Source organism: Pelobates fuscus, chromosome 5 (assembly GCF_036172605.1).
Source record: "Pelobates fuscus isolate aPelFus1 chromosome 5, aPelFus1.pri, whole genome shotgun sequence".
Lineage (NCBI taxonomy): Eukaryota > Metazoa > Chordata > Amphibia > Anura > Pelobatidae > Pelobates > Pelobates fuscus.
The window spans coordinates 73,353,772-73,469,810 of record NC_086321.1 but is presented as its reverse complement, the minus strand read 5'-3'; the positions used below and the strand labels follow the sequence as shown (position 1 = coordinate 73,469,810).

Sequence of the window (116,039 nt, the reverse complement as noted above, 5' to 3'; positions counted from 1 at the left end):
GAACTAGGTTGGGGCTGTCACCTTGGGACAAGTGACAATATTCCTATATTCTTGATTTAAAGCCCTAGGGCTTCCTGTGGACAGATTTAAAGAGCACTACACCAAGCTGCCTACAACCAGTATCTACACCATACGCTCTGCATAAAGGTGCATAAACTTGCTGTAGACCCCAAGGGATTATAGACCAGTGTATTTATCACAATGTTGTACGTAAGCTATTTGCTGTTTGCCCGAATGGAATAGGAGAGCACAGTCAAAAACACTGGATTGCTTGAAAACTGCCACTGTTGTGAAACAGAACATACAGCACTGTTATAAAAGTTATTTAAATTTGTATATAAGATTATAGGAGACAAGGTAATACTTTCCGTATCATGTCTTAAGGTTTAATGGCTGCTGTAATACAGTATTGTGCAAAGAAGAGAAATAGCTACAAATATCAATGGATAGAAGTTCTGATTTGTTTGCTTTTTTTTTTCCCCTCCATTAATTCAGTGCCAGAGTTGTGCTTTTTCTAACTGCCTGTTTTGCAATGCATGACACAGGGATGGGCTGGTATCCATACGCCTATGTGTCAATGCTAGGTGCGCAAATGGTGAAATAATAGTGATCACCGATACTTTACCGGACATTAGTCTGCACTGATCCCTCACAATATTACCCTTGTATTTCTTCAAAAACCCACGGCTGGAAAGTCTATCTATTGAACTGACTGTCTTATGGCCATGTGTAGTGTTGCAGGTATCTGCCCATTAGTTAAGTCATCAACTGGCATTTCCCCCCCATCCAGCCCTCTCCTGCTCAGCTCTCTGACACCGGATGACTTATTGGTATTAACGGAACACTATAGTGTTATGAATACAAAATACAACTCTCTCACACATAAAAACTTTTTCCACTTATTTGATTACAGCCCCAAGGTCCCTCAGTGCCGGGTGGGGGGGTGGGGGGGGAGGGGCCTAATGTGCAAGTGCTGCATACTTTAGGCATTTTCCATAGGGAAGTATGGACTCCATGCTATCCTATAGGGATTTTTATTATGCTGGTCTTCCTCATGCATAGCGGAGTTAAACTCCATGAAAGTGTCCCTTTAAGCATTACTATTTGTTTGTAAATAGATATGTTGCATTTTATTTTTGTTAAAACACTACATAGACTCCTATTTCACAATGTTTACTGTATTTTCAGATTTTTTTCACTGCATTTCATGTATTTTCACATGCATTTCATGTTGTGTAATATTCAATAAAATAAATGTGTCCTGTTTTTTTAACTTTATGTGCAATATTTGAGTGAAAAATGCTTTTTGTTTCATTCTAAAATAATCTGTTTAACTTAAACAGGGGTTATAAATGGAGTTTTAAACATATTTGAGTGCGTCACATTCATTTAAAAGAACACTCCAAGAATCCTAACAATTACAGTTTGTTGTAGTTATGTTAGTATGTTAGTAGTGTCTTAATACAGTTTGACAACTTACTTTGGTCCCACCAGGTTCATGTGGCCAAATGCCCTGCATCCGTTCTTCTCCTGCAGGTCTGTTGTGATTGGCTGAGAGCATTGACAGAGTGCTCTCAGTCAGTGAGCATGGTCCTTATTTTGCCAATCTTGATTTAAAAAATATAAATAATTTGTATGACAAAGACTGGCACCAACCCTAACCTACTATTTAAGTTGTTAAACCATATTAAAACTGTCTGTAGTGGTTTTGGTACTTTAGGTGCTCCTTTACAAATAAGTACAAAAACGTAAAGGAAGCTAACCAGACATGTTTTTCCAATTAAATGGTGACTAAGGAAACACATTTTTGAAAAGCATTGCTATGAGCAAAAAACAAAAACAAAAAAAAAACATATTACTGCTAGCAGCAAGCAATTTGGTGTAATGGGAATCATTTGCTTTCAAGTACTTAAAAGAAACTTAAAAAGTACTTAAAATGTCACTAAGATTTAGACATTTGATATTTCCACTTCAGTTTTTAAAGAAGCATTATAGTGCCAGGAAAACAAACTTGTTTTCCTGGCACTATAGGGTCATTAGGTTGTCCCCCCCCCCCTTCTGCTGGGCTGAAGCAGTTAAAACCCCTTCAGCCACTTACCTTTCTCCAGCACCGGGCTCCCTCTGTGCTGGAGAACTCTCCACCCCCTGCCGACGTCAGATCCGAATGTGCATGTGCGGCAAGAGCCGCACTCGCATTCAAACCGCCCATAGGAAAGCATTACTCAATGCTTTCCTATGGACGTCCAGCATCTTCTCACTGTGATTTTCACAATGAAAATCGCAAAAGCGCCTCTAGCAGCTGTCAGTGATACTGCCAATAGAGGCTGGATTAACCCTCGGTGAAACTATGTTTTCAGCTGCAGGGTTAAAACTAGAGGGACCTGGCACCCAGACCACTTCATTGAGCTGAAGTGGTCTGGGTGCCTATAGTGGTCCTTTAACTTCATGCTAATTATTTGTGTCAAGATATGTGCAGTTTATTTTCAGTCTACTCCAAAGCAATAGATAAAAGGAATAAACACTCAAATTCTGGTTGACAACGTTAATTACTGAAATGTGACTTGTCTACAATTCAAATAAAATAGCTGAATTGAAAGCAATGGATCAAATGATTAAAATATAGCTACTGTAGTCATAACAACTTCAAACATTGTAGGAATTATAGTGTGTACAGTGTTCACATCACTAACAGTAAAGTAAAATGTTAAATGGCTTTGGTAGCATACTATTTTGTGAGGAATTAAGGGATGTTTGTTTATTAAAGCTTATATTGTGAGAGAGAAACCCAAAACAGAGCTTCCCTATCGTATCTTAAATAGCCTACAATAGTTCATAAACCTCTTTATATTGTTGGATAATTGATTGCACATTTGTTTTCTTTTAACACACTGGAGATTCATTTCATAAACCTATTCTTAAATTATTTAATCTCATAGCATAGTTGATAATTTCACCATTTCTGGTTTTTTTTTTACCCTCACATCGATCTTAATGAATAAATAAAACCTAATGTTTATTGGAGAATCCCTTCCAATATTAATCATTTAGTACCCAGTGGTACAGGACCTATGCCTACCCAGTTCAGACTCCAAATTGATATAACTACTATTTTTTTTTTTTTTTTTTTAAATGTCAGATAAGGGTAGTTTCTAGGATGACGTTTCATGAAAGATAAATAGATTCCAACGATTTTGTGCTATATCTATACAAGAGACACTGACATTAATGGTATAGGAGCCACATGTGTTTTCTGATTTGCAAGCTTGATACCAGAATTACAGATTGTTTAACTCATTGAAGTGGTCTGGGTGCAGTGCCTCTGTCAGTTTAACCATGCAACTGTACTTATTGAGAAGCAGCAATAATTACCTTGCAGGGTTAACTCCACTAGAGGTGCTTCTGGGTCTTTAGGTGACTTTTGGTGGCCTAACTGATGCTAGATGTCCTCACGCTGTGCATGAGGACATCCAGCATCAGCTGAAAGCATTGATTCAGTGCTCTCCAATGGGGTAGTCCTAATGCAATTGCGACTCTTCACACGCATATGCATTAGGTCTCTGACGCTGGGGGAGCAGGATCGGAAGTGACAGAAGGGTTTTTAACCATTTCTGCTCTGCGGGAGGGTGCACTATAGGGTACTTTATACTATAGTTTCCCTTAAATTTTTGTATCTATATGTAAGGGGGAAAAAAGCATGTATGCATATATAGTAATGCATATATTTTATACATGCAAATGTACAGTTTAAAGAGTCATATGGACTGAACTGACTGCTTTATGTTACAGATAAACTATAAACTAAAATATTTTCAGGGTTGTTTACTAAAGTCTGAACTGTCGTAAATTCAAAGTGAATTTAAAATTTGGGCCGAAATATTCAAATTGAACACAGAGCTGAATGGAGAATGTTTCCAATTCAGATATAAATGTTGGATTCCAACTAATTCATACTTTTGGAAATAACCCTGTATGAGATGTATTCACAAAGTAATCCCTGAATTGCAGTGAACTGAAATCCAAATTACAAAATATTTGTGTTTTTCTTTTATCCGGTACTGGTATGGTCACAACTTCATTTTTTTTTCTTCTTCATTTGAGGACACCATCACTTCAACTATGCATTTTATAAATGATCTAGAACAAATTTTTATTTTTGTATGAAACTATCCAAGTGAATGAATTGACTAGCATTTAGTATTGTTTGTGATTTCTTTGCGGACACATTTGTTACTCTTAACTATGTGAATCCATTGATGCAATTAGTACATTATAGTGTGCCCCGTACCTTTCTACCAGAAGGTTAAATGTAATACATGTACTATTTGTCATTTTTAGCCTTTCCATGTGAATGTTTGAAGTTGTAAGACTTTCACAGAGATGTTTATATTTCATGTACTGATAATATAAAACCTATGCTTTAACCTTGTCGATGTGTTCTATATTTTACCAATAAACAATAAAGAAGCCAGTCTACCTAAAATACTTCTGTGAGTTGATTTTTTTGCGCAGCTCATTCTAACTGTGGCGAACAGAACATCACCACGGGCTTCTGGAGGAGCCCGCTTGCTAGCCTCCTGCCGTAGGACTATGGACCCTGCAATATACCTTGTCCAATGCTCTTGAAAAGGCTCCGTTCATGTGATTTATGTACTTTTGTACTCCAGAAAGAGTGACAGACTGTTAGCCCTGATTAACTTGAATTGTTTTGGGCATAGGACCATGTGCACGGTCGGTCAAAATTATGACTTCTATGAAAATCCCTGAACCGATCTGGGTGATTTTTGGATATGTTGGGGATGTGACTTTTGTGGGGTTTCTATGTGCTTTGGGGGTTCTTTTGGGATGTTGTTAAAATGTATGTTTTCTGTGCCTGGAGATAATTGAGTTTAGTACAGCTCCTGACTCAATTCTCTCTCGGGCACATGGGGAGGGATTACCCTGTTTTGTGTGAGTGTGCTGGACGAGAGACAATGTAATTATGTGTATGTTTTACTGTAGTCTCCTCTCAGGTCTAGAGGGAAATGCCCCTGGGATATGTTGTCACGTATTCATCCACATATAAAAATGTGATTAATGACATTTACTGTTCTGACAGGAAAAGTTGTGCCAAGCAGCAATCAAATCCACATCAGGGTTTGTGCTGAGCAGCAATCAAATCCACATCAGGGTTTGTGCTGAGCAGCAATTATGCAAATGGAAATTGGTAACTGTATTTGGGGTCAAAGGCCGATTACATCAGATCCAGAGGAGGGGTATTTAGGCCCAGTTCTCATCCTGCCCAGTGCCCTGTCGTGGTTTCCCTAGTGGCTGTCAGAGAGCGCGTTCCTGATTCAAGTTTCTTCTGTTTTTTGACTGACTTCCCTGTATTCTGGTATCCCTGACTTCTGTCTTTCCCTTATCATTGTGTCTCATTCTGTATCCCCTGACCTCGGCAAGTATCCTGACTACTCTTTGGTACGTTAAGTCCGGCCATTCTAAGGCCCGGTAAAACATTACCTATTGGTCATCTGTGTGACACAATTCTACTTGCTGGATCAACTAGTAATCCTGACATATGTATCCAGAAACCCCTTGCATGGGGAGTTGCATATAAGGCTGTATGTGGCTCCCATTAAATCCACTCCTCTTCACCCTCAACATAGGGTCTCGTCTCGTGTGGAGGGAACAGCTATATTCACTCTGGGGATTGCTGTACTCTTTATACTCCCTTGGATTATTATCACTAGCTCTTGTAAGCTATCCTGCTTTACTCTCTGGATTGGCAAAGGTCTACCCACTGGTAGCTGGATCCTGGTCTTGGGTCCAGGGTGGGTGGAGGACAGCGAGACCCCAACCAAGCTGTAACACTAGCTGTGGGGTTTATGGTGTCTGGTGGAGTGCTTGGAGTACTCTGTGAGCACTAGGAAGCATCGATTGGCAGAGGCACCAGTCAGGGTGCCAGGCGGTCTACCACACTAACCACTCTATGAACACTTAATTTTACGATGAGGGAGATGAGCGTTAATACTCCTTACATCCTCAACCTAGTTACCAAGTATACTTAGCTTTTTCTTTTTTTTTTTCTGTGTAGATATTATTTAGATATCAGTCATAATACTTGAAAACGAGAAATCTCAATGTATCTTTCCTGGTAAAATATTTTATAAATAATTACCATTTCTGTTTAATCCTGTATTATTATTTATATCATTGTCACCAATTTGTTAAACTTTAGATATTGTTCAAACACCCACTATCTCCAGGATTACTAGTTTATCCAGCACGTAGAATTGTGTCACACCTAGGACTAACAGGTAACGTCCCACCGGGCCTTAGAATGGCTGGACTAAACGTACCAGAGAATAGTCATTGCCCCGCATGTTTTGCGGAGAAAATGCCTGAGGACTGCTTTTGGGGCACCTCATGCCTGCTTGTAACCCATTATGCGCACTACAAAAATAAAGAATTTAAAAAAAAAAAAATACTAGCCGAGGTCGGGGATACAGAAAGAGACCACGATTAGGGAAAGCCAGAAGTCAGAGATACCAGAATACAGGGAAGTCAATACGAAGCCAAAGTCAATAACCAGAAATAAACGCTCAGAAACACACTCTCGGACAACTACTAGGGAAACCACGAAAAGGCAGAAGGAGTTTAAATAAGCCTATTTTGACCCTAGAACGTGCAAGCGCATCTCCCGCGTGACGTCACGCCGACGTAGTCATCGTGGGCGGACGTTGGGCTATAATTTGCCATGGATCCGTATCGACCGACGTCCATTAACATGCCGCAGGAGACAGATACAGATGCACGGCCGCTGGGCGCAAATGCCGTGAGGCTGAATATGTTACAGTTGCATAGAATACTGTTTATATTGTATCATAATTCAAGAAGTAAAGGAGCATGCCATTACAATAAAGAGAATATGCATGTCGTTTATTTTGTTTTGTTATGTTTTGTTTTGTTTTTAAAATCTTGGCTTGCAATATCTGCAGATACATTGTTTGCAGTTGGTGCAAGCCCTCCCATTTTTCCCCAGCACCGAATTTCTGTAGCTGTCCTTACACTCGGCGCTCCCTCACTGCCTGTCCACCCCCATGCCTGCCCGCCCGCCTGCCCGCCTGCCTGCCCAGCAGCCCCAGATAAGAAACCAACCCAGTCTGTGTGAATGGCTGGCTGTATGTATGGCTGTGTGTGTGTATGGCTGTCTGTGAGGGAGCCTGTGTGTCTGTCAGTGAATGTGTGTGTGTGAGGGTTTCAAGGAGTAACGGGAGCCATTTGGGGTATGCCAGAGGCCAGACACTGCTTGTTGGCTTTATTTATTTTATTTTTTAAACAGGGGCAGGTGTTTAGTAGACGGGGGGGGGGGGGGGGGGGGGACTGGCATATAGTAGATGGGAAGGGGGAGACAGATTTAGTAGACTAGGGGGGCTGGGGTTTAATAGAGGGGGTGAAAATTTACATTTGTTTCTTTGCGGCCCACATAAACTTAAACCTGGTTTATTTGGCCCTTGCTAGCCTTTGAGTTTGATATGCTTGTAGTAGAGTGCCTATAAAACATACTAAACACATAAGTGGGTAGTTATTAAGAAAACACCGCTTAACATTGAGACAAAATTGTTTAATCTGTTTTAAACAGACACATTCTATATACAACTTTTACCATAAAAGATGTTCTAAGGGAACATTTCCAGACACAAAAAAAACAAAACATTTTTATATGTTTTAGGAAGTTGTGCAAAAAGTGTAATACACCTAAGGTTCAAAAGTACATTTGGTAGAGTCTTTTATATTTTGGTTCTATAAAAATATACATATACAAAAGTTCTAGTTCTGTTCTACAAAGAGGGCCAGGACTTAGGACACAATATAAAATACTGTAGATCAACATCCTTCTCATGAACAATGTTTTATTTGGGCAAAATGTTTAAATTATTAAAATTGCTTCTTTTTTTAACACCTATTACATTCCACATTTTGGTACATAAAATTGGCTTGTTAAGTGTCAGATGACCATGTTGGAAGTTATCTGTTTTCACAAAATTACCAAGTATTTTAATATACCAACAGGTGGAGTTCCTGGGGCAAACAAAGCATATATTAAACTATAATACTGCATCAAATGCCACCTATGTAAATTCCAATTCTAAAGCAAACCTAACTTCACCACAAATGTTAGGGGTCAACATACTTTGGTTAGAAAGAGATCACAAATGCACCACGGTGGACATTATCAAAGGACGGTCCGTGTCTTTATCTATAATGTCTAGGACACTCCAAGAAAAGTATGGAGATATCTGGTTAAGGCCGCTACCCTCATAACTTGTTTCCTTATTAACATTTAAGTTTTCAACACAATATGGGCTCCTAGATTGGTTAAGTAATGTCTGGGAAAAAAAGGTATTTTCACAGTCGTGTACTTTATACCCTGTATCTTCTGTTAAATATATATTACTTTTATGTGATAATGGATAAAAGCTAACATAGTACATACAACGTGCTCTGTCTAGCCAGCCTCATATGAATTTTCTATGGAAGGGTAGCGCATGTTAAGTGATACATAACCAAGCCGAAAGTATTTCACTCAAACACAATTTTAGAGAATAAAACTCATTAATACAGTTTTACTTTGGTAAATCAATGAAGCTCCTTCCCTGAAGGTTTTGTTTTGTTTTTTTCTTTGTAACCAAAGACTGCGATTTCTAGAAATCTTAGGAAGATGCAAGTTGTCATTTATTTTACAGGCTGCCTCTCGCTGGCTTTGAAACAGATAAGTTGTCTTTAGCTGCTTGATAGTCAACTAGAGGGTTTATTTCATATTGACAAAGATTTGTTTTGTAGCAATCTGTAGAGATCATAGAATCTCTTGTGCTACTAACCGAGCTTGGAAGGAAAATAAAAATAAATACATGCTTCCTATTCTTTAGGAATGCAACCATGGGTTTTGAAACGTGCTAACTTTCCTGATTAATAAAAATAAAACATATAACCCACAAACGCAAACTTACGTTGTGAGGTGCACATTTCATTAATTTATCCCAATGGATGGGCTACAAACCCGGTCATCAAGTGAGCAGTGAGTGATACATATGTTGAATTAAGTACTCTGTTTCACTCAAGTGGCAGACTATTCCATAATGTCGGAATTCAGCACAAATCCAAACCTTAATCCATAACAAACATTATAAATATTGTAAGGCAGCTGCTTTCTATGGGGGCTGGAGGGGATACATTTATTGTGTGGGGAAAAAACATTTTGTGATTGAGTCTTGTTACAGTTATACAAAGAGGCAGTATAAACATCACAAAAAAATTGGAAGGTCGTAAAGAAATAACAGAATTCCGCTTCTGATGATCAATACCTTTTGGGTTCGGCATCTGTGCACACTGTTTGGTGGTCCTTTTGGTATTATATACATGTTGCCAATGAAACAGAACACCATTTAAATATATTGATCTATTTATCCAACCATGTATCATTAATATTATATTATTATACACATAATTTGCACAAGATCTTTGGTGATAAAACATTGTTGCAGACCAGGTATTGTTGAACAGGACGATGGGCCGGTTGGGTGACACTTCATTCAACGTGATGGGATCTTTCAGTGACTTTAAAAAATGTTGTGATCTTTCTATGAGAAAGGCAAATTTTATGTCATGTAAGTCACACACCAATCTAAAATTCAAGAGTCCTGGAAATAGAAGCAACAGAGACCATAATATACGTTACTGACTTTGGTAAGACACTTCTGCTTTGTGGAAAAATGTTTAGATGAATGTCAAATTGTCCTTAGGAGTGCAAAAGGTTATTTTGTTTCGTGAGTAAAAAGGGATCATAAGTCTACTACAAGAGTTCTTTCGTTCTACTTTGCCCCACATGTGTTAATATTTTTTCCATCTGAGGCATCTTCAACCAATGAGATGTGGAAGTCTGTAGAGAGTGTTAAGTGGGAAATGCATCCAATCAGACCTCCCATGTATTGTCTGTTCGTGTGTAGAGCAATTTCCTTCATTCCACCTAAATGATAACACATCAGAAAAGTTTACATTAACATATAACAATAGCAGTATATAGGTGTAGATGTGTTAATCCTTACAGCACATGTACCTTTGGTTGTTTAAACATACAGAGTTCAAATATATACAAACATACATACACAGTATATCACAAATGTGATTACACCCCTCACATTTTTATAAATATTTTATATCTTTTCATATGACCAATCTGAAGAAATGACACTGCTACAATGTAAAGTAGTAAGTGTACAGCCTGTATAACAGTGTAAATTTGCTGTCCCCTCAATATAACTCAACACGCAGCCATTAAGGTCTAAACTGTTGGCAACAAAAGTGAGTACACCCCTGAGTGGAATTGGGCCCAGTTAGCCATTTTCCCTCCCTGGTGTCATGTGACTAGTTAGTGTTACAAGGTCTCAGGTGTGTTAAATTTGGTGTTATCGCGCTCACACTCTCATACTGGTCACTGGAAGTTCAACATGGCACCTCATGGCAAAGAACTTTCTGAGGATCTGAAAAAAAAGAATTGTTGCTCTACATAAAGATGGCCTAGGCTATAAGAAGATTGCCAAGACCTTGAAACTAAGCTGCAGCACGGTGGGCAAGACCATACCACAGGACAGGTTCCACTCAGAACAGGCCTCTCCATGGTCGAGCAAAGAAGTTGAACGCACGTGCTCAGCGTCATTTCCAGAGGTTGTTTTGGGGAAATAGACGTATAAGTGCTGCCAGCATTGCTGCAGAGGTTGAAGGGTGGGGTGGTCAGCGCTCAGACCATATTCCGCACACTGCATGGCTGTCATCCCAGAAGGAAGCCTCGTCTAAAGATGATGCACAAGAAAGCACGCAAACAGTTTGCTGACGACAAGCAGACTAAGAACATGGATTACTGGAACCATGTCCTGTGGTCCGATGAGACCAAGATAAACTTGGTTCAGATGGTGTCAAGTGTGTGGCGGCAACTAGGTCAGGAGTACAAAGACAAATGTGTCTAGCCTACAGTCAAGAATGGTGATGTGAGTGTCATGGTCTGGGCCTGCATGAGTGCTGCTGGCACTGGGGAGCTAAAGTTCATTGAGGGAACCATGAATATCAACATGAACTGTGACATACTGAAGCAGAGCATGATCTCCTCCCTTCGAAGACTGGGCCGCAGGGCAGTATTCCAACATGATAACGCCCCCCAAACACACCTCCAAGACGACCACTGCCTTGCTAAAGAAACTGAATGTAAAGGTGATGTACAGGCCAAGCATGTCTCCAGACCTAAACCCTATTGAGCATCTGTGGGGCATTCTCAAATGGAAGGTGGGGGAGTACAAGATCTCTGACATCCACCAGCTCTGTGATGTCGTAATGGAAGAGAGGAAGAGGACTCCAGTGGCAACCTGTGAAGCTCTGGTGAACTCCATGCTAATGAGGTTTAAAGCAGTGCTGGAAAATAATGGTGGCCACACAAAATATTAACACTTTGGGCCCAATTTGGACATTTCCACTTAGGGGTGTACTCACTTTTGTTGCCAACGGTTTAGACATTAATGGCTGTGTGTTGAGTTACTTTGAGGGGGCAGCAAATTTACACTGTTATGCAGGCTGTACACTTACTACTTTACATTGTAGCAGAGTGTCACTTCTTCAGTGTTGCCACATGAAAAGATATAAAAAAATATTTACAAAAATGTGAGGGGCGCACTCACTTTTGTGAGATACTATATAAATACACACACGCACACAATTAATCTAAATTAATCATTTTACTTCTTTGATACCATGCTGTCTGCATTTTATAGAAGACAGGGAGTTCATTTCTTGTTATTGTGTCACCTGTGCATTTTCCATAATATGAGTTATAGCAGAATTTTGAATAGCTGAAGAAAACTGCTGATATGCATACATTATGGACATGTACCAATTACTATAAAAACGACATATTGATAAAAATTCACAAAAAGTACAAATGACTCATGATACTATTAAATGTATGCTTACTAATGCAAGGAGCCTAAATAACAAAATGGGGGAACTAGAGACAAAAGCACTAAACAATATGATATAATAGGCATAACAGAAACATGGTGGGATAAGACACATGACTGGGCAGTTAACTTAAATGAAGGGTAGATAAAACGAAGGGTGGTGGGGTATGTTTGTATGTCAACCAGGAGTTAAAGTCAAATCTTAGGCATGTGGAGTGTGACAAGGAAAATATGGAAGCTTTATGGGTAGATATCTGCCTGGGGCAAACTAAGAGAAATCAATTATTGGTTGGGATATGTTATAAACCACCAAATGTGAATATTGATGAGGAAGAACAGCTGTTAGAGCAAATTGGGAAAGCTGCAAATCTGGGTAACACGTTAATTATTGGAGATTTTAATTACCCGTACATAAATTGGGATAGATTAGGCTGTTAAATGTGTTAAATGACACTTTCATGTTACAACTGGTACAAGCACCAACTAGAAAGGATGCTTGTCTGGATCTCTTATAACAAACAATGTTGAAACAATGTTGATCTTTTGACCAACATTCAAGTAGGGGAGCATTTGGGAAATAGTGATCACAGTATGATAATTTTTTAAATAAACTCAAAAAAGCACGTGGGGTATACTAAAACATATAATTTTTAAAAAGCCAATTAGATGAGGCAGCTCTACAAGATATCGACTGGCATAAACTCCTTAGTAAAAAAACAAAACACTGAGGATAAATGGAAACTCTTCAAAAAAATATTAGAAAGGTACAGTTCTCAGTATGTACCATTGGGTAATAAATATAAAAGAAACAAATTGAAACCAATGTGGCTTAGTAGTGAAGTAAAACAAGAGATTAAAAATAAGAAAAGGGTAGGCATGTGCATGGGGAAAATTTTCGGATCGGTTCGGCATTCCGAAATTCGGGAATTCGGCACTTCGACATTTCGGGGACCTAATGTCCTTCCCCCCAGCCCTGAGCGGCGGGTGGGGGCCCTAAATACCAGTAGGGGGGGACCTATTGTCCTCCCCAGGCCCCACCCCTGAGCAGCGGGTGGGGGCCCTAAAATAAAATGTTACCCCCGCCCAGGTGACTAGGGGTCCCCAAACCCCTAGTCACCGCCCCCCCCCCAAAAAATTAACCCCCTACCTACCTCCCTCACCCTAAAAATAATGAGGGGGGGACCTTTAACTAAGTACCTGTAAAAAAAAATAAAACTTACCATTCAATGTTTTCTTTCTTCTAAAATATTCTTTTTTCAACCCCCAAAAAGGCCAAATAAAAATCCAGAATAACCGACGCAATAAAAAAAAAACCAAGCGCAAAACTGAGCCTTGCCCCACCCTGCAATTAGGCTCAGAGCACTCTGATTGGTGGGTTTAAGCCATCCAATCAGAGTGCTCTGACAGGTAAATTAAGAGACTGACAGGTAAGTCTCTACATTTACCTGTCACAGCACTCTGATTGGTTGGTTTGAAATCCACCAATCAGAGTGCTCTGTGTCATTTTACACAGCGTGGGAAAGTTCTTTTGAATTTTCCCACGCTGTGTAATTTGACTCATAACTCTCTGATTGGTGGATTAAGTAACCAATCAGAGTGCTCCCCCCAACAGGCTGCTCACTGCTCAGGGCAGCCCCATGTCTCCGACTCACACCCTTCAGCCCCATGTCTCCTAATCACACCTTGCAGCCCCATGACCCCTCTAGAATCCTACAGCCTCTGTCCCTATCTCACACTGATATCTCCTCCCTTTCACCCCCACACACATACACAAACATCCCTTATGCCCCCACACTACACATGGGCTGCCCTGAGGGGCATTAAACATATATGCCCACTTTGGAGAGGCATGCATGTAGTTGACGATGACACACCATGCAACCTCGCGGGATGCGTCCCTCCTAAGGCTTCCCTGCCATTAAATGCCTGGGCTAGATTTTTGTCCCAGTCCTGCCCTGTCTGTGTTATATATTCAATAACTTGAGTTATGCTCTTTTGTAGCAAACAGTTCCAGCACATGTTTATTTTCCTTAGCATGTGATGGTTTGCTGCTACAACAAACACTTTCCAAAAGTGTCTACTTACAGACACTAACACTTAAACCCTTTCCCAACGCAAAAATACATATATCATAAGTTATGGAATTAATGAGAACCAGACACTAACCAAATTTAAGGGCTGGGATTTGAAGACTCCCACGCAAAATCCCCCTAAACTGACCAATGTAATTAAATAGTAAGCTCAGTTCCCCAGAACCCCGTATTAGGGGCTGAAAATGTCTACTACTGAATGTGTTAGTATGTTGCAGTTGGTATTATTTCTTAAAGAGTGGTTTTGCTCTTATTTGCAACTATTTTACCCAATCACCTTCTCTGACTCGAGGTGGAGTGTGATGGACAAGCATGTCACATGTTATTGGTAATGGGCTACCACTCTCTTAGATTGCCATACACTAGACGAGTGAACAGGAGTTCTCATGGGTTGAGATCAGTGATCATTTGATTGTTGACACAAAGCACAGAATCTGTCCGCCGTTGTGCATCCGTGCAGTATAGTATCCGGATTCAAAATGATTGAAAAGCATTTGGCCTGATCTCATAAATCATTACAGGGACACTCCACTGACCCCCTGCAAAAAAAGTGATTAAATAAATAATAAACACTATTTAGTAGATATGCCCCAATGGAAAGAAGGTGCTCTGGGCTATTGCTGCCTCTTGCGTTTAGTTCCAGGTCTGGAATTTCCCTTTAATATGATGAAGACAGAGTACCCACGCTTGTTATATTGCTGGGACACACTTACCAACGTAAAGGTCTCCATTAATATTCAACTGACGCATCAGACCAGGTGATTTGCCCGTCCTTGCACCATAGTCATCAACCGTCACTTTTCCTGACTGACCATCACTGAAAGAGAATGTAACACAGAGAACTTGACATCACATATATATATATTTATATAACACTAAATATACATTCTGGTAAATGTAAGATCAGCAGTTGATTTACTAAAATCGCAAAATGTTTGCATTATGTATGTGTAAAAGACAGGGGTGTGATATGTGGAGGTGAATAGTGTATTTCACGAAAACAATGAATGCAAGTAATTTTGGTGTTATGGTACTCTGATATACTCTTCTTGGTTGGGTATCTTTCATATTAGAAAGAAAGATTTTGTATTATAAAAAAAAAAAAAAAAATCCACAATATACAGATTGTTAGAAATTGTTTCCTGCCAGTGCAGCTGTAGACAGGACTGCCATCAGGAGAGTACAGCTAATACAGCTGTATGGGAAGCGGGCCGAACCCACAAAGTGTATATATATATATTTGTAGTCGGGGACAAAAGCCGTACTTTATCGGTTGTGGTGTGCCGAAATCGACGTATCGGGTAGGCCTGTAATAAAAGCGGGACTTCTCTTGTGAGGAAGAACCAAAGTCATAATTATTGAGTAGCGAGAGACATCCTTACCGTACAGCTTTGACCCTGTGCCATCTTCCATCATTGAACGTTCCATTGACCATTATAGAAACCATTCCACTTCCCAAGTTATAACTGCACAGGTAAAAGATGAACAATTAATGGCAACATCATTTCACCTATCTATGCACAAATAATAAATGACCATGAGAAAAAAAAAAATCAGCCCTACGGCAGAGTATACACACATTTAAGATTATTTCACAACCTTTTCTTAACATAAGGACTGTATTACAAACAATATGTTTTTTATGTTTAGTACAATAACATAACCTGTATTTTAATGCCAGTTATAATAGTAGATGGTGTATTCTTTTAAAAAGTTTTATTCATCTGAGATCACAAACAGCACAGTGTCTGTATGCAAGTGTATTATCTGTAGAGGTTAAATCAATATTTGCTTGTTTTTTTTGTTGTATGGGTCACTGTTGTAAGTCTTTGTCTGGTTTAAATTGAATTGGAGAAATCAAGTTCTACCGTTCATGTGTATTGGCACATAGAATGCAATCCTGAATACTGAGATATAATCAATATACAGTTAGGTCTGGAAATATTTGGACATTTACACAAGTTTTAATTTGAGGGTACCGACATCCTAATTGGTGAAATGGTTTAGGAATTACAGCTCTTTAATATGTAGCCCCCTCTTTTTCAAGGGACGAGTAGTGATTGGACAATGGACTCAAAAGCTGTTTCATGGACAGGTGTGGGCTATTCCTTTTGTTATGTCTTCATAAATTAAGCAGGTTAAGGGTCTGGAGTTGATTCCAGGTGTGGCATTCACATTTGGAAGCTGTTGCTGTGAACCCACAACATGCAGCCAAAGGAGCTCTCAATGCAAGTGAAACAAGCCATCCTTAGACAGCAAAAAAAAAGAAAAAATCCATCAAAGAGAAAGCAGGAACTTTAGGAGTGACCAAATCCATAGTTTGGTACATTGTGAAGAAAAAAAAAAAAAGTGTACTGGTGAGCTCTGAAACACAAAAAGGCGTGAACGTCCACTGCAAACTACAGTGGTGGATGATTGCAGGATTCTTTCCATCGTAAAGAAAAACCCCTTCACAACTTCCAGCCAAGTGAAGAACATTCTCCAGGAGGTAGGCATATCATTATCCAATTCTACTACAAGGAGAAGACATCATGAGAGCACCACAAGGTGCAAACCATTCATGAGCATCAAGAATAGAAAGGCCATATTAGACTTTGCCTAAAAAACATCTAAAAAAAAGCCAACCCATTTCTGAAACAGCATTCTTTGGACAGATGGAACTAAGATCAAGCTGTACCAGAATGATGGGAATAAAAAAAAGTATGGAGAAGGCTTGGAACGGCTTCCAATGGCACTGGGTCAATAGTGTTTATTGATGATATGGCAGAAGCAGCCAGCTGAATTATAAAGTGTATAGGGATATATTGTCTGCTCAGATTTAGCCAAATTTAGCTAAGTTGATTGGACAGTGCTTCACTTTACAGATGGACAACGATCCAAAACACACTGCGAAAGCAACCCGGTAATATTTTAAGGCAAAAAAGTGGAATATTCTGCAATGGCTGAGTCAATCGCCTGATCTTAACCCGGTCGAGCATGCATTTCACTTGCTGAAGACAAAACTCAAGGCAGAGAGACCAATGAACAAACAAACAACTGAAGACAGTTGCAGTAAAGGCCTGGCAAAGCATCACAAAGGCGGAAGCCAGCCTTTGGAGATCTTCATGCATTCCAGACTCGAAGCAGTCATTGCCTACAAAGGATTCTCAACAAAGTATTACAAATGTACGTTTTAATTATTATTGTGTTAATTTGTCCAATTACATTTGAGCCCCTGAAATAAGGGGACAGTAGATGAAAATAGTTGCAATTCCTAAATGTTTCATACAATATTTTTCTTCAACCCCCATTGAATTAAAGCTTAAAGTTTGCACTTAAATTGCATCTCAGTTGTTTCATTTCAAATTCCTTGTAGTGGCGTACAGAGCCAAAATTATGAAGTTTGTGGCAGTGTCTAAATATTTCTAAACCTAACTGTATATCATTTTACCAATATTTCAATCCAACCTAAATATTTGTTTTCAGTTCTAGTAAAATAACTGCACTACTCCATAAACCTTCAAGAGATTGAAAGGGTCGAACCTTAGGTCTTCCAATAATAAGCATTTCATAAATGCTTTGTGTTGTGTCTTTTCTTGTGTTCACTTGTCATACAAAACATTTAAGCCCTTTTATAATGTTTTGCCAGAATTCTTATGATAGCTGTTTCCCTAACCGTGAAAACTCCTCGATTTTATCTGCGGTGCGAGCCTAAGTCCACATAGTGGAAGGAAAAAGGAGCAGATCAGGCAAAATTACTAAAACCTTAAGAAAATATATCATATGTTAAATATAGTTTGTACGTCTTTTTTTTTTTTTTATTCGTTATTTTATTCGTGGATATGATTAACAAATGGGTTTGCTTTGCCACAACAGCAGGAGCAAACTGAGCGATTAACACAAGAGAACAATATTGTGGCATTGAAGGCATTGCACATTTTTGTTAAATTGTCAAGATAAGCATGCGTGTCTTAGCATAATATTGTACAGGGTGAACAAAAAGTTTAGGCGATAACTAGGCATGCAAGGTATAACTGTCTTAGCAACGCATATTGGCTGCTAATGCAATTAACTGATCTACAAGCTTAACGGAGCTTGAGGAGGAGTTCCAAGATGGAGTTATGTATTTTAAAGGCAACAGGCTAGTAACATCATTGTACATCTCAGGACTAGGTAGCAATAAGTGAAATCGGGCTTAGTTACAATTATGAAGGTCATAGGCACATATGAACTAAAAACAGTATACCCATTAGAGCGCTTAGCTGACAGTGCGATTCGTCTAGGCATTATAGTGTAAAGATTCCTCTAATGGGAAGTTAACACGCTAAGCTGCCAGGCTGCTGAGTACTACAGGCTATGGGAGTACAGCTGTTTTCCTAGGGGAGTCAGCATGTCTGCAGGATTGTAGGTATACTAGATAATTTTACTCCATTCTGTTTACTTGCACTCATTTTTAGCCTCAAATATCCAACAGGTTATGCCTATTGTGCATTAGATTAAGTGAACTGGTATGGCCACGGTTTAGCAAAACTAATAAGCAAAGACAACATCAGTTATTGCAAGCATCCATTGTTGGAAGTTATTGCCAGCTAGAGTTCCTGCCGTGTGTTCTCTGACATGAGCCCGGGATTGAATATCTTGTGTTGGCAGTCCAGAGTGTTTGAATGCTGCATCCTCTTGTAAGGTGACGAGAGTCCCACAACGGTGAGTCGGACTCTGCAGAAAGTGACGCGGTTCCCATTGTCCGGTGTGGGGCTGCATTACTATGCCCGTCAGTGGTCAGCCGATTCCCACTCTTAGGCTCTGTGTGTGACTTGCTGGTCTATTGGGCTCCGCTTGGTGGGCGTAGGTACAGACATCCTGGGTAGCCCCTTTGCGGCTCCTATGTGAGGCGTTACTCTGCTCTCTGTCCCGCTGCCTCAGCCGGGTCACATACCCAAGCGCTGTGTGAGGTCTGCTGTGCAAGGGGTGTCTGCTCCACAGTGCCCGAGGTGCAGGTTGTTCTACAGCCAAGCAGTCATGGGTGTTCTGTCGCCGCACTGTGGAGGTCCGCTGGTAAACCGCCTGTCGAGGGACTTTCCGTGTGCCGGGTCGGCTGCTTGTGTTTTTTTTGGTCGAGTAGTCGTTGCTGCCTTCAGACTGACCGTCACAACAGGTACGGGTGGCCGGTGGTATATGCGCCTCCAGAACCGGTCACACAGAGCATCAAAGCGCGCCTCAAAGCTCTCTCTCCATTGCGGCTTAGCGGTACATCGCAGGTGTTGCTGAGGATGAGGAGCGGCGGCCATGTTTTGCATGCCACGTGGTTGTCGTTTCAGCAGGGAGCCTTGTTGTGTAGAGGAGGTAGGTTTCCCCAGCGGGGACCGGGATGACCCCCACCGGTCCATGGGGGGGGTTGCAGGGCAGCAGACAGGCCATCGATCAAAGCGAGCCCTGTGCTGAGGGAGCGGCCGCCTCCCCCTGTCTCCAGGCTGCTAGTCACGCTAGGCCGCATGTTCGGACAGCGGATTTCCTTGGTCTAGAGGAGTATAAAGGACACCCACGAGTGCCCACACGTTGCAGGAACAATCCACCATCTACTCCACTCTGAATTTCAGGCGTCGTAGGTGGTAAAGGCTTCAGTTAAACTCAGTTGTTCAGGAGCAGTTAACAAACACGTCTGGCCATCTTAGCTGTCAGGCCCCGCCCCTCCCCCACCCCTCATTTTCAATTGCTAACAATTATGTATTGATACAACCCTACAAATGAATTGGTGAATGAGCGTATTAAAGATAATTCAAATAATCTGCATAATCTAGACTATGTAGTTGGTTTTGGGCAGAACTGAATGAAACTATTACCTGAAAACTAAAGTTCCTTCTTGAAGACCCAATGAAATGAAGTCGCTGTTTGCCTTCATCGGGCTGTCTCCCCTCCACATAAGAAGACCATCTTTAACTGTTGTTTTAAATCTCATGAAAATGTTTGATCGTGACCCGGAGACTCTGGCAAGAAAACAATTATAATCAAAGATAGTATCCTACATATACACAATAATAAATTATAAACAGCAAATAAATAAACAGCAAACATATTATAAAAGTTTGATGGGTGGCAACAGGAATTTAACATGCATTTTAAAGTATAGAGGAGTGTGATGTTTATCAAACAGAAATATTATATATAAACATACATACATACACACACACACACACACACACTTTTTATTTAAAGAACATTTTTTAGGTGTCAGAACATCTTTAAAATTATCAAACTTATCTCAAACAATGTCCTACTATCATTTAATAAAATGTCAATGCTCTATTCATAACTACTGAATTTGTATTTAACACTTTAAATGGAAGTGCTATATATTCTATTCAATGGAAAATACTCACATTTGTTTATTCATTTACACCTGCTGAGACAGTAAATAACTTAATAAATTATTGCAATAACAACCTACCTTTTAAGAACCTCTGGATTGTCATAGGTTAGATAACTGCGCCCAATAAACTGTGGGATCTCAATGGCTTCAGTAATTACTAGTGATGGAATTAGAAAAATTTAAATATGTCATAAAACTATGCTGGTTGCAGGAACAGACCAAGATTTTCACAAATTATGGTTTAATGGTACATAAATGAAGAACACAATGCATAGTTTTTGGGTTTATTTGAAAGTGTTACAACAATGGGTCCATGTCTCTTTTTAGATAAGGTTTCTTAGCTATTTAAACTAGAGAGATGGTTACAAAATAACACCAGGATTGTAAACGTATATATTATATTATGATAGAGTTTTGGGATATACATGACCTGACCCTTCATTTTTGCACCTTAAAAATTACTTTTATGCAATCAAAAAACAAAATCGGCATTTTCGGTGAGCATGTAAATGTAAAATGCAGACATTTTTTGAAGAACCAACATAAATAACATAACATTGTACCTTTTCACTTAAAGGGACTCTCCAGTGCCAGGAAAACATATTAGTTTTCCTGGCACTGCAGGACCCTACAGTGCCCCTCTCCCACCCACTCCTCCCCCCCCCCCTCCATCCCAAGTTGCGGAAGGGGTTAAAACCCCTTCAGTGACTTACCAGAGTCCAGCGCCGATGTCTCTCAGCACTGGTCAGGCTCCGCCTACTCTCCTTCCCAGTCAACGTCAGCAATGGTCGCGCTCACATTAGGATTCCCCCATAGGAAAGCATTATTCAATGCTTTGCTATGGGGATTTCCGCGACGCTGGAGGCATCCAGCATCGCTTAAAACACTTTTCGTGTTCTATGAACATGGACGTCCCTCTCGTGGCTGTCTGAGAGACAGCCACTAGGGGAGGACTTAACCCTGCAAGGTAATTATTGCAGTTTATAAAAACTGCAATAATTACACTTGTAGGGTTAAGGGTAGTGGGAGTTGGCACCCAGACCACTCCAATGGGCAGAAGTGGTCTGGGTGCCTGGAGTGTCCCTTTAAGAAGTTTTGTCCTTATTGTCATAATTACCGTTCGGTGAACCCTGTCGGCAAACCCATGCGTCTGTCGTCAGACGGTTAAAGGGAAGCCGCAGCCACTTAGACATTGCTCAGTCAATTTGTTGAAAAATGTTTCTAAGTGCTGTTTGAGCTCCCAGTGATATCTACCTGTTTACCGAACCTCTGATCTTCCAAGCTGACTTTGCTGAACTCTATACTCCTTGGACACGGAACTGACTGACTATTCTACTCCCTTCTCTAACAAGTTGATCAGTTTGCTGATCTTTGCTGCAAGTAAATTGCTACACTATCTTTACCCTTCATTTGCCTGCTGTCCAAGACTATCCTAATTATAAGATAAGGCCAGGGACTAATGAAAGTATTTAGAAAACTGGGCAGACTAGGTGGGCCGAATGGTTCTTATCTGCCGTCACATTCTATGTTTCTATGTTTCTATGTCCAAGGATAATCTCAGCCACTATTTAAGCTAATTGAGTGTGCACCTATAAATATCAGCATTTCTTATTTATATCCTGAATTCTTCCTGCACAACTCCAGCATTAATCTGCTTGCTTTTCATGTTTCATATTTCCATACTGAATTATTGTACAAATTAAACCATGAAAAGGAACTGTATTATTTTCCCTGGATTTAATCTTACTTATTGAATGGCTGTTGGAAGTTTACTTTGGACTCTCAAGACCTAATCAAGTAAGCCCCATTTTGGTTTTCTTTTTCCTTAAAGTGACAGTACGTACTCATTTAAATTCTGCAATGTTCCATTTAAATTCTGCAATGTTTATTTTTGTTGAGTATTACACTTATGTTTAAGGCTGTGTGTTTACAGACTAACCAGGTTTCTTGGATTCATACAGATTCAACCCTCTCCCAACATACCTAAGCATCTATTTAATGGCATCCAAAGGGAACATAATTTACACATATCAGCATATTTATTCAATAAACATTATTACAAATTAATGACTTTGCTTATTATATACACACGGATCATGTTAAATGCTTCATTTACAATACTTACTATTAAAGCAGTAGTTCCCACATTCTGTAGTAAGTAATGGCAGCAGGAAAGCAAGACAGTTCTATTCAAAATGTGAATACGCAATAGTTTTATCTAATCATTCTATGATATACATTAAACGAGAGTGATTACAAGTGAGTGCTGTATCCTGCATGTTCAGAATATCGATTACAATGATTCAGAATTACATGTGTGTTTTTAAAACAAACACAATATACACAGTGACCCTTTTTTTCTGCTGTTAATGAAGCTTGAAATCATTATCAACTTAAAACTGGGCTTAACTCCGGTGGTCATGGTTAATCGCACAAGATCCAAGATCAAGAGGTTATCGTAAAACAAAATGGTTCTGACCTGTCTGTCTGACTGGTGCACTGTAGATAATAAAAGGTGATGTGTGTCATTAACCTCATGTGTTCCAAATCTATATTGATTTGAATGTGTATTCTTGTTTGCTTCTATAATTTAGTAATTTTTTTTTTTTTTTGCATTGAAATATAATGCTTTATGAGTAAAGGACATATATACATTGTTGTTGTCAGGTGTCAGCCTATTGTTAATTTACTCTTGTCTTTACCCTAGCCAGTTCTGAATATAATTCATAATGTAAATTATTCAATATATACTCAATGGTCACTTATTCAGTACTGTTATTTATTCCTCACTGAGGAAATATCGCCATCTAGTGGTAAAAAGAGTTCTGATCTGGATTTTCTTGGCAATAAAAGTCAATTGGTACAAGATTATATGACACAGATGACAGCATTAACACAAAAACAAATTCACATAAATAAATGTATTTAAATATTTACCTTTCTGGCAGTTTTTCCCATCAAACCCTAAAGGACAGTCACATTCATATGTATCGTGTTTGGGTCTGCAGCTCCCACCATTGGCACAGGGTATAGTCGCACATGGATGGGCAGCATTGTGTATATTTACCCCAGAACTCATGCCATGCACCAAGTTAATGATCCGGTCATTGAGTATAAGCTGTGAACATACAAAGGGTATTAAAGAGCAAGTGCTTTATTTACTTTTCTTGTGTGACTTGCATTCATCGTTTACATATAGATATGATGGTTATGTGTAGTTAAGTAACACAACACCAGCACAACTCCTTCTTGAAGGGAAACATATTTTATTTCATTGACCTGAGTTTTGTGATGGTAAGCATCAGTAGATCAGAAGAAATTGTATTAGTATTTACAATAACTTGGATTTATCTTTGTGAGCTCCGTTGATAGTAAGTTAACTTAAAGTGCAGTAAACTTCAAAAACACTGACTCATAAAATAGGTGAACTCATACCATAAATCTCAGTTCCTTAAGAATTGGAATCACCTCTTTATTGATCATCACTGAACAGCAATTATTCCTTTCAAGATTAGAATTGATTCCCTTAATATCCTATTGATCCTGATTAATATCACTCCTGTGAGTGCAGACTATACGATAAAGAAATTGGAATTTGGGGCACATCAGTAAAGTACTTACAAACGTTAGTCCAGAATAGAATACATTTTTTTTTTTTTTTTTTTTTTAATCCTTAATTCAAATATTTTTCTACTTTGGTTATTTCTGCCCAGATTATTAAATTCCTACTGCAAGTGTCTATATTACCAAACTTATTGAAAAACCTCTTTAGTTCAGCATACCTGTCTGCAATTATTTTTATTCATTTAGTTCAATACCGTGTGTCTGGCACTTTTACCGGGTCAGTCTTGCGCTCAGTGGGCTAAACTTTTCAAGAACTTGAAATTTCACAAAAACGCTATACCATTGTAAGGTTCTTTATCTGCACTACTGCCCTTACCTTCTGTATACTGCCAGTGAATGGTCGCACGACTCCGGAGTTCCTTTTCACAGTGTCATAATTGGGAACACCACCAATGTAGATGTCAGTGTTACATTTAATTTGAGTGAACGCGCCCTGGAAAAATAAAATATGATGGACATTTCCATGGTAACAGCACACAATGGGTACCTTTCAGCAGTAACATAGTTCTTCTATTGCAGAGTTGGAAACATGATATGAAAAGAAAAGGCTAGCCATTGATAGATTATATATTGTTGTACAAAAGACAGATGAACAGTACACACATTTCAGAAATAAGACATTTCATCTCTAGAAAGGAGCCAAATCTTTACTTGATGCAAAATTAAGTAATAGATACATCAGTTCCTCAACTCTATTAACGTCTCATGATCTAAGCCTTCCCACCTTTCCTGCTGATAGGACTTTTCATAAATATTCCACTTTAGAATAAAACATCATGATGTCTACTCCACCACTCACTCAATCACCCATCCAGGCTCTTTCACAGCATACTGGATACATTTTTCATGGCAAAGCAACTTTATTTGCTTGCGTGATGTTGTGTTTTTTTTCCCCAGAGATTCCTTCTGCATATTTATGTGAGAGCATGCTCAGCATTATACATGATGTGCATCACTCCTGATGTAAGGACTTTTAGTGCACTCCAGAGCAGCCATACAGATCAGTTACTTGGATGCATACTTGACTACAAGCACCCATTACATGTGCCTCACTCTGTGTACCCTCTGCTAACCCCAATTCCTGCTCCATTGTTCTAAAATTCAGAACAGGCAGACCTTGGCCTATTTATTTTTTACAGTTGCCTGTCCTGCCCTTAATGTTGACTACACTCGACTTAATATCTGTATGTTCCCTGTCTGTACAATGTTGGTTAATTCCTGGCACTATTGCCATCTACCTGAGAGAGGTGTACCCATCTTCAGCCTTTATTAGGCAGTGTCCCATACTAGGTAGAATGTTGTAATCTAATGGGAAATATATACTGTACAAACCTCAGCCATTCCCTCCACTTGATTTTGGTTGTCCACTTCTAAGATGCCATTCTTTGCTGTTCGAGACAATTGTAACTCATGCCATTGTCCAAGACTTACAGGTTTTTCACTCCTAATTTGAAAGAAAAATGAGAAAATCACTCCTTGCATAAATATTTTCCAGGTAATATTGCCTTTATAATTCCTTACAATATTGGTTATATTTATGCATTTTGATTAGAATTCTACCTAACCAGGAACAAAATATATTTGATCATTTAGGTATTTTAAGAATAAAAATGTCAGACTAAGGCAATAACTGGGGCTGGAGAATAAAAAAAGTTATCTTTGAAAGTACCATGGCATGGCATGTCTTAAAAAAGTTTTTTAAGGATTTATAGCGAACATTGCTTGGACGAAATTGGAGGCCTATCTTAAATAAAAACCAAAAACAAAATATATAAAAAGTAGTGTATACTTGTATTATTCCTAATACAAGTATTATGCTCTCAATCAATGCCGTTAATTCTACATGATTATGACTCGAGTCAAAACCTTACAACACCAGTATTTGAAAGGCAACTTTAACCCAACCCCCCACATTCACAGTATAATATTCTGCCCTCCACTCAGAAGAGTCAGTAAAGAAGTTCATACCGATATTTGAATATGGAATATTGGAATATGAGGTTTTAACCATGGGAGCAAAATCTTCTCTACCAGTCTAGGGTATTTAAAGTGCAGAGGGCATTTAATTAACAGTCCTAGGGTCCCACGTCTATTTTTTTGTTTTTTTTTAAAGGTATGACAATGTGTTGGGCTGTCTCCAATTGCTAGGCAGCACTGGGGACCTCAGAAACATTACACTTGTTTTTTTTCAATTCTTTATTTTTGCACACGGCAGGTATAGCAAGTATACAATAACATTTGGGCTTTCGCAAAAGCCATAATTTTCTTCGCACATGATAACAATATGCAATATAATACAAACAGTACAAGCCAACTCTTTTAAGTCATTCAGACTTACTGGATACATTATACTTTAATCAACTTTATTTTGGAGAATTCTTTTTTTATGATGCAGTTTTTACCATCGTAACTACACATCGAAATATTAAATTAGAAGAGGTAAAATACATTTTACTATTGTGTAAAAAATAGCAGGTGTTCGGCATCATAACAAACAGAATGATGACACCGAACACTGTTCATACTTCTCATAGTGAAGCGCTGGATCCTACACTTTTTATATGGGACACATTTGATTGGCCAAGCATTGCAATTGCTACACGGACACTGTTGATTCAGAATGCTTCCCAATGAAAAGGAGTGGATTGGACTGAGACTATCACAACTGTCGATCTGCTGACAGGAAACTGTATTGTACTTAATTATATATAAAGGCATAAACTAAATGCAAAAAGGAACACACAAAGGTAAACATAAATATATATATGTTTTTTTATATTTAAGTGTTCCTATAAGCAAGGATTTGTTACGTCAAACAACATTATACTTGTCATTTACCTGCCACTAATTTACCTTATTACAGCTGTTCCTGAACCACAGTCAAATCGGAATACTACATAACCTTTCACCAAAGTAATTGAGATAAAATCTTTGCTGTCCGTGTCATAACTGTACAGTATGGTTCCATCCTCTGTGTCGGGACGAAATGTGATATCAAACTCCATGAAAGAAAGGTAGTGATGCGGTTCAAAAGGCCACCTCGTTACTGCATATGACCGAATAGATTCGTTGAACTGTGGGATTGCCAGAGCGAATGCTTAAAAGAAGCAAAAAAATGTAATAAAAAAAATCAAGGTCATTTTAATGCAAAATATCTATACACATTATTGGCCAAAACATACCCAGAAATGCAAAGAGGGTAGACATCTACCCCACTGCTGCAATTGGTATTTCTAACAAGAATAGGCAGAGGGGTGATAATACTGCAACCAACAGATATGTTTATTTATATTATAGTTTGTTTAATTAACGGATTTATCACAATGAAACAAGAAACAAACAAACAAAAAACTTCAAAGTGTTAGTTATTTAGGTAGTACTAATGATAAGTGAATACAAATACAGAAAGATAAGTCCTGCGCTCACTCCCATCACTCCTGGGCGGCAGCAACGACCACAGTACACATCAGCCCCAATATATAGTAAAAACCAGAAAAAAAAGATACCTGCGCTCTCTCCTTAATTCCTATGTATATTTAGACAAATGGAGGTCATTTAGTTGCTCCAATGGCCATTGGAGGGAATGCCCGCCTGCCAACGTCAAGGCAGACCCCCTTAACCCCTTAAGGACACATGACATGTGTGACATGTCATGATTCCCTTTTATTCCAGAAGTTTGGTCCTTAAGGGGTTAAAGCGGGTCCTAAAACTGACCCCTCACCTTGATTCCCTTATTTAAGGGTTAATAAGTATATAGGGGTGTATATAAAAAAATACCCCTCTCTGTCTCATTAGTGATATATTTGCCAGAAGCTCAAGAAAGCAAGGTGAAGGGTCTTTTCATTCAACCAAATCACTTACTGCCCCCAATGTTTCTCATTCTCCACTAGTTTTGCACTGTTGGCCATTTCCAAAAACTTGATCTTAGTGGGGCAGCTGTCACGACAGGGGACATTGAAAACCTGGAAATCTTCCCTAGGAATAAGTGCTTGACAGAGAGCTAAACTTTAGATAGGAATGGAATATTACAGGAACAATGCGTCTTTATATTACTGTGGATAGCTTTCTGTAGCAGCCCCAGCAGCAAAGTGTGCAGGCTTTTATACAGAGAAAAATTTAAATGTTTTATAAAGTTATGAAGAGTCCAAGGCTTCAATTGTTTTTTTCAAACTGAAAATGAACCTAAGGCTTGCTGAGCAGCGATTGGCTCGTACATCCCAAGTGTCCTGAATCCAATGAGACAGTCCTGATAAAGAACTGAGGTCTCACCACCCAAGGATTATTGTAAGTCACATCTGCAGACACCAGAAAAATAGTATCAAACTTGTTTATGTATCATGTAAAAATTTAAATCTGTGGATGGTGTCTATTTACATCTCTTTACATTATTGAAAGGGGCAGTCTAAGCACCATAACCACCACAGCATAATTAAGTGGTTATGGTAATAAAAGGCTATGGGTGTTGCTCCTCGAACTATGTTAAACCATTTTCGAGCAAGCAGGCACTCCCACCCTTCATATTGTTAATTTTTAAGTTACACTTCTGAATTATAGCAATATCAAATAAATTCTAGTAATAACGAATTGCTGAGCTGGGAATAAATTGCACTCAGTCAGTTTTTTTCCCTACCCCTCAGGAAGCACAATTTGAAATTGTCTCAATGTACTCAAAAACAAAACTTAGGAAAAACAAAACTAAAATATATTACCTTCCTCGCAGTTTCGCCCCTGAAATCCAATGGGACAGAGGCACATATAGGAATCTGCTGTTTTAGGTATACAGGAGCCACCATTAATACAGAGCATCTCATCACAAACCCCGATGCTGCAGTCACCTACATGACAGTGTCAGACAATTACTATTGAATCAATAAAAATTGCAAGCTCCATTACTACAGAAGGATAGACAATACTTACCCACGTCTGCTCCACTCACAGCCTTCCCTAGTGGCCATGGTCTCATGTCAACATTCCGTCCGTTTACAGACAGGGACTGTACACATCCTTTAAATCCTCGATTAGTTCCCGCCGATTTAACGAGCCAGTATGCACTGGGAGCCCCACCAAGGTAGAACGGGGAACGGAATGTGATTTTGCTGTACTGACCCTAAAGAAAGCACAAAATATACACTCATAGCTTTTACAATACATGGCAGATAAAGTAAAGCTGACATTTCTTTAACATTTCTTTATCATAAAAAAACATATATTTTATGTTTCTTCTTCAATAAACTATCAGACAAATATTGTCCATCGTTGTTAATATTGGACGCAACAGCAACTAATGGAATCAGTTTCAGTTTGAAGTAAATGGCTGACAGAATTGTTTTGCTAGGGGCTTTTTGCCTGAACTTTGGCAGGTGCTGAGGGGTCTTACTGACCATAATGCTTATGACGTAGGTCATGCGTGTGCATGGCAAAAGTTTAAAGAATACTTCAGGGGATACATTTTTGTTCCATTGGCTTAGTCAATTTAGAGTTCAATATGCTGCAATTTCCAACCCATGATGACTTACTCATCATGTAATGCAAAATTAAAAGTGTGAGCCAACATGTATACAATAAAAGATTCCAACATTAATAAACAATAATGAAGAGACCCTAACCTGTGACTTTCCTGATACCGAAGAACTGTTATCAAGCTTGAGCCACCCACTCAGTCCTTCTCTGTACACAGTGACGGTGTGCCAGTGCCCTAGTTTAATCTTACTGTCACTTGTAATAACAGCAGCTCCTGTGCCACAGTTAAACCTGGAACAGAAAAATACAACGTTTGTTTATCTTCAATCCACATTGATCATTAAACCATGTATAATTAGATAACAAGTGGATGAGGGTTTTGGTTCTAAAAAAAAAAAAAGGCATTTTTATTTTTGTTTGTTTGATTTAAATGGTTTACTTTATTTTGATTACAAGTTTCAATCTTTATTTTTTTACTTTTGGTTTCCTTCTGTGCACCCCCCTTGGCAGTAAATATGTAGAGTAACATAAGTATTACTTACCTGACATCACCTGCAGTCTCATCCAACCCATTGCTTCTCAAAGAGGAGCAATGGATTGGAAGTCGGCATGCACAGTCAAAAAATTCACACTCCTCCAATCAAATGTTGCTATAAGGATTTAGTACCTGTATTGCCTGTCAGCAAGACAGCCACCACAAGTGTATTTAACTCTGCAATGTAAACATCATTTCTACAAAACTGCAATAATTTACATTACATGGTTAAAATTGACTGGACAACTTCACCCAGACCACAACATTGAGATATAGTGATATTTTGTGATAATATTAATCCTTTACTAATAACTAGAAGTGAAGTTGAATATGACAAATAATCTACTTTTCTTAAAAACTATTGTAATGTTCTAACGTTGGGTTATGAACAGAGACATTTTTATCTCCAGTGGTGGTACAATAATTTAAGTAAGTCTTAACATTTGACAGGGCCTTCAGGCTGAGTATGCTTGCTTTATTTAAAAACTTGATCCATATGAATCAATTTTTTTTTATTAAAGTACACTAAAAACACATGCATTTTTGTACATGAGAGAAATACTTATTCTGCAAAACATGGACAACTGTTACGATGGTGCCACAGACTTACCGGAACTGTACACTGCGGCGTATTATTGCAAGTGACATAAAATCCCCACGGCCGTATTCATTTTCTCCACAGTACAGCAGTAACCCATCATCCCTTCCAGCCTGACATCAAAGAGAGAGAAGCAGTTTATTCAGACGGCCTTTTATAAACCACAGAAAAAGCTGTATTTCATTGAAATGGACTCATTCAAGTTGTTGCTTGAATTAAGCTAATTATCCAACTGGAAACATTGTTATTAAATAAATATAAAATAAAACCAGAGCAGGATAAACACTATTCATTATATACTATGTATGGCAATGGTGTTGTGGAATCGTTTTATCATTTAAATCTGGTTGGCTTATTCACTAAGTTTATTTATAAAATAAATGGGGGGGCTGGTTTCGAATATGCAAACTTTAGGCAAAAAGCTAGACTGCAATTTTTTTTTTTCCTTCAGATTCTCTGGTCAATTCTCCACAATCTTTGCATTTTTAGTGAATATCCCCATTAGCGTTACTGGTTGTAATTATGATCTGTATATACAGATCTATAAAGAATAAGACAAACTGTCGCTACAGAATTACTAAACAAGAAACATCAGAAAGATGTAAAATTAGCAATAATACAATTCTACTTGTAGAACAATTTTCCAATTTTATGGTGTACTAAAAACATTGCTTTGTAAAACTATATACTTTGGGGTTCACCGTTTACCTATAAAAGCACTTATGGGGCAAGTGTGGCGCCTGGAAAAAACATTCCTTTCGTTTGAAAGGTAAATAATTCCACTAAGGTAAATAGTTCCACTAATAATTTTATATACGAGTCCCATTTTTCAACCTAGGTTTTCTGTGGACCATAAAATTCATTAACTCACCCTGAATTCAACAGTAATTTGAAACATCTGATAGGAGTTCTTTAATGGTTCAAATGTCATATATGAATGACCATAGAAGTGTGGATATTGTACGCTGATATCTAGAAGAAACGAAATAAAAATGATGCCTTATCCTTAATAAAAATTGTATTTTAATATTTGATTGGCTACTACTTTCCACACAACTAAAAAAAATAAAATGTTTATGGTAATTTTTAGACATGCACAAACAAAATTTTCTTTGTTTTCGGTCATTTTGTCAAAAATATATATTGTTTTCGATATGACCGACTTTCAGTCACATTTCTATTCAGTTTGGTCAAAATGTTGTAAATATGTTTGTTGACCACTGAATTTTAGCCAACGGTTACTCTCTGGCTGCTTGCTGTTTATCAAATATGCCCCCACTTGCGGGGAGTAGATTATAACTCTCCCATGCCCATGCTCGCCATATCATGAGTGAGACATGTCTGCTAAAAATCAAACAGCCAGCTGTGACGCTGTGATGGCCGAATAGCCAAATGGTGCCAAACTAAATTTGGTCGGTAAGTCATTCAGTCATTTGGAAATTCAGTCAATGTTGCATTTGCATTGAGATTCTGACTAACTAAACAAATACCTACATTTTTCAATTCCTCTGAATACAAAAGCTAGTATTTTTTTCTGAAAAAGCTTAGTAGTAAAGTGATTATGAGCTCTCAAGAAAATTATGATGATGCTAATGCTAATATTAAACAATAAATATTAATAATAATTATATAATGTTAATGCCCTTGTTGGGAACACTCAATTTTGTGGATATTTTATGTGTTTATCTTTTAGTGTAGTAAGAACTGTAGGTAAGGTCAACCTGTTCCACAAATGTCTATGTTAATTTAACTGCAGGGAGGATCTCTCCTCCTCCTATTATAGATTATTGACCACTTGATATTTTGTGGACTCCTTGGATAGAAGGGGATGAGAGGAATTCTACTGTAGCTTCTAATGAAGGTCTCTATGGGGATAGCTAAATAATTCAACTGTACCATGAAAAAAATCATTACAGTACAGAGAAAAACTATTGTAGGATTGAGTAAAGTTAGGAAACAGACTGGAGAATAAATGGCAGAGGTTACAGTCTACAGAATAAATGAAGAAGACATATTAGTAAGAGTATGGATAGGGAGAAAAAAAAGATATAAGGCATTCAAAAGGAATGCCACAAGTCCTAAGTGGGAGGAATGGTGTAAAAACACAAATGAGAGGAAACTGCAGGGTTACCCGATGAGTTAACATTGGAGATATTGTACTTATTGTATTAGGAGATATTGTACTTATTGTATTAGGAGATATTCTATTTATTCAAATGCTGTCAGGGTTATTTACTAACATGAAAAGTCAAAGTGCATTTCAAGCGTAAGGCCAGAGTATCCAAACTGGAATCATAGCTAACTTTTTCCAGTTGAATTCCCACTTTAGACTTTCTTTTTTCAGTTCCTCAGGTTTTCTTGGCTTTCTCTTAGCTCTAATATCACATTCACCTGATCGTCAATAACAACTACTGAGAGATTTTAGTGACAGCAGGAGCAAGGGAAGTATTTACAAAACACTATTTCACTTAAATATATAAAAAAAAAAACATTTTTGTTTCTGTTCAGCAATACTTTTAAACCCTTCATATCATCACTCGTGTATACACAATTACCAGAGTATGCATTTATACCACGCAATCGTGTATACACTATTTGAATAGTTGCAAATTAAATTTGTTTGTTGCAAACAAATTTTGTTTGCAAATTATGTCTTTGTAACTTGTGAAATTCACAGCTCAGTGACACTACTAATTTCAACGTGGGTACCAAATTAAAGGACCACTATAGGAACCCAGACCGCTTCAGCTTTAATGAAGTGGTCTGGGTACCAGGTCCTCCTAGTTTTAACCCTGCAGCTGAAGACATAGCAGTTTTAGAGAAACTGCTATGTTTACACTGCACGGTTAATCCAGCCTCTAGTGGCTGTCTTCCTGACAGCCACTAGAGGCCGCTTCTGCTTTTTACACAGAGTTAATCACACTTATTTGACGCTGGATGTCCTCATGGAGTCCAGTGTCAAAAAAGATCCCCATAGGAAAGCATTGAGTAATGTTTTCCCATGGGCGGGTTTGAAGGCTCCACTCGTAAGCTGACGTCAATGGAGGAGGAGAGGTCACCAGTGCCGAGGGAGTCCGGCACGGGATTAAGGTAAGCAAATAAATAAGAAAAAGGAATGAAGGATATGATCACCCCGTTAGAAACAGGCTGATCACCTTCAAGCTACCCCAAAGTAGCGTCTCAAACAAAATAATAAACAACTTTATTGGAAAATTAAGGGTGAAAACTCAAGCGGCAGACAAAATGCCTAAAAGAAAATGAATAAACAGGGCTAGGTTTCTGCAGAAATATAGCTGTACATCCTAGTATCAATCTCAGACATTTGTAACAAACTGTAACAGAGTGGAAAGTATGGATACAAGTAGCAATGTACACTAAGTTGTGGCAGGCACCAAGCCCCACAGGGTTAACACTTAAATACAGAAATCGAAAGGATAGAGGAGGGCATGTAATAAGAATGAAAATAAAGTGGAGATAACCTAATAGACCTAATAGAGGTAATATGTAAAGGTCGAATCTAACCACAGATAACTCAAAAATGAAGCCCAACCTCCCTTTAATAGATATCCAGAGTCTCAAAACGGCTCCTAGATAAAAAGTGTAATACCCTGCAGACAAGTTTTACCAGTTCAAATATAAATCACCATGGCAACCCATGGACAGCCCAACGCGCGTTTCGGCGGTCTAAACCGCCGGTTTATTTTCACTCTACTTCAATTTATTTTTGCCCTTGATAAAGGCGGTTTAGACCGCCGAAACGCGCGTTGGGCTGTCCATGGGTTGCCATGGTGATTTATATTTGAACTGGTAAAACTTGTCTGCAGGGTATTACACTTTTTATATAGGAGCCGTTTTGAGACTCTGGATATCTATTAAAGGGAGGTTGGGCTTCATTTTTGAGTTATCTGTGGTTAGATTCGACCTTTACATATTACCTCTATCAGGTCTATTAGGTTATCTCCACTTTATTTTCATTTTTATTACATGCCCTCCTCTATCCTTTCGATTTCTGTATTTAAGTGTTAACCCTGTGGGGCTTGGTGCCTGCCACAACTTAGTGTACATTGCTACTTGTATCCATACTTTCCACTCTGTTACAGTTTGTTACAAATGTCTGAGATTGATACTAGGATGTACAGCTATATTTCTGCAGATACCTAGCCCTGTTTATTCATTTTCTTTTAGGCATTTTGTCTGCCGCTTGAGTTTTCACCCTTAATTTTCCAATAAAGTTGTTTATTATTTTGTTTGAGACGCTACTTTGGGGTAGCTTGAAGGTGATCAGCCTGTTTCTAACGGGGTGATCATATCCTTCATTCCTTTTTCTTGTTTGTGCTTCATGCAGGGTTATGCCCTTTTTTCTACCCCAATAACCCTTTCCCCTCTGGGGCTCCCTATTAGGTTGTATACCTAGGAAGCACCTTTCTCTATATCTAAGCAAATAAATAGTTAGCCATTTATTTGCCGCAGAACGGGGCCCTAGTCACCTAAACGGTGACTAGGGCTCTATAGCGTTCGGAATACATATTTGTATTCCTAACGCGATAGTGTTCCTTTTAATAGTGCTAGTGCTCAATCTGCTAAAATGTATTTAAATAATCTGTTGTAAGAACACTGGGAATATATATAATGCTAAATTAATGTGATAAAAGAAAACAATACAAAATAGAATACCGGTGCCTGGACCAATCACTGGCTATCTGGTGTCCCACGAGCTGAAATTCTCAATATTCTACATATACAATGTTTGATCCCTGTTTTCAATTGTATTTACCCATGACATGTAACAATGCCCATTGTGACTTTATTGTACAGTTTTGTATGTCTATACTTCTCTTTACATTTTGTTAATACTGATTCTTTTCTACTACTTGTATGCCTTTTTAAAACATCTGAAAATATACAAATAAAGAATTAAAAATAAACACAATACAAAAAAATGCAGTGTCAAGACTAAACAATTAAAGTGATAGTGCTTTGATGTATATACTCACATTACATGTAATATCTCTGCTCTATACCAAATTCTATTCCATTCATTACTATCCCAAACCTCCACAAATGTATACTTTCTGTTATTGGGGTACTATGAAGAAGTGTTGACTTGAACGCAATCCCCATACTTGTTTGCTGAGATAGGTGATTATAAGTATCCTTGTAATATGTAAATCTGTATATTGTATACATTTTGGTCTCTACAGCAGCATGACTGCTGAGAAACACATATTCCATGTGTGCCCCCAATTCTCTCTTTTTCTTTACTAGCTTGGCAGCACTAACAGTCGCCTCGCTGTGACCTTCTCAAGGGTGAACTAGACTTTCTGTGTACAGGTCTGTTCTCCGGCAGCCCAAACAGCTTCAGCACTAGAGGGAAGGGGGAAAACAGGGTACGTGTCAGCAGCTCATTCCCCCCTGTCCGTGCTGTATATTCACACTAAGCACCGATGGAGATGTAATTTGATATCGCTTCCTCCTTGCTCTGTGTGAACAAAGCAGAGGAGCAGGTGCTCTGGCAAACACTGGAGAGTCAACCACTCTCACACAGAGCAAACAGAGGGTGGCTGAAGGAGAGAACTAAGGGAGGTAAGCAACTCACCTTACTTAAAAAAAAAAGCAGCAATGTGTGCGGTGGGTGAACAGGGAATAAAGACTACCCACATAAAAGCCACCCTCCAACACACTCATGCTGTCACATCACCCTTCATGCACATATACACTAATTTATTCAGTCACATCACCCCCTCCCTCCTTCACAATGATTTTTTTATTTAAGTTTTTCTGTCCTGCCAATATAGTTATTTTTGTTTCCATTCAAAAATGTGCTATCTAGGGATACTATAACAAAAAAATATATTTAAAACATTACTTTCCAGGCACCCAAAATGCTCAGATTCTGGGGGTGGTTTTTCTGCAAATTATGGAAAGGGTTAACACGTGTTTGTTTGTGTAATCCTCTGTAATCAGATTTCTGAATATTTATTTACTTTATTCTCATCTGTAACAATATTTTGGTTTGTATTTTTGATGAGAAAATAACAGGTGGTAAAATATTTTCTTTTATTAAATGATTTTCCATATCTGGGAAATGCAATAACAGAAAAGCACAGTCTGGCAGTCGTGCAGTACACCCACGGGAATTTTGGTATTTTAGATTATTTCAGTGAAAAAAGAGATCCTCTAATATTTTCTTATATTTGAAGCCTTCATGGCTTTTCCTTTTACCAGATAATGGTATTTTTTCATCAGTTTGTTAAACAAATCATATGAAAGTGGCTTATTGTATTATGAGTAGATTTGTAAATTTAAGTGACAGGTAAGGGGAGAGTAACAGATGTTTCTTCCAGGCTGTTAAAAGGGAGGCACACTTGAAAGAGAATTTGTATAGAAGTCATACAGGGTCATTTATTAAAGTAAGAATTCAAAGTGAATTTCACATTTATGGCCAGAGTAGCTGCATGGAAAGCATAGTTGACTTAATGTTTCCAATTAGGCTGTTTTGACCCTAAATTTATATTGACAAGTTGCATTACATTGGTAATTTGATAATAATCATAATTTAGGCATGTTTAAGATGACAAAATAGCATGAAGAGTGAAATACACTGTAGTTACTGTTTAAATAAATCATGATGTGTAAGTAAAGTAGTTGGGAGGTGTTGAGCTGTTTGTTGCACTAGTGCAAATAGAACTAACTAGAGAATAAAATTATTTAATCTTGGCAAATACTAGCTGTTTTGGAAAACCGAACATGTTTCTAAGTAATTTCTCTATTTTCTTTTATCCGACCTTACATAGGTAAAGGTCCCATGTTACATTTCACTCTCCTATCTTCCATACTTTAGATCTTCCACACTTTACTTGTTTGCTTCATGAGTTTAGCTAGACACCTGTGAACCACACTCCCATCAATCATATTATTCTTCCTCTCGTGTTATTTTACTCCAGTTCCTTTTAGATTGTAAGCTTGTTTGAGTAGGTCTCTCTTCTACTCTAGGTCCTGATGACTGTATTTTGTTTGTCAATAGCTTGGCATTTTGTCTCTTTTTAGTACTTTAAAGCAGACCACGGTAACACTGCATCACTAGTATTAATTATAATAGCCATCTGTCTGTCTGTCTAGAGGTCTTTTGAGAAAGTGTATATAGTAGTATTTTGCAATATGTTATTCTATATGTACATGAACACTCCTGACTCCCAGCCTCTCTTTTGCACTTCTAAGCCTGGTCGCCATCTCTGAATTTCTCCACTCACCAAAACACTTCTGTTGGTCATGTGGGGCGCCCTGAACCATTGCCCCAACCATTATTATTATGGGAAGAGGTGAAGAAGACCCTGTTCAATCAAGCTCACAATTTATGAGGATTTTAGGAAGGCATAAATATATCATTAGGTGCCTTGCCCAGGGAAACCTAGTGGTAAGTTAGTCTGCCCGGGATTCAAGACGGACCTGTCTTCTTTCTGGGTGAGTCCACCCCTTTGGGCAGTGTCAGTGATGTGATGTCATCACTCGTCTGCCCACTTTCCCCCCTTCCAACCGGTGTCTCGATTCACAGGACGCCAGAGTTGGGAGGTATGGTAACTGCAGTTAAAGATGATTTTATCAAGTACTGATTGGGGGAGGAGGGAAATGTTTATGCAACCAATATATGTCTATTGCTTTGTGCCACAAAAATGATTTGTACCACACACAGACCAGGGGACCCCTTTTTCTAAATCTTTTTCAATTTAGATCACATGTGCTTAGGCAAACTTCAAATGGAAATCCATATGTTTTCTTTTGTTCACCACATTCCAGCATTTTTCAGAACTACCATTTGATTGTTCTTGTTTTCCTCTTTGACCAATGCTTTCCATAATCAGTCATTCAATTTTAGTGGATGTTTTCCTGTAGCTGTCATAGTTGAGCCTTGTTCTTTCAACTTTTTAAAAATAGATTTAATAGTATTTTGATGGATTTTCAAAGTTCAGAATATTCTTTTTCATAACCCAACCTTGATTGATACTTTTGAGGGAACTTTATCCTAGACTCGTTTAGCAGAACCAGGAGTATTTATTTTTAGATCATGTGACACTTTAATTGCACACAGGTGAACTCAATTTACTTGTCTTTTTGACTTTTAAGGCACCTGCTTGCACCAGAGCTTGTTTAGACATTAAAGGAACACTATAGTAGAATACAAAGCTGCAGAGTTTCTCTAAGCTTTTCTCCATTCTCTGAGTTCTCAAATTCTTTGTTTTTGCTTCAATGCATTAACTTGGCTCTCCCCAAGTTAAAAGGGTAATCCAGACATGGACCTTGTGGTCACTGTGCCTACAGGGGTATTGCTACACCTCACACCCAAAGAAGGCCGAAACGATCATCTGGGGTTTCTGTATCTCTTGTGCAGAGAGAACTTGCTGGCATTTCAGTTCTGGATTGCCCTTACAGGTAGGACCAGTCTGATAAGCTTCTGATATGTTCTCTCTGTAATGGCACAAGTGAGCAAAAATTATTTGGAAATTTGAGCAGGGATTTACCGACGGGCAAGCTACTAAGCTTCTCTAAGCTTTTATCCGTTCTCAGAGTTCTCATATTCTTTGTTTTTGCTCTTTATATTAATTAACTTTTGTGCCTTCAATAAAAAAAAATATTTTGCTTATTGAAAGTTTTAGACCCGTCGTGAAAACCCAAACGAGTGAGAATACATATGCAGGGCCTTTGTGTAGTACCACTAATGATGGAACCTTCTGGTTTTAGTAGTCAGGCAACGTCTGAGTAGATATTGTTGCAGCAATAGAACTTTTTTTCCCAAAATACACACAAACACACATGCATACACGAAAATAGAAATGTAATCCTACAAATAAAAAGCATGCTTTTCAACTAATTTATTCAGTGGTATTTTGCCAGCAAATTCCATCTTCCATCTCAAAAGACAGACTGTTCCCTAACAGTAAAGTCAATCACGCTTTTCAAGTCTCAAAACTTTATAGAATTAAAAAGACCACACATCTAGCTAAAGTTCTGCCTATTGTATATGAATTGTGCTGAATTTGGAAAGAGCTGTAAATTAAATGTAGGTTATAGTTTGAAAATTCTCAGCTAATTTTTAAACGTTTGACATTTTGGCCGAACTGGGTTTAATTAATTGCAGTTCACTATTTGCTAAATCTCATGACATACTATCAACTTCAATAGCGGAAAAACAAAATTACATACGGAGGTAGATTCATTAGAATTATTAAGGACTGCTGTCTCAGGGGGCCACACAGACGGACCAAGAAGGAATGAGGGGAGGAGAAGGGGCACCCCCATGGAGCCTCCTTAGATGCACGCAGGGGCCATGCATCATAGGTCTGCTCACGCTACTACCCTTCCTCCCCCCACACCCTCCCCCCCTTTTTATTTTTTCTCTCTTCTCTTCTTCTCCCTCTCTCCTGTTTCGGTCCTATACACGATACCAATGCACAAACAACCGGCAAATATACCATCCAACGAGTGTTGCCAACACCAGAACCGTCAACATACACAAACAAAAACAGCTACCCCACAACGTACCATATCACACACGACAGCAAACACAGACACCCACAGGTAACCGATAACAGGACGCAGACGAATGATAGAACAAACACAAGCATAGCCACATAACTGAGAAACAGCAAAACCCATGCCTGAGCAGACGATCTCGACCGTCTCACAAACCCAGGGCACAGCACACTCAAGCAAGTGACTTGGGGTCTTTATGTGACAGCCCCTGCTCAACATGCCCGCCTGGGCATACGATCAACTACTACAAAAGACGACTAAGAAAACGATTATAGAAACCTGTAGTGTCAAGCCTAACATAAGTCGCGATAGGCACGCAACGGCTCCCTTAAGACACCCACGTCAACTCAGCATAGTTCCATGCGCTAGCAAACCCAACCACTTGCAGACCGGTAGCACGCCCCGACGAAACGCCATAATATAACACGGTGACGCATAGAACCCCCAGCCCAGAGTCAAAGGCTATTGAGACAACAAGACTGCGGCCGACATCGATATCAAGGGCATTAGGCCCAGACAACCACCCTATTTGCAATATAGTGTCTTTTCTCTAGCCAACAAGCAGCCCACATACTCCACTGACTCTGCCGTTGTGGATGGCACACTCGGACAGCTCGAGCACATGCCCCAAGACACTGCTATGCATATCGTTCTATGTTTCCAAGTTAACTTGTAATCAACAAGTATTAATAAGTTGTTAATGTTGTATTGTTACTACGTGATTGTATCACGACTACTGCCGCACAACCCTTTGAAAAAAGGGCGCACTTAAACCTCTATGTTTATAACTTGCATAGCCAATGTTTCCATATCTTATAATTGTGAGAAAACTAAATAAATAATGTAAAAAAAAAAAAAAAAAGAAGAAGAGTTATTAAGGACTGACGTAAACAGTTTTGTGATGAACCTAATCTTCAGATTAATGCTCCCAAATGGATAGAAGTTCCTCTGCATAGACTTTATGCAAATGTAAATGTTTTGATACATTTTGTAGGAACTGGTGCATTAATTCTGTAAATCAAACAGCTAATCACATAATAGAAAAAAAGAGATAGCCAGACACCAAGATGCAAACCACTAGTCACCATGGCAACATATGTTTGTTTGTTTGTTTGTTTTTTAACCTCTGCCTTAGATTATCACATACGGGGTGTAAAGTCCACTGATTGGTTTAGGGTTCAACTATGATTTTGCAAATAAACAGATATTAGCATCTTACTAAATCTCGTAAAAAACTGCATATCTAGCACTATAGAACCACGATAATCTATAACTTCTATCTTTCGTATCAGCTAAATGAGATATTTATACCCACTTTTTACCTTTGGCATGTCTGAATTATGCTACCTTTACCTGACTGATTTAGTGTTAGTAGTAAGGATAAATACTCCATAGCAGCCTAGGATAGTGTATAACAATGTTTCAAATGTCAGGCAGTTTTTTTTAAATAAACGTCTTCTCTCACACCTTCAGCGAGTAAGCACTCACATCATGGTAATAGTCAATAGTCTAATAACAGCTTTGTTCTTCAAGAACCTTTCTGCTCTGTACAGTTAACTTGGAGATTTGTAGGGCTTTGTTAACCCTGAAGACCAGGATATAACACCCTGGTGATGTTGCCTTGTAACTAATTATATGTATGGGCTGCTGCATTACTTTGATATTTGATATCAGCGTAAAGCTATGGCTTGGATAGCAACATAAACAAGATTAGGTCTAGAATGGGGATATATATCACTGTGCACATTAGTCATGCTGAATAACTTACCATCTTCACAGGTTTCTCCACCTCTTCCTAGGCTACAGTGGCACTGAGAGCCACCACGGTCATAATCATTAAGACAGAAGCTATCTGCTGGGCAGATGGTCTCCTCACACGTCAGATCAAACAGTCGTGGTGGAAAAACAAAGACACTTCTTCTTGGAGCCCTAGTTGTGATGGGTTTAGTTGTTGTGGTTGCTCTTGTTGTAGATGTTTGTGGTAAAACTTTAGTAGTAATGGTAATCGTAGCTGGAGACTTGGTGGTTGTCATTTTCAATGGAATAATCTTAGTATAAGTGCCCGATGTTCCCTTTGATTCAGTAACTGTTTTCTTTTTCCCTTCCTTGGTGGTAGAAAGTGGTTTTACCTGGGGAAAAATATTTTTTAAAATTGCACTTACAATATCTAAACACAATTTTCACATTTGAAGGTTACCTCCACAGATGGTTCCGCATTATTTACTTTTTGTGACATTACCATGTGCAATTTTTTAAGTTTGCTGCATTTATTGGATTATCTAACTTTGTTGTACGAGAATCCTCTTGAATAACTCAATTGCCAAAACAAATTGCAAAACACCCAAAACATTTTTTATAACTTTATATTTTTTTTATAACTTTATATTTTACAAATACCTGAAGCAACTAGTTTCTCTTTATTTAAAAATAAAATTCTATCCCCTAACAGTCTGTTCTTCATCTGAGCTAATCTACATCTCTATGTTGGTTAGAGGAGCACCCAACGCTCAATGGGCTAAATAGGGGTTGCATTAGTGAGTGAAAATTGCCGTTTCTGACATTTTTGTTGATCAATTATTCCTTAAAGTAAAATTCCCTAGACCAGGGGTGCCCAAAGGGTAGTTCCCCAGATGTTTTAAAACTACAGCTTCCATAATGCTTTGTCATACTAAATCCCTTCTGAAATATTTTTTTCCTCAATACTGAAATCTTCAAATCTCAATAGACAGTGTTTAACCGTTCCTTAATACCCTTAAAACTAAAAACTTAACATCCTTAAAACTTGTCTATACTGCTTACACAAGAAACACTGGAGATGCATCAGAGGACATTGCAACTTCTGACTGATATTGCACACTATTGGCTAAAATCATCTCTCATTTTACTATTAGCTTAAACCTAACATGCATAATGTTAATTGTTTAAAAAAAAAAAAAAAAAAAAAAACTTGTCTGGTCACTTGTCTGCCTGGCCCCCGAGTTTATTAAAATCCCGCCACGAGGAAGTAAAATTCTAATCACATTGTATTGCTTCGCCTAATTTTGGGTAATCTGCAGATACTGAATTCTGCATGGATTTTGATGATTTTTTAAAGAACATTTTTCAAGATTGATATAATTGATTTTAGTTTCTACACCTTTTTATTGGGATATGCATATTTACATATTTACATATTTACATGTCACATGCAGCATGTATTTTATATTTAAGAGAGAGTCACAGATTTAAAGTATATGCAAGAAAGAGACATAAAAAGAGACTCAGGGGGGGGCGGGGCCGGGCCGCCGAGCCGAGCGGTCGCAAGACAGACCAGCTCCTGCTCAATACAAGCTACAAACCACCTTTTATGCCTGTAAATTGGGCTTTTGGAATGCATGACCAGCCCACAACTGCGACCCCAGTCGTCTAGGGCTACCAGAGCTGAGGAGAGGCTTGCCCTCTGGGGTTTTAGTCCCTCAGGGGAGAGGTCCCTGCGGCAACAGGCGAGACCTCACCCGGCAGCGAGAGGAGTGGACGGCCGCCACACCACTAACCTGCCCACTGGAGCCCTTCGAACAGGGAATCCATATGCGGACCCGGTCCTGATTCCCCCCCCTCTGGACCGGGATGCAAAGGACGACACTGCTGCACACAAAATGGCGACCACCACGTGCATGAGAGACCTGAGCCCCGATTACAGCAGGCCACAAGGACTAAGCAGGGAGCCGTGCAGAGCGCCCCAGCATGAAGCTGAACACCCCACTTACCACACTTCCAGCCTGCTCCCAAGCGACCACAAACAGCAAACACTAAGCCTCCCACCACGGCTGACCCAGGCTCTCAGGGGACCGAGCAATCCGCAAAGCAGCCGCAGCCCGCGAAAACCCTTACCGCATGCAAGCTCCCTGGACCTCGTGTTTTCAGAAGCAGAAGCCGGCGCACACAGCAGAGAGGGACGGAGGTCGGAAGCCTGCTCCCCCACTGCCTAGAACGAGCTGCACTGGCATCGGTCGGCAGTGGAACTTTCCCTCAAAGAACGGCCTCGAGACCACCAAGATGGCGGCTCCCCGCGGAGACAAAATCAACCCAGCAAGAAACCAAGATGAACTGTATAAGGGACTAATGCTCGTGAGCTGCGGCAAAGAGAAGCTACTCTCGCTACACAGTCAGCAAGTATACCTATAGTGGTTTCAAGCAGATTTAAATGCTTTAATGTGTATTATTTGGGGGAATAGGCGGTGAAGTAGTGTCTATCATGCTTTGTCAACAGCATCTAAGGGTGTCTATGGAGGCCTGAGGGGAGATACTATATCTCGCATACCTAAGCTTGTAACTAGCTAAACTAAATACAATGCCTGCGTGTAACCTTATCTTGTAATTAACTACTAGAAAACGTGCAATGTCTAGCAACTACTATGTGTTAAAAGCAATATCTACCGTATATACTCGAGTATAAGCCGAGTTTTTCAGCACATTTTTTTGTGCTGAAAAACCCCAACTCGGCTTATACTCGAGTCAGAGTCTGTATTATGGCAATTTGCATTGCCATAATACAGACTGGGGGGAGAGGGGTGCTGGCAGAGCTGTACTTACCTTTCCTGCAGCTCCTGTCAGCTCTCTCCTCCTCCGCGCCGTCCGTTCAGCACCTCGGTCAGCTCCCAGTGTAAGTCTCGCGAGAGCCGCGGCTCTCGCGAGACTTACAGTGTGAGCTGACAGAGGGAGCTGACCGGACGGCGCGGAGGAGGAGAGAGCTGACAGGAGCTGCAGGAGAGGTTAGTACAGCTCTGCCAGCACCCCTCTCCCCCCCACTGAACTACCAATGCTGGACCACCAGGGAAGGAGAGCCCCCCTCCCTGCCATGTAGCAAGCAGGGAGGGGGGACAAAAAATAATAATTAGTAATAATAAAAAAATAATAAATAAATAATAATACAATAATAATAATAATTAAATTAAATTAATAACAATAATAATAAATAATAATAAAAAAAATTAAAATAATAATTAAAAAAATTGCCCACCCCCCCAGCAAGGCTCTGCAACACACACACACACACACACACACTACACTCATACACACACGCTGCATTCATACACACACGCTGCATTCATACACACACGCTGCATTCATACACACACGCTGCATTCATACACTCACACTGCATTCATACACACACACTGCATTCATACACACACACTGCATTCATACACACACTGTAAATAAATATTAAATTAATATATTTTTTTTAGGATCTAATTTTATTTAGAAATTTACCAGTAGCTGCTGCATTTCTCACCCTAGTCTTATACTCGAGTCAATACGTTTTCCCAGTTTTTTGGGGTAAAATTAGGGGCCTCGGCTTATATTCGGGTCGGCTTATACTCGAGTATATACGGTACTTAACCAAAAATGTGCAAGTTACTTTTATGCCACAAATATGTACACCAATATAAGAATAATGCGCTTGTTAGAGCTGTTGTGGCTATTCAAGCAATGTTGTATTCTAATATGCACAACAAAAATAAAGAATTCAAAAAAAAAAAAAAAGAGACTCAGACATCCTAATTCCTGATGCATATAAAAGTTAATACACTCATAGTTTCACTTCAATGCACTGAACCTTTAACATGCCCATTCTTTTGTGAAATAGATGATTTTATAAAGGTCCTGTGTATTAAAATGCAACATTTTTAAAGTTATGTTCTGTCACCATTTATATTTAGATTTTTGTAGTAGAATTTCCTTCCATTCGCACTAACAAAGATACTAGCTGCTAAGATAGCATTATGGAAGGACATATTGCTTCTACAATGGAACCTCGGAACTCAAACTTAATCTGTTCCAGAAGGCTGTTCGAATTCTGATTTGTTTGAGAACTGAATCAAAATTTCCAATAAGAATTATTCTATATTTGAGTAATCCATTCCAAACCCCAAAAATTATTATCCTCTACTTTAGTTTTACACAGATCTAGAGCCCTAGCGGCAACATCTCTACGCAAGATTAAACAGGTTAATTAGTTGGATGAGTATTAAGGGATGCATGTGGTAGGTCTGACGTGCGTGCTTTACGTGTCTCAGCAGGGGAAATGAATCCTTTCTCTCCCTAGAGTGTGACCAGCCACATGTATCAATAATGAGTTCGCCAAGTTTTTTTTAAAGAGTATAGTGGATTTGTTGGATATTGTAAAGATGAGTAAGTAAGTACTCAACTGTGAGTAGTTATGGTAGCAATTTATCAATGAGAGGAATTCCGCAAAATTTGTTCAGGTACAGAGACATTTTTTTCTCAAATTTTTTGTTAGACTACCAAATTGTTCTGGTAAGGGACTGTTTGACTTCCAAAGTTCCACTGTAATGTTGTTGTGTAAGATGTGATATATTGGGGAAACATTGAATAGTAGAATTCTGCATCCTAATCTTGATCTTACTTACATAACTGTCTATGACTGTAGGATCTAGATTCTAGATCTATTCTAGACTACGGCTAATACTCCCAGTGTTTCATAACGTCTGACACGCCAAACATCGTGTATGTAACTCGTGGAGTTTAAAGAGAGGATTAACTGTGGCTAATAGAACAAGTTAAAATGTAAATATATAGAGATTTTGTTTTCAACTAAGAAAAACAGGAGCTTTGACCAATAAGAATGTAGTGACTATTTAAAGACAACAAAAGGCTCAAATCTAAATAGCTGGTCATCTAGGTAGAAATGAGTTTGCTTACTCAAGCCAACCTGCTCCCTTAACCTGGTGCTCACATTGGTTGATCTGTTGTATATACTCCTAATTAAAATTCCTTCTCCATAGCCTATAGTCTATTATAGATTATGAGGAATGGAGATTGGAGTCTACAACCCACATTTTCCAAGGCTGAGACACGATGAGTAATCTTGGAGGCACAGCCTTGTTCCAGTGACCTCTGGCTATTACTGTACTTAGCATTCAGCTGGGATGTAAGAAACACCCTGTTTTGACCTTTAGTCACACTCTTTTATGCCCCGAGATAAGAGGGTTACATACTTAGTTACATAGTTACACATGCTGAAAAGAGACATCTGTCCATCAAGTTCAGCCTTTCTCACATTTGTTTTTTGCGGTTGATCCAAAAGAAGGCAAACAAAAACCCCAGTTTTAAGCACTTTCAGTTTTGCAACAAACTGGGAAAAACATTCCCTCTTAACCCCAGAAAGGCAGTCAGATGTATCATTGGATCAAGCAGTTATTACCCTACATTGAAAAAATATATAATTGAATATGGTATTCTGTTTTTGCAAGTATATCTCTAGTTGCTGTTTAAACATCTGTATGGACTCTGATAAAAACTACTTCTTCAGGCAGAGAATTCCATATCCTTATTCTTACGGTAGAAAACCCTTTCCTTTGCCTTAGACTAAATCTTATTTCTTCCACTCTAAACGCATGACCTTGTGTCCTATGTAAAGTCCTGTTTGTGAATAGATTTCCACACAAGGGTTTGCATTGGCCCCGGATATATTTTTATAATGTTAACATATCCCCTTTGAGGCAACGTTTTTCTAAATTAAGAAATTTAACCCCTTAAGGACCAAACTTCTGGAATAAAAGGTAATCATGACATGTCATACATGTCATGTGTCCTTAAGGGGTTAAATTTGTTAACCTTTCTTCATAGCTAAAATGTTCAACTCCTTTACAAAATAGAATCAAGGTCAACGGGTCTTGTATTTCATGCCAAAGAGGCATCCTTAATCTCTTAACTAAGAATTACAAAACATACCTAGCCTAAGGGATATCTCATAACAATGATGAATTCCCAATTCAATGGTGTGTAGCAAAAATATACACTTACTTCATCAATATAAATGTCATAATCAGAATCATCAACATTATATCCATCATCGTCACTTGGTTTAGGTTCAGTAATATAACCATGCACATAGTTTCCAGATCCAAATTCATCTGTGCCTGTAGAAAATAAAACATGAACTTCTGAGTGATGGTCAATTCATGTGATATGGTTTATGGTGATAGAATATTTCTGAAATATGATAAACATATAATAGCGTGATAAGCCGTCCTTTTAATGAAGGGAACTTGGCGCTGAAATAAAGTGTGTGTAAAAAGGGACTTTACCTCTTTATTTGCAGAGTAGGAGTGCACTTTAGTTTTAGGTATACAGCTTTGTATTCCTAACACTAAAGTGTTCCTTTAAATGGACACTCTGCTGCCTAAATACAATTTATTTTTATTTTTTTAAATCACTGTTTAGTAGATATACTCCAAATGAAAACTTGCATGCATTTAATTATGTATTTTTTTCTTTGGGGATTTATCTAAAATCATCTCTTCAAAACCTGCAGCTCTCGTGTCTGCTACCTTTACATGCTCTTCCCTTCTAACCCCGCTCAAACTTTCTGTGGCTGTCCAATCACAGACTTCCAATACAGCTCAGTGAAAAGTCTTTGTAACTCAGGTGCTCTGGACAATTGCTGTCTCTTGAGGTCAGCTGCATCGAGCTAATGAAACCAGGAAGTAACATTACCTTTTGTCTGTTTGAAAGCCAAGGGGGTGTAACCAGGTTAATTTATAAATGTGTCAATTTCTATTGAAATCTGCACTGTGACAAACCTCCCTGCCTCTGGATTATAACCTAAAGATTGGTTTTCTCTGTTTGTTCATGAGTCCACGTGTGTTAGTCTATTACCCTGGTTCTATTCACTAAACGAACTAACTACCGAATGGCGGGCCACCCAGCAGAGAAATGTGCTGCTTGTTAACCTTTTGGGCCTCTTTAACACTGTGGTTAACCGCAGCCTCTTCCATCTCCCGAACGGTCCCCTGGATAGTCGTCATTCGTATGCACAAATACGTGATGCCATCGATTTTAAAATTATCGAACGCCCAGCGGTGTTTGGTTGTTGACTGCATGGAACTATTTTCAGCCACAGTTTCACACAAACACTGCTGGGACTTCCAGACTTCCATCCTTTCGTTTGGATTCACACGAACGTGGCGGCGTTCGTTACTTCTAAACTCATGAATCAGACTGACCCTGAGGACTAACGCCCATAGAGCTGATTCTGAACAGATTATGCTGAACAGTTCGGGAAAATACTTAAACTCCATGCCGATCTGACTGTGGGATCTGAATGCTTTTCTGACATATTGAGCACTCAGATCCAAGCTATCTGTGGATATGTCGACCATGGAGGTTTTATTATGAAGAATATTAGTTATGTATTTTATGTGTTTTTGTTATAGTTTAACTTGGGAATATTCTCTCTACCTGGAGATAATTAACTTTACTACAGCCTCTTAACCCAATTATCTCCAGGATAGAGAGGAGGGATTTTACGGTTTGTGTGGGAGTGTTTCACTTTGTACTGTAATTGTGATTGGTTACTGTAACTATGTTCCAGTCCTCCACAAGGTCCCTAGCTGGAGGACCTGCATAAAAGCCAGCCTGTGGCACTCATTAAAGCAGCCCATGTTTTGACCCTCAACACAGAGCCTTGTCTCGTGCTTGGGGGGATATTTCTTTAAGGTTCCTGTTCAGCGCATGGGATTATTCGGTAGCAGACTTCACACTTGGGGGAAAGAACATCTTTGACAGCGTTAATCCCTTCTTATACCCGGGGTGCTGTCACATGTACTTTTAGCAAAATGACAAAAAAAATAGGACACACTCTTCACACAAAGTTTTTCAGCAAGCTAAAGTTGTTTGGGGTCTGGAGTAACCCTTTAAATGGCATTAAGAGAAAGTTGCTCAACTAAGTGGTTACGCCCCAAGAATTCGAGAATTAGTCACTGTTATCAAGAAGCCTAAGGCTGGCAGAGCCCATGGGCCTGACAGATTTCCCCTGCCTTCCACAAAAAAAATAATATAAAGATATCATGTACCTATATTCTTGTGTACGCTATCACTCAATAAACAATAGAATCTAAAAACATGCATCACACAGACGGAGTATGATTTTGACCTGGGAGTTTGAGTTAAGAGAGATAAGTCGGAGATAAGTCTTTATTTTTAAACAGATAACCTTTTCTTATCTGTCACAGCATAGTAGAATGGATGCTTAAATAATAGGGGAGATTTATCAAAGTGCTGTAATCACCAACACAATATCCATGGTGATACTTTGTAAATCTCCCCCAACCTAGTTTTAGGTATAAAGTAAGACTATCATTAACATTATTAGTTTGGGCATGGACTAAATTGGCAATCACCTACAGTCCCGTTCAGTTTTAATCAATCTCTAAGTGAGTAGAATGTCTGGAGGTTAAAGAAAAAAATAACCCCAAACCAACAACAGTCCTTTTATTTCTATGTAATTATTTATTGTGGGGTGTTTACTTTAATCCAGTCATTTAAATGTAAATTAGGTATAAAAAACACTCATGTTTATTTACAATTGTGAGAATTCAAAGTGAATTTTGAATACAAGGTAAGAGCAGATCAACTGATAACATAGAGGATTTATGGAATTTAATTTTATTCCTTTCTAAACATAGTTTACATTTGTAAAGTTTGAAAACAAGTTGTTACAGAGAAACTGATCTTTCAAAATCAATACCAATGAACATTAAACCGAATTCAATTATGCTATATGTAATGGGCAATGCGCTTGGCAAGGACATAATGATTGTTTCGAATGCCTGATCGATAATGACAGCGTACTCGGTTGTATAACACTTATATCCTGCTTTTCATAAAACAGTTTTCAAATGAGCTGCCTTTAAATGAGTTCTCGTGGATTGAAAGAAAAATATCTCAAATTGTATACTTTAGGCGTTATTAAAAGACACAACAATTTAGCCCAGAAATTAAAGAGACATAAGCCAATTAATTTCTAAAAGCAGAGGTAATGTCGTATTGAGTATTACAAACATGTTGGCACTTTTGTTGTATGAAGCCATTTGAAGAAAAATCTGTTTTACTATTACTAATATTATTATCATTATTATACCTTTGTATTCATTTATCAAGCACATAAATACAATAAAAAAAGGTTTCGGACATAAAAGGTTTATATAGTATTTTAAGTGTTCCCTGATCTGGGCAGCTTTTTGGAGCTTTAAACTGACAGCGTCGGTCTCTGTTTAAAGAGACCCTGTCACCATCTTTGCCAAATTTGCAAATACCCCTGATGGTGACATTGCTGCTGGGGGTCCAGTGGCTGAGGGGTGGGGGCCAGGTAAATGGGAGAGTTACTTATGATGGCACAGCCCTCTAGTTCTGGTGTCCTCTTCAGTCACAATCACTTTGCGTTGAGATCCTCCATAGACAGAACTAATTCCCTGAAGTCATCATTGGGGTCAGCTGCCATGATTGACCCTGTAGCTCTGCCCAGAATCTAGGAAAGGCAGACAGAGGAAATATACAGAGACAAAGCAGTCCCTGGTAGCCCCTACTTTGTCTCAGTATATCTTTTGACTGTGTTGGAATTTATCTATTTATCTAAAGCACAAAACACACATGCCGCGTGTGCGTGTGTGTGTGTGTGAGGGTGCTGTTAGTGTGTGTGTGATTGTGCTGTTAGAATATATATATATATACACATATACATATATATATATATGTATATATACTAACAGCACCCTCACACACACAGCACCCTTACACACACACAGAGCACCCTCACAAACACACACACCGCACCCTCACAAACACAGCACCCTTACACACACACACTCATAACAAAAATGACAATATATAAACAAAGCTGTGAATAAGGTTTATCAATCAAAGACAAGTTGCTGTTTAGTAGATAGGAGAGTGCGCTGGATCTTGTGTATTGTTTATTGTATAATATGGCCCCCAGCAGCACCCCATTTAAGCATGTTCAGGTGAGTGCAACCACCCCCCCATGTTCCATATATATATATTTGGGAGTCTAGCCAACTCCTTGGTTTTGCACCCCTCCCTGTCACAGGTGCCTCATCTCAGGTCCCTATTTAGCCTTGTACTGCAGAGAGCCTCAGATGGAATTTTTTTCCCAAGTAAGTGGGTTAATCTCATAAGAGCAGACATTAGACTGTGAGAGTAGGACTTGCCAAAGATGGGGTACATTGACGTTGTGGCAGGCTTATGCAATGTATGATCATATAATGTAACTAAATCCCCATTATTTTTTGCCTAGATAAGGTGTTTTTAAAAAAAACCTTTGAAAAACTAATAAAATCTGTCAACATTGAAGTTGCTGTTTAGTAGATAGGAGAGTGCGCTGGATCTTGTGTATTGTTTATTGTATAATATGGCCCCCAGCAGCACCCCATTTAAGCATGTTCAGGTGAGTGCAACCACCCCCCCATGTTCCATATATATACACATATACATATATATATATATACTAACAGCACCCTCACACACACAGCACCCTTACACACACACAGAGCACCCTCACAAACACACACACCGCACCCTCACAAACACAGCACCCTTACACACACACACACACACACACACACATAACAAAAATGACAATATATAAACAAAGCTGTGAATAAGGTTTATCAATCAAAGACAATAATAGGAGATATATATATATATATACACATAAACACACACACACACACACACACACACACACACACACACTGCTGTGTGTGTGTAAGGGTGCTGTGTTTGTGAGGGTGTTGTGTGTGTGTTTGTGAGGGTGCTGTGTGTGTGTGAGGGTGCTGTTAATGTGTGGGTGCTGTGTGTGTTATTAGTGAGTTTGTGTGCTGTGTGTGTGTGTGTCAGTGTAAGGGTGCTGTGTGTGGGGGGTGCTGTTAGTGTGTGTGTAAGGGTGCTGTAAGTGTGTGTGTGTGTGTGTGTGTGTGAGTGTGCTGTGTGTGTAAGGGTGATGTATGTGTGTGGGTGCTGTTGGTGTGTATTTGTTTGGAGGGACTGTGGGGGTGGGAGGACCGTTTAGGAAATAGCCCCCTCCCTTTTTACCTTTTGTAGGGAGGGGGACCTTGCTGCTGCCATCCCTGGTGGTCCAGTGGAGAGTGAACTCTAGCCTGTGGGGCTAGAGTTCACTCTTGCAAGATCTAAGCATTGCCACGGCAAGGCTCCGACCTCGCGAGAGGAACCCGGTGGAGCTGCTGGCTTGAGCTTCCTGGGTCCTCTCCTGCCTCTCTCCCTGCCTGTGGGCCGGTAAGGGAGATCTTTGATCTCCTTCACCAGCCCATGGAGGCACAAAGCGCGGGCCGCGGGCTTTAGGGTGTGCCCAGGCCAGTGCCTATGTTGTGAAAGTATTTTAATTGTGCTTTTCTGTTGTGATCACTTTAACACAATAGATAGATTTTTTCATATGAATTTATTTGCACTGTGCATTTGCTTTTTTACACATACTTTAATGATTATTGTTGGATTTTTAGTGTCACTTTTGCACTATTAATATTGTTTTTATAATTGTAATTTGTTTGCATGATATATATGTTTTTTCACCTACTTCCAGAGGTATTATTAATGGTATAATTTTGGATGACATACAACTTTTATGATAATTTTATCTGCACCATTCTTTCTATTTATTTGCTATTGAGATTTATATTATGTACACACTACCTTTACAGAGAAAAGGCAGTGTTTACATTGCTGCCTAGTAACAGACAGCCACTAGAGTTGCTTCCTGGGTCAGTGCTGCGCAATGTGCGCTCTGCATTGAGACACTGAACTTTCTTCATAGAGATGCATTTATTCAATGCATATCTATAAGGAGATATGGATTGGCTAGGGTGGCGTTTTGCAGCACATGCACAAAAGCCTCCCAATGCTATCCTGTGAGAAAGCATTGGATTGGCCGAGATCATTAATTTTGATGAACTTAGCCTAGGAGGCAGATGGTGGATGTTTGTATTCCTGACACTATAGTGTTCCTTTTAGTCAGGAGATGTAATTGTAAGTTATATTTGCTTATATGTATTAACTACAAAATAATACAATAGGCAATAATATGACATTAAGCTTTAATTTGAAATAAATAAAAAAATTCTACAAAGTTCTCCTCTATGAAAGTATGAAAGTTTTCCTCTAACAGGACTGTACAAAGGACCAGAGGTTATCCAATTATCCTTCTGGGAATTAACAGCTGCAGATTAGTAACTCACGCACAAATGTAAACTAAATGAAAAAAATTAAAATAAATGAAAAGTAGTCTCATATTGCGAAAATAATCATAAAGAATAAAATATTCTCTAGAGAAAAAATAGGTCTTTTGGAGGCTAGCTACACTAATTTTATAACACGGATTTGAACTTATAATTTTAGGACTTTTTTTAAGCAAATATCACGATCCTAGAATTTCAGAATAGCTGTTTAATAATGTCATTAAGGGGTTGGTAAATGTAAGGAATATAGTACCCCAAATCGTAGTAAACCAGTGCACACAATAAGGAAAGTAAGTCATTAAATTACATATCCAACAAGATTTGATGAAAGGAGATTTTACATACAAAAGAAGAAATGGTTCTTTACAATTAGAATGTTCTACCTGAAAATAATGTGTTATTAGATTCTGTATATATATTTTAAAGAAAGGCCCGGGTCCTTATTTTAGAAAATAATATTCAAATATACTATAGGCTATATGTATGGTAACAGCTTACTGATCCAAGGAGAAATCAATTATCTTTTTGAAGTCGTGAAGGATTTTTCCCTTTTTCTCTTTTTTCTTTTCTTCTTTTGGGTCAGCAGCAGAAGTAGACGTATGAGAATTTTACTTAATGGATTTGGGTCTTTTCAATTCATATTACTCTGTAGCTGCTGAACTTGAAACAGTTTATTGGTTCAAGTGACCTGATATTTATTATGCTCTAATGCTTTATTTAATGTCAGGAGACAGTTACATTAAAATGACAATCCAAACTGCATTAGACCCATTACTTTAAATGTAATAGTGAAAAATGAACCAGATTTACACATGTTGGTTGTCATTTTAACAATTGGGTGTGAATTAAATTACTCTGTAATACCTGAAAGGACTCCCATATAAATAATACACATAGAATCATATCATAACTATACATACATTTACTGTATACACACACACACACACACACACACACACACACTCATAACAAAAATGACAATATACAAACAAAGCTGTAGATAAGGTTTATCAATCAAAGACAATAATAGGATTGTGGAAATGCTTGTGTAAAGGGTAATCGGTCTCACATTTCAGTATGTGTCTTTCAAGATGAGTTTGTAATACCCTATAAATACTGGTTTGAGGGCTGCATAGATTGATAATGAAGGCAGATTATAAGAAGAACAATCTGCCAAGGCTTTGAATAGCATGTAATAGCATTCTGCAATTCAGAAAAATAAAACTACCACGTGCACATGTGCATGATTGTTGGATGAAAAATCCATGTTTTTTTATTTTCTCAGTTGGTAAGAAAAATGCACAAACACCTTCTTTAACCATAATGTCTGTCTGTTATCATTTCTGTGCATAATAATGATCTTTTGAGTTGTGGATAATGTGGAGCTCTTTATCTGATGGCGAACTACTGCCCACAAAGCATCCTGGGAGTTTCAGTAGCCGAATATTTGATCAATAGCTGAACAGTTGTTGGCTATCTTTGATGAATTGTTAGTTTATTCACCTTAAGGAAGTATACAGAACATAGAATACAGGTTCATCTGTAAACACATGGTGGGTATATCATCTCTCTGGTTTTTGCATTGAATAGCCTTTGCTATGTCCATTCTGAATTGTTTCCTTATGTTCCTACAGCAGAGTGGTTGTAATTGGCGATGTTACATAGAAACATAGAATGTGACGGCAGATAAGAACCATTCAGCCCATCTAGTCTGCCCAATTTTCTAAATACTTTCATTCGTCCCTGGCATTATCTTATAGTTAGGATAGCCTTATGCCTATCCTACGCATGCTTAAACTCCTTTTCTGTGTTAACCTCTACCACTTCAGTTGGAAGGCTATTCCATGCATCCACTACCCGCTCAGTAAAGTAATACTTCCTGATATTATTCTTAAACCTGTGTCCCTCTAATTTAAGACTATGTCCTCTTGTTGTGGTGGTTTTTCTTCTTTTAAATAAAGTCTCCTCCTTTACTGTGTTGATTCCCTGTATATATTTAAATGTTTCTATGATCATAATGATATTATATTATATAATTTTTTGGATTTCTTAGTTCTTTATGTTATCTGTCGTGTCATTTCTCATTTAGCTTGGGTATTACCTATACGTTTATGCAACCATGGTTATCAAGATTATTATTTCCATAGCAACTGTACCTGATTTTCATGATGGAACCATAATGTTTCAACTCATTACTTAATGCAGCCATTGAGGATATTAAAATTACCGGTACAAAAAAATTCTAATTTTGAACTGTACTTTTTAAAATTTTCAACCATGAAACATTTTATTTAATATCATGTGACAATTTTGACTGAAATAAAGAGGATCCATACTTTTAGGGGTGTTGACAAAACTGAAATGTGTACTGATTCAATGTGTGATACATTATTATTATTATTATTATTGCCATTTATATAGCGCCAACAGATTCCGTAGCGCTTTACAATAGCAAAATATGTTTGTATTTTTGCTCTTCCCCCACCCCCCCGAGGCAGTGAAATGTGGTGATAGCTGTGGAGGCTCTAGAGTTTGCAAGGCCTTAGGGAAAACCCAAATAAGAGGCCCTAGTTGATGCACTAGCCATTCACAATGACAGTAAGGTTCTAGGAGGGCAAAAGGTTTTTAGGTGGTCACCATACTTACCTAATTATTAAGCTGCCTCTGAGTGATAGTATAGGTAACTAAGGTTCCGAGAGGCCCCTGACCCTAAGCATCCTCCAAGCTAAAGATCATGGATGCCAAATCCTGTTGTCTACCACGATGTAAAATTCCACAGTCAAAAACTCAGTATGTCAAATTAAAGATCAAAAGTAATGGAAAAATACTCATAAAATAATAAAATTATTTTTTTTTAAATCAAAATTACAGGTAACTTGTATTTATCAGCAAGTTCTAGACACCAATGGTTTTAAATTAACGAGAAGGTGTTTCTGCTTGTATATATACTTACTTCCCCTGAATTCCAGAATTCTCTACTAAAGGAGCTGAATCATACCATGAAAGAGTAAAAGTGGGGGAAGAGGTTTTGGACACTGTTAAAGCACACCAAACAGCTATGACATTCTTTGAGCACATCTAGAGCACATGCAGGTCAGCACGGAAGTCCACATGTGGAGTATTGAGGACAATAGTAGGTGGAAACCTATACAAGTTCAGAGAATACTTAGAAATGGCCAATCATCAATGCACTCATGAACATGAATCACAAAAGATGATCTTCTAAAACAAATTAATATTTGTCCTGCATATTTCAGTCATTGTAGTGAGTTTGCCAGCATTAAGTTTAATTTTACTTCAATGGGGTCAGTTCAGGTGACAGTCGTTTGGTTAATCAATTCTGACCAACTTGCTAAAATGAGTAGAACTTACAAAATTACACACTAAATACCTCCCAACATTTCAACCGAACAATGAGGGGCCCTTCAATTTGACATGGGGTGTAGCCAGGGAAGGGGCTGTTCTGAAAATTTCTGGGTTACTTACTAACCATAATTTATACAACTAAAATTAAATTTATAACAAGAACATTGTATCTTATTTACACAGGCTTCTAAACACACTTATTGTAGTTTAAAGACAAATTACTGTAAGTAATATTGCTGTGGAGCTCTGTTATGCACTCAGTCACACTAACAATATGGAGCCCTTAAAAGAGAGGATAGAAAAGATGGAGGGATTTGGGCCCAAAATGGGGACTGCCCCGTCCTAAATAGGGGCACTTTGGAGCTGTGGCACTGTAACATTACAAGTGCTATCTGCGTTCAGTCTGTAGTTTCATTCAAAATATATATAGTCAAGCTTACATAAATAACAGAAAATATTCTTATTTAAACATGATAGGTTAGCTTTCAAATAATGTATTTCCTGATTGAATGCATGTTTACTGCAAGATATTATTTTAGCAGCACTTTCCTATTTGGTATTGGAGTAATAAGATACACATTTTAGTGGTCCCTAGACACCAAAAGCATTTTTCACCAATTTCCTGAAACAAATCTCCCAGAGGAAACAAACAAGACTCTAGAGCACAGTTATCAACGTTTTCCTCCAGTATCACAATTTATAAAATCAGAATTTGCCAAGTTTGTAACTCAACATAGCATTGAACTAATGAAAAAAAAATGTTGATGCTGAACATCCTAAGGCAAGCAAAGTGACTCTCCTGAATAAATTAGGCAGAATAATCTGTTTTTAGTATTGCTGAGAAAGAAATTCGGCAACAATGTAAAGTTATATTGGGCACAGCAAGCTATTTGTACTATGCAGTTGCACTAAGCTTATGAGTGAGGTGAAGGAAAGTACCTCTAGCTGATTTAGGTTATCGAGAGTTTGATAAAGTTAAAGTGTGTTTCACGGAATGTTGTCAATGCAAAATACTGCTCCGGATTGCATAATGTCAATTCTGTGCAAAAATGATATCTGTCAGCCCTCTGGCAACAAACATGATGAGCTTCTCCTTTATAGGCAGCTCCTCCAAAAGGGGTGCTTCAGTGTACACTCCCTTCCCCTCCCTTCCTTGCGTGTGTTCCTTCCCTGCCTACCTCCAGCGACCGTAATTGGATAAAAAAAAAAAATCCCCTCCCTCTGTCCACCGCCTTCCCTAACCTACCTAGCTCTGAGTTGGTAAATAGGTCCAATCAAATGCCACCACAATGGGAAGCATTTAATTTGACCACAGAGAGTGAGGCTGTGATGTTGGACGTGGTATGGAATCCAGCAAGAGGAGCTTTGCCTGGCACTGGAGTCCAGGTTAGTTTAAAACTTATTTTTTAAGGTTTATACAGTGAAATGGGAGGGGTTATTGAATAATGCCTAGTAGGGCTTTTTTTTTTTTAAATAGAGGGAAAGAATAAACCTTTAAAAAACAAATCACTAACGAAATAATGCCCCATTCAGTTCACAACGAGAATACTGACACTTACTCAGACTTCAGCAAAACAAACTAAATCTCTGTTCAATACAAAGTCATCTCAGTAATAGACCATCAACGGTAATATGAGGGGATGTATTGTTATTTTTTTTGTTTTGTTTTGTGTTTTTTTTTTTTGCTTGCGTCACTCATTTGGATTTTTGTAACGAGATAATACCCCTACACGCAGGATCCAGCTAAACAGAAGACAACACAGAGGGAAGATACGTCTACCGGTCCTTAGAGTGGCCGGACTCGACGTATATAGGAGAAGTACAGAGTCAGGAACGATCCGAGGTCAAGGGCACAAAGAGACAGCGTAAACTAGGACTAGCCGGGGTCTGGTACACAGGAAACAGCAAGCCGGCAAACAGAACAGATAAGGATAAAGCGAAAACGAAGTCAGAATACAAAGCCAAGGTCAAATACGGAGGAACACAACTGAACACCACAAGCGCTAAAGGGAACTGTAGCAGAAACCACGATAGGGCAAGGAACTAAGGGAAAAGGTAAGTATATGTAGCATCTAAACTAATGTGATTTGGCCCACCCCCAAAAGGTAAGTGTATGGGGTGTGTGGCATGACAGGGGCCAATGGGAGCCTTTTGGCAATTTAGGCTCCCACTGTCTCTTTAAGAGCGCGCCCGAGACTCGCGGCGTGCTCTTAGATTCAGGCGGGACACGTGACCGCTTCTCGCGGTCACTGCCCACCTTCCTGTTAGAGCAGTCGGATGAGCTGCGCGCGGCTCGTGCAGCAGCATGACCGCGCGCGGCTTGAAGAGAGGACCGCGGCCGGCCCCTGGAAAAGGTGAGTAACGCTACAATTTTATGTTGAATCTCTTGGAATTCATAAGGCGTTTAAATGTTCAAAGCAGGAATGTTCCTAATTAAGAATAATATTCTGGTAATGACTCTGCTTACTTGAATTCATTCAACGCAAACAATAAAATGAAATATGTAAAAAAATAAAAAAATAAATACAGAAGACAACATTAAATAATGAGAAAAAACAAATAAAATATTTCCTTGGAATTTTCTGAGTGTGAAGATCTCTGTGGTCCCTGGTAACAATGGATCCAGTAATACAATTAATCTCTTAAGGTCACTGCTACATTCCAATACTTCAATCATCTACAGGTTAAATGTTAAAAGTTCATTGTGGCAGACCATTCAATTTCAAGCCTGTAAAGTCAGTTTTGTGCGATGTCCTTCCATTTATTAATATTGCAAAGGGTGACAACATCAGAAGCTGGGGATCCAGATATAAGCGTAGTTACCTCCCCACCAGGGAGTACATTGAAGGGATTTGTATTTGTTCTGAAGCCTGGAGAATATTACCCATAGCTCAGATTTAATAAGGTTCTTCAATTCTCTGTAGTATATTAGAGCTTGCAGCAGTTATGAGCTATATGGTTGTTTGTTTGTTTTTTTGTTTTGTTTTTTAACAATTCACTTGTAATGGCTTACTGAAAACTCCTGAAGAGTCATCTTTTTAACAAAATGGCATTGTACTTACTGAATGTTTTGACAACATCACTCGGAGGACTGAGGACACTCTCTCCAAAAGAATTCACTGTTTTTACTGCAAACTGATACTTGGTATCGGGGGTTAGACCTTTCAGAACCATAGAATCCATTTCTACTTTCTCTCTAATAGCAATCCAAACATTGTCAACTTCTGGCCTGAAAGTAAAGGAGATGAGAATTCTGTTATTCACCTGACGTGTAGATCTGTCACAAACGTTAACTACATCCAGTTGGATGCAGTTCATATAAAACATTGGAAACCAGGAAATAATGCACCTAAAGTAAAGTCTGTTTTAATAAATACTATATACTATAAACAAATATATTCATAAAAAGGGTAACAGAACTTTCCTCCCCTTTTCCAGTTCACATTATGCTTTTCCACCTTTGCATTTGGACTGCATTTGGACACAAAGAACCATTTTAATTTTAAAAAAATCTCACTACTTTTATAGGAACACTATAGTGTTAGCAATATAATGCATATGCAGATATTTCCCCATCTTATGATAGTCATATACCTCCAAAGTGTCCCTTTTTAGACCCATTCTTATTTTGGGCTCAAATCTCCATGTCCCTCTTTTATATCCTAAAGACTCTCCTTTCTAGGAGATCCATAAAAGAGCTCAGCTGCAATAATACTTACAGTAAGTGTTTAAATGTTTTTAGAAATCAGTCTGTGTAAATGATATACATTGTAACTCTTCTAAATTAAATTTTATTTACATAAACTATTATTAGTAAGTCAATTTAAATGTTTCTAGACAGCCCCGTCCATGACCCCACCCCTACTCAATCCCTAAAATTAAAGGAACAGCATAGCGTTAATAATTTAAAACTGTATTCCTAACGCTACAGGGTCCCTCTGCCTCAGCGCCCCCCACCCAGTGATTAAATAATTAAGAACTTTTTCCAGCGCCAAGTAGTGAACCTAATGTGCATGCGCGGCTAGTGCTAGACCTTCCCCATGGGATTGCATTGAATCATTGCTTCCCTATGTGGATTTTGAAGACGCTGGACATCCTCATGCAAAGGTGAGGACATCCAATGTAATTTCATTCAGTGAGAATGCAAGTGCCTCTAGTGGCTGTCTGGTTATTATTATTATTTTTTTTATAAATTCTTTATTTTGAATTTTCCAATAGTGTTTGGGGTAGGGTACAGAAAGTAGAATTTGGGAGCAAGGTTAATTTCACAGAGTTCATGGTTCGTATTAGCATTTCCCGTAACAGTTATAGAGAAAAAGTAATTACACAGCAGTTTACTTTTTGTTGCTATAGCGGTCTTTTGCTGTCGCTGTTTGACTCTGTTCCTTTTAGGGGGATTGTTCTAAAATGTCATTATGGAGGGGGTAAACATTGTTTTGCAAAACATCGGTTTGTGATAACAATAACAATAACAAGGTTTTTTTTTGGTTAGCAAGTTTTGTCTTTCTGTTCTTTATGTGTCTTTTTTCTTGGTGGTTGGTCGGCAGGGCTCGAGACCTGCAGGAACGCATGGGAACGGCGTTCCTGCACTTTTTCCAAAGCAGGAACGCCGTTCCCAGTCCTGCAGGACCTGCCCTGCTAACTGCACACAGGGGCCATCACACGCGGCGTTCTTCTCCAGCTCTCTCAGCTTCAACTCTCGCGAGACCCGCAGCTGTAAGAGCGTTGCCACGGGTTACCATGGCAACGCTCCGCACAGGCGAGTCTCGCGAGAGTTGAAGCTGAGAGAGCTGGAGAAGAACGCCGCGTGTGATGGCCCCTGTGTGCAGCGGCTGCTACCCTCCACCGGACCACCAGGCGATCTCCCCCCTCCCTGACAAGGTAAGAAGCAGGGAGGGGGGAGTAAAGTAAAAAAAACATAAACACATAAAAGCTAAAAAGCAAATGCATCCCCCCCATCATCCAGCACACACACACACATAATCCAGCACACACACACACACATAATCCAGCACACACACACACACACACATAATCCAGCACACACACACACATAATCCAGTACACACACATAATCCAGTACACACACACACATAATCCAGCACACACACACACATAATCCAGCACACACACACACATAATCCAGTACACACACATAATCCAGTACACACACACACATAATCCAGCACACACACACACACACATAATCCAGTACACACACACATAATCCAGCACACACACACATAATCCAGCACACACACACACATAATCCAGTACACACACACACATAATCCAGTACACACACACATAATCCAGCACACACACACACACACACATAATCCAGTACACACACACATAATCCAGCACACACACACACATAATCCAGTACACACACACATAATCCAGCACACACACACACACATAATCCAGCACACACACACATAATCCAGTACACACACACACATAATCCAGCACACACACACACACACATAATCCAGAACACACACACACACATAATCCAGAACACACACACACACATAATCCATCACACACACATAATCCAGTACACACACATAATCCAGTACACACACACACATAATCCAGTACATACACACACACACACACACACATAATCCAGTACACACACACATAATCCAGCACACACACACATAATCCAGCACACACACACACACATAATCCAGCACACACACACATAATCCAGTACACACACACACATAATCCAGCACACACACACACATAATCCAGTACACACACACACACATAATCCAGCACACACACACACACACACATAATCCAGCACACACACACACACATAATCCAGTACACACACACACACACACACACAATCCATCACACACACACATAATCCAGCACACACACATAATCCAGTACACACACACACATAATCCAGCACACACACACACACACACACACACACATAATCCAGTACACACACACATAATCCAGTACACACACACATAATCCAGCACACACACACATAATCCAGCACACACACACACACACACATAATCCAGTACACACACACACATCATCCAGCACACACACACACATCATCCAGCGCACACACACACACATCATCCAGCACACACACACACATCATCCAGCACACACACACACATCATCCAGCACACACACACACATCATCCAGCACACACACACATCATCCAGCGCACACACACACATCATCCAGCGCACACACACACATCATCCAGCACACACACACATAATCCAGCACACACACATCATCCAGCACACACACACATCATCCAGCACACGCACACACAATCATCCAGCACCCACACACACACACATAATCCAGCACACACACACTGCATTCATTATACACAATCTGCACTTACTACAAACACACTACATTCATTATACACACTCTGCACTCATTACAAACACACTAAATTCACTGTACACACTGCACTCACTACACACACTACATTCACTATACACACTCTGCATTCATTATACACACTCTGCATTCACTACACACACACTACATACACTGCATTCATTATACACACTGCATTCATTATACACACTCTGCACTCACTACAAACACACTACATTCACTATACACACTCTGCATTCATTTTATAGACTCTGCATTCATTATACACACTCTGCACTCACTACACACTACATTCACTATACACACTCTGCATTCACTACAAACACACTACATACACTGCATTCATTATACACACTCTGCACTCACTACAAACACACTACATTCATTATACACACTCTGCACTCACTACAAACACACTACATTCACTATACACACTTTGCACTCACTACACACTGTATTCATTATACACACTGCACTCACTACACACACACTACATTCATTATACACATTCTGCACTCACTACAAACACACTACATTTATTATACACACTGCACTCACTACAAACACTTCATTATACACACTCTGCTCTCACCACAAACACACTACATTTATTATACACAATCCGCACTCACTACAAACACACTGCATTCATTATACACACTCTACACTTACTACAAACACACTACATTCATTATACACACTCTACACTTACTACAAACACACTACATTCATTATACACACACTGCACTCACAACAAACACACTACATTCATTATACACACTCTGCACTCACTACAAACACACTAAATTTATTATACACACTGCACTCACTACAAACACACTACATTCATTATACACACTCTGCACTCACTACAAACACTTCATTATACACACTCTGCTCTCACCACAAACACACTACATTTATTATACACAATCCGCACTCACTACAAACACACTGCATTCATTATACACACTCTACACTTACTACAAACACACTACATTCATTATACACACTCTGCACTCACTACAAACACACTAAATTTATTATACACACTGCACTCACTACAAACACACTACATTCATTATACACACTCTGCACTCACTACAAACACACTACATTCATTATCCATACTCTGCATTCACTACAAACACACTACATTCATTATACACACCCTGCACTGCACTATATGCATAGGAGTTTAATTTTTTTTAAGGGGGGGGGGGGAGGCGGAATCTTGGGTGAGTTCCCACACTTTTTTCCCCAGGACTTGACCCCTGTTGGTCGGTGTATGTTTGTGAGGTTCCCTTCAGGGGGAGTTTGGGGTACCAGAAGGGGTGGGAACTGGAAGTAAGGGGATGGGGGGGGAGGGAGGGGGGGGAGTCTGGTAGGAGTACTGGTTCTGTTGCCTTGTTTATAGACCTGATGTTGTGTCGCGTCATATGGCATGGCATGAGTGTTGCTAGTGATTGTTTCTTCAGGGTTGGGTAATGTTGATCCGAGGTCGTCTGTTGCCCTTCCTATGAACTTTGTGTGTGATTCTGCTTGGGCTGTCTCCTAGGATAGGGCGTGTTGGTCTGGGCCTCGTTGGGTGTTTCGTGGTCAGTGTGTTGTGGGTGGCTGTCTGCCGATTTCGTCTGCGATCTGATTTTGGTAGAGTTAGAGCGACCTATGGGGGTCGTTGGTTCTAGTGCAGCGGGTGGGGGGGAGGGTGTGTGTGGTGGGGTGTATATGGGTTAGTGTGAGTGTGCTTGTCTGGTGTGGCTGAGGTGAGCGATTGAGGCATCTCATGTTGGGGATGTGGGGGGGGTTCAGAGAGAGAAGTGACTCGGTTGGTAAGGTGTGGGGCCTGTGGTGGTCCTCGAAGTTTTTACTCCTTAGGAACTTCCACCCGCCTGGTCTGTCCCGTAATGGGGAGTGCCCTATAGAGTTGGGAATTCGAAGATCCATGGCTCCCATATTTTGTCGAAGTGCTTAGTGGTGTCATGTACTAGAGCGGTGAGTTTATCCATATTCATAGCTTCGTTAATTTTCCGTTTTATGAGTGTTATAGGTGGGGAATCTGGGCTCCCCTATTTCTCTGCGATTGCTCACCTGGTTGCTAGAGCTAGTTTGGCTATCAGTTTGTTTTGTGCCCTTGGGGTATCTCTGAGGGGACTGAAAAGGAACCATAGCCATGGGTCCGTCGGGATAGTGATATGTAGTGCATGTGATGCTAGTTGCGCTATTTGTTGCCATAGTGTGGCTACCCGGGGACACTCCCACCACATGTGTATGAAAGTTCCCCTGTTCCCACACCCCTTCCAGCAGAGGTCATTGTCAGTTTGTCTCATTTGTTTCAGGCGTAGTGGAGTAAGATACCATCTGAGGAGAGTCTTGTACGCTTGCTCTTTGTGATTGACACAAATCGATATTGTTGCTGTAGCCTCCCATATGTCTGCCCAGTCGCTTTGATCCCCGATGGGGCTCAAGTCCCTCTCCCAGGCTGCCATATAGGGCATGGAGCCTTCCTGTATGTTTCTACTTAGTAGGGAATATATTGATATTTGACCCCTGTGGAGTGGGTGGTTGTTGCATGCTTTTTCTAGCGGGGTGAGGGGGGTGGTACTTGCTTTCTGTATGGCAGGTTTGTCGACAAAGCTGCGTATTTGTAAGTATCGGAAGAAGTCTCGAGTGGTGAGAGGGGTCTATTGGGGGAGTTCTGCGAAAGGTATGATACATTGGTTTTTGTAGAATTGATAAATGCGTGTCAGATCGTTGTCTTCAAAGTGAGTGAAGTCCTTCGGGGACATGCCTGGTGTCAATTTTGTATTCCGAAGAATGGGCATTAGCGGGGAGGGATGGGAGATGAAATCGTGTTTTTCTGTAATTTTATCCCATATTTTGATCGTGGTGAGAACTGCCGGGGAGGTAGAGGGGGCCACTGGTCTGGCATCCTTTGGGAGCCAGATGTATAAGGAGGGGAAATCAAATCCAAATATGTTGTGTTCCAAATCGACCCATCGTTTGAGGCCGGGGGCAGCGTGGAGTTGGATTGCTTGTGCTATGTGTGCTGCGTGGAAGTATTGGGTGAAATTGGGGAGTCCCAGTCCTCCTAATCTGTTTGGTATATATAGTGTTTGGCGGGCAATCCTTGCTCTCTTTCCGGCCCATATGAACTTGTCTATTTTAGTTTGCAATTGTTTGAAGTCGGAAGCGATTATCGGGATTGGGAGAGTTTGGAAAAGGTATAAGAACCTCGGGATTCATTTTTATTGAAGTCATTCTGCCTATCCATGAGATCGACATGTCTTTCCATTTGTCTAGGTCTTGTGTGGCAGTGTTGAGTAGGGGTGTGTAGTTTAAGCTGTAGGTTTGTGTGAGGTCTACTGGGAGAGTGGTGCCCAGGTATTTGATAGCCGTTGGTTGGTATGTGAACGAATGTCGTGCTTGGAGTGTGCGGAGGGTAGGTTGGTCTATTTGGATCGGTAGGGCTTCCGTTTTTCCCCAGGTTGAGTTTGTACCCAGAGATGTTTGCGTATTCTGTTAGCTCCGTGAACAGGGGTGGGAGAGAGTTTAGCGGGTCCGTGATTGTTAGAAGAACATCGTCCGCAGCGATTTTATAGGTTTCGTCCCTAATATGAACTCCTTGTATGTCATTGTGGCTTCGGAGGACCTGGAGTAATGGTTCGAGTGATATGGCAAATAGTATTGGTGAGAGTGGGCATTCGTGTGCCATTCTTAATTTGGAAGGAGGGGGGTGCAGTTGAGTGCAGGAGGAGGGTGGCTGTGGGGGAGGAGTATAGAGTTCTCAGTGCGTTGGTGAAAGGTGTGGGGAAACCGAATTTCTGTAACGTTGTGAATAGGAAGGGCCAGAGCAATCTGTCAAATGCTTTTTCCGCGTTGAGGGATAAAATCAGGGTCGGGATGCGTCTGCAGTCAGTGTACCAGATGAGATCGAAGGTACGTCTAGTGTTGTCACTGGCCTGTCTGTTCGGGATGAATCCCACTTGGTCTGGATGAATGAGTCGGGGCAGAAGAGGGTTAAGTCTTTCCGCCATTACCTTCGTGAATAGTTTAATATCTACATTTAGCAGGGAAATTGGTCTGTAATGTCCGGGATCGAGATGGGATTTGCCGGGTTTTGGTAGGAGGCATATGTTCGCCTCTGGTTATTTTTTTAAGTCACTCACAGGGTAGGATTGCAGCGGAGGTAGTTTTTTTTTTTGTTTTTAACTTATGTCTGTTCCTTTTTCACTTTAGTAGATGCTGCAATATTGTTTACTGGAGTCACTTTACAAGGAACTGTAATTGTTAGAGAAGTTGAAGTTTTGATTTAATTTCTCTAACAAAAGAAGAATGCAAGCCAGCACATGTTCTCTGATACAAACGGACTCTCGACTCGAACATTTTGGCATTTATAGAGCTACAAACATGATAAATACCAACCTTGTCTGGTACAAAAAGGGTCACTTTGCGCACAAACATTTGCATAGGACACCAGATATGTTCTCACTATATGTGCACATGATATTTTTTTCTCAGTGTCAAAAGAATGTGTACACAGAAATAATGTAAGTTGGATAAAAGCAATAATTGGAAAAGTAATGTCTTCTCTCCCTTACCCTCAAAACTACTAACACAATAACAACAGTAGCAGTTTCTGTACCCTTGTTTGACATGTTGGATGCATGTACAGACCATGATTTTTGTATGGTTTATAATATTTTAATTTAATAAAACCTACATTAAACTTGTTATATGCTGTCTGTTTAGTCAGTGGTACTATGATAATTCACTATTTTCTAGTGGAATCATACTGATATACTGCAAGGTAAGTCAACCTCTCACAGAGACTCTCTTACTCCAATATTGTTGGGTAGGCTTTTCAAATTATTTAATATGTTTAGATAAAACTTTTAAAAATATTAAAATGTACCAACAGAAATATTGTAAACATCTAATTAATATATCAAACAAATATCAAAATCAATGAAATAATTAAAATATATTTTATTATAATAAGTCATTTTAAAAGTGTATCCAAAAATATTAAATAATTTGAAAAACGTATCCAAAAATATTAAATTAAGGCATTTCTAAAAAGCAAATACAAAAGTGGTAACTTACCTTTCTATTATGTTCTTACGAATGGAAACTGTGGTGATTTACCTTTCTAGGATGTTCTTAGGAGTGGTAACTGTGTGGAGCTACATTTCTAGGATATTTTAAGGAGTGATAACTGTGGTGAATAATTTATCTAGGATGTGAAGTGGGATTACTGAAAAATTACAAACAAAATGCAGCACTGATTTCACCTGCAGTTATAGTAGAGAAGACGAATATGTTATTTACCACACACCTTATATATTCCACTGTGTAATATTGAACAGGTGAGCTTCCTTCACTGATTCCGTGTTTCCATGAAATAGCCACCTCCACGTCTGACACCACCACAACCTGAGGCTGTAAGGGAGGGTCTGGTATCATACACTGGTCTAAAGAAAACAAAGTCACACATATCACTTAAAACAAAAATAAAATCACACACACACACACACTGCAGTGAGTGCAAATGCAATTGATACATATGAAGCCCACTGTCTCTGCTCTTGAGCTGTGTTTCTCATGGATTTTTAGCTAGAGTTTGTAGTGCTATTTATTTCTCTATAGTTTTGAGAGAGTTACCCCCCCATGCGAATCCATAGTATCTCTTTTGCCTGCACCCTTGGATTTACCCTTGATTCTTGTCAAAGTAGTGATCTGAAATATAAGATATGAGTTCTAACTGACTACAGCATTGATTTATTACATCCGTCTACATCATTTCAAGCTTATTTGTATATTGCTGCCCTAGCATCACATAATAACAATCTAGTAAAAATCTAATTTTAAAACCGCTTTTTGTAAGTATGATTTGTCAATAATTGGAAAGGTGATTATGAGCATTTCACAGTGAATTAGCGCCATTTACATGAAGCTAAACGTATTGCGAAATAGATGATCTATAATCATCGCCCATATTGTCGGACATTAAAAAAACTGTACTCCCCTGTTTCTATCTTACAATAACAGAAGTCCCTAGAAACAACAACAGTTACAGAACTGTATATGCACCAGTTTTTAAAAAGGCTAAACAAATTTACAAAGAACAAATTTAATGCCATCAGTGACTTCTGAACATAAATACCTAAATGCAATGTTTAAATTCACCTTTAATAAAGCATTGCCTAAAACCAATATCTGCGGTTTCACAGGGATATGATGGGGGCCTGTGTACACATTACAGGAGAATCCTGAACTCTGAGCGTGTAAAAAATGGTTCCTCGGTTGTTCCCAGTGCCGTTACCAATCCTGATAATTAGTGTCATTAAAGTGTAAATTGTCCATATATAAAAAGTTTTATGAAATAGAGAAAATATTATATTTCACTGCGTAATATAGCAGAATCCAGTGCGTATGTGGGATTCAAAAATAGGTGTGCATTTGCCACTATATATATTTGAAATGTGAAATTCGGATATTGTGATAATAAAATATAAGTAGAACCGCCATATATTCTAGTTTTATGAACGTTGTATGAAATTCGGTTGGCATTCTTACTGCTTACCTTGAGATAGGGTTGACACATCTCTGGGCATGCTTGCTCTGCCCTTTCCAGCCCAACTATAGGCGCCTACGCTAACACGATGCAGGGTACCTGGTCTTAAATCACCAATGGAGACTTCCTAAAAGGAGAAACAGCATGATGACAATCCACTGACGTACTACATTTACTGTAATCTTAACCAAAATCCCACCTTAACAGTGTTATTTACTTCCTGAAAACAGAAGCTTGTTAAATCAAGGAGCACAAAAAGGGTATTTATGCTTTATTAACTCTATGTATGCCAAAACAGTTTGCATTGTTTTACACAGAGTTTCTAACCAACCCAGGCATACTTCACGAATGTTATTTTGCACTCGGACGTGCTAATATTGAACGCCAACCAATAGGAGTGTTTTCTTAATTTGAAATGTGTATTCACACTAAATACATAATGAACATGTCTTAGGGTCAGCCAGGTCATACTTTGTTATCAAATGGCCCAAAATGGCCCAAAAAGTCTATCTAGCGAGGCTAAAATATAGACAGTCTTCAGATGCGTAATAACAGATGGTCTAGATTTTGCACAGGCACTGAAAAAAACTTTTTTTTATTTTTTTTAGTGCAATAAAGAGTTGTTACCGGTAATTATTCAATCACCAAAATGTGCGAAAGTGGATGAATCAGTGATATGACTGATTTAAATGACGGAGAATTACAAGCCATCTGTTGCATTAATATGGTCTCCACAGTCCGTCAAAGCATAATAATGTTTGTTATTTAAAAAATACATCAAACAGGAATTCAACCAAATATCTGAAGTACTCACAAATGTCACCAATGCATCTAGTTGTCCCTGTAAAGAGAAACAATGCATTCTTTTATGCCAAATCCAAATTTCATTAACATAAGATTTTGAACTATATTTTTTGTTTTCTGAAATTTTGTAGAAAAATTTCACAAAACATGTTTAGAGAAGATTAGCACAGTGTATAAGAAATTATTTGAAGCGCCATAAAAAAGCAAGGATATCCTGATAATTACTAACCCAAATTCCAAAAGGAAGTAAAACCATCAACAAATATTTAAAATCGTATTAAAGGTATATGCTTAGAATAGGAAAATGGACAGTGATCATTAATGAAACCATGGCTAATTTTCTGAAAATATGGAAGCCCTGGATGGAGACGTTTGTCCTGTGGGGATTAAATGTTAAAATTCTTGTGGAGTGAAGCTGGGACAATACTACACATACATACCTTTACCTGTTTTTTTTTTGAGGAACTTACAGGTTCAAATTAGAGATGTACCCTACTTGTGGAAGTAACTAGTGTCACTATACTTACCAGTGACAAACGTCAACAATATTTAATGATAGGTAGCACAGACAAACACTAACAAAAAAAGGTTTAAATGACTCCTGAGTGGCAGAGGTTTGAGCAGTGAGACTGCAATGGCATGATCTATACACGTCACTTCATTGAGCAAAACCATTTGAGTACTTTGAGTGTCTCTTTAACTAACCTTATTTATATGAAACCCTAACCATGTCTAAACTTAGCTAATCCTAACCCAAGCAAACCCTAACTGTGACGGACTGCCTGGCACCCCGACAGGGTGCCTCCGCCAATCAATGCTCCTAGTGCTCACCAAGGACTCCAAGCACTCTACCAGACACCATCAGCACCGTAGTCTCCGCGTCTAGAGTTACAGCTTGGCTGGGAACTCGCTGTCCTCCACCCACCCGAGACCCGAGACCAGGATCCAGCTTCCAGTTGGTGAACCTTTCCTACTCCAGAGAGTATAGCAGGAACAGCTCTTATAAGAGCTAGTGATTATAATCCCAGGGGAGTATAGTGATATAGCAATCCCCAGGGTAGATACAGCGGTTTCCCCCACACATGTTATGAGACTGTATGTTGAGGGTAAGCAGGAACTCATTTATTGGTAGCCACAGCTGGCCTTTTATGCAAGTCCCCATGCAAGAGGCACTCCCCTCTGGACCTGAGAGGAGACTACAGTAAAAACAACCACATAATGACATTGGCTCTCATGCCCAAGACACTCCCATACACAAATAAGATAATCCCTCCTCTGTGCCTGGGAGATAATTGAATCAGGAACTGTACTAATCTAATCCAATTATCTCCAAGCACAGAAAAACATAAATTTTTACAAAACCCCCAAAATACCTTTAACCCCTTAAACACACACAAAAAAGTTGCATCCCCTGATAGCCCCAATCTGGGTGACCAACATATCCAAAAATCACACAGATTGGTTCACGGGTTCGGAATTTTTATGGAAGTTATAATTTTGACCGACCGTGCACATGGTCCTATGCCCAAAACAGTTCCATCAAATCAGTGCTAACGGTCGGTCAAGTTCAATAGTCTTTTACATGTTTCCCTGCAGGGCCCATAGTCTGTTGGCAGGAGGCTGGCAAGCAAGCTCCTCCAGGAGCTCGTGGCAAACTCACGTGGGAAGGGGAGTTTGTCACACTAACTAATGCTAGCTAGCCCTATCCCTCGCTAAAATCTAGCAATGCACTGTTTAATATACTGGGTCCCAGGTTGAGTGATTACTTTATGTGTGTGTCTATTTGATATTTGTGTGTAAGTGTGTCTGTTTTTTTGTTGCTCTCAACTACAGCTGAATATAAGCAGAGAAAAAGAAAAACGAGACATCTCTAGCTATGCAGCTGGTAAGCAAATTTCAGTAAGCAATACATGAAAAATAATGCCACATGTTCAGACAAGGAAAGGTTAGTATTTTTTCTCTACTGGATAAGTTCAAAAGAATGTCCCTTGTTTATAGAACTGAGATTTCAGTGTGGATGGTCCTACTAATGGGGAGCATTGCCAATAATGGTAAAACACTTGGAAATACATGTTTATCATGGTGTAGGACTACCCTTAAGAGCACAAAGTCCCATATACAATGAGCTGAATTATAGCTCTAGATGATGTGAGTTAAAAGACTCACAAGTGCAGGACTAGGACATACAAAGCTGTTTAAGATTGATGGGAGTCACACTTTTGGACACATGCAGCAGTGAGGGATAACGGTAACAGCAACTGAAAAGGTTCTCAGCTTGGGGGGTTTCTATTATTGTTTTAATTGTGTGGCTGCTGGTAGATCATGTTTAACTCAGCAACAGTCATTGTGATTATGAGGTACAGTAGTTGTTAGCTGCTGTCCTTGAGTGATAGTTGGAAAAGAGGCCATTACCTTAGGCACATCACCGTCCGTACATAGCTGTCTGCAATTGGGGTGTTGAAGTTGGTGTTACTTCTTCAAGGACACCCAACAAATCTGGAATCTCAGAGGTGTCTGCTACCTCTCACACAGTGTCCCCTTCAGTGACTATTATGCTATGTGCATAACCCCAATAGAGTATGGAGTGGAATTATAGAGCTACAGAGAGGTTCCTCATATTCAGGTGAATAATGAGTGTGTTCCTCTTAAAATCCACAAAGAGAGGGCTAAGTTCTTAAATAAACAGTAAGGTGTATTCTCTGAACTGACTGCACAAGGGCTCAGAAAATGAACCTCAATATTCCTGTAAAATACCATTGGTGCTTCGCATGGCCTAGAGAAGGGGTAGGCAACCTATGGCACGTGTTCCATGCACGGCACTCAAGGCTGCTAGAGCCAAACAGGGTCTGGCCTATCAGGAGTCCCAGTTAAACTTTAGATATCTGCTAATACGATAAGGTGGTGAAGGAAAATTCTCAATTTAGGCATTGCAGCACTTGTGAATGGGAATCCACACTGGAGTAAAGCAGCCCGCAGCTGCTGTTGCAGCTCCTTTCCTTGACCTGTACCTGGCCATCATGATCCCCACTGGACTCCAGGGAAGCCACCCATACTGCTAGATATACACAGAAATGCAGAATAACTCTCCCCTCATACAAATAATATGAACAGCCCGCACACAAACATACACATAATCCGCACAAATGCAACCCAACTAACAATCCACATACATGCACACAACCCCAAATGCAGGCTCTTACATACAATACCCCAAACAGCAATACACACACCATCAAACACACTATGTGACATTTCCATCACAATTCCACAAGCACCCCCATTCACAGCCCACATTCATATGCATCATACATGATACCACATACTACTAATAATGCAACATACACACCTCAATTAAAAAAAAAAAAAGGACAGGCACGCTACGGGCCATCACAAACTTATTTCGGCACAGTGCTGCTAAAAGGTTGTCTACCCCTGGCCTAGAGACTTCGTCAACCATCACCATTCAACTGCTTTTGGCAGGAGCAAGTGACAGAGCAGTCTCAAGACAAAATGTGGTAAGCCCTCAGAGCCTATGCCATTTAGATATCCATGTGAGCAGAACATTATTCTCCTGCTATTCTGCATTATGTCAGTTTAGCTAATGGTCTTATGTTTGTAGGGTGAAGTTTATGAGAAGCTGGTGCTAATTTGGCCACCATAGTGTAGGCTCCCAGTCTAGCTTCTTGATATTTTCAAAAGGACTTTAGTTGCAGGAGGATCTTCATCCTCATCCTATGAAGTCTCATGCGGTGCCCTTCGCCTAGGGTATAATTATTTTTGAAAACAATATAACATAGTAACTGTGTGATTCATGCATCTATGCAATAATCTGTTGCAATCTCACCTTTTAAAAATACTGCTATAAAACTAATGAATGTAAGATGATTTTGTTACTCACCAAGTTCAATGTGTCCATTTTAAGGGGAACATCGTGCGTGAGCTGCTTCACATGTTTACCATTAATTACTTCTGTGTAGAAAACCTGAATAGAAAGACACATAAATAAAAGATTATAAAGACCATAGAAGTACAGATGGTGCAATGGTGGCATCAGTCACATTTGTAATAAATTACCAGCACAGGCATGTCTTGCACTGCCGAATAAGCATTGATTTTGCTTTAAAAACCTGAAGGGATTATCAGTATGACCCATGTGGTTTCGTGTGTGTTTGACAAATGGAATTCATGGTTTACTGCTCAGTAAATGTGCTATCAAACAGCAGCGAAATCCGGACGATAAAATTATAAAAAGTCCTATTTTTGAGTATCAATATGTAGAGGGAGAAATTCATGACTTTAAAAGATGCTATAAATTCTTAAGGAGTAACAGAAGTATCACTAATGTCAACATTTTGAAATTTATGATGTAGAGAAATAAAACGGATATTTAATATTTCTCTCGCACAATATTGAGGAAATTTTAAGATGTAAATACAGTGACATTTTCCTACAAAATAAGGCCATACATGACTAATTTGTGTTAAAACTTGCCAGTTTTGTTTGGTGTCTATCAAATCCATTGTCATTGGGTAGAGTATACTTATTTGTTCTAGCAAGTGTTCACACGAGCCTGATAGATTGGATAGAATGGTATTGTGAGCTGTATATTGAAACATCAGATCCCATCAAGAGACCAGGGAGTATATATATATGCAGTATTATGCAGTATTATGCAGTATTATATGTCTCTGTGAACTTGGACTGTTTTTATGTTTCAACAAGGCTTTATGAATACAAAGAGACACGGTTACAGTGGTACAATATAGGAGAGAAGGTATGTGCGAGACTCGCAGGTCTCAATGCAGGCAATCAATAATGCAGTGAAGCATAGGAGATTCAAGATGCAGTGCTTTAAAGAATTTTTAAGAGTGATAATACATCTATGTATAAATCATAACCTGTTAGCTATTCTAAAGTATGTATTAAAAGTTAACAAACACATCAGGGACAAGCTATGTGGGGAGCCTGCTTTTGTTCCACGTTCGGTCTAGCGGACTTGGTTGGATAGGGAACAGTTAGCTTGCATCTGGTATATCTTTGCTGTTAGCCATGTGAATATGCTTATGGGGTCCCGAGAGCCGCAATTTTGAGAAGGTGGAGTAATTTCAGGGTATGAGATATTAGTTGTGTCTATGAATGGCATGGTTGCATTTGTGCGTGACTCCCCTCAGCTTCTAAATAAACCGTGTCGCTATGAGGGAGGAATCTCAGAATCGGTCTGGGATTTTGCCTATCTCAGTGGTAGCGGCTCACTTTCTGGATTCTTCGAATATTGGGCGAGCTCGCCTAGATAGGTGCCTGTAGGGTATTTAAAGTAGAGTGAGGGCTAAAGTGAAAGTGGGAGTAGTTGGTAGTCGGGTGGTAGTATAAAGGTGGGTGTGGTATGGAGTGGGTAAGAGAGCATATTAGACAAACGCGGGGTACAGCCCCTACTCAAGACCACGCAGGTAACTTGGACTGTTTTTAGTAACTTTTGCCAATTTGGAAATTCCCATTGATACTTAATTAATAGTCCTTGTTCTATGTTCTTTCCCGATACAATTCTGTCTAATCTATAGACAAACAAAAAACAGAATTTCCAAAGTCACTGATGACCTGCCTGATGCATTCGGTTTATCATCAGCCAAGATATGATCGTTGATAAATCTCTGATTTCAGTGCTAGAAATTGGTTTGGATGTGAAATTTACTGTTTTTCCAAACTCATCCAAACAAAAGTTACAGAATCAATTGGACTGACCAAATCGTCACCACATTTGCCTCTACTACATCTGTGAATTTGTAATTTTTACCGGATTTTGTCCGAATGGAATAAAATCCAGTGTTTAGTAAATATCATTACTAGTCTTATGGTACCTAGACTAACAAGTTTCATATTTTTATTCCTATGAAATGTGCACGAAATATCAGGATAAGGCAACAGCCACCTAGAAAGTAAAACACACCCTGCAAAACATGTTATAGGTGATTCTCCATGTTTTCACAAACACAGAATAATCATGTAGTGATAAAAATACTATTAGCTCTTCACGTAAGACATCTGCCAAAATTAAGATAAAAGATTGGTTGTTTCCCTTTAAAATACACTTGGCAGAAATATAAGTTAACGTGGAACTGTCACATGTCTGTAATTACCACCATTTAATAGATGATTTTAAATCACATATGTTACATTGTAATCTAGGTTAAAACGCATTGTTGGTCCAAAACAAGGCAAAAAAATAAAACCTCTAAAAAAAAGCAATTTTAAGTGATTGCCAAATATGTCACACAAAAAAAAAAAAATCCATTCTCGACTTCATAATGGCAATCAAATTTCTTCTGGGGTCAACATGCGGTTTCATATTAATTACGGTATATTCTTAATTCATGACCTCTTGTCTGTTGAATATTCCTGCTAATTAACAGGTTACTTGATAGTGGCTGTACTGACCCTGTACATATTTGTATCTATTATCTCCATCTGAAACACTTGTTCCCGAAAGAAAACAAATGCAGTCTTTCTAACCGGTCTTTATAACTAATGTATTCCACCTGCTTTCTAATTTGTTTGTTTGGCTCTATAGTTTTCGAGCTCTATAAAATCCTTCTTTAAGACTGGTGCCCAAAATTGCACTGCACATTCAAAGTGGGTCTTACATTTTGATTTAAAAAACAAAATTATATTTTCATCACATGGATCAATACGGATTTAGCGATTACAGACTATCATTGTACACTGTTGTTCAGTTTGTTGTCTATAATTGTTCTCAAGTCCTTTTCATTTAATGTCCTATGTATAGCAATGGTTGTATAGGCCCTGAATATATTTGTATAATGCTATCATTTCCCCTGTGAGGCGCTGTTTTTCTACACTAAAGAGGTTTAAATATGTTAACCATTCTTTATACCTAAAATGTTCCTTTCCATTTATTAATTTTGTAACTTGCCTCTGCACTTTTTCTAGTGCCATAATATTCTTCTTTAGAACAGGTGCCCAAACTTGGACAGCATATTCAAGGTGTGGTCTTACCAGCAATTTATAAAGAGGCAACATTATATAGTCATCCCGAGGATCAATGCCATTTTTTAACATGACAATGCCTTATTAACCTTAGCAAGTGCTGATTGACATTGCACATTGTTGCCTAGTTTGTTGTTGTCTATAACAACTCACAAATCATTCTAGTGTGTTATCTGTAATTCACTACCGTTAAGGATGTAAGTTTCTTGTGCATTCTTTACCCTGAATTGCATAACTTTGCATTTTTCTACTTTAAATTAAATCTGCCATTTGAGTGCCCCGTCCCTCAATCTTTCTAAATCCCTCTACGGCAAAGTCATATCTTACTCACAATGTATTACTTTACAGAGTTTTGTGTCATCTGCAAACACTGAAACATGACTTTCAATGGTTATTTCAAGATCAGTTTTAAATATGTTAAAAATAAACCGTCCCAGAAAAGAAGCCTGAGGGACACCACTTACCACTTTTGTACAGCTTGAAAATGTACCATTAGATGGACACTTTAGGCACTCTAACAACTTCATTTTATTGAGCTTGTTATAGTGCCAGTAGACCTACCCCCGCCCCTCCATACCCCAAACCCTTTAGTTCACTAATTAGATGGTATAACGGAACGCCTGGCACCCCAACTGGGTGCCGTCTGCTGATGGATGCTCCTAGTGCTTCCAGAGGGCTCTCCAACAGACACAATAACCACCGCAGACCCCAAGAACCCCGCAGCTTGGTTGGGGTCTCACCGTCTTCCACCCACTCTGGACCAAAGACCAGGGTCCAGCTTTCAGTAGGTAGACCTCTCTTAAATCCAGGGAGCAAGAAAAGGAACAAACTCTTACCAGAGCTTTAGTGATTATACCCTGGGGAGTATAGTGATTATAGCAATCCCCAGAGTGTAGTTCTCCAATCCCCCAAACATGAGTCAAGGCTTCATGAAGGTTCAAGATGATCTGTTTAATGGTGGCCACAGCTTGGCCTTTTATGCAGGTCCTCCAGCAAGGGATACTTCCACAGGGACCTTGTGGAGGACTGGAATACAATTACCAATCAACATTCATTACAATGTGAACCACTCCCACAGAAACATTAAAATCCCTCCTCTCTATCCTGGAGATATTTGGGTTTAATGGCTGTAGTAAACTTAATTATCTCCAGGTACAGAAAATATTCCTAAGTTAAAACTGTAACAAAAACACATTAAAATACATAACTCATGTTTCACCAAACGGAACCCACACATTCGACATATCCCCAGATAGCGTGGATCTGAGTGCTCAATATAGCCAAACAGCGCTCAGATCCCACGAACACAGTCAAATCGCCATGGAGCCAAAGAACTTTTCACCAACTTTTTCGCAGAAATCTGTCCAGAATTAGCTCCATGGATTTAGCTAACCGGGTCAGTCCAGTTAATGGGCTATGAATGTACCGAACGATGCGGCGTTCGTGTAAACGGATACGAAGGGAGGGAAGTTTGGCAGTCCCAGCGTGGGAAACAGTGGCCGAAAATAGTTCCATGCGGTTGACGACCAAACACCGCTGGGCGTTCAACAGTTTCAGATGGCCGCCGCCATCTTAACCACAGCTCCTGGGAGGTAAATGAGGGACACTCTCCACTGTTTGACAGGCAACCCCAAATACCGAACCATATCAGGGGAAAGGCACGAACAAGCCTTTCCATAGCCCTAAGACCCATGTTAACATATGGGCCATAGTCCTGGGGTAAGAGGCTGGCAAGCAGGCCTCTCCAAATCCCAGTGATGAAGGTGCTTTCATCACAGATGGCGTGGAAGTGTGGCATCAAGCCAGGTCTCCAAGCCTTCTGGGTATGCGGTCCAGGAATCTTAACATACTGTGACATCACATACATGTGCAGTGGCATCACGGTTGGCCATGGAGAATCATTATATTCAATAATTCTCTATGGAAGAATCTTAAGAGCATTGGAGTGGCCTGTCATCCTGGAGGCGTGCGCAACCTGAAGAGGAGGTCGGGGCAGCACCAAGAGAGACTCATGCTGGAGAAAAGATGGGAAATTCTTTTCATTTCTATTTGCTTTTACACAGGGGTGGAGAGGACCTAATTGATTAGGGGCATAGGGCTGTAGAGTTAAGAATATAGATATGTATTACTAACGCTTTAATGACAACTCTCTGCACTCTATCTTTAAGTCTCTATCTTCTACCCAAAAAACAAGAATTTTCATCTAGACCAATTTCTTTTAGTTTAAAACTAAACTATTCTATGGAACCATATAGAAACATAGAATGTGATGGCAGATAAAAACGATTTGGCCCATCTAGTCTACCCAATATTCTAAATACTTTTATTAGTCCCTGGCCTGTAAACCATGAACCAGTTTAGTAGCCCTTCTCTGAACTCTATCCAAAGTATCAATATCCTTCTGGAGATACGGTCTCAAGTACTGGATTGGCTTGGCTGAGATCGTCAATTCTGATGATCTCAGCCAAGGAGGTGGCCTGGGGCAGAGCCAAACGCCGCCCTGACCAATCATCATTTCCTCATAGAGATGCATTGAATCAATGCATCTCTATGAAGAAAATTCTGTGTTTCCATGCAAAGGGTGGAGACGCAAAATGTAAGTGCTGCACACTGTGTAGCATTGACCCAGGAACCACCTCCAGTGGCCAATCTGAGGAGTGGTCAATATAGGTGTCCCTAAGCTGTATTGTATTCTCTGAAAAGACAGTGTTTACAGCAAAGAGTCTGCAGGGACTTTGACTCACCAGAACAGCTACATTAAGTCTTGAGTCATCCAATCCCAATTTTCAAGCATGTTTTCTGTAGCATTCATGTGCATGTCTCTTGCCATAGATTCCTCCTTAATATATACTGAGAGAAGTTAGTTATTTAAAATATTCTCTTTTTCCTGGTATTTATTAACTAACATGCCCATCTCTGTTTTCAATATACATACACTATCATTTTTTTTGTATTTGTGTTTTTTTTTAGAATTTATGTACTGAAGATGTTTTGGGGGGTTGGTTTTGCTCTCATTGGCTATCACTTTCTCGTTTTCTAGTTTAGCCCCTCTAATTGCCTTTTTGCATGCGTTATTGGCTTCCTTATATCTTATGTAAGATGCCTGTGATTTGTCTGATTTAAATGCTTTAAATGCCCTTGATAGTGAGTTTCAGATTCCATGCCACGGCAGCCAAACTAAAAGCACAGCAGACCGAGAATCTTTATCATTTCATCTATCTTGACCATGAATTAGAAGTTCATTTTGAACTCACTTTGAATTCTCAGTGTAGTGAGTGACTCTGTTATTACACATGTAGCGTGTGGGTTCATCATTCCAAAATGCATGACTTGAACTCTGATATTTCCTCACATTTGCATATTTGATACGGACCATTTTCAGATGTGCTGAACAAAACGCCAAATTGTTCACCACAACTGAAACAAAGTCATGAGAACGAGTCTCTCCAAGTTTGTTAACGTCTCCTGCATACATATTCCACGGAACACATCAGAAAGGCAACTGCTTGCGAACATTTTATTTTAAACCGCTGATTTCATGCACAGAATTAAATTGTTTACAGAGTAATTCTATTAATTGCTAGAAGGGGCCCTTGTTATCCCCACTTTGCAAAAGATATGTCCCTGGTGATGTATGCGTGGGTTCATAATCCTATAGACTAAGCTCGTTTATGCAGGCAGGGCCGGCGCGTCCATAAGGCGGCACAGGCGCCGCCTTAGGGCGCACCGGCTCTGGGGGCGCAAAATTCCAGTGACCGGCAGGAGGGAAGTGCTCCCTCCTGCCTGGTCACCTCCTGGATCCCCGGAGCGGCGTGCGGCTGAAGTTCATTAGGAGGCGGCGAGGGAGCTCTCTGATCTCTCTGACCGGCTCCCTCGCGCGCCTTTTGCTGATGCCGCGGGAGCCGGAATATGACGTCATATTCCGGCTCCCGCGGCATCAGAAAACAGCCTGCGAGGGAGCCGGTCAGAGAGATCAGAGAGCTCCCTCACCGCCTCCTAATCCACTTCAGCCGCACACCTCCCAGCAGCCCCACTGGACCACCAATGAAAGACCCACGCCAGCACTCCAGGTAGGGAGGCTGGGTGGGAAATTTACATTTAATTTAGATAATTAATTACTGTGTGTGTATGTGTGTGTGCATGTGTGTGTGTCTGTCAGTGTGTGTGTGTGTTCGAGTATGTGTCTGTGAGTTTGTGTGTGTCTGTCAGTGCGTGTGTGTGTGTGTGTCTGTCAGTGAGTGTGTGTGTGTGTCTGTCAGTGTGTGTGTGTCTGTCAGTGAGTGTGTGTGTGTGTCTGTCAGTGTGTGTGTGTGTGTGTCTGTCAGTGTGTGTGTGCATGTGAGTATGTGTGTCTGTCAGTGTGTGTGTGTTCGAGTATGTGTCTGTGAGTTTGTGTGTGTGTGTGAGCATGTATTTTTCTGTAAGCCTGTCTGTATGTATGTATCTGTATGACGGTATGCCTCTGTATGTATGTATGTGTCTGTATGTCTTGTACGTATGTTTCTGTATGTCTCTGTAGGCATGTATGTAACTGGATGTATGTTTGTCTCTGAATGTCTGTATATATGTCTCTGTATGCATGTATGTAACTGTATGCCTTTATGTCTCTGTATGTACGTATGTGTGTGTCTCTGTATGCCTGTATGTCTTTGTATGCATGTTTCTGTATGTATGTATGTGTCTGTATGACGATATGCCTCTGTATGTGTCTGTATGACGGTATGCCTCTGTATGTGTCTGTATGACGGTATGCCTCTGTATGTATGTATGTGTCTGCATGCCTGAATGTCTCTGTATGTATGTTTCTTTATGCCTGTATGTCTGTATGTATGTGCCTGAATGTCTTTGTATGTATGTTTCTGTATGCCTGTCTGTATGTATGTGTCTGTATGACGGTATGCCTCTGTATGCATGTATGTCTTTATATGCCTGCATGTCTCTGTATGCATGTATATATCTGCTTGTATGTCTCTGACTGTATGTGTCTGTATGTCTCTGTATGATTATTTCTGTCTTTGTATGACAGTGTACCTGTATGACTTTGACTGTGTGACTGAAAAATGATGCCTGTGTGCCTGTGGCTTGGGAGGAAAGACACACAGGTGAAGATGCATTTTTTTTTTTAATGAGGGTTGGGGCGCCAAAATGCATCTTCGCCTGTGTAACTAAAAATCCTAGCACCGGCCCTGTATGCAGGGCCCTCTTCAACCTATCGTTCCTGTACGTTTTCTTGTAATTGTCCTAATTATAGTTAAATCCCCCCTCTCATAATATTGCAAAGCGCTACGGAATCTGTTGGCGCTATATAAATGGCAATAATAATAATAATAAGTCTAGGAAGTAATGTCCAAGCATGCACGCAACAACTGTGCCCTGGATCCTGAAGTGCTGTGTGGTTTAAATGTGTATATATAGTGTCTCACTAGAATTTACTAATGGGGACAACATGCAGTTAATACTTCCCAAACACCAGGCATATATAAATAAAAAAGTTTTGTATGTATTTATTTATATTTAACAGCCTCTTTAGTATATCTCGGCTTTTCCCTTTTTTTTTAATTATGTTTCTCTTGGTCCATTTCACCTCTTTCAGCCTAAGACTGGTATTGATTATTCTGTCTATCCCACTCTGTTACTAATTAGTTGAGAATCGGCATCAAGGCAAGGTTGGACATTCTTTTGGGACCAAAATCTCTTCTTCAGTATTATCTCAGGAGGATAAACTAATTTTCTCTTTCAATAAATGGCATTGGTCTACATAAGATATCTTCCAGATTCAATTTAGACCCGTGGGTATATCCAATCATTCTTAAAGGCGACATGTTGCACATCTGAAATCCTTGCCATTTAAAGAATCCTTTCTTGTATCACATCCAACAGGGCCAGCACCTATACGATATGATGTAATTTTTCATCCCCGTAATTGCATTTTCTTACATGTAAAGGTTTCCGATGCTCCTGGGTTAAGATCATTTAATTTTCACTTTGACTTCCTCCAGTAATGTTTTAGCCTTGTCATTTATTATTTAGTTTCATATTAAATGATTCTCAATCCACTTAGTTCATGTGGATTTATTTCAAATCATTTGCTCCTGAGAAACACAGACATTTAGGAAGTCAGCTTTAATGATAAAATATTCTGATATCGAGGTCCAGAAACGGACAATCTTTTCTGCCGTAATAACAAGTTGGTACGCATTAGTTTGCTGTCAAATATACATTTTAAATGTCAAAGTATTTACCAAGATACATGTTTGCAATTTCTGTGCAATAAACAGATTTATTCACTAAAGTGAGAATTCAAAGTGAATTTCAAATTCAAGGTGCCAAACTGGAAGTCTTGCTAATTTAGAAAATAATTCTCGCTCAGCTCTTTTGACCGCAAATGTGAAGTTTTCTTTTAAATCGCTTCAAATCCTTGCTTTAGTAAATAACATTGGTGATGTTTTGCTGCTGGATAAATTATAATAATACTATGTTTTTTTACTTACTCGGAATCCAGCGCCAGTTCAAGCTTTGTTTCAAGCAGGAACACTGCGCATATACACTCCTAACACCATGACCACTTCAAATCCCTGAAATTGTCATGGTGGTTGGAGTAACCCCACAAGATTGTATTAATGAGAGCTCATCTGTCCCATATTTCAATAATCTGATCTATGACACCGTGACCTACCTCCATTCCGTTGTATAACCTTTGCTCTATGATAATTTGAGTATGTTTTATGCATTAATAATAGCCCAGGCAGCTTAGTGGAATATTTCTACACAGCCAGTAGTGAATCTAAAGTATTACAGCATACTAGGAAAATAAATTATACACGGATTGCTGCATCCAGTTTTGGGACAATAGGATGAATTCTGATCCAAATGGCATTCTATTGAGGGTGTAAGTATGAATGAATAGCCACGTTACCACCAGCCATTCTGACCCTGTGTCTAGTCAGACCGTGGCCTTCCCAATTCTACTATCTCAACATGTAGTGGATATAAGTGGTTCACTGTTTGCCACTGATGCTTCACGTAGACCTCAGGTATAACTTTATGCTATAAGTACATATCATCCCAACCCCAATCATGAAGTCACATCATTCATAATAAAACAACTTCATTTACTTTACTATGCACCTAATTGTTTCTTTCAAGTATTCTATAATGTATTCCACAACAAATACAGATGCACACAGATGTGTGTCCGTGAATGTACTACCTTTACTACAAAGGTAGTAAAGACACAGCTGTGTGTAGCATAACATAAGTAATTTATGAGTGTAGTCAGTACAATGTGCCTCTGAGCAATTCTTGGGAACATACAATATCCGACAACCCGTCCCGTTTTTTTAATGTAAATAAAGATAAAACTGTGTACAACCATACAAGTATTTGCCTAAGGCGACAGGAAGAGTGTTCAATCTATAGTCACTTCCCAGTCGGGAATTCCAAAGGTCGATAAGGTATCTAAACACTCGGTCCTCCTCTTTCTATTCTGTTGATAATCTTACATTGCAAAGCCATACAAAATGAACGAGAAGCATAGGAAGGTAAGTAGAAAAAAAGAGAAAGGAGATATTGGATTAACATACCGTGTAGCCATTGATGGTATTTGCATGCTGTCTTGGCATCCTCCATTGTACGCTAAAAGCTGTACAGTTCAGTGCCTCGAGGACAATATCCAGTGGAGGCCCCAATCGATCTATTGCAGAAGAAAAACAAAACATAATTATCATAATTGCATTCTTTTTAACAATTATTAAATTTGAATTATAGTCAACTGATTAGTTAAAAAAGTTATCTTCTCAAAAAGGGCAAACACTTTTACAGACACAATGAACCATCTGTTAGAAGATAAGAGGGCCAGTGTGAGCGTGTGTGTGTCAGTGAATGTATCTACATACATTAGGACTATACATGAATGGTTCAACTCTTCAAAGAGATTTTTCAGTGACTATCTTCAAAGTATATAGGGATTTATTTTTACAATATGTTGGCTAAAGGCATTCACAATATCCCAGGCAAATAACATTTTGGGGGCAATGGGAACAGCAAACATTTAAACAAGTACTTGAAAAACTTAGATCTAATATTTCAAATGACAGATTAGTTCTCATAGCTCAAATTATCAGTATAGCGAATACAGGTATAGTTGGCAACATTCTGAGATTTCATTAGACTAGCTGCTAATTTCCTTAGAAAATGTAGCGTCTCTCATTGATAGCTACTCTAGCATTATATTGTTGTATGCTTGTTGTAGGCAGGGTTAATACCAAATCTCCCCTTACCTATTGTATGAAAGACCATGTTGAGATATTCAGGTGATGCATAACAGTAGTTTCTTGTATTCTTACTGTGGGGAGTTATATCGTATCTGACCTCACCACATTCCATGGGGTACCTACCTATATGCTCTCAGAGAGACTTTAACTTCCAGACCAGTACGAGCACCATGCTGATGAAATCCACATAGACAAGATGGCAGTCAATGGCTTGTTTCTGGCCACTGGACCTTTTGAATCACAACCCATGCTTTGATTTTTTTAACACCTTAAGGACCGGCCTGTTTTGGCCAGGTTGTATGTTAAGGACCAGAGCGGTTTTAACATTCATTTACTGTTCCCATACAAGTTATATATTGTTTTTTTCAGGACAAGAATGGCTTACATACCATTATTTGTATCATGTCATATATTTTACTAAAAACAAAAAAAAAAATGGTGAAAAATTGAAAAAGGTTTTTGGACTTTTACTTGAAAAATCTTTTACTTATCTACAAAAGCTAATGAAAAAACTGCTAAATAGATTAAAAATTTTGTCCTGAGTTTAAAAACACCCAGTGTTTACCTGCTTTTTTGCTTTTTTTTTTTTTGCAAGTTATAGGGCTATAAGTACAAGTAGGAAATTGCTGTTTCAATATATAAATATTTTTTAAATTTATCAATAGTGCATTGTAACACTATTATCTGTCATAAATCTCTGAATTACACCCCACATGTACATATTTTTTTAAAGTAGACGACCCAGGGTATTCAATATGGGGTATGTCCAGTCTTTTTTAGTAGCCACTTAGTCACAAACACCAAAGTTAGCATTTATATTTGTGTGTTAAAAATGCAAAAAACGCTACCTTTGGCCAGTGTTTGTGACTAAGTGGCTACTAAAAAAGTCTGAATATACCCCATTTGCAATACCTTGGGTTGTCTTCTTTTGCAAATGGTATGCCATCATGGGGGTAATTCTCCTTCCTGGGCTACCAAACGCTCTCAAAGGCAACATAAATAATCTGACAAATTAAAAAAAAAAAAAAAAGTAAAATCAAGCCTTATATTTGACCCTGTAACTTTAAAAAACACTATAAAACCTCTACATGTGGGGTACTGTTATACTCTGGAGAATTCACTGAACACAAATATTAGTGTATCAGAACAGTAAAACGTATCACAGCAATAATATCATCAGTGAAAATGCTGTGTGTGTGTGAAAAATGCAAAAAACGTCACTTTCACTGACAATATCATCGCTGTGATATGTTTTATTGTTTTGAAAGACTAATATTTGTGTTCAGCAAAGTCTCCCGAGTAAAACAGTACCCCCATGTACAGGTTTTAGGGTGTCATAGAAAGTTACAGGGTTAAACACAGTGCTAGCAAATTAAATTCTCTGGACTTTTGGCCTGGGTTGTCAGGCATGTCCCTCAAATTGCAATCAATAAAATTACTTAATTATGTAAATATATTACATAAATATGCACGTAGAATTTAAATATATATACATATTTATATATTTGAAGCCTACGTGTATATTTAGGAAATTATTTATGTAATTATGTATATGGACATATGCCAATCAGATGTTCTATAGAAGCAGCATTTGATTGAGAATCAAATCTAACTTGGTTTTATGGGAAAAGTGTTCCAATGGCGGTCAGGAAGATAGCCACTAGAGAAATGTATACCCTGCAATCATAGCATTGCTGTATCTACTAAACAGCAATGTTTTACATTGTAGGGATAAATCTAAAAGGTCATTGAGATGAAGTGGTCTGGGTGCCTTTTGTGTTCCATTAAATGTAGGCCCACTAATTCATTTTGCTTCAATGCCAAATTTACTGTAGCTAGATCATGATATTTTATGATTTTGTTTTAGCCACATGTGTCTGTTAGAAATAAACTGTCGCAATCACAAGACGCAATCACACACAAGTCACCCAGAGTGTAGTGTGGAGTTTGAAATTTGCTTGTTGTGACATATATGAAGTTAATACAGATTTTCCTGAGGCTGAAACTCAATATCTTCTGTAAGGAGTAATGTATTATGATGTGGCTGGGCAGATGGAATGGTGCATTTTGTAGCTTTCAACATGAAACACCAAACCCAGACCCTCACATTCCCTGATTACCATTAGCTGTGAATTACTTATTGCATTCTGATAACATTCTCGGTTTAGAATGTGCATCCAATATATATGTTCGGGCTAAACTCCACACCTTGTTCTATATACAGAAACTGATAGTGTAACATGAAAGGCATCATTTATGAGGAGTTCGGACAGAGGTAGCAAGAATCTGTTCAATCCCTGGAGAATGGAGGCTTCATAGTGTATGACAGGAGAGTATGTAAATGTATTAGCTTAGCAAATTCTGTTGTCCTATTTCTGGAACCAGGATCATTCACATAAGTAAATATGGCCGCTGTAACAATGGTTTTCAAAAAGCGTGTTGTCACGTGCTTGGATGCCTCAAGCAACCTCAAAGTGCACCTCAAGCAAATAGACTCCATTGCTGCAATTAGTTGAATGCAGTGCTTAAAATGAGTTTTTAATAAGTGTAAGCATTAAAATTGGAATTATCATCTGTCAATTAATTAGAACGAATAGGTCAGTTTGGCTACAAGTATGAATATATATCTTCAAGTAAATGTAACATTTATAAATGGCTGATGAAGGTAAAAATAACAACAGAAGTTGTGCACTGGATATTTTTTCACTCTTTGAAGTGTTCCTAGCTCCCAAAAAGTTTGGAACCTATGCCACGTATTTCCTAGAGATATTTCAAATAAAATTCCCACCCTAATCTTTAACATTTAAAGGGTTCCCCCAACCATTTGCAATTTTGGCAAAATAAACAAAATAGTTACAAAGATTAAAGGTTCTACTCCAACCAAAAAAACAGTTCGTCCACAGAACACTTTTTTTCTGTTAGTGTAACTCTTTGTAAGGTGTCCCCCCCCCCCAAAAAAAAAACCTTAAAAAAATACAATTAAAATAAAGCAATCGAGTTCATGTTCTCCTGCAATATGATCCTCTTTGCCTGACATCACTCCACCTTGCTGGAGTGGGAGAAAGGGCAGAGAGGATGGATTAAGGTTGATTAGGGTTGCCTCCTAGAGCACTAGGCTCTTTTTCTGTGAGTGGTGTGTGTGTTGACTGAGTGTGTGTGTGCATTTCTGGTTGAGTGTGCCTATGTCTCTGGCATTGTGTACCAGTATATGTGCCTGAGCATTCTTGTGTGTGAATGTGTGTGTCTGTGTCTGGAAATGTATGCGTTTGGGATAGTTGCTTGTGTTTTGTTTTGTGCTAGGGGGACTCCTTGGGGTCTTTGTGTCTTGTGTTTATGGTGAGACTGGGTTTCATGTATAGGAGGTAACTGTGATAGCGTGGATAGGGGGTGACAGCACTTTAGCTTTCTGTTCAATGGTGGAAATACTTCCTGCAAGTTCAAGGAGCCATCTTTGATCAGGGGCAATCAGGACACCCGCTCAGTCTGAAGTGAGTGCAATGCACTTCCTCCCAGCATACCAACAAACAACGTTAGAGAGAGGGCAGAACAGCAGAGAGGAGGGAGAGCTTGGACCAGACTCCAATCAGACTCCGTCAGATGCCACTGGACCCCAGGGAAGCCACCCTTCTGCACCAAATAATGATGGAAGCAGGGGTGTGGCTATAAAAATGTAAAATGTGAACTTTGTGTGTGTCTGCATGTGAATATGTGTGTCACTTATGTATATGTGTTGTGTGTGTATGTGTGTCAGTGTGTGTATGTGTGAGTTGTTATCTATGTGTAGAAGCCAGTGCGTATGAGTCAGTATTTGTTTATGTTTCAGTGTGTGTATATATAACAGGCTGTGTATCTATTCAGCAATAAAACGCCAACTCTACATACAAACACATTCAAACACTAAATACAAGTACACCACTGCTTTCAAATAGCAACAGTACATACACTCAAACACCCAAAACATGCCTATTACAGAGTTAGGGTGGCAAGGTGAGAGAGGTGGTGATTATGACAGGATGAGGGGTGGTGAGTGTGACTGGGGGATCAGTGAAGGAGTAACAATGCGTGGGGGTGGAGTATGTGTTGAGGAAGTGACAGTATGTGGGTGTTTGTGTTAAACACAGTCTCCCCACACTGTAATGCCTTTTATTTAAAAAAAATTTGTGTCCCCCTCCTGCTTATCTCCAGGGCAAGAAAGGGTGCAATATTACATTTACCTGGTGGTCTGGTAGATTCCATGGTAGTCCATTGGGCTCCAAGTGAAGCTGCAGGTCTGTGGTGCAGCAGTCCATACCAATTGCTGGGTGGGATTTCAGGCACCTGTGCCTGAGTGATCGCAATTAGACCACGAACCTTGATGGACTAATTATTATTTAAAGGGCTTTTCAGGGAGATCTTTTAATCTTCCTGCTGACTCAAGGAGGGCCCGCTCAGAGCCGGAGGACCAGGCTCCTGACTAAGCCTGGACCCTAATCATCCACCTTGCTTACCTAATGGGTAATTTGACTCTGAGAGATGAAGGGAAGGAAAGGAGAGTGACAAAAAGTCTGGGGGGTGGGAGGGAGGGGCATTTCAATCAGATTCATTAAATGTGTCACAGATTGAGGTGAGAGATGTTACACTCCTGTTTAGAGTAAATAGCTCACATTGTGTCATACAGTCAACAATAACAGAGACATTACAGTGGATATAGCTCTCATACTATCCTATGGGATCTGAAAACATACAGATAAAATTAGCCAAACTGAACCCCTCTTTATATTGGAGCGTTTCAGAATGCTCAATGTTTAAATTCCAGTAATAATGTAATGCTCACTCCTGGTATGCACGCTGCAACAGATTCAGAGGTTGGATGTAAGGAGTGTTGCAGAAAGGGAAAATGGAAAAATGCCACATGATGAAGGAGGATGTTGAGCTGTTAGAGAGAGAGAAGCAGCAAAGCATTTGCACGGTGCAAAAATAATGCTTTCTGTTACTGTATAGCCAGCCAGTTCACAAAACGTTTGTTCCCTCGCACCCCTCCTAAATTCCAATTCTTCATTCCCTCTGCATATTTTCAAGCAAGAGCATGCAAGTAGCTGTGTGGAAGGGATTACTTTTTATGATCAATTGATCTCTTCCATGGAAATGGGCATTGGCGGAACTAAAGCACAGAGGACCCTGGTGCAAACATTTTTTGTGCCCTTCCTATTGCAAGGGTGACCAATAGGTAGATCCCATCTGTTATACGACTCCCACAATGCTTTGCCATTTTTCCATGTAGGGGTGTGTTTGTATATAATGGTGGCGTTAGAATGCAAGCATTTTTTAGTAGTGCTGGTGTTTAAATGTTGTGGTGTGTTTATTTAAAATATTGAAGGTGTGTTTGCATGTAGTGTTGGCATTTGAATGCAGAGATGTAAGCACAGATACAGATATAATGTCACACACACACACTGTGATAAACATACACACTGACACATGCAGATACACAGACATATTGATACACTTATAGATACACACACACACACATATATATATATATTTATATATATATATACACACACACACATATACACATATACACACACATACACAGACTGGCATACATGCAGATACACAGACACACAAATACACACACACAGGTACACACCGACACACACACACACACAAATACACACTACCAGATACACACTGACACATATACACACACTCTCATACAATTACATAGACATACAGATATACAAACTGACACACATGCACATACACAGACACACAGATACATAGTGACACACACATAGATACACACATGCAGATACACAGATACACACTGACGCACATACTGATACACAGACACATACACAAACAAATTCCAGTTACTCTCTCCTCTGAGCTCCGGCTCCCCCTCTTCCTCTGGTCACTGGACCCTAGTCGCTCAGCCTTAATGGCTGCATTAAGTTAAAGAACAGCCCAGTGTGGGCTGCAAAAAGTGGTGCACAATTTACAGAGGCCAGGGAACTTGGAAGCCTCCTCCAAAGCTTATAGTCACTTATCAGACTTCAATGTAGGAGGAGGCTTCCAAGTCCCCTGAGAGAAAGAAGGAGGTAGGGGACCCCGACCGACCACCCGCTTCTGTGCACTGCAGCAGAACTGTCCAGAGGGCTGACCAGGCCAGATTAGAGGGCACTTTGCCAACAGCAGCATAAATCAGTGGTGGAACTCCTGGCCCATATGCTGGGCCCCCCTAGCGCTCTGGGTCCTGGTGCATTCATATATACAGCACAGGCAGTAGTTCTGCCACTGGCATGGGCCTAGAGCTGCAGCTACATTGGTGCCTGTGTTGATCTGGCCGTGATGATAAAGCAGTGACAGTAAGGCAGTGCCAAAAGAGCCACAAGCAGCTGTTATTCCATACAAAGGTAGCAGTAACTTTGCCGCCATTATTTATTAGGAGAACCAAGAAACTGTGGCCATTGCAAAGCCTTCAGTTCACTTCACGTACTAATAAAGTAGTGTTTATTTTGTGCCTGCTGTGAATCGCACAATGAATAATTAGATATTATTATGCATATTTGTATGCATCTTTATTTGTATTGTCAGTTGACCCAATTCTCAGCATTTTACAAGTTTTTAAAATCACATGATCTTTCTGTCTGGCGCACTTTCTGTTTGGCGATTTCGAATAGCAAAGTTTACCAATGAGCATTGGGTCAGGTAACTGATCATGTGACTATGGAAATGGCATGAAAATGGCTGTCAAACTCTATGACAATGTTCAAGTGAAAAATGAGGGGACAAAAAAAGATCAACAGAACACAATAATTAGAAAAATATTGGACCCTATTTGCTAATTTTGTTGCTGAACATTTTTTTTCCGTGGGTTGATTAGTTTTTACATCTGTTTTGCATTTAATGCATCTATTAACTAACTACAATTGTGTTTAACTGGACAGTTCTATCTTCTGGATATAAGGCGGTCCGATAAAGGTTTTATTATTAATTATTATTAGTAGTAGTAGGATTAGTAATATTTTATGGGGAGGGTGTATTCCTTTTTGGTTTGATTTGTTTACATTTTTGTTCAGATTTGAAATTATCCACATTTAGCATTTCAAAGTTCATCCAGAACTAAGACAATTAGATGTTACAATGTGAATTTAAAATTGTAGCACAGAGCATACTTGCTAAATGCTGCTTGCTGATATATACTCAATACGAATATCTCACAACTTCTAAAAACAAACTATGAGATGTGTCTATGATGATATACAAAGTGTGGTAAAAAGTCATATATACTCAATACTGCTATCTCATATCTTTCCGATACAAACTATGAGGTGTGTCTATGATATACAAAGTGAAGACTGGAAGAAAGAAGATTTTGTCTAAGGCAAAGGAAAGGTTTTATTACTGTAAGAACAATCAGGATGTGGAATTCTCTGCCTGAAGAAGTGGTTTTATCAGAGTCCATACAGATATTCAAACAGCAATAAGATGCATACTTGCAAAAACAGAATATTCAAGGATATATTTTTTCAATGTAGGGTAATAGCTGCTTGATCCAAGGATAAATCTGACTGCCATTTTGGGGTCAAGAAGGAATTTCTTTTCTAGTTTGTTGCAAAATTGGAAGTGCTTCAAACTGTTTTTTTTTTTGCCTTCTTTTGGATCAACAGCAAAAAACAAATGTGAGGAAGTTTGAACTTGATGGAAGCAAGTCTCTTTTCAGCTATGTAACTATGTAAGTATCTATTTTCTTCGTCCACCATAAAATAGTAAGACATTTGTTGTTAAGTTGACAAATTTGTTCAGCAGGCTGTAATTTTGTTTGCAATTCATTAGCTCCTTAAACAATAAACCTAGAAGTAGAAAGGGCATGCAATCCAGAAAAATGTATTCCAAACTATACTGTGTGCAGTTAATCAGCTAGTGTTGAGCAATGATGAGTACCCTTCACATACCCTTGTGTTAAATAGACCAGATGAAATGGCCAACCAGCGTATATATATATAGTTGCAGTTAATTACATTACAAACAGACGCACAACCATGAGATGCAACCTTTCCAATAATCATGTTTGTTGATGCAGACAAAGTTAAAATAACAAACACTAATTGAGTAAAATTAAAGAAATTGAAAATGTCAGACCAAAGTAGCCTAACTGGAAAAATTCTCCCACTCAGCTGTTTCCACCTCGATTTTGGTCTGTAATTTGCAATTACTCTGCAATATCCAATTTAGTGAATGCACTCATAAAGTTATATTAATTATTCTAGACAACAATCAGCATGAAATTTTTTTAAAATAAATAATAAAATTAATAATATATATACGGTAAATAAATATTAATACTTTGCCATTTAAGATTTTCAGCCCAAGTGGCAAATTAAAGTAAATCACAAAATCATATAATAAATATAATGTTTATTATATTTTACATTTATACTGATAGGTTGTGTTATACTTCTAAAAAAAAAGGCAAAACAAGCTATATTTTTATTTGCGTACAATATTGAAAATTTTCTCTTAAAATTGCCAAAAAATGGCCCATGAGTCTTGCAATGCCTAGGTCAATTAAGGTATACACAAATATAATTACCATCAGCCTTAAGTGACCAGGAAAGGTAAACAATAGAGAAATTAGGTAGTCATTGACGGTTTAGGAAGACTAAAATAAGGAACCTATTGGCAAAATGTTACTGAATATTGTGTTACTATTTTTGCATTTAAACTAGAAACAGATGCACTTTAATACCCTGTAAGACTGTTTGTTATACATTCTGAATCAATTCTTAGTCGAGACTCTGAGTTCCCTATTGTTTAAAGTTCAAGACTGCAGAATTTTTACTACATAACGATCCATGGATAGCAACACCCAGGAACCCATATTAGGGCAGGGGCAGGGGCAGGGGGAGGGGGGGGGGGGATTCTGCTTAAAAAGGATACTATTGTTTTGCAAGTGTTACAGAGGCCATGAAGCAGTTAGTGAACTTATTTTTAATTTTATTTTTTGTATAGAAACATTACCATATATATCTGTAGGCGTATATTAAATTGTAAAGAAATTGCTTGTAAGGAACAGAAGCAGCAAGATGAAATTAAACAAAAACACATCTTTTCCGACAAAAAGACGGAAAAAAAAAATCTAATAAAAACGGAGCATCCTTTTTTTGTTTAAAACCTAAGAATGTATTGGGTTATTTCACATCACTGTTTCTAAAAGCAGAGAACATATGTTTCTAACATATGTTTCGGGTCCTTATTCACTAAGAAGTGAATTGTATAGAATTAATAAAGCACACTCACTTACACTCAAAGGGCAGGTCCTGCAGAACTACTAACGGGAATGGCGTTCCTGCTGTGGAAAAAGTGTAGGAACGCTGTCCCCACGCTTTCCTGCAGGACCACAATTTGGTGCTTAGTGAATATACCCCTAAGTGCCAAACATCTAAAAGATATAATTCTTACTTGACTAGAGCTCACCTTTTTTCTAGTCAATATAATCTTGTTTGTTACAATTTATGACTTGTACTTGCTTTGCTCACCTACTGTACAGTTCTGTTAAATTTATCATTGGTGTAACCGTTTTAATAATTGAAAGGGTTATTCTTCAAGCTCTGCATTTGTATTAGAAATGTTTGCTACCAGATAGGAGCTAAAGCAGCATGAACACTTGGTGGTTATGGTGCCCGAAGTCTGTTCGTGCAACATCTTAGTTTGAGTATGTTCTAGTGTTTTGATTTTTTTTAAATTAAAATTTAGGGGAAAAGACAACCTCGGTATGGATTACTCTAACCAAAACCAGTGTTGAAGTAAACCTTTAACCTAGATCAGGGATAGGCAACCTTCGGCACTCCAGATGTTTTGGACTACATTCCCCATAATGCTCTTACACCCGTAATGCTGGCAAAGCATCATGGGAGGTGTAGTCCACAACATCTGGAGAACCAAAGGTTGCATATCCCTGACCTAGATTGATATCATTATTTTGTTTCAGATGGTGTTTGTTCAATAACTTGGGGATTGTAGAAATGTGTTTCTTTCAAACATTGGAGTTTCTATCTAATGATGAGATGAAGTGTATTTCTAAACACCCACCATGGTGTTCCATCAATATATTATACCATCCTTCGAAGTACAGACTGGGCTTGTCCTTCAGAATTATTCACTAGACATCAAATTTTAACAAATTAAATCTGAATGGTATTTTTTGGGGCTAAAATAGCTTATTTGTAAAAAATTATCCAACTCAGCGTGATTATTCGACTCTCACTTTAGTTAACTGAAATTTAAGGTTTGAAATTGTTAACATTGTAAACGAGGAGGAGGAATATAAACATTCGGTTTCTCCAATTCCTTGTATGCTTTCCCCATGCTGACTGTCTGTTAGACAGAGTTTATAACGATGATTGACAGGGTGCTAAGATTGAGGCTCCCAGGATAAAAAGATGTGAATTTCTAAATTTTATTTACACAAATACACATTTTATAAATGCATGGAATGTGTAATCATACTACAAAGTACCTGGAGAGTGATAGATCCTCTGTCATGCCTTGTACACTATATGCTCAAGCACAGAAAAGTGCCTCGCTATCTGTGGGAAGAAGGTTAACATTACTTTATCTGATACTTTTTCCACTTGGATAACAGTGGATGCCGAGTGGTTATCACGTGGTACAAAGCTCAATGTGCATACGTCAATGTACTTCACCATTCAATGGGATTTTCTTTAAAGCAAGATCTTTAACAGGCAATGTTGCAGACACCTGTACGTGAGCAGGTAGTGTACGCATGATTTCATCCATTTTGCAAGTATTTATCCAATTGCAGTTTAAACATCTGTATAAAACCAGAGAATTCCATTTCCTTATTGTTCTTACTGTAAAAAAACCTTTTCTTTGCCTTCGATTAAATCTCCTTTCTTCCAGCCTACATGTGTGACCTTGTTCCTTATGTATAGCCCTGTTTATGAATAGATTTCCAGATAATGGTTTATACTGGCCCCGAATATATTTGTATAATGTTATCATATCCCCTCTGAGGAACTGTTTTTCCAAACTAAAGAGATTTCAATTTTTAATTTTTTTTTAACACCTTTCTTCATAACTAAAATGCGCCATTCCTTTTATCAATTTTGTACTCGGCTCTGCACTTTTTCTAGTGCCATGATATACTTCTTTAGAACAGGTGCCCAAAATTGCACAGATTCAAGGTGTGGTCTTACGAGCGATTTATAAAGAGGCAAAATAATATTTTCATTCTGAGAATTTATGCCCCTATTTATACATGACAAAACCTTACTGGCCTTAGCAACTGCAGACTGACATTGCATATTGCTGCCTAATTTATCTATAACAATTCCCAAATCCTTCTCGTGTGTGGTTATCCCTAATTCACTACCATTTAGGATGTAAGTTGCTTGTGCATTCTTGACCCCGAAGTGCATAACTTTGCATTTCTCTATGTTAAATTTAATCTGCAATTTTAGTGCCCAGTCCCCCAATCTATCCAAATTCCTCTGCAGCAAAGCAATATCCTGCTAACATTTTATTACTTTACAAAGTTTTGTGTCATCTGCAAACACTAAAACATGGCTTTCCATGCCTATTTGCAGATCATTTATAAATATGTTAAATAGAAGCTGTCCCAAAACAGAACCCTGAGGGACACCACTTACCACTATTGTCCAGCCTGAAAATGTACCATTAATGACAATGTTCTACACAAGAACAAAAATATTCATCTAGACCAATCTCTTTAAGTTTGAAGACTAACCTATTCTGAGGAACAGTATTAAATGCCTTGGCAAAATCCAAGTAGATCACATCCACTCCAACACCCTGATCTATACTTCTACTTACTTATTGTTTTGGAGAGCGGAAAGGATGATTTAGTTGGTTTAGTTTTGCAGGTATTATGACCCTACTCATCCCCTGCATCTGAATCAAGTCCTCACTATCCCCCCTGATGTATATGATAGAGCTGAGGTTCCCCTTTATCATCTTAATTTCCTCCTTTCTTCTTGGAGCCAGGTCTTTATCCAACAAGCTTCCATCTTAAAGATGCCGGTAATAATGACAAAACGTCCTTGCCTTCTTCTGCCTTTCCCCATCCCCCCATTCAAATTCACGCACATGCACAAGCTCAGAGGAGGAATTGTGGAATTACAGCCAATGGACATGACGGACAGGTGAGAATTATGGGAATATTGAGCCTAGCAAAGGAAGAATAGCTTTTTTTTTTAGCTCCACCCTTTGTCAAGCAAAAGACAAATACAAAAGACAAAGTAGTCCCTACTTTGTCTTAAGTATTAGGGGTGAAGAAGATCAAAACAGAAAAAAAATATATCTGTTTAAGAGAGAGGGGAAGGAAGGGAATCTATTTAGGAAAGGTAAGTATGGCATAACATTGCTCACCCTAATGAAATGTGTAAGATCCGAAATAGGTACCATGAACAGCACTTCAGATGTGATCTACATCTCCCTTAAACTCCCTGACGGTAATCCCGAGCGTGGCTCGGGGTTAATTTTCAGTACCAAAAGCGGTAACCCCGAGCCACGCTCGGGATTACAATGTAGTATCACTTACCCTGTCCCTAAAAAAAAAAAAACAAACAAAAAAATACACACAATACATTGTTTTTTACAATGTACCGCATTAACATTAAAAAATACTGACATAATCAGACCGCCAGGGAGGTTAATGCTTTGCCAGCATTAGAGATGTAAGCGCATTATGGTAGATGTAGTCCATAACATCTGAAGTGCCGAAGGTTGCCTATCCCCGCTCTAGAGGATGGATGACTGTATTCAGACTAAACAGGGACTAATCATTAAACACTGAAGTGTAGTAAATGAAAAGCAGAATTGCAAAATGTAACCAAAATTGCAGATTTCAAAAAAATACCCTACTGAGCTTTAGAGATGACCGCTATTTTAGCCTGAGTTTTGCAATGCAGCTTACAATTCACTACATTTTTGCGTTTAGTGAATAAATTAAATGTTTAATTGGCTGCGCACTCCATAGCGGTCTGTAACTACAGGGTGGGGAAGACTTGCAGCTGACCTGGAACAAGTTATTCCAGGACCTTAAATTCTCTCCATAGTCTAAAGAAAGATTTAAGATTCTCTCTGATAGTTTACCAATGATTTCAAAGGGTAATTGACTGGGGAATATTTAGAAAAACAAACTGTATGACTTATAAGGAGAAAGGTGACATCCTTACAATTTCTAACATTTTTAACACAAAAAGCCTTTTTTTGTTTGTTTTGATATAATTGCTTTGAGCAGCTAAATAAATTCCATGGCAGTGAGCAATGCCTGTTAAAAACATGTAACTGTTATTGTTTTGGAGACACTCTCCAATGAAAGGATGATGTAGTGGGTTTAGTTATGAAGCTAAACTATAAGGCAGTTCTAAAACAGAGCATTTAATATTAAAAAATCTGTGGGATATTCAAGCTGAAGGCTCCACTTATAGAACTTTGACATCGAATTGTTTTCTAAACATACCTAGACTACTGTAAATGGTAGTTTTCTACAGAAACATATTGCAAAGTAGCTTTTAAATTGTATAAAACACATTTTTGCACTTTTAATGTTGCTTAGCAATGGTCATTTTTTTGAACTTATCCTCAACTAAAGGTTCACAAAAACAAAAGATATTAAAAATAATTTATTAAGTTTTACAGAAATTAAAATCCTAATCAAAATGTTGAGTTTCCTTTAATCCCATAAGTGGCACGGTAATTGCCATAACAACATACATAACAAAATACAGGCACTCAGAGGGTTAAATCTCTAATTTACATACACTAATGCCACTTCCTCTCACCAGATAAGCTCCTCTGCAGGTCATTAGATTTCCTACATATACAACAGCATGTGTGGGCCTTTCCCAGAATTCTGAGCTCCAGGTAAAGTTTTTTTCTGTCACTATTTAAATAATAGAACTGTTTCCATATGTCCATCACTAAATGGCCCTACAGAATCAGAATTCTAATATATATATATTGATAGATTTGAATCGGAATTAAAAGCAATTCATATGCCTGCTCTGTTAGATCTGTTACCTTTGTTATAAGGAATATTTAGCACTGATTTTCTTTAAATGAGCATGTATAGACAGGAAGGATGTGGTCTGTTTAATTTTTGGTAATAGTGATCGCACTGTATTTTAATGTGATTTTTATATATTTTACAGTGATGGGTCCGGGGGACGTCATGGACGGACGCGCATGCATTCCGGCCTGGGCGCCCTTGGATGAGTTCATGTAATTTTTGTTTATAGTATATAACAATTAATTCACTGGTGGTATGCTTATCCTGATGAAAGATTGTTAGACCAAACTGAAACGTCGTTTTTTTTTTTGTAATGTGAGCAATAAAAGCTAAAAGTTTTATTTTTTGATAAAGACCTTGGAGTGCTACCTAATTTGGGAAATATAGAAAGATAGATAGATAGAGACAGTTGAATAAATTAAATGCATCACAACATATTATATGGCAGTGAAAGTTTAATTTCAGGCAATTAATTATCAGTGTTTCAGTTGGATAGAATAGTGGAATGTTGTTGCAACATTGATAGAAGACGTGTGTGTGTATATATATATATACACACACACATAGAGAGAGAGACACACACATATATACACACGCATTAAAAGGTACAGTTGACTGAAAAGTGACCATGTGTGCCTATTTTTATAAACCTGCAAGAAAACAGTGATGAAGACAAATACAAGTAGACAGTGCTGCCCCATCCACAGGGGTGCATAGGGCAGCACCCAACCAAATAACTGTTGTTATAATATTTTCTTTAAGCATATATTGTTAATGGTAAAATAGTAAACCACTGGCATTTTTTTCAATGTGAGGAAGGGTGAGCCAGCAAATGTGCATTAGACATGATATACATGCAGCATACACTACTGCAGTACAATCATTCCATATCCCCTTTTTCCACCACATCATTGATAATAAATTATGGATGTCTGGATAAACTGTTGAGAGCAACTGGGCATGAGCAGTACTTGGGTTGTTTGTGAAAAATGCCCAGTCTGAATGTACCTCAGACATGCTCAGTCTGCTTCTAGAGATGATTTCTGAAATGCTCCTTTTTTATCACAACATAATAAAACTCTGTCTAGATATAAAGAATAGGATAAGTAATGTAATAGTTGTGAGTTAATTCCTTGCATGTTGGTATTTCAAACAATGTTTGTATTTGATTTAGCAAAAGTCATAACAATAAAAAAAATAAAGTTTCATGCTCATACCAGGAATTGCACCCAGGATGCCAGGATATAAATAATTTATACTTAACTACTTTAATTACAATTACTTATATACCATCCACACATTTAACAGCAGCACTTTACAGTAGGTGAAGAAGAAAACCATTTCATTCTAACAAACAAATGTTAGGCATACAGGAACAATAGGTGTAGAGGGCCTTGTCCAAACAAATTTACAATCTAAAAGGAATCTTAGCTAATCTAAAGCTGAAACTAAAATCATGTAAATGTGGCTAAAATGCACATCTTCTGTACAAGCAGTGGGTGTCTGCTGACAACGTATCTCCCAATACCAGCACTCTGTGATGCTGAAGCAAGCTGCCAGACTATACCAGGTTTCTAAGTACAATTCAAACTTGATACTATAATTGTCCAGTATCCTCAAGTCTTTTCTTTTTATAAATTGGATTTTTCTGTGCTGGCAATAGTGACGACTTCATATTTTAGCATCATTTATCACAACTCAGCTGGAATAGTGTAACTCATTAGAGTACGCTGTTTCTTGCATACTGGATACTGTATAATTGACAATATGTTTTAAAACAAAAGAAATAAAGATTATTTCATTTTTTTACAGTCATTTTGATATTTCATATGAATCCAAAACATCCAGTGGAAGGGGGTGGAGTCAAATTCTGTGAGTGGAGCATGGAGTACCACCATCTTAAAATGTCACATCAACTACGCCTTGAACACCAATACATGTTTTGCCTCATTCTCCCATCTGAAAACTTGTGAAAGTATTTTATATGCAGAAACCAATACCTGCCATGTATTGCCCCATGTACAGCATATGTTTGTTTTTTTCCACTAAACAGTGACCTGTAGTAAACAGAAAATCAAATTTAAAGCAGCACTATGATGTCAGGAACACAAACCTGTATTCCTGACACTCTAGTGTTAAAAATCACACTTTAAGTGCCCAAACCCCCTTGCCTCCTTTTGAAAAGGTATTTCACTTACCTTTTTTCCAGCACCATGCGGGACTCGCCGTGGCTGGCTGCGCCCTGCTCCACCACCCTGGCTGAGATCATCAGATTTGATGATCTCAGCCAAACCAATGCTTTCCCTTAGAAAGTAATGGGAGGCTATTGTGCATGCGCGGGAATAAAAACCACTGCGCCAATCAATGCATCTCTATGGGGAGTTCTCAGTGTGTAGTGGCTGTCTGTGTGACTGCCACTAGAGGTGTTACTCCAAAAAGGCAGTGTTTACATTAAAATACCTGCAGGGACATATTGTAAACACCAGAACCACAGCATTAAGTTGCAGTTGCTCTGGTGGCTATAGAGTCCCTTTAAGCAACAGCAGGCAGTCAGTAATTAAAACAAAGTTGGTGTTTTTCTTTTTTTTATCCAAATCAGTTAATGTAGCTTGTAATTTGGAATTCATAGTTAAATTGATTGCAATTTTGTAGTTAGTGTATAATACCCCATTACAGTATTCATTAAACAGTTTGCAAAATTCAGGCAAAAATAGACAAGGTTGACTTGTGGTACAGCTGGAGATTTTTATTTTCCAGATATCTCTTAACTAAATTATATGCCATTACATTTAGTTTTCCCATTTACTATAGTTTGCAGTTTAGTGAATAACTCCCCTACTTGTCCCAGGACAGGTCTCTGAAGCAAACAGTGGGGTGAGTTGAGGTCTGGCTTGTAAGAGAGTTAGACTGTGCTAAAACCTGGAAATAACCCCCAATTCTTCCCAAAGTGGACATTTTACAATCTTGCCAGCATTGTGCTCTATTCTGCAAATCATTTCTCATGTCATTACAGCTAGCTGTTTGTGAATTGGCCCCAGACATATTTTTGATGGTTCTAGGAGTGTGGAGATATGTTTCCCTTGTGAACTGAAATGTCTTATTAAATAGATAGAGTATTGAATTCAATAAGAAATATTCATAGAGAGCAGTACCACACATCCCATGTCTTAAAACTATCAGACTGCTAAATGAGTAGGATGCAAGGAACTCTCAGCACTTTACATGACACAGGAGGGTTTGGAGAGTTGCAGGAAACTGCAAATCAAATGCTAACAGAGCACACTTTCTAGACAAAAGAGTTTTTCTACTGGACTAACAGCAAACAAGTAGTTACTGTATTGCATGTTCTTTTGTATATAGCTTTGAGCAGGAATGTCTGTCATTATTAGGTACAGATGCTTTTTGCTGACTGCATTCAACTAAGAGGAAAACATAGCTATAAAGACTGGTTACTTTACTGTTACAAACAGGCATAATGCTAGTTAGTTACATTGTATTTCCAAATATTGAGTTAGTAAATAATGTAGACATTAAAATTCTATTCAGCAAAAAGTTCAGCAGCTGCAGACTGCAATGCCCATTAGGCTCAGCTATACAGACAGTTGTGTATTTCAGTCGATGGCAGAGCCTGATGAGAGCTGCTGTGCTTTGGTGACCTCCGCTGTGGACTGCAATTCCCTTCAGGCTCAGCCACGCAGCCAACTGTGAAGGCAACTGCTGGCTGACCTGATGGGGGTTGCAGTGATTGGAATGTTACGGTTTTTGCCCCTAAACCTATTAATAATATCAGAAGAGGCAGTAATTACCTTGTCTCCTTGTAGTTGGTTTCCTGGAGCTTAAGGTATTCCCAATGCAAAGAGTCAAAAGAATTGTAAGAAAATAGGAGAGCATTCTGTGTATATCCATCCAGGGAAAATGTGTGCAAAAATAAATAAGAACCCCAAAATAGGAAGCAGTACTGCAAAATGTTAAAAAAAAAATCAGGGGGGTGGGGGAGGGTAAAACAATGCACATATAAAAAGTATTGAGTATCCTGCAGCCAGTGTGAGTCAGATGAGGAGCCAGGCAGTTAAAGGGAAAAAGGATGGTCAATAAGCCAGCAGCAGCTATCCACGTGTAGGAGTGGCTCCCACTGAGAATACATCCCACAGTATTAAAACGTGTACTGCAAAGCCATTTACAATGTGTGTCTCCCAGAGAACACCCACTTCCTCCCCAATTACATCCAAAATAAGGAGCTATCACACTGCCCTCTACATTCCCTTCTGCTGCAACTTTCTGTCTGTCTGTGTGTATGTTCTCCCCTGTTTGGCTTTCCTTAAAGAAGGGCCACTCAAGTTAAGGACAGAGAGTGGATCTGTGTGGAGTTAAGAAGATAAATTAGAATTAATCTCCCAGATGGAGGTCTGAGATTGTTCCAGCCACTCAGACTAATATAGCTACACATAGAGATTAGCACACTGCAGCCAGAGAGATGATCCTAGTACAAAATAAGGAGACTTCATACAGAATGTCACCCCCCTCCTTCTTCCCCTCAATCTGGAACATTGATTTGGGATGTTTGTAGAGATAGCAGAATCTGCAGCGTTGTTTCTCTAAAACATCACTAGGCTTATTGACTGGCTTCCCAGTGTTCATTCCTGAAATAATGTTTACAAAAATAAAAATATTGGTATTTTGTGATATTCCGGACTTGCAATCATCTTCAAAGTGCAAAACATAAACATTGGCATTTATTTTTAAAGCATGGATAGGTAATGGTTAAAATAGCCAAAGGACTGCATCTCCCATCATCCGATATTTGCATAAAGACTGCCTCTTGCATTCTCAATGCCCTTGACTAGTTAAAGAGACACTATAGGCATCAAAACAATTTTAGCTTAAAGGGACACTGTAGTCACCCAGGCAACTTCAGCTCAATGAAGTGGTGTGGGTGCCAGGTCCCTCAGGGTTCAACCCTTCACATGTAAACATAGCAGTTTTAGAGAATCTGCTATGTTACACTGAGGGTTAATCCAGCCTCTAGTGGCTGTCTTCCTGACAGCGGCTAGAGGCGCTTCTGCGATGCTGGATGCAAAATTTGCATCGGGCGTGCAGAACGTCCATAGGAAAGTATTGAGAAATGCTTTCCTATGGACTGTTAGAATGCACGTGCGGCTCTTTCCGCGCATGCGCATTCCGCTCCACTTGGGAGCTGACGGCGGGGGAGGAGAGTTCACCAGTGCCGAGGGAGCCCGGCACTGGATTAAGGTAAACTGCTGAAGGGGTTTTAACCCCTTCAGCACCACAGGAGATGGACGGGTTTGTTTTCCTGATACTATAGTGATCTTTTAATGAAGAAGTCTTGGTGTATAAATGATGTCCTTGCTGCCTCCCTATTTAATGCTGCCATTTAGGAGTTAAATCAATTTTGTTTCTGTCCCTGCAGCCCTAGTTATACCTCCCCTGGCATGTGAGCATGCATGAAAAAAAAAATGGTTTCACTTTCAATCAGATGTTAACCTGCTTTAACCCCTTAAGGACCAAACTTCTGGAATAAAAGGGAATCATGACATGTCACACATGTCATGTGTCCTTAAGGGGTTTTAACTCCTACTCTGTTAAATTAAGTTTAATCACATACAGAAAACTTCTGCAGGATCTAGCAAGCTATTGACAGAGCAGAAGATAATAAATTCTAAACTAAACAGAATTTGCAATAAAGTTTAAGCATTAGATCTTTCTTTACAGGAAGTGTTTAGGAAGGCTGTGTAAGTCACATGCAAGGAGCATAAACAAAATAATTTATCTCCTAAATGATAGATAATTGAACAGTGATATTGCTCTTGGCATAATTTAAAAACCAAAACTACTTAATTAAGCTACAGTTGTTTGGGTGCCTATAGTGTCCCTTTAATCTAAAGTTGTTTTGGTGCCTATAGTAACCCTTTAATCCTTTCAGTCGACTGACCACAGTAGTTTACAAAGTCTTTTCTGTCTGAGCGTTATGTGAGTTGTAGTCCAAAGAAAGTACAGCACCTGCATTGTTGTGTGTCTGTTAATCCCTCCTCTGAGAGAAAATGAGAGATTGTGTGCATCCTGGGGAGGATGTTACACACCTCTAGTTGTCAGAAAGAAACCTACCTTGTATCAGAATATATTAAATAGTTTACTAACTCTCAACCCCCAAAAGAACAGTTTATGTAGGGAGATCTGAAGTTACTCGGGTTTGACATCTGATAACACTACTATATCCTTGGTAACTTAAACCAATTAAAACAAGTGAGCAGTTCAGGACATATCTGCTTCTCTCATTCAGACACCTCCTTTACATTGCTCCACCTCCTCCCACCGCCAAACCTGTGTTTTAAATTGAACATTTTTAATCTCACTCTCGCTTGGCTTTTACCCTACTCATCTCCAAGCATTTATCCTATCTAAATATATGGATTTGTCCTTCTTCCTCCTGTCCAGTCTCCACCATCAAGCCTCACTAATAACTCCTAGTGAAATTATCTTGTATTTTCTACTCATCAGAAATAGCACTGTTTATAAAGATGGATATCATTACAGAGCTGATTACAACAAATTAACCGGCTCTTATAATGTGGTTGTATATAGCTGTGTACCTAGTGCAGTTGGTTTAGGGATATATAGGTTTAGGGGGCTTAGGGCTAGAGGTGTTAAGGGTTAGGGGACTTAATCCTCTCTAACCTTAAGTCCTCCTTTAAATCCACCCCATAACCCAAAGTACATTTAACACTAAAGATCCCCTTTCCTCCAATCTAATCCTAACCTCCCCTGCCTCAGCCCAGTCTGCCAAAGGCAAACATTGTTGTTTTCCTGGCACCAGGGCTGCCATCAGAAATTTTGGGGCCCCTGACAAAGCACAAGGTCTGGGCCCCCCCTCCCCGCCCCCTCCCTCCCGGGCCCGCCCACGCCCTACCTAGTCTGCTGACAATGATGCGGGACTGAATGTGGTGTGTATAGTGGAAGTGAATTAGAATGTGTGTAATGGATGTAGTGTTTGTGTGTATTAGATACTGTTTGTGCAGTGAATGCAGAGTGTGTGTTTGTGTAGCGGATGCAGTGTGTATAGTGAACGCAGAGTGTGTTTGAGTAGTGGATGTAGTGTGTGTACAGTGATGTAGTGTGTGTTTGTGTAGTGGATGTAGTGTTTGTATGTACTAGATGAAATGTGTTTAGTGGATGCAGTGTCTGTAGTGGATGTAGTGTGTGTATTAGACGCAGTGTCTGTGTATAGTGAATGCAGAGTGTTTCAATTTGTGGTGGATGTAGTGTGTGTACTGTGAATACAGGATGTTTGTGTAGTGGATGCTGTGTGTACAGTTAATGCAGAGTGTGTGTCAGTATAGTGAATCCAGAGTGTGTGCATAGTTTAGTGAATGCAGAGTGTGTGTTAGTGTGTAATGAATGCAGTGTGTGTTAGTGTGTAGTGAATGCAGTGTGTCAGTGTAATGAATGTAGTGTGTGTGTTAGTGCAGTGAATGCAGAGTGTGTTAATGTGTAGTGAATGCAGAGTGTGTTAATGTGTAGTGAATGCAGAGTGTGTGTTAATGTGTAGTGAATGCAGAGTGTGTGATAATGTGTAGGGAATGCAGAGTGTGTGTTAATGTGTAGGGAATGCAGAGTGTGTGTTAATGTGTAGGGAATGCAGAGTGTGTGTTAATGTGTAGTGAATGCAGAGGGTGTGTTAGTGTGTAGCGGATGCAGAGTGTGTGTTAGTGTAGTGAATGCAGAGTGTTAATGTGTAGTGAATGCAGAGAGTGTTTGAGTAGTGGATGTAGTGTGTGTACAGTGATGTAGTGTGTGTTTGTGTAGTGAATGTAGTGTTTGTATGTACTAGATGAAATGTGTTTAGTGGATGCAGTGTCTGTAGTGGATGTAGTGTGTGTATTAGACACAGTGTCTGTGTATAGTGAATGCAGAGTGTTTCAATTTGTGGTGGATGTAGTGTGTGTACTGTGAATACAGGATGTTTGTGTAGTGGATGCTGTGTGCACAGTTGATGCAGAGTGTATGTTAGTGTAGTGAATGCAGAGTGTGTGCATAGTTTAGTGAATGCAGAGTGTGTGTTAGTGTGTAATAAATGCAGAGTGTGTGTTAGGGTGTAGTGAATGCAGAGTGTGTCATTGTAATGAATGTAGTGTGTGTGTAAATTTGTAGTGAATGCAGAGTGTGTGTTAATGTGTAGTGAATGCAGAGAGTGTGTTAATGTGTAGTGAATGCAGAGAGTGTGTTAATGCGTAGTGAATGCAGAGAGTGTGTTAGTGTAGTGAATGCAGAAAGTGTGTTAGTGTAGTGAATGCAGAGAGTGTGTTAATGTGTAGTGAATACAGAGAGTGTGTTAGTGTGTAGCGGATGCAGAGTGTTAATGTGTAGTGAATGCAGAGAGTGTGTTAGTGTGTAGCGGATGCAGAGTGTGTGTTAGTGTAGTGAATGCAGAGTGTGTTAATGTGTAGCGAATGCAGAGAGTGTGTTAGTGTAGTGAATGCAGAAAGTGTGTTAGTGTAGTGAATGCAGAGAGTGTGTTAATGTGTAGTGAATGCAGAGAGTGTGTTAGTGTGTAGCGGATGCAGAGTTTGTGTTAGTGTAGTGAATGCAGAGAGTGTGTTAGTGTGTAGCGGATGCAGAGTGTGTGTTAGTGTAGTGAATGCAGAGTGTTAATGTGTAGTGAATGCAGAGAGTGTGTTAGTGTGTAGCGGATGCAGAGTGTGTGTTAGTGTAGTGAATACAGAGTGTGTTAATGTGTAGCGAATGCAGAGTGTGTGTCAGTATAGTGGATGCAGTGAGTGTGTTAGTGTGTAGTGTATGCAGAGTGCATGTTGTATTAGTGAATGCAGTGTGTGTATTGTATTAGTGTATGCAGTGTGTTTGTTGTGTTAGTGTATGCAGTATGTATGTTGTGTTAGTGTATGCAGTGTGTGTGTTAGTGTATGCAGTGTGTGTTGTATTAGTGTATGCAGTGTGTGTTGTGCCAGTGTATGCAGAGTGTGTTGTGTCAGTGTATGCAGAGTGTGTTGTGTTGGTGTATGCAGAGTGTGTTGGTGTATGCATAGTGTGTTGTGTTGGTGTATGCATAGTGTTTTGTGTCAGCGTATGCAGAGTGTGTGTTGTGTTAGTGCATGCAGTGTGTGTTGTGTTAGTGCATGCAGTGTGTGTTGTGTTAGTCTATGCAGAATGTGTTGTGTCAGTGTATGCAGAGTGTGTGTGTTGTGTTAGTGTATGTAGTGTGTGTGTGTTGTGTTATTGTATATAGTGTGTGTGTGTGTGTTGTGTCAGTGTATGCAGTGTGTGTGCTGTGTCAGTGTATGTAGTGTGTGTGTGTGTGTGTGTTGTGTCAGTGTATGCAGTGTGTGTGTGTGTTGTGTCAGTGTATGCAGTGTGTGTGTGTGTGTGTGTGTGTGTTGTGTCAGTGTATGCAGTGTGTGTGTGTGTGTGTTGTGTCAGTGTATGCAGTGTGTGTGTGTGTGTGTTGTGTCAGTGTATGCAGTGTGTGTGTGTGTGTGTTGTGTCAGTGTATGCAGTGTGTGTGTGTGTGTGTGTGTGTTGTGTCAGTGTATGCAGTGTGTGTGTGTGTGTGTTGTGTCAGTGTATGCAGTGTGTGTGTGTGTGTGTGTTGTGTCAGTGTATGCAGTGTGTGTGTGTGTGTGTGTGTGTGTGTTGTGTCAGTGTATGCAGTGTGTGTGTGTGTGTTGTGTCAGTGTATGCAGTGTGTGTGTGTGTGTGTTGTGTCAGTGTATGCAGTGTGTGTGTGTGTGTTGTGTCAGTGTATGCAGTGTGTGTGTGTGTGTGTGTTGTGTCAGTGTATGCAGTGTGTGTGTGTGTTGTGTCAGTGTATGCAGTGTGTGTGTGTGTGTGTGTTGTGTCAGTGTATGCAGTGTGTGTGTGTGTGTGTGTTGTGTCAGTGTATGCAGTGTGTGTGTGTAAATGTGCTGGGGTGTGGGGGAGGGGGGGGCATTTTAACATAATTTAACAAAAAAAAAAAAAAATTAAATTGTTTCTCCCCCCTCCCTGCTTACCTGTGTCTAGGGAGGGGGGAGATTCCATCCCTGGTGGTCCGGTGGCATGGTGGGGCCCCCGGGCTCCCTGTTACCGCAGAGGGGGCCCAGGCAGCACACAGCCTCCTCTCTCCTCCAATAACTCTCGCGAGACCCGCGGAGCGTTGCCATGGCAACCGGGTCTCGCGAGAGTTATTAGCAGAAACGAGAAGAAGAGAAGCTGTGTGCTGCCTGGGCCCCCTCTGCGGTAACAGGGAGCCGGGGGCCCGGGGCTGCACACATAGATAGCGATATTCGCTATCTATGTGTGCAGAGAGGGAAAGTGGGGCCCAGGACTGCCAGAGCAGTCCGGGCCCCCCAGGGCCGCCGGGCCCGTGACAACTGTCACGGTTGTCACCCCCTGATGGCGGCCCTGCCTGGCACTATAGCTCCCTATGGTGCCCCCTCCCTCCCCATGGTGCCCAAGGGGTTAAAAACCCCATCTGTCACTTACCTCAGAGCAGCGCTGATGTCCCTCGGTGCTGGCTCGGGTTCAGCTCCACTCCTTGCCTCGCTTGCATTAGTATCTCCCCATAAGAATTGCATTAGGATTTCCCCATGTACAATGCTTTCCCATGGAGATTCAGATGACCCTGGATGTCCTCATGCACAGCATCAGTTAGGCAACCAAAAGTCACCTAATGACCCAGAAGTCCCTCTAGTAGCTGTCTGGTAGACAATCCCTAGAGGCAAAGTTAATACATAAAGGTTAATTAAATACTACAATAATTACTTTTGCTAATTTAAGGAACCTGGGGTTATGCACCCAGACCACTTCAATGAACTGATGTGGTCTGGGTGCCTATAGTGTCATTTTACTGTTGCAGTAATTCCACCTATCATACAGTCAGCATATAAAATGCTCCATTTCAATGGTGACCTTTTAAATGTATTTGAAAATGTCTAACTTGGTTACAGCAATGGGTTCATGATGATTTTCCCCCTTGTAATATATTCACCTATATATAATGGGTATTTCTTTATGACGATCCGGCTGAACACACATTGCATACAGTGTGTATGTGCAGAAAAGGTTTGGTTACCAAATGGCTGTGTGAAATTTGTCTAAACACTCATAGTGAAATGTCACGTTTGCCTTTTTTCTGTAAATACATACTTCTGTACGGTATGAATTAATGTGAATTAATAGCCTGTCTTCAAATTTTCTTCCATGTAAGCAAAGATTGTGATTTTGTTGTATGATTGTGTCATTATTTGTTTACCTCGATTTTATTTTTGAGTTGCCCATACACACATTGTAACAAAATTAAAATTTTTGAATCATTATTTATGCAGGAATTCAGTATATCGGAGTATTGAATGGATGCTTGAAATGCCTCTATTATGCCTTGCACAGTAAGTTGATATTTTTTATTTAGATATTTTAAACCATGCTGTGCTGTTTTTATTAATTTTTTATTTTGTTTCTTAGTGACTATAAATGTTTGTTTTAATAAAATAGGTTATATATGTATTCGAAATACACATATACTTTTTTTAAAATCAATATTCATCTTACTTTTTCACATTGCTGTCAGTTTAGCACAGGTTTTAGACTGATAACATCTAAAGTCATTGGCAGTGATTGTTCACCCTTTCAGTAATAAATCAAATCAACTGGTGAATCATATGTGTTTTTTTTTATGGAAAAGTCTGTAATTTGAAATTGCTGCATAAAATGTAACAGACCTTTGTCACACCCTTTAGACAATGAGGATATTATGTAATAGTTTCCATTGTTGATTGCACGAAGTGTAACTAACTCATTCATCCACATATGCGTAGGTTATTACTCTGTTACACAGATAATTACGTTTAAAAAAAAAAAAGCATAGTCATTAAATTCGACCTTTATAATTACGCATCCTTACTTATGGATCTAAATGATACCCTAAGAGGAATTCAGAAAAAAAGACTTTCTTAGATTTTTTTGTCTGGTCCACTTAGCTAAATTAGAAAACAATTCCTGTGTTTTTTGAATGCTTTCAAAGAGAGTGGTATGAACAGGGTTACTCACTCAGGGCACTCCTATCACTATAACCACTACAGCAGACTGCAGTGATGATGGTGCGTGGAGTTTTCCTTTACAGATGGATGATAAATCCGCGGTGGATTGTGTCTCTAGACTATTGAAAATTAAATACAGATTCTATTTTCTAAACCATGGAAAATGAATAATTGACAATTATTGCAGAAAATACTTGGCCAATCCTGATAAAATAGAATTCAGAAGATACTTTTATTTTGGACGTTTTCTAGCCCGTTTCCTACTGCTCACAATTCACCTTTAGTAAAAGCTTTGCTCACGGTGGTCACAATGGTTTTTTTTTTCTCGCTGCAACAAACCTGTGAAGATATGTTTGCAATTACATCATCAATCTGACTGTTTTATTTCAAAGCTTTTATTCTTTTTTCCCTAGACCAACAAATCACAAAAACAAGTTGCAGGCGAATCAGCACTTTCAAATCAATAGAAATATAATATACAGTTAGCGCCGTTTGCTTTTCTGTGAGAAAATTGCAGCAGTGATAACAACTACAGTCATGGTGTTAACTGCCCTTCGTGACACAATGAAATGACTAATTGCAACCTGTTTTTATCTGTCTTTCAATAACAACATAGCTTGAGAGAATGATAACCTTGGGTGTTTAATCATTATATTAATATATTATTATTATACGGATTGATTTATAAACTTTGTGTCAATCCTACATTTAATACAGGCTCAAAACTGTGTTGGTTGTTATTTGGAACTTCACAAGAGAATTGAACACTTACCCATTATGTCTATTCTCTTATCGTCTTGAGAGAGACTTTCAGCCAAAACATTGTTTGATTGTCATCTGTGTCCATTACCAAGTGTACGATGTTTGATCTGTGTGCCATTATTTATGTGTATATTTTGTCATATCTCACTTTGCATACTGTGAAAACACTCTGTGCAGGTTTTGTGTTTGTACACAAAACAGACTGTGCGGGGTGATAAAAAAATAGTTCAGCCAAACCATTTTTCCTGAAAACAGAACATTTTTCCGGATGCCCAAATTTCGGCAATATGTTGGTTTGGCTTGGCAGAATTTCGGTACCACAAGCCTGATTCGAAAACAAATCATATGAACCACAAAGGCATAAAAATAGACTAACCTGTGCACTGCAAATTATTATTATTCATAAAGTGCCAACATATTCCGCGGCGCTGTACAATGGGATATATAAATAAAAGATTTTAGATATATTTTGCAGTGCACTGACAGGAGCATTTCCCCATCATTTGGTTCACTGATCAAGGGGGGGAAAAACTACAGAGAAAAAAAAGAGGAGGGTCAGTAAAAAAACGCCATTATATTTATATATTGATATATTATATCTTTATTAAATATATAATATATAAATATAGATAATTGTACTGCTCTCATTTGTTCCTAATCTGTGAATAAAATCAACACTAAGTAACAGTCCTCTAGCCATCAACCATCCTTTTCCCCATCAATCATCTCTTTTTTGGCACCACATGTGTCATTCAGGGTCACAAAACAGAATGAATATATTTGCCTATTGCTTGGCTTGTTTAATCCATGATTCGGGAACATTTTGGCTCAGAGTTCAGGAATTTGACAGATCACACGATCAGCCCAAATTCATATAAATTGCAGCTAGCCCCAAAACTAATCTCCAAATCTAGTCAACAACATGTATAGACAAGGGGAAAAGCATGCACCTGTATCCTAACAAATTGCAGAGCCACCATACTGTTACAAATTGCAAAGCCACGGTACTGGTACAATTGTAGAGCCACCATGCTACAAACATAAGCTTAGGAAGCAGAACTGCGGCTAGGATCTCCTGTTTACGTGCTGCATGCATGAATGCTGGATTCTCAATTTACAGTGACTTGTGTGAGTTGACAAATGATATGCAAAAAATTTATCAACAATCTTTTTTCCCCTCTCCTTAAAGGGACACTGTAGGCACTGTAACTGCTTCATCTCATTAAAGTGGTCAGTGTTTCAAGTTCTTTAGCACCAACTTTCCATTCAGCAGTAAACTATTTTTAATGAATTAAATTTGGCGTGAGTACCCAGCACCCCATCTACTCAGTGCTGCTTGTGTTAATGTGGAAGTATTGTCCAAGTGGCAATGGTTCGATGTAATTGGCTGAGTGTTAGCTGACCTCTTTCAGCCTATTACAGCACCCATTGCTGGTATGACTTGGTATGGCTAGTAGGAATGATGTAACCGGAAAGAAAATAGTATAGGTATAAAAGCACTAAGAAGATTAATCTGGACGGTAGCTGGGGGAGGAATCTGGTGGTCTATAAGCGGTACAAAGACGATTTGTTTCTTATATGGAAAGGGAGTGAAGACCTTTTAGATGTTTTTATAAAATAAGTTAATGCTAATGATTGGAGGGGGGGGGGTATCTCTTATTTTTAACTATAGTAAATCACAAGTCGATTTTTTTAGATGTATCTATTTTTATAGAAGATGGTGATATTAAAACTAGGACCTTCTTCAAAGCTGTTGATGTCAACAGTTATATAGAGACATTTAGTTGCCATTATAGTCCCTGGCTTATGAATATGAATAAAAGCCAACTGGTTCGCATCCGTAGGAATTGTACGGACTTTGGATCATTCATGGACCAGGGACAGAAAATCCTGGAAGATTTTAGAGTTATGGGGTTACGAAGAAAGTATTCTATCTGGGGCGCTGGAAGAAGTACAACAAATGGATAGAAAATTCCTCTTGGATCATAAGGATAAATCAAGGAAAAAGGAAAATAAGGAAGGAGTCCCATTCATCTGCCAATTTGCAGGTGGTCATAATAAAAGAATAAGAAATATTATTAGAAGAAATTGGCATCTTTTATTAAAAGACCCCGAGCTTAATACAATTTTACTCGTACAACCCAAGATTATACAGAGGAGTGTCCCAAATATTAAAATAATTTTAACTTTGAATAAGGACACAGGAAATAACAAAATATTAGGACAAATGGATAAATTTACAGGTCTAAAAAATGGATTCTATAATTGTGGGACATGTAAAGCATGTAAGGCCACAGGTTCCCATAAGACTTTTAAAGATCAATTCGAAACTAGAGTTAAACCATATAAGATTAAGGAATGTATAACCTGCCATACAAGCAATGTTGTTTATATGCTCACATGTCCTAGCACATTTTGTGCTAGATTAAGTTTACAATTTAAATAGGGAAAACTGTGTTTCTCTATAAATTTCCTCCCACTCAATGGATACTATGGACATGTGTAAATAATACTTTGAAGAAAATGACTCCTCTAATGAATAGGTCTCTTA

The 116,039-nt window shown here is 39.1% G+C and overlaps 1 protein-coding gene across 2 annotated transcripts; it reads right to left on the bottom strand.

The window, feature by feature from the left end:
* Nucleotides 1-7,579: 7,579 nt before the first annotated feature.
* On the bottom strand, nt 7,580-104,902 carry EGFLAM (EGF like, fibronectin type III and laminin G domains). 2 transcript variants are annotated; one of them, XM_063453988.1, is made up of 24 exons: nt 104,486-104,902; nt 85,952-86,061; nt 75,265-75,348; nt 71,377-71,403; nt 70,572-70,689; nt 69,324-69,459; nt 60,645-60,811; nt 47,972-48,087; nt 41,931-42,291; nt 31,506-31,606; nt 30,647-30,747; nt 29,648-29,792; nt 28,959-29,148; nt 28,751-28,876; nt 26,895-27,138; nt 25,374-25,485; nt 24,358-24,474; nt 23,355-23,535; nt 22,543-22,566; nt 20,496-20,574; nt 19,891-20,034; nt 15,454-15,537; nt 14,785-14,888; nt 7,580-10,003 (listed from the first exon to the last, which is right to left on the bottom strand). In XM_063453988.1, exons 1-24 carry the CDS (start codon nt 104,691-104,693, stop codon nt 9,849-9,851), a joined length of 3,234 nt encoding a protein of 1,077 aa, XP_063310058.1. In that variant the 5' UTR covers nt 104,694-104,902; the 3' UTR covers nt 7,580-9,848. The 2 variants fall into 2 exon arrangements, with proteins under 2 accessions (XP_063310058.1, XP_063310059.1); XM_063453989.1 differs by lacking the exon at nt 22,543-22,566.
* Nucleotides 104,903-116,039: the final 11,137 nt, after the last annotated feature.

Bases quoted from the DNA above. Each gene is read 5' to 3' on its own strand.
- EGFLAM (XM_063453988.1), bottom strand. From the start codon at position 104,693: ATGTGCATTGTTTTACCCTCCCCCACCCCCCTGATTTTTTTTTTAACA. The intron at 25,486-26,894 runs GTAAATTAGTGG...CTTTCAAATTAG, and splicing joins TCAGGAACAGCTGTAATAAG to GAGTGAAAAACCTGTAAGTC. The intron at 20,035-20,495 runs GTAGGTTGTTAT...TTTTCTTGCCAG, and splicing joins AATCCAGAGGTTCTTAAAAG to AGTCTCCGGGTCACGATCAA.